The 144,179-nt window shown below is 41.2% G+C and overlaps 3 protein-coding genes and 2 long non-coding RNA genes across 7 annotated transcripts; 4 read left to right on the forward strand and 1 right to left on the reverse strand.

The window, feature by feature from the left end:
• Window positions 1-10,778: 10,778 nt before the first annotated feature.
• Window positions 10,779-31,513, forward strand: SLC34A2 (solute carrier family 34 member 2). The gene is made up of 14 exons (XM_040064462.2): window positions 10,779-11,162; window positions 11,253-11,308; window positions 16,998-17,112; window positions 17,216-17,353; window positions 17,834-17,962; window positions 18,855-18,998; window positions 19,623-19,734; window positions 20,852-21,047; window positions 21,760-21,855; window positions 24,189-24,309; window positions 25,015-25,182; window positions 26,558-26,674; window positions 26,763-26,887; window positions 28,219-31,513. The coding sequence occupies exons 3-14, from the start codon at window positions 17,007-17,009 to the stop codon at window positions 28,792-28,794; spliced, it is 2,028 nt and encodes a 675-aa protein (XP_039920396.1). The 5' UTR covers window positions 10,779-11,162; window positions 11,253-11,308; window positions 16,998-17,006; the 3' UTR covers window positions 28,795-31,513.
• Window positions 31,514-36,987: 5,474 nt separating this feature from the next.
• LOC120752916 (uncharacterized) lies at window positions 36,988-52,707 on the forward strand. The gene is made up of 3 exons (XR_005700876.1): window positions 36,988-37,118; window positions 37,662-37,757; window positions 52,584-52,707. It is a non-coding gene; the product is annotated as an uncharacterized LOC120752916 (long non-coding RNA).
• On the reverse strand, window positions 48,220-92,673 carry SEL1L3 (SEL1L family member 3). Of its 2 annotated transcripts, none has more exons than XM_040064699.1 (24): window positions 92,548-92,673; window positions 87,823-88,390; window positions 76,255-76,381; window positions 72,648-72,769; window positions 71,195-71,310; window positions 70,385-70,440; window positions 69,271-69,403; window positions 68,539-68,671; window positions 67,694-67,840; window positions 67,044-67,255; window positions 65,229-65,408; window positions 64,014-64,133; window positions 63,245-63,385; window positions 62,205-62,267; window positions 60,661-60,837; window positions 59,052-59,179; window positions 58,349-58,432; window positions 56,074-56,164; window positions 55,881-55,965; window positions 54,054-54,163; window positions 52,646-52,773; window positions 50,824-50,926; window positions 50,656-50,728; window positions 48,220-49,428 (listed from the first exon to the last, which is right to left on the reverse strand). In XM_040064699.1, the coding sequence occupies exons 1-24, from the start codon at window positions 92,602-92,604 to the stop codon at window positions 49,319-49,321; spliced, it is 3,264 nt and encodes a 1,087-aa protein (XP_039920633.1). In that variant the 5' UTR covers window positions 92,605-92,673; the 3' UTR covers window positions 48,220-49,318. The 2 variants fall into 2 exon arrangements, with proteins under 2 accessions (XP_039920633.1, XP_039920632.1); XM_040064698.1 differs by having other exon boundaries at window positions 48,220-49,488.
• Window positions 92,674-92,732: 59 nt separating this feature from the next.
• SMIM20 (small integral membrane protein 20) lies at window positions 92,733-98,788 on the forward strand. Its single transcript, XM_040065351.1, has 3 exons — window positions 92,733-93,325; window positions 97,004-97,060; window positions 98,345-98,788. Exons 1-3 carry the CDS (start codon window positions 93,217-93,219, stop codon window positions 98,380-98,382), a joined length of 204 nt encoding a protein of 67 aa, XP_039921285.1. The 5' UTR covers window positions 92,733-93,216; the 3' UTR covers window positions 98,383-98,788.
• An 8,693-nt stretch (window positions 98,789-107,481) lies between these two features.
• LOC120753274 (uncharacterized) lies at window positions 107,482-122,332 on the forward strand. 2 transcript variants are annotated; one of them, XR_005701038.1, is made up of 3 exons: window positions 107,482-107,583; window positions 120,704-120,843; window positions 121,660-122,332. It is a non-coding gene; the product is annotated as an uncharacterized LOC120753274 (long non-coding RNA). The 2 variants fall into 2 exon arrangements; XR_005701039.1 differs by lacking the exon at window positions 107,482-107,583 and adding an exon at window positions 114,019-114,319.
• Window positions 122,333-144,179: the final 21,847 nt, after the last annotated feature.

A 144,179-nucleotide genomic window follows, 5' to 3' on the forward strand; every position in this document is an offset into this window, starting at 1 on the left:
GGAGAGTACTAGGGAGAGTAGCAGGGAGAGTAGTTTATCTAGTTATTTCTGGCTCCCTGCCTTCTGTAGTGTGGAAGGAATCATCTTCCAGTGCTAGAAATTCTGTTGTAGCTCTAATTCCACATTTTAACTCTTTGAATCTCAGGCCAAGGCTAAAATTCTTTTAGTGAAGCTTGTTCTGCCTTATGGGGTTAATATTGTGGCAGAAATGGCTTTAGCATCCAGACTGTTCTACTTTAGAACAGAAAAAGTTAAGATAAGATAGAAGTTATCTCGCAAAACATATCTTGCAATTCCTGCAAACCAAAGCCCACAAAAAGCCCCGTGCATTTTCTTATCTGTGAAGAATTTACTGTATCACTAGGATCTGCGGACCAGACTAAGCATGTGCAAGTTACACCCTGAACCTCCAGGCCTGTAAGCTTTCATTCCTACTGGCAAGTCGTAAACCCTCTGAGGAGGATGAGAGCTGCACATCTCACCCTGTTCATTAGAGCCGGTGCATGTTTCTGCGTGGCAGCAGGTCACGGCACAACTGGATTTGCTGTGGCTGGGGATGAGGACCGATTCCTGCACTAACAGCAGAGAGCACCTCAGCCTCCTTCCCTCCATCCCTCTGCACGCCTGTCCTTGCAGACATGTGCGGTTATGGGGCTTCGTGCCCCTGCCGTGCCATTCCCCAGCCCTGCCAGCTCCTCCTCGTCCCCCAGCTGCGAGCCCCAGTGTTCCCAGAGCACGGTGTCCCTTGGGTGCTGGCACGTTGCGCTGGGACACCTGCACGGAGCGAGCAGCAGGGATGTGCTGGGCTGCTCCTGCATCCGTCAGAGCAGCACCACCCCTGCCCCTGGAGCAGTGCGAGTCCCGTGGCTGCTCCCACCCGCGGTGAATTCCCTTCTCTTGGCACTGCCGGAGAGCTGTGGCTGCTGTGCTCAGGCTGCCCTGGGAGGGGCTGAGGCATGGCAGAAGGAGGAGGAAGGGCTTTGATAGTGTTCTCTGCACTAAAGGTGCTCTGGGGGGTCCAGTTCAAAGCAAAGCATCCCAGCAAGGACTGTGGCTAGAACAGGAAGGTTTCCACCGTTACTTTGAAGATTGTGTAAATCCAAATATTGTTTCAAATAATGGCAGCAGGAGCTGGGGTGCTGCAGGCAGCCTGACCTGGAGGGCAAGGGGTCACTGGGAGTCAGAGGAAGCTGCTCCATTGACGGAGATGATATAAAGCTGGCACCTGACTGAAAGATGGCACATTTTGCAGAATTCAGCAGGAAGTTTGCCAGCCATCTCACACTGGCCACCCCAATGTTCCTGTGCTTACTGTCCTGGATAAAAGTGCCACTGAACCACTTTTTTTAAGAAACAATTTCATAGACAGAAAATGCTCAGAAATGGTTGTTCAGATGGGCATCTCTCTGTCTTTGTTTTCAAAGAACAATTTTAAGCTCAGGACCACCTGAAACAGGAAACTTTAAAGCAAAGTTTTCAGAGATGTGTCAGTATCTTGTGTATGGCACCTGTCTAAGGGTACGTTATCATGTTCTTCATCAGAAATAGCTCTTAATCACTTACAGCTATCTTAACCTTGTATCTTCAATATGCATCTTACACCTTCAACAGATTGATTTCCTTTAATGTGAAATGCACTATGCAAAAATCAGGTATTATTGTACTGTTATCAGGCATAATTAACCTTCTATATTTTCTTTACAGATTACACGAAATGTGCTGGAAACTGTTCTATATGCTCCTGAACAGATCATGCTGGCTTTGCATTAATGCCATTTTATGATCTGCTTTAATTTTCAGAATGCAAGACAGGTAGTTGAACCTGCCACATAATAAATATGACACCTTTCAGAAACGATGGGACTAAGAAAAAGAGTCAGTGACTTTCCAGAGGAAATATCAGTAAGTCAGTAAAAGATAAACAATATCATGATTGGTGTTGCAAGTAAATGGGTTGTAAAAGTTATTTCTCCTTCTTCATGCTGCCCTTTGCTGTGATGGTTTGCTGTCTTCATCTCTGCAATATCCAGCTGCAGAAGAGCGCTTCCATCTTGGCAGGCAAGTGCATGACGTGTCACAGGCATGAAAGACACACTGCAACTGGAAACAACATTTATGTGGACTGCTTCTATGTGTAAAAGGGGAGTTGGATCGAGCCTTGTGCACTTGTTTGTGTGTGCAACAACACTCTAAACCCTACTGGAAACCTTGGCAGTTTGCTGCATTCCCATTTTTTAATTTTCCAGGCTTGTATTTCATGACACTATTTATTCACTCCTGGGAAACAGCCATGTGCTTCCCAAGGCACCCCATCTAGAAACTGATGCTCAGTTGCTGCCAGGTCCCTGTTGTGTACCTGCTGGACTGTGTGTTTATCACCCTTGAGAGAGAGTAAGCACACGTCCATGTCCCTGAGCATGGTGGGCAGCTCTGTCCCATCTGCACCCCCATCGCTGCTTGTCTCGACACACTGCAGTTCACAGTGGGTGCCTCAGACAGGCTTTCGTTCCGTGCACAGGGTTCCCCATTGCCCTTAATGCACCTGGGCTGAAAAAGGATCCTGGTTGTTATTCCTGCTAAGTTTCACCGAAAAGAATAGCCGCAAGCATGGAACAATTACATCTGATCAAGGGCTTCAGACTGGAAAAGTCATACATAATAATTATTCTGAAATGTCTGCTTTGACTATCTCTGAATATCACAAGCTCTATGCTTTATCCTTTTTACTTTATTCAAGAGTATTTTTCAAATACAGAACCAAACTCACCTAATACTGAAAGAATGTGCTCCGTGGTGGGTGACGTGCAAACCCTTGCTGTGACTGTGACTGACAGGAGAGAAGGCTGGCAGGTCAAATTTTGTTTCCTGGAACTAGTAACAGTTTACGAGGCCTGTGGAGACAGAGCTGATTAAAAAATAGCAGACCAATTCAAGCATGGTGTGAGGATCAAGGACAGCACGTAACATATTGTAAATGGGCTATTCATTATTTATATAAATTAGCATAAAGTTACAGTTTTACAACTCTGAAAGTCTTAAGTTACACATCAGCTGTAAGAGAAGCACCTCTTTAAATCTTAATATATGCAAAATGACACTTGTTACCTTCAGGTTTAAAAAAAAAAGTTCTTCCAGCACAATTAAGAAGCAATTCTTGTCTTCTCACTGAACTAATTTACGCTTGTAACCTATACAAAGAAACACTTAATTTGAAAGTAATGGAAGTCATAGGTTTTCAATAGTATAATTTTTATCAAAAGTGCAGAAACTTCAATGAAAATGCATTAAATGATTATTAAGACTGTGTTTCTGCTAACTGATAGAGATACTTAGCAAGACTTAAAAGCAAGAGCTTAATTAGGTCACATTATGCCAGAAAATTCCAGCTTATCAATGAACATAATATTTGGACCCAAGTTTGAAGAGGTTTTAAAGAGCAGCCCAACTATACAGCTAGTGGTTTATCAATTAATTTTTTAGAGAGATAAAATTATATTTTCCTGAGCAGAACTGTTCATAACGTTTTTAAAAGCTAACATGATCCACTCTTTAAAGCTAGAAGACAGTCTTTGCTGTAGTATTTCCTCTTTGGACCTGAGCAACCAACCGAAGTTTAGATCTGTTTCTTTGAGGAAAGATAGCTAATGATGTATTAGATACCCTTGAAGTATTGCTCTGTATTTCCAAGAAATGTTCAAATGCCCATTTCATGAATTCAGCTTAAGAACAGGACAGAGAATATTTTGTCATGAGTTTTTGCTGGCATGTTTCTGCCATCACTGAGCCCAAATGTTTGGGTATTTATTTAATACCTTTGAGTTCTGCTTTGTGTACTCAGTAGGAAAAGCTGTTATAGATCCCAGCCTTATAAAAAGGAGGGAGAGGGATTTTTCAGAGAGAGTGACAGGACAAGGGGCAATGGTTTTAAACCGAAACAGGGCAGATCTACATTAGATGTCAGGAAATCATTCTTCCCCTTGAGGGTGGTGAGGCACTGGAACATGTTGCCCAGAGAGGCTGTGGATGTCTCATCCCTGGAGGTGTTCAAGGTCAGGTTGGACAGGGCTCTGAGAAACCTGGTCTAATGGAACGTGTCCCTGCCCAAGGCAGAGAGATGGGAACTGAGTAATTTTTAAGGTCCCTTCCAACTCAAGCCATTCTATGATTCTATGATTTTTCATAAAAAGAGACACAGCTGCAATAAAAGCACATCACTTTCTGTCCTTTAAGGGAAGCAAACACCAAAAACCCCGCACAAGAGGAAATGCTTTCTGTCTTGGGTTCCACTTCAGGTGTACCTTGTGTCTATTACAGTTTGTAAAAGCAATATTTGTCTTGTTACTCCCTTAATTACCCCTTATAAAGCTAAAAATATTTGTGTAAAAAGATGAGCTGTAAACAATTAAAAAGCAGCTACTGCCTGCGTGCCTTGGTCAATATAATGCCTTACACACATACATTTACATACTTCTGAGTCAATGGGAACTGTAACTGTGTGTGGATGGGAAATTTCATCTTTCGAAAGTTTACAAGAAGCTATGTCTTATTCTAGTGAGGTCACCCATTGCATATATCTTGAAGATGGGCACCTGAAGTCTATAGAAAGTCCTGGGCATAGTATTTAAAGAAAAAAGCCTTGCATTTCTTCATGTGTGACTTAAGGCTGACGACTTTTATCAAATTTAACTGCAAGGAGAGTGAGAATGGTTCTTGCATCATGTACAATGTCATGTTTTCAAGAATAAAATCCTCCAAAAGAATCCACATTTTCAATGGCTATCAGAAGGACTGGATAAAAACTGTTTATGTGGCACAGGCTTCACTGAGAGATGTTTCTGTGAAAGAAGGAGACAATTTTTCTGATGTTTGGCACACTCCTAATTGCAAGATCTCTCAACTATGCAGCAAGACTAGTTTGCCTAATTCAGTTAGAAAATTACTGCAGTGCTCATACAGGAGAGGGCTGTTGTCACACCTGACTTGACTTGGATTCCTTTCCTGATTATCCTGGCAGGAATGGAATGGAATGGAATGGAATGGAATGGAATGGAATGGAATGGAATGGAACAGAATAGAATAGAATAGAATAGAATAGAATAGAATAGAATAGAATAGAATAGAATAGAATGGAATAGCATCAGTTGGAGGAAACCTACAATGATCATCTAGTCCAACTGCTTGACCGATTCAGAGCTGACCAAAAGTTAAAACATGTTGTTTAGGGCATTGTCCACGTGTCTCTTAAACACTGAGACCTCTCTAGGAAGTCTGATCTGGGGTTTCACCTCCCTTTTGTTAAAGAAATGCCCACTAATGTTCAGTCTAAACCTTTTGTGGTGCAGCTTTGATCCATTCTCATGTGTCTTACCCCTGGGTCTCTCTCTCTCTCTTTACTTTCCCTCCTCAGGAAGCTACAGAGAGCAGTAGAGTCACCCCTCAGCCTCCTTTTCTCCTACATTGAAAAACCCAGAGTCGTCAGAAGCTCCTCACATGATATTCCTTCCAGACTTTCACTATCTTTGTCGCCCTTCTCCAGACACAGCCAAAGTCCTTTGTATTAGACGCTAATCGTGGGTAATTGCTTATAAACTATGCATTAAGGAAAGTTACTGTGTTTGATATTTATTAAATACCAGATGGTTTGATTTTGCTGTTAATTTTACACATCTACTTTAATGACTTGTACAGAATTAGTGAGTCGGACAATTAGTTGTATGGCAACTAATTTCAAAGATAAGAGATTTATTCCCTCACCTTATGGCAACAGATCACCTTTAGGTAAGTCACTTTGAGCTGTCCAAAAGCTGTTATGTGCGTGAAAGCTCAGAAAGGAGATACTGTCAAGCATTTTGCAACAGTAAGTACAGAACAGCGTCGTTGATGAAATAATTTGTAATTTTTCACCTGGAGTTTGAGGTGTTTCATCCTTTATTTGGAATGTACATTTTTTTGTACAATATTAGTGCCTACGGCCTTTGAATGAGTAGTGTGCTCCCGGGAAACCACTTTTTTTTGTCAAAAATCCTCATTTTATTTTGCCCTCAAATCTGCCTTTTTGGCAGAATTCATTTGGGAAAAGATAACTAAGCGTGGCTGTGGAACCTGAGCAGCAGCTCCGCAGGCAGCGTGCAGAGGCCAGCAGGCTGCACAACGCAGGCGCAGGAGTGCACAGGTGGGAAAGGTGAGATGAAGCTTCTCATCCCTGCAATCATGCTCAGCTGGCTGCCAGTAATTATACTTGCTTGTCCTGCTACCAGCAACACCATGCCCAGTGTCAGCCGAGAGTTAACAAATCATGTAGGAAGAAAAAGATTGATTTCTTAAAATTAAAAATATCTCTGAACTGTCTGTGAACAATAAAAGAGCCAACATTGCTTACTTTCCCGAAGCATTTGAATCTGTAAATTACGGTTTGCCAAAGAGTGTGAATATCATTATTTATTTAAGAGCTCTCACATTTCCCTTCACTTCTCTTCCTCTTCCCCGTTACTTGTTTCTTGGGAAGGTGCTACTTGCATTCATGGATATGTGTCCAAAGTGGGAGGCAACCAGCAGCTGTGGAATATAAGATTGGTTGAGAGAGTGAACACGAGTGGGGAAAGAGGCGTGTGGTGTCGGGGCAAGGTAAGGAGAGAGACTATAAAAAGTGTAAGGAAAGGTTAGCAGGAGGGGAATAATATTGAGTTTCTTTTGTGATTAAAAATTTCTGATCCCAAAGCATCACCAGGTCTTTGTTTTGGAGATTGTTTTTTAATGAATTATCTTAACCTTTAGTTAAACCATTTATTTATACACTGCAGAAAAGAAGTAAAAGTCTAGAACAGCTGTGGTAAGCAAAGTTTTAAAAATTTATCTTTTAGGATATAGGATTAGTGGTCAAAGCAAAATACATGATCCAGATTTTTAGCATTCTTGCTGAAATCAAACGCAGGCTACCGTAGGTGCTATTTTTTCACAAGTCCTGTTTTAGCCCATGCCTTGTTGCCTCTGGCCATGCCTCCCCTGGGAGAATGCCAGAAGCTGCCGTGCCTGGTTGCTGCAGGGCTAAGCAGAGCAGCCCCTGCTCTGAACCCCTCACCCCCAGTGCCTGGACTGCAGGCTCCAGATGAGCAACCCCTTACATGTCAGTAAATGTTGAGAATGGTGCATCTTAGTAGCAAAACATCAGCTAAACAGGATGTTAAAATAAGATACTTCAGGAACAATAAAAACAACTGTAATAAGTGACTTTAATGGAAGAAATAGCTATCATGGAAAATGTGAACAGAATAACCCCCTTAAGTCATGTCCAAGGATACATTTGTACTGACAGAAAAATTTGAGATGCGGTGGTAATGAGAATAAACTCATTATATACTGAAGGAGCTGCTCAGTTATTATTATAAGACCAAAAGGGATTTCCTTTTTCCTTTCAAACACTTCTATCTGTCTAAAATTGTTTGCCATATTATTTCTTCATAAAAACTATTTCTCCTGTGTTGAAATTTATTTTCCTTCGTATGTCTGAAAGCCCTTCCTGCAGTTTTTCTCTTTGTGACTCCTTTGGTTCACACTTTATTTCCCCCTTCTATTCCTGGCATTAGTTCTGTTGAATGCTGTTTCTTTGTGACTTTTTTCATTACTCAGTTCTGGAAATATGTTAACTACTATGTTAACTCCATTAATTCTTTTGCATGCTATTCATGTTAAATGAAATGCACTGTATAGTAATACAGAACCCTGTGATAGGATCCAGGTTTTTTTATACATTAAATTAGGGGTTTTCTGATTACTGTCAAAGTAGACTTGGGAGATATTCTTTACTATTCCCAACTATAGCAGAAATATTGGGAAAAAAATTCTGAGTATGTATTGCAGTAATAGGCTGAAGAATGCAGGATAGCTAAAAGCCGATGATTTCCCTCAAAGACAAATTTGCACTTCTTAATGGAAAATAAATTAGTGAACAACAAAGTTGTAGCACTTATCCTCTGTTACAAAAAGCATCCTATGTCAGGGTCAAAGTCTGCTACAAGTATTATTTCCAAATAAATACTCAGCTGGGTACCACTCTGGAAATTCATGCTCAAAAACCACATCTGACTGGTTGCTTTCATTAATAAACTTCACTGCTAAAATGTTTATAGGTGGAATACTTTTCAGACAATAGATAAAACCAGGACTTAAATTTTTCCCTGTTACTTCACAAAGAAGTAAAACATTATCCACCTGAATGAGTGTAAGTCCTTAAGCAAATAACTCTTCTAGCTATAATTCCTATTGAAGTCAGCATTGGTCTCTCTCTTTAATGATCAGGGCTTTGTGTTTTACATATCTGTAAAAGGGGAGGCTGATTTACACTCATGTTGTTCCTAAATGTAGACAACAAAATTTGTTCAAGGTTTCTGAACAGGATAAAATAGACACTTTTGTTTCCAAATGATGGAAACAATACCTGTTCTCTTCAGTAAAAAGCCATATAGCTGTTTTCTAGATTCCCACCCTTTGAGTGTACATTGTTTAGGTGTGCATTCTTTGGATTTGTGGAATATTACAGATTAAATTAAAATGTAAGACAGAGAGTTTTTCTCCAGACGTTACCTGAGAGCCATGCTTGTCCTTGCTGTCTTTTGAAGCTGCGTCTACTAAAAGATCAAACCTCATCATGTTAGTATTACTGTTAGTGAATATGTGTGTCTTGGACTGCACTGGCACCTTTGTAAGATAAACAGCCATTTCTTTTACTTCCTTTTAGTTTTTTTTGTTTTAGTTGTGACTTAGGTGCACTTGGTTTACTGGACTAGGGCCTGGGCATCTTAAAGATGGATGGGGTACACTTGCACAGCAGATATCCCTTTTGTGGGGAGATCTGCAAGGGAGCTTGTAGTACAGATGTTATGTAGACATGTTTCTCGTCTGTGTCATAACTTCTTGCAACATATAACAGTGACTGGACAGAGTTCACCTCTCACAGAATTTGCACATGCTAGGAATTTTTTCTTATTCTGTGTTTAAGACATTTTCTGTGTTTGCACTTCCTGCTAAATGCTAGACTTTCACAGGTATTTTTCCAAATACCTGCAGAGTAATCCAGCACCTTTGTTAGAGGAAACCAGGACCCTTGAAATTTGCTTGCTTGCTTTACTTTATTAAGTTCAAAGTAAATTCTAAAGTGGGAAGATAGAGAATTTCCTTATACTTCCCAAGCAGCAGCAGCATCTTTTGAATGTGTGCTAGGCAGGCGCCAGGCACTCTGAACGACTGTCCTGGTGTTCCAGGAAGAACATCAGCTGCTTCTCTTCTGATTTTGAATGAAAGGAAGGCTTCTGGAACAAGTAACACCCACCTTCATCCCTTGTGACAAGCTTCTTATGGAGGCTCTTTCAGAGTGACTCTGCAGAAGATTCACCCTGGACTTCCAAAGACAGATTGCAGATTGTCTGTCTTTGTGTAAATGCTTATTTTTCTTTCCTAAGTTGTTGTTGTTGTTGTTGTTGTTGGTTGTTGTTGATGTTTTTGGTTGTTGTTTGTTTGGTTGGTTTTTTTGTTTTGTTTTGTGGGGTTTTTTTTGTTTTTTAGTACAATTGGTCTGATATAGAATTTTTCTTTCTGAAATGTTAATATGCTCAGCACTTAGGATTGTGCTTAGCAAATGGAATGAGCAATGTTGGAAAAAAAACACTGCAGGAAACATCACCACTTTCAGGCTGAGCCATGACAGGGTACTTGGGTACTTGTCTCATACCCTCCCACTCAGAAGAGCTGGGTTTCATAATTAGGGACTCAGAAGAGAATAAGCCATAATTCAAAATAATACAAGTATTCCCAATTAAATGATTCACCTGATTTCCTACATGTTGAGCATCACTTAAAAGGTACTATTTTTAGATGTCATGTTAAAGTGCTCTTCTTTTAAGAAAACTGAACGTGTGAACCACCAAGGTAGACCTTGGGTCCTTTTTCCATTGCTTCTTTCCATTTTGGACAGTTCTCCACTCGACACAAAAGAGGAACTGGTTTCCTTCCCATCCTTTGCCCCTCTGTGCAGACTGCAGGTGGGGGGCTGAGGCAGGGCTGTGCTCCCATCCCGGGGCTGCACCATCCGCCCTGCCCAGTCCAGTGTGGGCAGCGGGGTCCGCACCAGCAGAGCCACTCGCAGGCAGGGGAGGTGCTTGGTGGTTCTGCTGCCAGGATGTGATGCTGTGCACGGGGCTGCACAGCCTCTCATGGTCACTGCTTATTAAACATTTCTGACGCCACTCAGGAGAAGGGGAAGTTGTGACTCACAGCTCCAAAGGCTGGGCATCTCCACGGGACCGAAAGGTGCAAAAAGCAAGAGTTTTATTTTACTAAGTTACTAAGTCACTAAGCTGCTGGGAGACATGACAGCCTTCAAGCAGACAAAACAGATCTGCTCTTCAGACGACTATTTTCCAGCTTATTTTCTCAGTGTAAGATGCCTACTGAAACAGAAAAAATTCAAAGATGAAAAAGCTGCAGTGCCTAATGCAGCATACCCCCCCCCCCCCCCATCCAGCTCCCTGTTAAGATCTGCCCTAGAACAGACAGCAATGCTGGTGGCTGCTTTGTCTAATCTGCAGTGCCACACTGTTTTATTGAATAACATAGCCCTTTTTCATCTATTTGTCTTCATCTCTAGCTCTGAATGCAATTATCAAAGGTGTCCTTACACCTTTAAATCTACTTTGGAAGTAGAGCCACAGCCAAAATGCTAATGAGCTTGCCTTAATTGTAAACATGGAGCACTGATAAGAATGAAACTCCATCCTCTGTTCTAAGGAGTTCTTACGTGTTTCCTACTTACACCGTTTTTTATCTGATTCTCCTTCACTTCTGTTCTTAGGCAGATTAATAGGCACCTGAACAGACAAATAACAGTACTACGTCTCCTTCGCACCCTTTTGACAGACTTTTGAGACTGCAAAATATTTTTGGAAAATTATTATTGGAAAAAAGGTTACTGAATGATCAGGCGGACGGCAATTTTTCAGGCTGGAACAATCCGTTCCCCAGCACTCACATGAACACATTTGTAACTTGTACTTAAATGCTGATGGGACGTTTTTTAGAATGTGATAAGTGTGAAATAGCCCATATTTTTATCAGTGTTGGTTGCTGCCCACTCATGCAAAAAAAGTTTTATTGTGATCATTAAGTTGCAGGTAGGCAGTGCCTCTGGACTGTAAAATAGGAATGTTAGTGTGCAGTGATGAAAGCAAACTTTGCTCAACACCTGTCTATATATATTGCAGGTTTCAGTGGCTGCCCAGTTGATCCGTTTACTCTATTGTCTCGGAATTAAGTCGTGGTAAGTAAATGCAACTAAGACTGAGTTTTCTTTTCTTCTCTTTTGAACTTTTTTAGCTTGCAAATCTAAACCTCTGCTTTTGCAGTTCAAGAAATGGCAAGAGAGAGGTAATGCAGGGTACTAGAGTGGCACGTGAAATGTCATCCTCTTGTTAACATTTTTTTCTTGTTTTCCTTTAACTGCATCTATATTTTAAGGAAGTGATTTAAAAAACCAGCAAACCATAGTTCTGAAAACAAAGTGTGGGTTTTTTTCCTGCGATTAGCCAGGTTAATTTTTATGAAATATGATAAAAAATAAAGTATTTTGTTAGCAGCTGCCAAAAGACCACCCCCCTAAGAAGCTACCTATAGCAAAAGAAAGTATTTGTTTAACTATTATTTGAAAAGAAGTGAGATTTTAAGTCATAGTTAACAGTGGTATTGGATAGTGGAAAATGTCTAGGATATGATTAATGAAACATTGGAAGGAAATACGGTCAGTTCATGTGTTAGCATAGACCTTCTGCAAAGCCTGTGTGCCTCACGATGGCTGTGTCAGGCTATTCTCGATGGAAACATTTTCTTATGCTAATTTGGTTTGATACACGGAGGTAAAAGGAATACATTAGGGTCTAACAGAGTTTGCTCAACTAATGAGGCAGTAGGCAGAAATCAACTGGTTTCTCAGTAACTTTTATTATCAGCTCTTCCATTAGATCAGTAAGTCTTTTAAATGTCATTATTTTCCCCTCTCTTTATTCTTTACTATGTATTTTGTCTCTGGGATGGGGTAGGTCTGTACTATTTCCTTGTTGGTGGGGTTATTAATTTTCTTGGCATTTTATTCTGAAAAAGTATTTGTTTTATTTAAATACCTACTAGGCATTTCAAGTAGTTCACTGGTGTTTCCTGGCTCTGGTTCCTCAGTGGCAGTCTCCAGTGCTTTGCTTGCTTGTGAATTCAAAAATTAATCATTGGGATTTGTTCTCTCTATGCACACAGATATTTGTTCTCTTTTCTAGTTTGTTTGGTGTGTTTTTTCAGTTTTGCTGCGTGTTAGGTTCAGGCTTGTGAGCAATGAGTCTTACAGATCCATAGGAATAAAACTGAGCACAGTGCTCTGTTTTTGTAGCTTTCACATAGCTCTTTTTGCCTTTACTACTGCATGAGTTGAAAGTTTACATCCCAGCTAAGCCTGCTGACTTATTCAAAGAAAAAGCCCCAAGGAAGGGGCTGGTGCCAGAGTAAAGACAAGACTTGCTTCTAGCAAGGCTGAATCGCTGCTGGTGTTTATTTAAGTTGTTACTGGTTCTGTTGCACCTGGGGCTTTGTGGCTGCCATGGAACAGGTTCTGGGGCAAAACTATCAGCTGATGTAAAGCTACTGAATGAATTAGTGTTGGCTTAGGAGCTTTCTTTTTCTGTCTCTACATAATGTGCTTCTATGTTCAAGTGGTTCATTTTGAGGGGAAAAAGACAATATTTCTTCAAATTTTTTATAAGAAAGGCCAATATGTAGCTTGGTATTTATTCCTATGAAGTATGTGTGATAAATATTCCTATTTAATAAGTAATATCTTTGGATATCAGATTAGCTAATAAACTCCTTTTTGAGACAAAAACTTTAGTGCTGTAGTGAATGATAAGGAAGTGAGGCATTTTTGTAGAAAAGCTGAGACAGAAAGAGGGAGAGAGAGAGATAGAGAATGGGGAAACCCTGGCTGAACCCAAAATCTGATATGGAGCTGCTTAAGCAGCCTGTAGGTGCATGTATGGTCACGTTGGTGGTTGTAGGTATTATCAGTTAGTTTTGAAAATACTGCTCTTTTCTTCAGTACTTTTTATTTTAACTTGTTTTGACTGGGTGTGCTCCCCAGGAATGAGATTTCTTTAAGGCTTGCTGCTCCTCAGTTAAGTCAGGCACAGTGTGGCCCGACGGTGAGATGTCATGGGTTGAGAGGTACGAACAATACTGGCCGGGCACACGCAGGTGGTAGCTCGTTTAGCTGTGTTAAGTCCAGCAAAACAAGAACTTGACAACTGTTTTTGATTTAGAACGGCAAAGCACAGAGAGTGCAGCTCTGCAACAGAGGCAAAGCTGTTACAGCCCGGTGAGTCACTGAGGAATGCAATATAGGGCAACTGCATGACACCTAGTGTTGCTCAGATAATTCCCCAGAAACTTTAACTCTTTGAAATGCTGTAGTGAGAGAGTACGGACATAAAAACCGCAAGAGCCCACTTTGGCTCCGAGTTTTTCTCTCTCACGTTTTATATCAGAATTTGAATGCCATTGATTTTTTTCCGTCTACCTCCCTCTTAGGTGGGGGAGGGTTCAGTTTCTTTTGAAGTTAGAAAGGATGTCACACATGGTTAGCATTTTCCAAAGGCAAGGAAAGATTATACTCACAACAAAAGAAGCACACACGATGGTGTGAGAGGATTTGCCACGAGGTTCACCGAAACGGACTGGATTACATCTTGCACGGGCATTGGTTTTCAGACCTTTGCAATATGCATAGCATATTGTGACCTTCCACTTGCAGGAGGAAATGAGCTCCCCGTTTCAGTACCGCTCCCAACAGGTGGATATCCAAAGCGCCAACGCGTGTCCTGACGTGAGCTCCATGACTTCACCCTGGGTGCAGGCACCCTGGCTGGTGTTGTGCCAGCCAAGGCAGGAGCCAGATGCACGGCACTGAGACACCTGGGCTGGCACGGGGGTGGGCAGAGCTCATCACTCCACCACCTCATCCAGCAATTGTGGCTATCCTGCCTTTGGACCCGGACCGGTGCGTCCAGCTGAACACAGCAAGTTGTTTCAGTGTGTGTTGTCATTGGCCTGTTCTCTAAAATGTTTCTTTTCATGTAGTTGCCTTTGGTGCTCAAAAGTAAACCACCATTAGGGTTTTCGTTGTCATTGATATCTTGCGTCAGCAATGTTGGTCCTTTCTACCACACCTGACGTCAGCCTTTCCAAAGGCACGCGTGAGCTGCCAGGGCACGATGCGGTCACTTTGCCACCCCACTGCTCTGCTCCTCCACACAGATTGTCTTCTGAGTATTTTCTCAAGGTGTCAACGTCTGTATTTGGGCCAAAGAAGAATTCTCTAAAGGGAAAGCTATTGAATGTAGATTATCTTTGTAGCCCAGTGATTAATTAACAGTAAGTAGCTGTGGCTAGGACTCCAGCAGAGAGTATCGGGTGTCTCTCCACTATCTTCTCAGCTGTTCCTCTTAGTGAGAGCTGTGATCTGGGAAGGCTGGCAGCTTTCGTAGGACTTCAAGGGTATAGATGGCTCTGCTAGCATCAGTCCTTGATACCACTCACACAGTATGGGCTGTTCTAGTAATACCTTTGCAAACCCAAATGGCTCAAGGCAAATACTGTAAAGGCCTTCAGTATTCAAGTCTACCTTCTCCAATCAGAGGTTGGTTAGGGATCATATGAGTGACTTTATATGCATACCTAGAAAAAACTTCCTCTACAGAGGTGATTAACCCTCATTGTCTGATGTTTAATCACATAAAGCAAAAACAATAATAGTACATGACGTACCTGTGGGATCCTGAGCACCTCAGGAACATGGGCGATGCTTATTATGGAAAAATGTTCTGCCAAATTCTTGTTTGGGGAGAGTTTATTTAGGAGACATAGAGGCTGTTTGTCTGCTGAAGTTTTCAAGCTCCTGTTTCTCCACTGAATGCATCAGCTCAGTTTCCATACAGTAATCATGCGGGCTGAATCCTTCATTTCCATACTAAGCGTAACAGAAGAGCTGTAATACTGATGGCATCTCTAGGGATGGTAGTGTCCAGCATATTCTGTGTCTCCATGGTTGGAATAAGTTGCAACTTCACATCTGACTTTCCAGTATATTTTCATGATTACATTTCACTTAAGAATCACTTGTGCAGGGCAGTTATTTTTTTAATAGCTCTTTAAATGCTGAACATATATAAATGAAACTTGTTTAACAAGATGGAGGTGTTTTTGCCTGGGTGGGGCCGGAGGTTGTTTTGGCGTGGATGAAAATGCCAGAATTTGCTTCAAGCAAATGGGAATCCTTGTTGAAACAAGCAAGAGTGACTTTCTTTCATCTGTTTGAAGATCTTTGTGTATCTTGGGAGCCCTCTGGGTCTTACACCATGGATAAAGAATGTGAAACATGTAGTTTTTGCTAATGGAATTGTAAAATAACTTTTCCTGGTAATGTGGAAGGGAAGATACTCTTTTCTTTGGGGAGTGCCAGAAAACAATACCCACCTGTGTTACTGTAAGACACAAGTGACTTTGCCTGTGACTTTTCCTTCCCAGCTAAAGGAGGAGGCTGTGAGGCTTACTTATGTGGGCAGGGAAAAAGCATTTTCACCATCAGCTATAGAAAGGATTAAGATTAAATAAATGATTAATTATACTACTTTAGAGTGACTGCTAACTGCTGCTGAACCTTGTTTATGAGAGCATGATTCCAGCTCTGACTTTTGGAGGCTGGGCACAGGGGCTCTGTTTATGAAGAGCATTGGAGGCAAATTTGCTGACCAGTGTTTCAGCCATGTGGGTGTCATGTGGCAGCTCTGATTGTGTGTGACTGTGTGGCAGAGAGGGTGGAAGAGACAGACCTGAAGGTGAAGCTTTCCTGGACAGGGTTCACTTCTCAGTTTTTGGATGTGCTGACTGATGTCAACAAGTCTGTAAAGGCAGAAGCATGGTGGTACATGTTGTCTTTCCATAGTCACTTTCCCCCTCTTCCGTGTCTCTCCCTCTGACTTCCAGTATTGGTGAAGTAAGCAGGGAAGACTTTTCCAGACTTGGCCTCCTCTTGTGCCTGGACAGGTCTGTCATGTGTGCTTGCACCTGTGTTGGCAGGATTTGAACATGTGATGTCTTACTTTTTAAGTTATTATTTATTAATATTACAGTGCCTGTCAAATGTGCCCAAAAAGGGGTCAGGAAGGAAGAGGTTCAGAGAGAGAGCCTATGTGAGCTGAGTGAGCTGGACCCTGCTGCTACCAGCTCAGCTTCATTTGCAGCATCAGCTGTGAGTTATAGGCAAATACAGACCTGCAAGTGGCCACTGCTCTCTAATTGTCCTCCTCTCTGGGCATTCAGCAAGCTCAAAACCCTGGGCTCTTCTTCCACCTTGTCCAGGGTTCTCCTCTTCATTTTTACATGGGAATGAACCAGTAAAGGCAATAAGGCATTGTGTTTAGCAAACTAAGCAGTGCTTTAGGGAAGAACATTTGCTAAAATATTTATTTGTATTGAATTACCAGGTAAAAGTCTGTGTATTGAATTATCAGTCAGTTGCTTAAATCCAGAAGGTGGAAGAAAGTAAAACAATTCTCTGACTTCTTGTTGAAAGGAGTTAAAATTAATTAAACATAAGAAATGCCGACCTTTTGGAAGGAGAGGAATCTTTGCTTTCATGACAGTTAAAAGTGTATGAAAATAGAGATATGAGATGGAAATATTTTTTAATTGTGTACATAAATAAATAAACTGTGATTTAAAAAATACTTGAGAAATCAGTTTCCCAAATAGAGGAATAACTCATAAAATTTAGTAAAAATTTGTGTTCAAGGGAAAACTGTCCATATTTTATTTTCATCTCCTTTGCTCTTTATCCTTATCATATTGCTTTCATACACTCTTGTAAGGTGAATATTGTGACTACACTTGCATTTCAATCAACACTACTTTGTTAGTCACAGATCATGGCTCCTTGGCCGGAGGTAGAAAAGCCTGAAACCAATAACTATATTGGAGACTCTTCCAAACAAAACCAGAACATGGCTGGGAAAGAAGGAGAAAATCACAGAGGTAATGTGCTCACTTTTGTGCTAGAAAAATATGTAAGTTTTGGGGGATACTTGGAGAAGATGGAAAGCAATTAAATGATTATTTAAATGTTCTATTTCATCAGGCAATGTGGCTTCACTTGGAAATAAAGGGGAAATTCAGCCTGCATTTTCCACAGTAGCTTTGATAGATGAGACAAGGCCAGAAGAAGAAGACCCATGGGCTCTGCCGGAACTGCAGGACACTGGAGTCAAGTGGTCAGGTAGTCATCTGTCTGTAAATAAGTTACCTACATTATTTTCCCATCACTTGTCTCATGTCCTTCAAGAGTTAATGGCTGTATTATATTCAGTTAAGAAAAATCCTGATATCATGCTTCTTACCCTCCTCAAAACACAAGGAAATATACGTAGAACAGTCCACCACTAATACAGTTTTATATTCAGATTCCTGTTGGGGTTTTTTTTACACAGTAGGATGACTACAAAAAACAAGGGTCAAAGTCAGATTTCATAAGGCTTTTGTCACATACCAAAAAGGTTTTTTTTTTTTTTGGTGGTAAAAGTAGATAAACAAAATACCTGTTTCTGCAGTTAAAATGTGATTAAGAACATTCTTTTGGGTTTAATCACACACTGGAGCCATGTCACTGTCTTTGTCTCCAATGTCTATGTTTGTGCACTAGAGTATTCCAGAGAAAATCTCAAATGGTTCTTTTATACATAATGTATTTGTTTTGCAGAACTGGATAGAAAAGGAAAAATCATTCGTGTACTCTATGGGATAGGGAAGTTCATTATGCTGCTTGGATTACTCTACATGTTTGTGTGTTCTCTGGATGTACTGAGCTCTGCTTTTCAACTGGTAGGAGGTATGAAAATATCTAAAATATCAAGAAAAAACTATGAATAAGGCAGTAAATTTTGTCTGAGACAATTACATCTACCACTTTTCAAGAACATTCTTCATATGTGACGAGACATGGATTCAGAAGGAAGTAGCTCTTATTGAACACTGTCCTTCTTTTGTTTGAAAGGGATTTTCTGTCTCAGATTCCAAAGAGCTGTTGACGTAGGGATTATTGGCCCCAATTCCTCAGTAGCTTCCTGTTACTTTAGTGACAGTTTGCAAAAAACATCTATTCATAGATCTGTTCCATGTAAAAGACATTTCAACAAGGTGAAATAGGAAAATTGTGCCCTTGACCAAAGCATCTAACACTGAAATGTTCCCCAAATCCTTCAAAGATCAAAACTATTAAATGTATTTTTTACATTTACCTTGAAGTACTGAATTCAGATGATAGACTCAGGAGTGGTTATCAGAGAAATATGTGCACTTCTGTGGAAGTATTTTGCAAACACAGAAAGGTACAGGAACAGAATTAATCAGTATTATTAGAAGCATTTTCACTAATTCGGTATCCAAAGCCACCAAGTAATAACATATAAATCAAGGTATGTGAGGTTTCTTGTCCTACAGGCTTTCTGCTGAGGGTTGTGGCATTATATGCCTCTCTGCAGAGTTCAGCAGGGCTTATGGTCACTGAGATGACAGAATATAAAGTGTTCTCTAAAAACTGAGAAGCTGAGAGTCCAGGACATGAATCTGGATCCCTGGGCTGCATTGTACTTTTTTGGGATAGCAAACATGGTTATCTATGTGTCAATTAAATGGCTGAATGATCTTTAGTTAAACACTTTGATAATTTCTATGGACTTTACCTTGTACTTCCCTCATTCTGTGAATACATTTTTTTATAGGTAAAGCAGCAGGGGACATATTTAAAGACGATTCAGTGCTCTCAAATCCTGTTGCGGGACTGGTGATTGGAGTTCTGGTGACTGTTATGGTACAGAGTTCCAGTACTTCTTCATCCATCATAGTCAGTATGGTGTCCTCCACACGTAAGTCTGCTTACAGTATATCTTCCTAGAGATCACTCATAAACCTTGTCTCAGGTGCAAACACTCCCACTTGTGTTCAAATTGTAGAAGCTTTGGGTAAAAGGATAGAGACTGTAGGAGAAGATTTTCACAGCTGTTTCCCTGATATAAAGTCAAATTTCAAAAAGGAATAATAATAGTTTAATATTAGTAGTAGCAATAGTAGTAGTAGTAATAATAGTAAAACCACAACTGCAATGAAAATCATTGTAAGCCTTGGCACCGAATTACTTAATTTTGGAATTATTTGCATACTTTTCTCATGTTAGGCAGTTACTGAACTTCATTTTTTCTGTGGTATCATTCCAAAACTCTGCAGTAAGTAGGAAAATGCCTGGGAAAGAAGAGAATTTATCTTAATCTGGCCCTCTAACATGTCAGTGGGCTGTAGTGTCAGTGGGGATCACGGACTGCCATGTTCCCAGGGGGCTTGATAAAAGCAAACCTGTTTGGATTGGAGGAGCTAATCCCACTGACATCAAGGGAACTTAGGGTTTCACTGACAGTAATAGAAATTTTCATTGAAGCATGGAGCTTGCCTATGATCTGATTTTTTCATTCAGTGTTTCCTTTTCTGCTTTCCAGTGCTGACTGTTAGAGCAGCTATTCCTATCATCATGGGAGCGAACATTGGCACCTCAGTTACAAACACAATTGTGGCACTTATGCAAGCTGGGGACAGGAATGAATTTAGAAGGTATTGTGCTTGAACTCCAGATCTGGAAAACATCCTCTTTCTTTCTTGTAGGTCTTCTTCTACATTCCCTATCACTACTACAGCCATTCAACCTTTCTAGATAGGAAAGTCAGAAGCTTGGCCATGGCATTGCTGCCTACATGTATGGCTTCATGTGCTTGAAGGAAAACATATCACGTTCCTTCAGAAGTTCTGTGGGTTTTTAAAAATAAACCATTTTTAATGACCTTACACAGGGATAAATTTTCATTGGTTCCTACTATACCACCCACATTTTATTATGTCTTAGTTATGGGAGGGCTGTGCAAGAAGTTCATATTACATGAATTTGGTCTGGTTTCCTTAAAAGAGATTTCAATGTTGAAGGCTTCTTAAGTCTGCAGAAAGCTAGAGCTAGTATCTGTAGAGAAATGAAGTGTTGTGGCTGTCAAATATATACAGTGACAACTCTTAGACTGACACAACTTTTAACATTGCCACTGAGAGAGCTCGTGGAGCCCATGGAGCATTATCAGTAGCCTCATTAGAGGCCTACTAGCGAAGGGCAGTAAACTTGGGAAGGGTAGGAGACTTCGGTACCTTGTCATTTATGGTGCACTGGGCATATTGAAACACACTTAGCCAAAGCCTCTGAGGGAGAGCTGTGGCTCCTCAGGTCTTGGAGGAGAAGATGGAAAGGAGTTATTCTCCAACAGTTTGTAGGAACATGCGGGAGAGCTGCAAAGCCCTCTTGCCACAGGAGTCAGTGAGAACAGGTCCTGGAGGCAATGACTGGTTGAGGATTAAAAATGTACCAAAAACAGGTGAGAGGCAAAACAAATACAGGCTGTACACTTGTTTCTTCAAGCAAGTACTCTTGGCAGCCTCATGTTAAGGATCTCTTTTGTCTTTTCTTGTTTTTCTTGTTTTACTCACCTGTCTGGCTCTTTAAGTGGTCAACTGCGTGGAGCCAACGTAGCACTCCATAACAAAGTCGCTATCTCCTTTGACCCTAGAAATTAAATGATTCCCACCTAGAAATGGCCTTCATATCTACTTTTATGATTTCATATCTAATTGATGTTTTACACATTTTGTTCAATTAAAATCAACTCTGTTTTTTAATTTCTTCTTGCAGGGCCTTTGCTGGTGCAACCATCCACGATTTCTTTAACTGGCTAGCTGTGTTTGCGCTGTTGCCCATTGAAGTTATTTCTGGCTATCTCTACCATCTCACCAATGTCATAGTTGATTCCTTTCATCTTGAAAGTGGTGAGGATGCCCCAGAGCTGCTAAAAGTTATCACAGACCCCTTTACAAAGCTCATCATTGAGGTAAGTTCCTTCGCACTTCAAGGAAACTGCTTACTTGGTTCAGTCACAGCTAATCAAAATGCTCTGAGTACGAGAAAGCTTCGACTCTTTTCTCTGTATCCTCAGGGTAAAGTTCATTAGCAGATGAATTCTTCTCTTTATTCACGTTTCATAAAGCCCCAGCTCGATGTTTCTTATTTCCCCCATATTTCACCATAGCGATGGCAGACCTAGCTAGGAGGACTGGGAAGGCAGGTGAGGACAAATACAGCCATGTGGGATGGAAGGGAAGGCAGCCTGGTGCCTGGACACTGGCAGACAGCACTAGCTGAGACAACTCTCCACAGCCAGAGATCACCATAGGACCTGATGGTGACACTGAAATTATGGGACATAATCATGTACATGTAGAGGCCAGGGGGATGCACACAGCTGCTGAAGTGACAGTAAATACAGTCAGGCAGTTGTGTCAGAGCAGCTGATTAAACAGAAAGAGTGAGATGAGGGAGTGGATGATGTGGGGAGAATGAGACACAGTGTTTGTGAATGTAGAGTTGTACCTTTTTTCTGGGAGTAACCCCCCTCCTATTTGTTGGGCAGGAGCTCCAGCATTAGAATCACTCAGATTTTTATGGCTGAGCTTCCAAAGGGGGTTATTTGAGTAGAGCTGAACAGAAGTATGTGATACAAGCTGGAATAATGCTTTTTTAAAATTCTTTTTATTCTTTTTAAGCTTGATAAATCAGTAATAAATGCAATTGCTACTAATGACGAATCAGCAAAAAACAAAAGCCTGGTAAAGGTCTGGTGTGTCACCGAAACTAATGTGGTGAGTATCATGTTAAATTAATTGTCAGGTACCTCAGGAATATATATTACTGACCTATAGCTGATGCTCCTTATCATAGGATTGTGAAATCGGGTTTTTTTTAATGAGGGTGGAGTTTTTGTCAGCAGAAAAAGAATGAAGAAAAATTTAATGTAGTTTTTGCTCCACTTAAACCAAGCATGGTCACCAGTGGTGACCTTGACCTGGCTGCTTTCAATACCATGCAGGCCCTTGCCTATCAGAACTGGCGGATTGGTGCCGAGTCTTTTACTCCTTTCAAACCCAAATGCCTTTAAACTCTGATACTCCTACCAGCTCCCTGAAAGTGGAAAAAATCTGCAGCATAGGTCAGAGAAAAGATCGCTTCAACCACTGTTTATCTACTGATTTAATCAGCTTTAGTTTTACGTGTGTTAGGGTGATCTGGTGGCAGCTGGCTATTTGCAGCTTTCTTGGAAAACTGCCCTTGGAGAAAGCCTCTGTGGGGCTGGGTCCTGTTCCTCTTCACCCAAGCAACCCTGCAGCTTGGGGGAATCTCTTGCCCAGATCGACACCAATGAATATTTTGGTAAACTATGGAGCTGAGTGTTTGGTTTGCGTTGTTCAGCTAACTAGCAATTACGGCATTAAATATCCTTTGATTCTCTAATTAGAGTATTCTACTTGTTGGCATGTATAGAAAAGCAATTCCTGAAGTCCTGAGGCAGAAGATACTTAAGGACACACTGTGGAGGTTGAAATTAAGTGTTCAGCTGCTATTGAATGACAGTCTGGATGGCCAGTGAAATGCTACCTGTGGAGATAGCGCTGGAGCAGAGCTGTGCTCACCTGAAACCCTGCTCAGGTTACCCCACAGAGTCTCTGGGTGTCTCACCTCGGGAGCCCAGGCCACCAGACCGCAGTCAGAGCCCCAGCCTGGTGCCCCTCACTGCCCCCCAGGCACAGCCAGACCCTCAGCTGGAGAGGTCTGAGCCCCTGAGCCCTACACAAGACAAGAAACTACACGGAAAGTGCAGGCTGAGGGAAACGGATGTTTCCAGATGCACACTTCTGTGTTTGCCTGTTTTTTGGCTGTGTATCTACTGCTCAACCTTATAGTCAAATTACAAAAACATGTGAAACCCCCAGAATTTTGACTCGATCTTGATGGGGGAAAAGGACAATAATTTAAATTATTTGCATTCCTAACAGGTTAAACTAATTTCTAGCAAAAATTATTAAACAGACTTATGGCAAGGATAAATACATGCAGACCCCATATGTTTAAAGCAAAACAAACATTTTGATCTAGTGCAGCTGCTTTGAAACTCAGATGTTTGAAAAAATTTCAGAAAGGTGAGAAACAAGATTGTGTTGAGTTTGTAAAGGTTTCCAGGATGAGTGGCCTGGAGCTCAGGTGCTCCCTGGAGGTGTGGGGGCACTAGATCCACTCCCAGTTTTGCCCACCTGCATCATCTGGAGAGAGGTACAAATGCAGGTGTCAGTGGGCAGTGCCCAGCAAAAATATGTGATTTCTCTTTTCCCATTTCTGCAAAAGAAAATCACTCAAACACTTTGGAAAGATACCTCGTGTTCAGGAGCATGGTTCAGAGTCCATTTGGCTGCTAGCTGCTCTCGTGTGGACGCACAGCTCAGTCAGCAAACTCTTCCTTAATCTGTGAAATGACTTATGGGCATGGTGTCAGAATGCAGTGTGTCCAGGCTAGGAGGGCTTATGAGGAGGGTTTTATTGTGGTATACACAGAAATTCAGTAATTTAGTAATGCTAATCATAGTGCTTGTAATAAGCTCTTAGACAGCATTTGAACTTTGAAAATTAAAGTAGTAGCAGTACTTCTGTTTCTACCAGCATGGGAAACTGAGGCACAGAAAAATCAGCTCAAGCAGTTTGTGCTCATCCAACAAGAGAGGCTGCACTAGTGTTGTAGCATTCTGACTCACAGACCTGCAGTACTCATCAGACCATGAACTGCATTGAGATGTCAGTAAAGAGGTCTTTCTTTGACCAAGGAAGGTGTGGCACTGGCTGGAAACGGAATGCCACTGTCTCATAGCTGCAGCCAAACATGAACCCCACTCCACAAAAACTGTCATTAGTAAAGTTCCTTAGCTGTTAGTGTCTTGGTGCTGTGGTTATTACAATATAGATGATTTTGGGGATATTTTAATCTTTAAATGTTTTACCTATTGGCTTGGGTAACAGCATAGTCATTTATTTTAAGAACGCAAAATGTTATCATGTCATTGTTGTAGTAAAATTTGAAAATTCTACATGAACTCTTAATAAAGGATTGTAGATGACTCAACAATCTGCTTTGTCTGACAATCCTTAGACACTGCAGAATGTCACAATTCCATCTTCTGAAAACTGCACATCACCTGACTTTTGCTGGACTGAGGAAAATGTGACATGGGCCCTCAAGAATATAACTGAAACAGAGTATATCACTAAATGTAAGTAGTAGAACTACTTCTCTGCCATATCTTTACTTTAAAGTATATAGTATATACTATGTACCTTTCTAATGGTGGTTACAGACCACTTCAGAGGTGTATCCAGAAGCCCTCGCCTGCACACGGACACTGCGGCGGGTGCTGCCTGAGGTGCGCTGTTCCAGCTGCACAGCATCATCACGGTATCTGGCTGCAGATGGATCTCTTTCCATGCTGCCTGATACCAGTAATCGAGGTCTTCAGTATCATGTCACCCTCGATGTTCAGATGGCTTGGAGCTACGGTTACTCTGCTGTAATGGTTGCTAGGATATCTCCATCCCCATGCATGCCCTGCAGGGCTTTCAACAGCCCTTCTCAGGCAGGCAGCCACCTCTGGGAAAAGCTCACCCACCATGCGGCTCGGAGCACCCCAAAATCTTCTCCTGCCTTTGTACTCCTCTCCCGCGCACCTTGCTCCTGCCTGCCCCATAGGGGAGCCCGCTGTGCGTTCTATAAGCATGTCTATAGAAGCACCTCTCCTGCCTCACTCAGACATGGCTTTTGTGGGGGAAGGAAGGCGGCATTTTCCCTCTTTGCATCAACCCCTCAAGTTGTGTGTGCTTTGGTCCAATTTTCTTAGGGGAGTAAATGAAAACCAGAGCTGGCCTTAGGACCACAGGCAAAAAATGCGGGTAGGCTAATTCATTTTCCTCTTCTTTTTCAGGCCAACACCTCTTTGCAAACTCAGACCTGCCTGATCTTGCCATTGGGCTCATCCTTCTGGCTTTGTCCCTGCTTGTTCTGTGCTCCTGTTTGATAATGATCGTTAAGCTATTAAACTCCGTGCTTAAAGGACAAGTGGCAAGTGTTATCAAGAAGACAATCAACACCGGTAACTATCTGCTTTTCCTGAGGATTGTTTTCGTGGATGACAAGGATATTGGCCATGTTTATTGATGCCTCCTGTTCTGGAAGACATTATAGAATATTTTAAAGAAAATACTATTGAATGAAAATCATGCACACTGCCCAATGTTTTTCTCTCAAATATTTTTTTCCCTTTCATTTAAAAATCTATTAGTGAATAGCTTGATTGAGAAATGCAGCAGATTACCAGCGTTAGAGACCGAAGTCCAGGCTCTGTTTCTAGATGTATAATCATTAGCTGTTAGAAATGTAGTGTTCCCATCCTCAAAAGATAGCACTGAAGTGCTGAGATTGTGATTGCCTGCTCTGGCACAGGGTCTGCATATTCCTTCTAAAGTAAATTGAAAAGAGTTTGTAGTAATAAATAATCTTATCCTGTTCTACTGCCTATCCCTCTCTTCAGCAGGATAAGACAGCCTTGAACAGTGGTGTTTTTCTGTCTTTCCCCATGCTGTCCAGGCATTTTTTTCAGCCTGGATCCATTGAGTGCAAATGTTAGGGGTTTTTTTCACCAGGCTGCTTTTCCTTCATACTCTCTTTAATGGAGAGATTAGAAGCTGTAGCAGGGAAGAGCACTCCTGGCACAGATCTCAGGCTGTGGTTGAAGTGAGGGTTCACAGAAATACAGAAGGCAACAAAATGGTCCCTAAGCTGTCTTCTCCTGGGCAAAGAACAATGCCCAAATTAAAAACAAGGGGTAGAAAATAAACAGCTGTCAACTACTGCTTATTTCATTTGGGATCTGCTCTGTGTTCCTCTGTGTCTTCCCAACTGATGAAGCCTTCACTTCTCAGCTCTCTTCATAAATCTGCGGACTACAGGAGACATTTGTGCCTACTTTCTCTAATCAGTGTAATTAGCTGCTCTCTGCAAGAATTAACAAGTGAATTTTTAGGAGATAATCTGCTTGGAACTAGTTAGAGCAAACAAGTTGGTTGTCTCAGGATGGTCTTCAGAGCTTTCTGAAGGTCTGATCCATGCAGTGGATCCTAGTTGCTGAAACCAAGGCTCTCAAAACATCCAGAAGGTTTTGTGTTGACTTCTGCAGAAACATTTCTGGTACCTAATTGTATCCCTACACACATGCTACCCTGGGTCAGGACAAATGCCTACCTAGTCTAGTATCCATCTCAAAGTGTGTCCAGTGGTGCAAGGCTGTAGAAGGAGCATAGCAAATAAGATAAATCACAGTAGTAGAACTGACCCCAAATTGTCATTTGAGACCCGACATGGGAACAATATATCTGCGTTTTAAATGCTTAACAGTCTTCACTACTGTGTTACTGTTACATAGATCACTCTGGTGTGTTAACAGCAGTGTTCTCCCTCTATTTTTTTAGATTTTCCATTTCCTTTTACTTGGCTTGCTGGATACCTGGCTATGCTTGCAGGGGCTGGTATGACCTTCGTTGTGCAAAGCAGTTCTGTTTTCACATCTGCTATTACCCCCCTTGTTGGTAAGTTGTAAACACTGTGCTCCTTATCCCCATATTTTATCTTCTCCATCATTCTGAAACCGGCTCAGTTGTGTTTCTTTTCTCGTAGGCATCGGCGTTATAAGCATTGAGCGCTCTTACCCCCTCACCTTAGGAGCCAACATTGGCACAACCACCACAGCCATACTTGCAGCTTTAGCAAGTCCTGGGAGTACATTAAAATATTCATTACAGGTCAGTATAAAACAATGTTTTCTTGGCTTCATTTAGAAGTCGTAACTTTTCTGAAGAAAAACTTGACAAAAGTGTCTGTGATGCAAATATGCTGTTCCTGTTGTGCCTGATTTTGTATATGCTATTAATGACAATGCATTCACTTGAACTGCTAGGGCAAAAAGGTTGCATTAAAAATTCTCAGAATATCAATATATAGCTAATCTTGGTATCATAAACTGTCTCGATCTGTGTGAATTGATTCAGAACTGAGACAGGGGAGGTCACTTGACACCTGAGTGTGGAGACTTTGCTGCTTGGGGTTCAGTGCCCACATACTGAGAATTCTTTGAGGGTTACTGATTTCTGTGAGCTCTATTCTCAGAACCCTAAGTCAGTTCATGAAGGGTACAGGGAATCCTGTAACCTAACTGAAGGTTGCACAATCCCTAAGCTGGCAAGCTCTCTATCTATCTGATGTTGCAGTGAGCATCATGGCATCTCTTTTTCTCATTGTAAATGTAATTTTAGTGGGTTTTATTGAATTCCTTTTTGTCGCAAACTATTTGAAAAGTAGGAAGCCTGGCTTTGGCCTCCCACTTTTCCACCCAGTAAAGAACCTGGCAGCAAATAACATTTGAATGAATGCTTTACATCAAAGAGTGAAAAGATAATGACGTTTCCTTGGTGAATAGGATGAATATCTCTACTAGCTAAAATTAATCAAGAAAATTACAGGAGTCATTTTATTGTCCTCAGGCAACAGATGTAATCATGAGAAGATGCTATCTCGATAAAGCTCAGATTTCATGATAATCTGCTGGTTTTATAATGCCGGTTTTATAATGCCCTTTATAAATAAACCCCTGTACTTTCATATTTACTTTAGTCTGATAAGAGTTACAAAATTAAAATAGGATAAGGTGAGCAGGTAATGTACTGTTTTGTTCAATATATGCTTATTCAGTCTAAGTGACTACTGTAAGCTTTAGCAAGTCTGTGCACTTTCGTGTTAATTTTTGTTTAAAAAATTTTTGAAGTATGCAAATCAAAGGCTTGTAAAGACCCAAAGGCAAAGTCTCCTTCCAGGAATCTCCTCAGTGTCCTATAAACTTATAGCTAATTTTTGTAAAATCCAAGTTTGTACCATTAAAAATTTCTCTGTAGCCTGTGTGCAATATCAAATTTACGTTTCCTGTGTTTTCATTGAAAATTTATGGATGCAGAACCAATGGTTCCCACACCTCATTGACAACAGTACTGTTTCCTGGGAGCTGGAAGTAATTATCATGTGGGTAGGAGTATTTAATGACATTTTAGCTAATGAATTTCTCAAATGTTTTTGCTTTCAGATTGCCTTGTGCCACTTTTTCTTCAATATCTCTGGGATTATTCTGTTTTATCCGATACCTTATACCCGCCTGCCAATCCGCATGAGCAAGACCTTGGGAAATATAACAGCCCAGTACAGATGGTTTGCTATATTTTATCTTCTCCTCTGTTTCTTTCTTTTGCCTCTGTTTGTATTTGGTCTGTCACTGGCAGGCTGGCCAGTCCTTTTGGGTGTTTGCCTTCCCCTGTTTCTTCTTTTTATTGCCGTGGTTGTAATTAATGTTATGCAGAAAAGGCAACCACATAAACTGCCTGAGAAGCTCCAAAACTGGGATTTCCTACCTATCTGGATGCATTCCCTAGAGCCCTGGGACAATATGCTTATGTCTTCACTTGCTTTTTGTGGGAAACACTGCTGTGGCTTCTGCAAGTGTTGCAAAGTCAATGCTGAACAGGAGGATGCCAAAGACAAGCAGCTAAAATCTATGGAAGTTTATGAAAACACCATGGCAATGGCTGATGAAGAAAGAGGTGGAAGAAGGGCACCAGCTGTAGCTTGTGTTGACAAAACAGGCACAAACAACACAGCCTTATAGTATTGGATCCATGCATACTAGCAGAGAAACAGCACAGGACAGCCAGGCTCATCAAAACCACCTTGGACCTTGCACTGAGGACAAAGTGAACATTTCCTTAGGTTTCTGAAGCCAGTGATACATCACTCATCGAGGAAGGGAGTCAAACAAGCTTGACAGAGTCCCTAGAAAATCTATGCTCAGTTGCAAAGCTAAGGACAGATTTGCTATGGATCTATTATGTGGTACCTTCCTTCAATGTTATCAGTAGCAAACAAAAGAATTCCTGATGTAGTCCCATGAAGAGAGGGATAAAAAGAAGTGGCAATCAATTCAAACTTAAAACCAATAAACAATGCACTTCTACAACAGCCTTTCTGACCTACTGACTCAACAGAAATTACTTCATGATACCTAAAAAGCCCTTGAAATTAAAAAAAAAAAAAAATCCTAATGTTTTCATTGGCCTGTCTGCAGTGGTCCAAATGGGAAACAGTAGCTCTCCTAGAATAGACCAAATCTATTCTATGTGTGAAGGAAAATGAAATGCTGGGTTATCCTTCAGAAGCTCTTAGAGTCCTACTCTGGCATAAGGGTGCACATAGCCCATTTGGAGCTCTCTCTGTCTCCTCTAACAGCGGGGACTATGAGGAGCTATAATCTTTTGTTATCTCAGGCTAAAGACCATAAAAGTAATTGCTTCTCCCTCTGCCTGCTAAATGTTAAGAATTGTGTGTGGAGACATCGGGTTGCTACCAAAGGTCTTGACTGACCGAGGATGTGATTGCGTGGCCATTCCTCTCCCTAGGTGGTCCTCTTCAGTCCTGTTCACCATGTAATCCCACAACCATGGACTGGTGCAGGAAGGAGGACAAGTGGCCTCGGTAGGGGAGGAGAGAGCTGTGCCAGCCTGGGCTGATGCCAGGAGATCTGTGTGCAGCTGTGGCTCCATTTGCCTGAGTCACAAACCGAGTTTTCAGAGTAGCAGTGGAGACTGGTTTTAGACCCACAACAGAGAGAGCCTGCAGAGCAGATTATGGCTAGCACAGGGCATCTGGTAATGTTTACTGGAGAGAAAGGGGTTTTCATTATCCTTTTGTGCTCCAAAACCACCCTACTTGGAAATAATGTGAATTTTACAGGCAATTGTATGTAGCAATCCAAAACCCAAATAAAATCTGTAAGGAGTGTAGTCACTACAATGTCTAGCAAATCCATGGGTAGTGCAATACTTGGTAGGAAGCTGCTTGTGCTCAAATTTTACCTTATTGAACTTTTAGTAAATGCTTGTGAGACTGCTCTGAATCATGGGCTGACAGAAGGCATAATTTCAAAGTCAGAAGACGATAATTTCAAAGATGCACTCAGTACTTCTGCTGGTTTTCAACAGCTTAGATATTACTGAGTATGAGACAATATATGAAGTCCAATCACTGACATTCCCCAAAAAATTAGGTGGCTGAGTGTAAACCAAGTGTCATTTAAAGCCCATTTAAGTGGCTGAATTTTAAATTAAATGTGTAATGAAAATGCTGAGAAGACCCTTAGTGTAACAAAGCCACTCAGTGCTGCTAGAACACAATGACTTCTGAACAGTTGTTTTCTGCAGAGCTTGGAATTCAGTAGGTTAAATTCTGCCATCAGGTAAATACATACATTTTTGAAGTGAAAATTTTTTCATTTACTTTTTTAAACTAGCATTAAAACTGACAAACTAAGTGTTTGCAAATTGCATTCAAACTGAGATTCTGTTTCTGTAATTGTGAGCCAGTGACAAAGTACTTAGAATCAGAGTGAATTTCCAAAAACATCTAGTTTTGGTATAGTTCTGCTCTTTTGGAGTGTAGTGGCAAACAGCAGAATTATGTCAAATGTTCTTTCTAAAGTTATTTTCTTTATGCTTCATATAGTTGAAACAGAATTTTGTCACCATCTCATTTTTAAAGTGGAATTTTTATATTTTCAGTAATTCTTCATTTTATTCTCACAATTCTGGATGCTTTTTGAATCTGTTTCTTTAAATCCCAGTATGCATTTCCCATACCCTGTTTTTTTTGGGAAAAATATGAGAAAAATATCCAGAATTGCTTTCAAATTATCTTATGTTTCCATTGACCACCCATTGAAAGAGGAAACATTTTAGTCTACTTTTAATCATTTCTTAAACAACATGCACCTTATTTTGCCTCTTGAAGTAAAGCCACCAAGAACAGTGATAATAACTGTGGGAAAGCAATTCTTCCAAAAGAATCAAGGTAATAATTGTCAGGCATATCAGTACTTTACTGTTCCTCTTTGTAACGTCGCCCCTATGATTTCCTCTTCTTGTTCCAGGCCATACCCTGCCATTGTGTTAAGCAGATTCCAACAAATATTTCTGCTTAATACAGCATGATACGTCCTGGTACACTCACCCCCACGCTCTTACTAAAAGATATTTACGCTTTATTTATAATTGTTGGAGTGTACAGAATTTTTCATAACTTATAGAGAAAAAGGCTCAAGATTGTGTTATATATTACATATTTGAACACTATGCAATGTTTATCTATAAAAATGTAAAAAGGAACGACTGTATATTTTGTAATATAACTTTTCATTTGTTTGTAACTCTGTTTACTGTGTATTATGGAGACTGTTGTTTCCATCACTAGGTTACTTAAAGGTTGTTAGTAATGCAGAGACAGATTTCTTGGAAGACAAAAAACAATTACAGACTTTCATAGTATTACTTAATTCACAAGGATATTTCTATGTTTCCAAAATATTTGAATTTTCTGTAATTAGAAATTTTGGAAATATAATATTTCTAAAATACTTTTTTAAACTCTTAAATGCTTTATCTTTTAACTGTTTCAAGGACAGTATATGTCTTTATATTTTGTCATGAATGTTCATCTTGTCTGTCCTCATGCATTGAATGTAAAAATAAAGAGAAGTTTGAAAAAAAATTTTTTTCATAATATCTATTTATATACATATAATAGAATCTTGCAGAAAAACAAGTATTCAGAGGAGTTCTAGCCTGATCTGATGCAATGTGCAAGAAATGAGAAGGTTTTTTTAGCCCTGAGCACTAAAAAAAAGCACCTGTGTGTGCAATATTTTCACATGAATGAGAGATTTTCATATGGAGAAAAATAAAAAGAATTGCTTGGTGCAACTGTGTGGGTCAAGATATTTTCTGTCCGAGTGCTACAGACTGTCCGTGAAGGCAAGCATGTAAGAGCAAAGCCAATGCTATTGTGGCAGCAGGATGCATGAGGAGTCACACAATTATCTGTGTCCCTGTACCAGGCTCAGGTTCTTCCTGTATTCTCTGGCAAACAGAGTGTCTCTGCAATGCTCCTTTTACACCATGACCTGAGTGAGGTCCAGCTTGTAACTGGTAAAAATATCCATCTTACTCTTTTGAATCACACATGACCTATGGAGCTTAAAATTAACCAGACACAGAGAAATAGAAAGTGATCTTTAAATGTGTTAAACAGTATTGAAAATGTTATTAGACTTCCTAAATATGAGGTCAACAGTAGCTGAGGAACCAGCCCCAAAAGCACCTCATTCCTAATTATACCATGTTTTATTGAAATGAAGGGAGCAGAAGTATTTCTTGTAACACCACTATTTATGCACTAAAGTGTAGACTGGCTTCTTCTGAAAGTAAAGCACCCTAGGCCCACGATTTAAAACTTAGAGCTTCTTACACCCGTGCATAAATACAGTAATTCATCACCTTCCATGACTCGCTGTCTGTCAGGAAGCAAAGCACACTCAGGGCTCTGGCACTCATTGTGCCACCCACCTTTCTATTTCCAAACTGCCTGGGACAAAGTTCAGCAATGCCTATCACTATTTAACCAATAGCAGTTAAATCATGGAGCTCTGCCCTCATCAGAAGCTTTCAAAATGTGCAAAGCAATGCTTCAGCTCACTGCCTGTTCTCTGCCCTCTTCCCCTTTGCTTGCAACTTAACCGTGCTGTCCATAGCTCCTTTTGGTGCTCCTGTGCTGTTTTAGTCTCTGCTGAAGTGCCACATTTGCTTCCCACATTTCAAACTCTTTGTAACACTGCATTGAACTGCCCCAGGTCTATCCCTGTGCAGCGTTCTGGTTAGTGTGAAATGCTGCTTGAATGCTTCCTTCATCTCACCAGGTGGTGGGATCATCCCAGCCAGCCCCCTGGACAGCCCCTCACCGTGCCATGGCCACAGGCTGCTCTCTGATTCACAGCAAACTATCTGGCGGTGCAGGCTGCCGTGGTACCACTGGCAGCAGCTGAACCAACACACAATCAATAGCACAGGATCTCACCAGGTCTTTTAAAAATAGTGAGCAGTGTGAAGAAAAAACCCACTGTTTCAAGAGCTGCATAAGGAAGGATACCACACACATACCAGGGAATGCCAGGCTGTGTTTCTGTTGCACCATCTCAGTGAGCTGTGCTTCCTTGCCAGCGCTTTATCTGCATTCAGATGTTTTTTCACTACCTAATGGCCACTCCTGGTGTTGCCACATGCCAGAGGCATGACACCGGATGTGTAAACACCCTTATGATATTTTTACAGAATATTCTTTAGATCTTATCCCTTTATGACAATTCTACTACAAAGAAAACACATGATCCATGTGAGAGAACAGAGCGTTCACTTTGCATATCGGAGAGCAATCACACAGATTTAATGAAGTTTTCCCTAAGCAGGTTTCCCCTAACAACTGAGATCTGAGTTTTTCAACAAGACAACAAGAGAAGCAGAGCAAAGGCTAGAATTAGACTGTCACAAGCATTGTATCTTACACAGCACCTGATGAAATTCCCTAATTGTCATTACATTTTTGGTGTATCAATCTTTTTACATAGCTCAACGTCTAAGGACACATTATCATGACAAATAATCAGGATAATTACAGAAGCAGATATTTTGCAACCAACACCACAGCTGATAGACTGGAGGTTTTTTTACACAATGCAAAATGCATAAATTATAGGACATGCAAACAATTTGTGGACCAAATGCTGCCCTTGGTGAGGCAATACGTGGCCATAATTGACTTTAGGAAAATTGATACTCATGTGACTGAGGAGAGCATTAAGCCCTGTTTTAACTGACTAATGCAATGGCCTCAGGCACTGCATCTCAAATTGGTTGCCAGCTTGAAGGCTGGCTCTGGTGGTGCTGCGTAGTTCAAACAAAAGATATTGACTCTTGTTTCTTGCTTCCTGCTGTTTTGTCATCTGAAAAGATATTCTTAAAGATACTTATCAGTGCAATTTGTGCTAGAACAGTTTCAAACACTCCCCAGCAGAGTGGGATGCATATGGCTGCTCCCACCCACAAGGTGCAGAGCATCCTTTGGCCTGTGCTTGAGGACAGGTATGACGCAAGGAGTGTTTCTGAAGAAAATGACAGTGCGATGGCTCAAATCACAGGCTTGTATGCTGGAAGTGGAAAGAAGCTGAGTCTGAGTATATCCTGGGGAAATCTTCTACTTAGCCTGGTTGCTGCCTTTGGCCCGGTTGGGCATGTCCTCACTGCCCTCAGAGCTGACGCCTCTATCCATGGATAGGGGAAAGAAGAAATCTCAAGCAGCTCATTGTGTCTCAGGTGGGACCCCAACTCTGCCTTCAGTCCTTTGTGTCTGTGACAGCTCTTCTTCCTTCCCCTCAAACATATGCTGCTAAACCAGAAATTCCCAAGCTGATATTCACCCAGCTTGGGAAAAGGAGGGACAAGGAATGACATTTGGTTTTGTTCCCTCCCTCCATCACATTGCAAGCTTGGGTTGCTGGGTTGCTGGGGAGTGGGGAATCACAGACAGAGCAGGAGTGGGGCTGGAGGAGCAGAGGTCCAAAACAGTCCAGGACTTCTGGGGGTGGGATGAGGTGGAACTGATACTGGGGCTGGGTGGCTGGCTGGACCTGATGGTTAAATGACTGCATGTACATGGCAGCAGGCAGGGAGCACTTTGCACTCATCAGCAGCAATTTCAACACTACCTTGAAACAGGGAAAGGAAAAACTTTACTTCCCTTGGAGTAAAACAAAATGCCTCGTGAGCCAAGTAAGGCATCCTAAGCCCAGATGCATGGAGCTGGCAGTCCTCCTTTAAGAACCTCATGGTTATGGATGTGATGGAGCAGCTCCAGTCCACCCCTCCCAGCCATGCATTCACAATCTCAACAAAGCCCTAAATAAGATGGGCTCAAAGCATTCGCTGAGGTGCTGTGAGAAAGAAGCTCAGTGTTCAGGGGCACCCCATCCCAGGGCTTCACTTTGGACACTGCCAGGGGAGGGATGGAGGAGACTTCCCCCTCTGCAGGACAGCATCCAGGCCGCTTCACCTTGGGTATGCACACACATGGAGTGCAAACACTTCACGTGGGTACACTTAGGACAGATGTCTGCAGCTGGAAGAGTGACCCATGGGGGAAAGTAACCAGACACCAGTGGCTATAAAGCTGAGATATTACAGCCAGAAAAACAACACTGTTGAAACAAATAACTGAAATATTCTGAGAGATTAATTTGTGGATCATTGAAGGTCGTCATTAGTCCCTTCAGAGAATGAGATATCTGGTTCTTGGTGAATTTGGAGATTCTGATTAAGTGGTCTTCTACTGTTGCAATGAGCTGTCCTGAGATGGATATGAATATTGTCTGAGAGCACTACAAAAAGTTTTCTTCTATTAGTAAAACTAACTTCTTACCAAGTTCATATTCAGCTGCCCCTCTTGGATGTGAGTCAGAGGTATAATACCTGAGAGGCAACTTTTAAAGCTGTTAAGACATCTTGACCGTGTGTAACAGGTGATTTGAATAAATTACATTGAGCCACAGCTTAGCATAAAGCTTTTGAGCTTTCTTACACCATGTGCAGCAGTACCTTGCCAGGGAACGTTTGTCACAACATACTGGCAGGAATGTTTGAAGCTACATTTACTCAGCCTCTGTCACTTTTAATTAAAACCCAGTTTCAGGACACCCCATCGGGTAATTTTTGAGCAAGCATAATTGTTCAGTCAATGAAAATGTTTCCACAGAGACACTATAGATGTTGTTACAGAAGGTATTTTGGGAGTCAAAATCTCAAGCTGGTAAGAGCTGGACCATCCACAAAGGCAAAACATAACCCCTGTGTGGATTCGGGTGTTTGGAGGGCAGTGAAGACTCAAGAGATGTGACAGGATACAGTAGCCAGGTCTGCTTTTCAGGGGTTGTCCCCATACTCACCCCATCAGCGTGGTGGAGCAGTAGGGTCTCGATGACACCCTGGTTCCTGGGGTTTGGACACCAGGGCTTGGGGCTGGCTCAGACACAGGGCAGAACATCACAGAGATCAGTGGGTGGTTCTCCCTGTTTTGTTCAGTCATAGATCTAAGCCTAAATGTCAATTACATGAGTTTTACAAAATGCTCTGTTTCTCACTAGATGGTGAACACTTACTGCTTTCACATCAAATTTAGCCTTTAAATAGCTTAGCAACCTTTTAAAAATCGATGAGGGAGACTGGATGGCAGAATTCCTGCAGCATACATAGAGCATCCTCAAGGAAGCAAACTCTGGTTAATGGAGAATCTTGCAGAGCTGAGAATGGATTTCACGTCTGACCAGTAGAAGGGGCCATTCCAGCACCATCTGTTGACACGTCCTGGCAATTCTCCTAGTTGCAAATCCCAGAGTAATTTAAAATTTCCTCACCTGAGCCAAGTGCCTTGCTCACCTCAGGAGGAGGCATTGACCTTAGCCTCTGCAGGTACAGTTTTCAAATGCCTGAACGTGCATGCTGTATGACGGGCTGTTCTTAGTCTTAGGCCTGCAGATGACTAGTAGGATAACTAGTGCTGGGCTAGATATCACAACCAGTCAAAATTGCTGTCTATTTTTAAATAATCACATGTATTTCCATACATGGGAATAAGAAAATTAAGTGAAAAGGAAAAATAATGAAGTAGCCTCCAAAATGTTACTTTATATCTATTGGATTATGATAAAATGCCATTCAAGATGGGCTGGGAAACTTTTTTCCTGCTAAAAGTTTCAAACAGCTTTTCAGCTCAAAAAGTATGAGAAAAATTGCTCTAGAAAAATAAAGTATCTGAAATAGCTAAATCAAGGTCCCTGGAGCACAGCTGGGGAGGCTTAAAAGCAAAATAAAGAGATTGAAAACAGCTGAAAAGTGACAGAAGGAAAATAACTCTTGCTAGGGGGAGTCAGCTTCAGGCTTGCTGGTATGAGTCAGAAACAGCTCTGTATTTGTGGGTCTGAAGGTTTGCTCATGGTGGGCAGGGCTGCTCCTGGAGATACATGGTCTCAAACTGTGACTGTTTAATGAGGAGGATGAGGAGGTAAGTGGTTTGTGGGTTGGTGGTTTTTTTGTTTTTTTTTTTTTTTTTTTTTTTTTTTTTTTTTTTTTTTTTTTTTTTTTAAATAATTTGGCACCTGTTACCTGGTCTGAATCCACCGTATTATGACAGGAAGAAAAAAGATTTCTCTTCAGAGTATTTTCTTGAACCAGAGGAGATGTTGAGGAAGGACTTTTTTTTCTTGGACATGTCAGCAATGTTCTGAAGGATGTACTCATTGAGAATCTTTTTGTTGATTTTTGTTGCAGTAGTGTTATTCCTCTCTTTCTCTTCCTCAGTCATATGTTAGCTTGTGTGGAGGTTTTAAATGCAGTCAAAACTTGCTCTGTTGGCTGTGTGGCAAGAGTGATCGGAAAAAAAAAAGTTGATTATTTATTATATATGTAGAAGAGAAAAAAGTCTAGTCTTTCTGCAAAAATATCTCATTTCTATCAGAAACTCTCCTGCTGATTTTTTATGATATTTCATCTGAACTCAAATGTTCAAGGGAGCACTATAGTTTTTCACTTTTTTTTTTGATGGCAGACAAATCCTGAGGATACTCTTACGTGTGCTTCTAGCAAACAGAGGTCTTGAAGGAGGATACTGAGAGAATGATTCTCTGTTTTGAATCTAATGGAGGTAAAATAAATTTGTCTTGTGATGTAGATTATGCACCTCATGAACTTATGCCACCTGCGCCAATAAATTGGTATATTGAGGTGGACTATTGTTCAGTGGTTGAGCTTTATGCTGGGGCTGGTGGCACAGAAACTATGGCAAAAATTTGGAGAATTTACAGGGTACAAGCAGCAGATCCCAGTCCAGCCACATCCTGGACTAGTTATGGATGTTCAAAGTCTGAGATGGTTCCTGTGGGATTGCTGCTCAACATCAGCAGTCTAACACGGCTTATGAACTGAAGCTGGGTTCAAGAACTGTTACAGTCTGGACCTCACCCATTTTTGTTGGCTGAAAGGGGACTGCTGTCTCCTCACTGAAGAGTAGATGTCAACACGAAAATGTTTGCATTGTTGCCAAGCAGGGCCTACATGGTGTAAAAGCCTTTTCTGCCCCTCACCCCATCCACTAGCAAGGAAGCTGGGGGTGCACAATGAGTTGAGAGGTGACACAACTGGGACAGCTGACCCAAGGGAGATTCCATCATACTGAGCACATCCAGCTGGGAGAAGAAGGAAAGGGAGACATTTGGAGTGATGATGTTTGTCTTTGAGTCACTGTTATGTGTGATAGAGCTCTATTGTCCTGGGGGTGTCTGAACACCTCCCTGCCCATGGGACACGTGAAACAACCCCTTGTTTTGCTTTGCCTGTATGCATGGCTTTTGCTTTACCTGTTATCCCAATAACACCTCTTTACCTCTTTATCTCAATACACAAATACACTTTTATTCTTCTGATTTTCTCCTCCTATCCTGGAGAGTGCATGTGAACAAATGGCAGTGTGGAGCTTAGTCACCTGCTGGGGTTAAACTGTGTCATGTGTCAAGGAGATCAAGGGTGAGTAAATATCTAAGATATTTTAGATCTATTATTCTTGAGTGAAGTAGCATTTATATCTTCAAAAACTGCATCTCGAACTTCTTTGTCCTAGGCATGTATTTGTTAACGGTAGCGTAACCATTTAAATGTTTCAAAGAAAACACTTTAATTGCATTAAGTGAAAGAATCAATTGTAGGTAGCTTATATATTTGCAGAAGGGTTTTTATTAAACCCAGACTCCCATCATCACCCATTCAAATAGTTCTGGAATTATACGAGGCAGGTACACAAAGCACAGAGTAGATATCTAAATTTTTGCTTTCATCTGCAAGTGATGGTGGGGTAGGTGGGTGCCTGGGGAATTCCAATGTTACGGATTTTATAGGCAGGCTTACGGCCATAAAAATTATTTCATCTTAAGGAAGGATTTTTTTTTTTTTTTTTTTAATGTATGTAGCCTTAACATTTTATGAAGCATTTACTGCATCACAAAAGAATCCAAATATTCCTGGCATAATGGTATTGTGGCAAGGTAAATAGGCAGGAGCAGAGGCAGCAGTTTGTAAGTTAGTCTGGTACTTCCTTTGTTTTGTGTTTTCTTTCTTTGCAACTAAATTATCACAGGGGTAACAAGGCTTTCTTGGAAGGGTGTATAGGTATCTTATTAATTGAAATGTTGAACAAGGTGGTTTCTATTTGTCATATCAGCAACAGAGTGTAACCAACTCTGTCATGCACTATCCCTTCTGCAGGTTTGATGGTATCCTGTGCATTTGGCACCAGATATTTAAGATATGAAAATGAAATTTTGATCTCCTTTTAACGTTGTAAAGGCATAGAGGGTATGTTTGCAGAGCACACTAATGCAGTGCCATGCAGGATAGAAGAATTTGCCTTAGGAGAGCCCAAAAAACCAGGCTAGGCAGCAACACTACTGCCTGACAGCCTCTGGCCCCTGACACCAAGGGCTCACACCTGCACTCGCCGTGGTTATCTCTACATGGCTGTCTCTCCTCTGGTGGCTTTTGGCCTCTCTAAGGACATGCTTTTAATCAGTGTAGATAACCACTCATAATCCTCTTAATTCAAATTGGTTATCTGAAGAATGTGGCAATTACTCTAGGCATTGGAATATTCATGTCTCTAATCCATAGCAGCTTTTCAGGTCAGAAAATTAGCTCTTAAATATTGGCCTGTCGCAGCGTCCCTCATGCCTAGCAGGCGTTGACCACAGCCTAGCTCAGTCCTGCACTGCAGCTAACGCGGATTGGTTGGGGTTACAGGCAGGGCGAGCAACCTCCTTCCTGTGGGTCTTTGGTTCCCCACACCGGCGACTGGACCTGATGGTGTCACGACTGCGGCGGCGGAAAAAGAGTCCACTCTCTTCTGAGCAGGGTTAAAGGTGGTTTATTAAAGGGGAGTCCGGCAAGGAGCTCTGCCTCAGACCCTTGCTGCCCAGAGAGAACCCGGATCAAAGCTGAGCAGAGACTTATAAATGGGGGAGGATCCAGGGGTGGCGACAACAAGTCAGCAAATCAGGGAATTCGGGGGTGTAACGGGGGGGGTGTTAATTTTTGAACATCGGACCAATCACAAGATGGGAGAAGGGGATTTCCCAGGCACCAGCTTATCACTGGAGGCCTCTCCTGGATCTTTCCAGAAGCCAGGGAAGGGCCCCGAAGTGACAGACAGGGCGACCAAGAGGAGAAAGAGTCGATTGACAAGGACAGGTGCAGGAGAGGAATGATTGACATAAAAAGACTTGTTATATAACACACTCATGGGGAGGAACTATTACAGAAAACAGGGGCACGGTGGAATGTACCATTACAAAAAACTTCTTATAAAACTTACAAAAATTACTTAAGAACTTAATAAGACAACACTTGCACCACCACATTGGCCTATTAGTGCTTCTGAAGACTGCTGGTGATATCATAAAAACTTATTGATTGGGGTCAGACACAGCTGAGCAGTAAATTCTTAAAAAGATCTAGAGTAAAAATTTGTGATCACACAAAGAGTAAAGCTGGAAGATGCTGTATTTCTTTAATTGGTTTATTCTGTTTACCCCATGTTCCTTACACTGATTTTTTACCCCTGGAGTTTATAACAACCTCTTTGTTCCCTTATAAGTCCATACCCCTCCTCCCTTTCCAGCACCTTCCCTGCCTGTCATCTAAACCCTGACCATCACACCCAAATCCTCCCTGTCCATCACTGCAACCCCTGCCCCTCCATTCAGACGGTTCCCTGTTTATCAATCCTCCTTCAAGGCTCCATTGGACTCAGGAATGCAGTCCCTCCTACCCTATGAATCTGTTGGTTCCCAAGCTGTCCATGGTTGTGCCCCATTGGTTGTCAGTTTGTATCTGCCCCTGCCACCCCCACCTTGGTTTGTAATCCCCGGCACACCTGTGATCAGGGCTCTTCGCCCTTGGATTCCCTTTGGCAATAAACCTTGTGGATTGATCCCGGGAGAAAAGCCTCCTCTCATCCTTTGCCTCTGTCCCAGTCGGCACCAAGGAAGCAGGAGCTTGTGAGCCTCGGCTCCTAAGGTTTGGTGTCTCCTAAGGCTTTGTTGAGGGAACTCCATTCCCCACTCCTGCCATCACACAGGGTCTGGAGCTAGCCAGAGTGACCCAGCGAGGTGTGATGACAGGAAGAGACCAGAGTTGGTTGGTGATCTGGTCCAACCTCCCTGCTCAGGCAGGACCAGCCTAGAGCACATAGCACAGGATTGCATTCAGACAGTTCCTGAATATCTCCAGTGACAGAGACTCCAAGACCTCTCTGGGCAATTTGTTCCAGTGCTCAGTGGAACTCTCACACAGTAGTTTTTCCTCATATTCAGGGGGAACTTCGTGGGCATCAGTTTCTGCCTGTTTCCTCCTGTCCTATTGCTTGGCACCACTGAGCAGAGCCTGGCTCCATCCTCCTGGCACCCTCCCTGCAGATACTGACAGACATTGATGAGCTCCCCTCTCTGTTGTGTCCTCTTGAGGCTGAACAGGCCCAGCTCCCTCAGCCTGTCCTGAAACAGAGGTGCTCCAGTCCCATCGTCATCTTTGTCACCCTCCCCTGCACCTTCCAGGAGCTCCATGTCTCTCTTGTACTGAGGAGCCCAGAACTGGACCCAGCACTCCAGATGAGCTTCACTAGGGCTGAGTAGAGGGGCAGGGTCACCAGCCTTGGTCTGCTCTCAATGCTCTCCCTGATGTACCCCAGGTACCATTGGCCCTCTCGGCCACAAGGACACTGCTGGCTCAGGGACACCTTGTCCATCAGGAGCCCCAGGTCCTTCTGTGCAGAGCTGCTTTCCAGCAGGTCAGCACCCAGGCTATGCTGGTGTGTGGAGTTACTCTTCCCCAGGTGCAGGACCCTGTATTTTGTTTGTTGAATTTTAGAAGGTCCTTCTCTGCCCATCTCTCCAACCTGTTTAGATGAGAGACAGAGTCAAAAGCTGTGCTGAAGTTAAGGCAGAAAACATCCACTGCTTTCCCCTCATCCAGCCAGGTAGTTTTTTCATCATAGGAGGCAAGCAGGTTGGCCAAGCTCGATTTATGTTTGGTGAGTCCATGCTGACTGTTCCTGACCACTTTAGTGTCATCCATGTAGATAGAGATGGCCTCCAGAATGAGGTGCTCCATCATTTCTCTGGGAATTGAGGTGAGGCTGACTGGCTGGTAGCTCCCTCCATCTTCCTCCTTGCCATTTTTGAAGGCTGGGGTGACATTTGCTTTCTTGCAGTCCTCAGTTACCTTTCCTGATCTTCATGACCTTTCAAACAGGAGGCCTTGCTATGGTGTCTGACAGCTCTCCCAGCACTTGTGGATGCATCCAGTCATGGCCCATGGACTTGTGGGTGTCGAGTTTACCTGGGTGATCTCTAACCTAATTCTCCTTGACCAAAGGGAAGTCGTATTTCCATCATTCCTTTACCTTGGTCTGCTGGGTCAGAGATTCCTGAGGGCTTATCTTGCCAGTGAAGGCTGATACAAAGAAGGTGTTTGGTAAGTCTGCCTTCTCTGCATCCTATGTTACCAGAGTCCCCCTCCATTTACTGACAGGCCCATATTATCCTTTGTTTTCCTTTCATTATTGATGTATTTGAAGAAGCCATTCTTGTCCTTGACATCCTAGGCCAGACTTGATAACAAATGGGCCTTGACCTTCCTGGTCTATGTCCTATGTACTCTGAAAATATCCCTTTATTCATTTCAGAGTGACCCAACCCTGCTTCCATCCCGAGTGTGTTTCCTGTTTACACCTGAGTAAGGACAGGAGTTCTTCAAATATCCACACAACTCTCTTCACACCTTTGCCTGACTTCTTGCTCATTGGGAGGCACTGTTCTTGAATGTGGAGGAAGTGATCCTTGGCTATCAACCAGTTCTCTCAAAACCCTTTTCCCTACAGTGCCTGTTTCCATGGGATTCTTCCAAGAACATCCCTGAGGAGGCTAAAGTTAGCTCTCGTGGAGTCAATAGCTGCAATCTTGCTTCCCATCCTGTTTCCTCCTTGCCTGATACTGAACTCCAAATCTCATAGTCACTACAGCCAAGGCTGCCCCCAACCTTCACATCTCCAGCCTTGAAGGCCTTCCCTGTTTGTTAGCACGAGGCTGAGAAGCACACTATTCCTCATGGGAACTCCACTGCCTGTGTTGGGAAGCAGTCATCAGTGCTTTCCAGGAACCTCCTGGATGGACTGTTTGTGCTTCACTGTTGCTTCTCCAGCTGATGTCAGTGTAGTTAAACTCGCTCACAAGAACCAATGCCTGTGATTTTGAGGCTACTTACAGCTGCCAGTAGAAAGCCTCACCCACTTCCATCTTGTGATCAGTCTGCCTGATCTTCTGTGACATCTAATACTTGTTTAATAAACTAGCCTAGAGTTAACTGCAAAGGTTAACTTGTTTTCTGGGACTAGCATACTGTGTTTAACACAAAAATTAAATTGGGAAGGCTGTCCATGTGCAACAGGAGCTGGCTTGGAAAAGCAATGCAGCATGCAGTCTAGCTGATGAGAGAGAGGAGCACCTAAACCTTGTCATCCAGGTAGGACATAAGACAGAGCTGATATGGGACAAGGAAGCAGGGACAGTGTTATTGCCACCACTAACTCTGCAGAACAGAAGGGGAAAACTACAATTTGGTCTTCATGAAACAAGATAAAACTTGAGTGGAGTGTCTCGGTTTGAAAGACAGGTATCTGCTAGGGAGAGGCGGGGCCTCTCTAGGAATGGGGAATTCCAATCCCTTCCGTCCAAGTTATTATAATTTAGAAGATTAAAGAGGTTTTTCAGTCAGAGCTATGGGGAAAGGAATAACAGTCCACAAAGCTAAACCTAACCCCCAACATGGAGACTTTAATTTCTCATTCCAGTTAGTCAGTACTGGTGTTTTTTGGTAAAGGCTGTCCTGTGTTCTACTAACACAAGCTGAGCACACTTCTCTCAAGAAAGCAAGCCTTCAAAACAGCTCTGAAGACAATGGAACTGCTGGATGGCTCATACTGATAAACAGACTGGTGAAATTGGAAGGACTGATCTCAGTCATTGCTTGGGGGTAGAATGGAGCCTCATGGCCTGTAAGAGAGGCAAACAGTCTTGGTTTGTCTGCACAACTAAAGAGAACAAGGTCTGGAGGATATGCTTGGGCACTGGGTTGTGATTATCTCAGCTGTTTGGGGGTGTGCTGCTTGACCTAGCTCAAGCCCATTTGAGAAGAATTCTCCTAGACAATGGCTGCACACGTTTTGGGGACTATGGACCAAGACTGGTCCCAAGAAGCAGCAGATGAGGTAAATGGGTTCACAGGAAAAGTTTAACTCACCAGAACCAGACAGCAGAGCCTGGCCTTGGTCAGTTTATTAATACAAATCTATCTAGGGAGATTTGCTTCTATCTTGCACAGTTACTTGCTGCACGACTCAGGACATGCTGTAATGAACAGATAGATAATGCCAGGCAGGTATCTCAGTTCCTGCCTTGGCAGATTATCATAAAAGGGTGCTAGGTTTGCTAATGAACTCGTGCTTTTTCCTGCTCACCTGGCATAACTGATAAGAGCAAATAGCAATATTGAGCATCAGGAGCTATCTAGACAGTTTATGAGTGATTAAGGAGAGGTCAGTGTGGACAAACGAAAGAAACAACAGAAATAAAAAAATGCAAACCGGGGAGGGAAGCAAGGTCAAGGAATACATTAGCAGAAAGATCACTGAACACAATTATAAACAAAGCTGTTGCAGCCGGTTTTCTTCTAAGGGGTTATTAAGATGCCCAAAGGTGGATGGGTATCTGATAACTCTTGTCAAATAACTCAAGTCCCTTAAGTCAACAGCATTCTGTACTGTTTGTGCAATTTCAGTTTGGAACATCAGTGCCTCAGAATATCTGATCTGCTGCAGTTGATGTAGCTTCTGCCTCGTTTGTTTGGTTTTTTTTTTTTTTTTTTTTTTTTGTTTTTTTTTTTTTTTTTCTCTCTTGCTTGCTGTGGCTGTTACATTAGTATATACTGCAATAATGCAAGTATCTTTTAATTTTGATTACTCATTTCTCCTCATCTGGTCTATTTTAATGCTCACTGATCTGTATGTGGCTGCTTTTACACGGGCACCTCCTGCTTAGGCACAGACTCACTGTTACTTTCCTTATTGCAAATATAATGAAGTCTTGTGGCATAGGAATTAGGTATTTAGATAAATAATGAGGCTATGATGCGTTTCCAACACACTTGTATTTCAGATGCTGTGGGGGTTTTTGCTTGTTTTTCTTTTTTTTCTTTCTTATATTTTTTTTTTTTTAAATTTTATTTTTAATTTACAATTTTCTGTTGATTATTCAGTAATTATTCCTGTCACCTACATCTTAGAAGACAGCATAGGAAATTGCTCCATGCTAAGATTCCCTTTGACATTCTTTCATTTTCTTAGCCTTGGGCTTTTTCTTAATAAAATCCAGCCTTTTATTTTTGTTCTCTTCCTACATCCTAGTCTTCTAATAGAGTTCACACATTCACAGGATGAAGGAGAGAGTGTATGGATGGAATTCCTCTGCCAAATCTTATTCAACTTGTTTCATACTTCTGTGCTATCTTTCATCCAGGTTAAGGCCAACATCCAGTGTTAAATGTCATAGTCCATTAGTCAATGGGGACAGCTTACCCACAGACAAGAATCTGCTACAAATCAATTCTCTTCACAGATAATCCATGTGGTTTTTAGAGATCATCTATGGTTTTCCAGTAGCTCAAATGGGAATACAGAAATACTTGTAAGGGTGTTAATATAGAACTTTAAGTCTGTCCTCATGCCAACTTATTGGGATGCAAAGCTCTTCACTGTATGGTCTGGGAAGCAACACCATGGAGTCAGTGGTCAATCACCCCCAAATGGATGCCCCCCACATTTAGCCCTGTCCTGCTACTACCCTTCCATGCGATTCAGAGCAGAACACACTTTTCAGCAGAGTTGCAAATCTTTCATAACTGGTTTGAATTGTTTCCTTCATAAAGCTGTAGTTGGTAACTATTCAGAACTGCTCAACATTGACTTAATTTTTTTTTTTTTTTAATCTTCACCTATCTGATTCTCCCTTCTTCCCATAGCACTTTGATACATTGTATGTAGCTACCTTTCTTCCCTGTCACTTTCTGTAACATACAAATCCATTTACTTGGTGTAACCTGCATCCATTTTAGAGAATTTGGCACCTATTTTGTAAATAACCCTTCTGAAATTCTTTCTTGTCTATCATTTATTTGCTAGAGATGATTCTGAGCAGAACCAAGGGAGAAAGCAAAATGGTCATTACTTACACTGCCTTATGCGTGACCCGCATTGTTCAGATGGCTGGACTTCTATAAAATGTGTATAAACTATATTAAGCAGTTCAGCTCTACAACTGTGATTTATTATTTCCTTATTCCCATCCTGAACAATCAACACAGGCTGCAGAAACTATAAACTTCAGTGATCATGTTTGAATCTATGAAAAATAATTCTCAATGCAGCAGCTCTTTTTCCCTTCTCTTCCTGCTTTCCTTGTGGATGTAATAGAACTATGTAGCTGCTTTGTGTAAATAACCATTCTCTTTCTCACTGGGAATTGGTTGTTTCTCTAGACTGTCAATAGCCCCCTGGATCTTAAAAGAAGTGAAGGACAATAATGCAACTAATATTATTTTAACCTTCAGGATTGCCGGTTTATTGTGAAGTGCTGCTTATCTTAAAATACTTTGGTAGAACTTCTGATGCAATAGGTAACAATAAACAAAGATGCAACTATTAACTGCTGGCATTATGAAATATACTGTAGCTTCAGCAATTGCCTTCTGAGATATAGATGTTGAATCATATTTCTGGCAAAACTCTTCAAATTAGTTAATTACTAGAGTTCAGGACGTGTGCTTTAGAGAGGAAAACACAGTGAGCCAGAGTGCAAGCATTTAACTCTGACCTGTATGAACACAATCTAAACGACTACCACTCAGAGAACTCCCAGATTGCAACACATGGGCGGCAATCACACCACCACTGACAAACTCCCATGGGATTAACATGAGGGCTTCAGTTTTGCTACATGTTTGACATTTGTAGCAAAATACAACTTTAATATGTAGCTAACTATAAGCAAGATTTGTCTTTTCACAAAAAACTATTTGGGCGTGCATTTGGTACCTAACCTAACACTGTGCCTTATGTTGTGACATTTGTCTGCTCGTCCTCAAGGACTACACCTGACTTTCTGCAATGCTTCTGGGTTTACCATCTAAACCTGCTCCAGTTTTAATACAGATGCACAGTCTTCTTTCATTAGGTGACAAAAATACAATTTAGAGGGCTCTTGAAATAGCCATATCTTTGTGTTAAGGAATTTGATGTAATCAAATTTAGCTGCACAAGTTTTTGCAACTCAAAACAGACTCAAAAATAATGGGGACCATTTGCAATGGGTATCAAATACACATAATCTAACCCCAGTGAGTACAACAGTTTAGTACGTAAAAGTCAAGCTCCTTTCTAACACGTTAAAATACCTACCTATGCATAGAAGGAACAAAACACGTATCTACAACTGTACTAAGAACAAGAAGTTTTCTTTGCACAGTTCTTGATCAAATTAATGAAAAACTCAGTAACATGGCACACAATTTACTTTCTCAGTGGGAGCAGGAGGAGCTTTAACATCTTCATTTTCATCCCAAGACTTGTCAAGGGAGTTGCTGCCTCAAAGTATCAACTCTTCTCTCAACACTTTTTGAAGTTTTAGTTTTCTGCAAGTGAAATGTGTCTTGATGGTATGTGTGTATAGACATTTATATTTAAATATTAAAATATCTCTTGAAGGTCAGAGCTGTTTTTTCCTTTTATGTCATTCCTTCTTTACGGAAGCCTCCTACATTCTGCTTGAAAAGCAAAACAAAATATTCCAGGTTTGCTGTGAGAAGACTGTATTCCTCAGAGAAAGTGAAAGCTGCTTGTTTCATTTGAAGCTAAAAAACCAGACATGTAAATAATGATCTTGAGAGATTGCAACAGCAATACAGTATTTCATCTAAGAGGTGCCTTAAAAGAAATTCCTCCACACGCAGGCTGAATTAAAAAAATATTTTTATTTACAAGAGTAAATAATGTAGTGCAAGGCGAGTGGATTTAACCCTCAATAATGCATAGATTGATGCAATTTATAGTCTGTGATCTACATCATTTTGCAGAGGTGACTGCACACCTGCTGTAAAGGTTAGACCTTTCCTATAGCCACTTTACAGACAGCTTTAAATCAGATAGAAGGTATTTGCACTGCGTATCTCCCATCTACTATCTATCAAATAAACTGTCACTTAAAGAGATGTCTTTTAGAGTCACTATAGAACATAAAATAAATCCTTGCCAGTGTTATCTACAAGAATACAAAAATAAATTTTTGTTCACTTTTTGTCACCTAATCACACCTAAATATTCTTTTATTTATTCATTGGGGAGCTCCTTTCTCTAATCATTGGCTCTTGGCAGGAAGAGAAACATTTTGTTGTGTCCACCAGGGAATGTGGATGCTTGTAAAACTTTGACTAAAACTTAGCAATCGTAACTAATATGTTATGACCATATTGCAAATATTCCTGGTTTATTTTCTTTTGAAACAAAACACTTTTCACATTGATAAATCAGTATGGAACATAAAATACCAAAAATCTCATTGTCATTATTGCATGTACTGAAGTCTTGACTGGTTTCCATGGAATTTGGAAAGTATTGGTGACTTGGTTTTGCTTTTATGTAATTTCCATGATTCAAACTTGGAAAACTTTGCTAATTTCACCAATAAATAAGCTCAAATGCAGTAAAAGCAATTTAATAAGAGATTAGACGTGTAAGTAAAACTTCATTAAAACCTGGGGGATGTTTGCTTATTTTTCAATTAGGCAAAGACTTTGCAGGTTTCCTTCCAGGCCCTTCCAGCATGATCATGTGTTGGGTATAGTGAGATAATCTGCATCATCTGTTTGGAGTTAAATAAATTATAGGGATGGTTTTCCTCTGTAGTGGAGAAGTCAAATCAGTGAACTTCCCTACAACTTCAGCTGTTGGACTGCATTATTAATGCCAGGTACAGGGTTGGTTGCCAGTTCTTAGATTTGTAGTTGTTCATATCCTGTCTTCCCAATGGATGTCAGCCTTAGGAAAACTACACTTCAGCTGGTAACAAGAGGATTCTGAGGGTTTGACTCCTGCTGTGATAAATCGTTTGAAAGAGTAGGTTCATCTTGCTGTACTGGTCTGGCAGCATCCTCGCTGTCATTCCCTAAGGAAGAAGGGACGTCATGTGACAATGGTTCTGATCTTCTTCCAGGAGAATTATGAGCTTCAGAAGAAAGTCAAAAGAAATTATTTAAGAAAACCCCACTGTGTCTAGCAAGTCTATTAATCAACATTTAAATATTATGTCAATGTAAAATTACATATAAAGATAATATTCAAAGGTTTGGAAACACTGAAAGAATAATATCTATAACTATATACTTTACAAATTTGCTGCATGACTCCCAAGTTATATAAATAATTAGCCAGTAAGAAAAGAAAGCAGGATTTCAGAATTATCTCCATATTCAGAGTTACATTCAAACAATCTTTTCAGATTTAATGGTGTTGGGTTTTTTTAAATACTATTTTCTATAGATGTAGGTGAAAGTAATTTTTTCAGTATTTTATTACAGAAATGTATCAGAAAATATTATTTTCTGACATACACTTAAGCTGCCTACTGGGGTTAAAACACAACATAAGAAAATGTGTGTCCTGATTAAGTCTTGTGATCTGAATTGAAACACTTGACTGAAGTGGGAGATGCTTTTTAATGATGACATTATTTTTCATGTGATGGTAGGGGTTTTCTCCCCTTTAGTCAGCAATGTAGTTTTGTCTCTGGTATCTCTTTCAGTGTGGTAGAAAATGTGATGGCAGTTTTAAGAGTGAAGTCCAGCATTTCTGCTTGTTAATATTCTTTGTCCCATTGAAAGAGACAACATAGAGCAAAACTTTCTGTTTTAGGACAGGAGTCTGCAACTCCTGACTGAATGCATTTGCTGATTGTGTTACTGGTGTTACAAGTCTGAACTAACTCTTACTAAGTTATTCCAATGTACCTCTTGGAACCTCACTTTTTCTCCCACCTTGCACCTAAAGAGATATGGCCCTATGAAACGGGAAACACACTTTGCATATCACAGAGATTACATAGGGAATCAAAGTCATATAACTACTGTAACAATACTGCACGCTGAGAGATGGGGAATAATCACTTGCAGTTGATGCTTTTATGAAGAATCTCCTTTATCAAGAGAAGTTCTTCAGAAACCAACATGTTTAAAGTCACCCCTTTTTAATGATCAAAAAAATGAGATACGTGTTAAGGAAGCTACTGCTCGGAAGTACTTCCATCAAACCTAGATTTCTGCTTTCATTTTTGAAGGTTTTACTGGCATAAAAAGATCACTCCTCTTTCTTCAGTTTTGCTATGACACATACTTACCAGACAAAGACTGAAAAGACTGCACTGCAAATGCAACAAGAATTGATAAAAGAAAGGTTCCCATGAAGTAGATCTGTGACAATAATTTAAAAAAACATGGTTAGAGCACTGCAAAGCCAAGGTAGAGTTCCAAATGAACTGTGCATGTAATAAACAAGCACTACATACCAGAGTAGAGTGTAAAACGTTGTTCCAGAGAACTCTCACATAAAAATAAAGCAATGCTAATGAACATGGACTAATTGATTCCTGGTTACTATTATTCCAGCACCTACAAGAAGAAGAAGAAGATTAAAACAACTAATTAGTCCTCCTTCACAATTGTGTGGCATCAGTCATCTGGGAATATCTAATGGGTTTACAGAACCAGTAATCCAGAAAAACAAGTATCATCCTCACTCTGTCTCACAAATGGTGAAGTAAAAATTCAGAAAAATACCAACTTAAACCTATTAAGCCCAGAATACCTTACCCTAGAAGTTTATTTTTTATTTTCTTACTGATCAACAATGGGTCTTAAACATCCAGACTACACTTCCAAATCAGTCAAGTTCTCATTCTAACTAATCTGAGCCAACAGCAAAAGGACTTGATTTAAAATTAGATGAATGAAATTTAGCTGCCTACACAGAACACTGGTGCCAGAACTCCTTTAGAGACAATGCTGTGTAGAAGAAAGAAGTCAGAGCTCGGAGAGTGTTTTAGCTGACTAGCAAAGGCACCTGCCTCCTGGTGGGGTGAGCTGAGCAGCTTTCTCAGTTCCATTAAACTGGACTTCCCCTACTAGGGCCATTTAGACAGCTAAATCATAGGCATCTATTTTAAGCTTCAATTGATTCTTTTCTACAAAGTTTAGGAAGGAGTGGTGAGATATATATATATGATTATAAATCTATATAAACCTTTTAAATATAATTTTTGTTATATACATATAATTTAGTTACAAAGTCATAGACTGTGTCTATATAGACATATATACACACAAATATATAAATATATTAAATTATGTGTCCTTTTGGACAAAACTGGGAAAACCCTCCAGCACTGTCAACTCTAGAATTACACTCACAGCAAAGCAGGTGGATTCAGCCCAAGTGGAGGCAGAATTCAGACTCACCATCCCGGATGGTCCAGAACCCCTGTGTCTGACTAGTAGTTTCATGTGCAATGGAAGTAATTTAGGGTACAAGTTCAGTCTAACTACAGTGAAGAACAATTTCAGCAGATCGTTGGTGAATAGACAAATGAGGTTTTAATGCTGGTATCATCTCCACTTTTCTGGGTTCATTCAGTAGCAAAACAGATGATAAACCACTCACTCGTCATTCACAGCCTCATGTATTAACCATTAGCTTCTCCTTCTTCAAATATTTGAAGGGCACTTCCACAAATCCACCAAATATTGTGTAAGCTTTGCATTCCCACTGTGCCTTCTAACACCTGTTGATTTATCTGGGTGAAGGTAACCCAAGTTCTGTACTGGAACCAGAGCACACTAGGTGGTTTCTCCATGAATAGTGCTGGCACAGGACATTCAGGCAGCAGACCTGTAACATTGTCAGATATCTAATATTCTGTGCCACAATATCTGTGCCAGTCTGGACATATTTGCAGAATCAATAGGAAGGATTGCTGTTATCTCAGGTACACATTTTTAATTTCTGTATTAAATTATGCTACACTTATAATTGAAATATTTCTTTGGACTACACACAAATCACCAGTGCCTAACTTAGGAACTTAAATATATTGAACTGGAAGGACCTCCTGGATTATTGATTCCAGTCCCTGCTATTTCAAGTAACCACATATAATCAGATCTCTTTAACAGGCATAAACTGAAATATATTTAGGGAATTTAAGAATTTCAAGTATGTTGACCTTAACCTGCCTTAAATCATAAAAGTGAACAAAGTTAATAATTACAGGAGTTGCTATCCTCCAGAGCAAATGTTACATGGAAAACCAGAAGATGCTGATGAAGACACACCTGTAATACAGTTCCTGAAGCAGTGATGTATTACTGGAATGCAATGCTTGATCGATTTCCAAGTGATCCAGAATGTAGGAAGGTATGGAGTTGCCCTCTTCTATGACAAGGGCCAAATTGAAGAAACCCTAACAGTAAAAAAAACGCACACTTTTTAAACATTTAATTTTCATATCTGTATTTAAGCACCAAGTATCTAAATAATTATAATTATCTTCCCTAAATTTGTTCAGTATAATGTGATATCCACCAAATAATTATGAGAACCCTTTCTCCTAACCATATACTCAGGTAAATACTGAAAATGCAAAAGAAGCATAACTGTTTTCTTAGTTTGTATCTTTTTCCAGATGGTTTCTTTCTTATTTTTAGTTGCTCTTTAAGCACAGTCATCATATTAAACTGTCTTATTTTATCTCCTAGGAAAACAGAGTGAAAGCAGAAATGGATTTCCATTCTGTTACTGTTCAATTCCTCTTCACACAGCTCTACAGATCAACAGAATCTGACTAGTGAAATTGAGAGCAGAAATTTCCTCCAGACAATTTAAGTCCTTAATCTTAAAGTTTTGCTTACTGGGACAAGTCTTAGCCATTCCTGTGTCTCCTCAGAGTCATGAAGATGAAGACATGTGAGATATTTTACAGGATTCCCTATCACTTTGACATTCACACTTCAAAGTAACTATTTATGCATCTCTTCCTTCCTTTTCTAGTTTAGCAGTAATGTTTTGTCCCAATAACCTCAAAAGAGATCCTACCCATGCTACCTCTGGTAAATTCACATACAAGACACCATCTGGGTATGTTGCTATAGGGAGGGATATTGCCATAGGGACAGGGAGAACAGAATACTGCACCCAGGACACTTCAGGAGAGCCTGAGGAAACTCAGTTGTGAAACACTGCCTGTCTGTGATAATGCGACATGGTGTGTTCTTTGATTATAAAGCATTTTAAGATGAAACCTTCGTTAGAGAAGAAAAATCACCATGGGATTCACTTGGTCGAATATACCAAGACAAATGGGCCAGTCTTCTTTTTTAATCATAAAATGGCAGAGGATAGGACTGGAATACAATGCAGCTATTAATTCTTCCTCTTGCAATAGCAAAAATACTGAGGTCACAACTAAGTCCATTGTGCCAAGGTAAGGTAGCACTAAATTAGGCCATCTACCTTTGGCTTGCAAAGAAGCTTAATTCTAGGACCATTAATCTATGCTAGGTTTATCTTCTGTTACGAAACAACAACTACTGACTCACAAGGTATTTTGAAATAACTGTAAACTTATTCTAGCAGGTTTCTTTGGTGCAGATGAGGCCAAGCAGAAAAACCAGTCACAGCTAAATTCTCAGGTTGTTCTACACTCTGATGTTTTGCCATGACTGCAAACATGCACAGACCCACCTGTGAATCACCCTCCAAGGCAGCCTGGGCATACATCCGCATGGAGAGCTCAAGGTCTTTAGACTGGTTCTGGTAACCATAGTAGTAGAAATCGCCCATCTTCAAATAAGCTGTGGAAGAAACCAGCAGATCATTTAGACTCTTTGTAGCAATAGAATTAACCAACTATTAATGTGATAGAGAAGTTAACAGTAATTCTATTTAAAGCACAATATTAAAAACCAGAAGTACTTTTTCTCTCTGGTTGTCTCTGTAGCCTCTTTGTATCAGCCTCCCACTGAAAGTAATTATCCAGGATGAAAACTCTCATTGTTTCTCTTTAATGAATTTGGTGAATGACATTGCTTTTACAAAAAACTGAGGCTTGAGAATCTTTATATTGCATTCCTTTTTCACTTGCTGAATCTGTCTTTGGACAGCCGGAAGCCGTATTGAGTCAGATTAGCCCTACTAAATCGATGAGGCTTAAAACCATACCCTCTATATGCTTGCTCTCTACCTATGGTGGCTGAACCTTTCCCAAAAGTAAGAGAACGTTGTTGCTGATAATTTTATTAGTTTCAGATCCAACTCAACCCAGGACAACAGAAGGGATACAATTTTCCTAGACTAGAAGGGAGCAATGCCCAGCAAATATTTTACAAACATCTTTTGTGACACTCCACCGTAATGAAATTCATCAAAAGAGAGGTCATTGACCCAGACAGGAGCAAGCATGATCTTGCACTAATCTGTGCAACTGAATTAAAAAACTCCTATGAGTGTGCCAACACTTATCTGACCTTTCAAATGGTTTGAAACTCTTCTACACTTTGGCTTGTGCATCTACAGCAGCTACGTAGAAATCCCACGTGTTTTTACAGCAGACTGAAATGGAATGACAGTCCCATCCTATGAGTCTGACCTTCAGAAGTTTTTCTGATGTAAGCTTGTACCAGTGGATCCACCAAAGGGTCAACCAAACGACACCTTGCTAAGGTGTCTACAAACTCCTCAGGAAAGCTAACAGTGTTTGTCAGCTCTTCTGGCTTCAGGCTCTATCCACGTGGTATTCAGTTTCTACACATTTAAATTTCCCACACTGTGCATTTAAATGAATAACATCAATTATTTTTACACTCCACTTTTCCACATGCTTGTTACAAATCACTTAAGTGCTCTTGTGAGACAATCAGATCAGTGTTTTTAAATATTCAGTAAAGCTTCCAGAGGCACCAAAATGACTTAGCTATTGAAGCCATAGATGTAGTAAAATTCAAGGCCTGAGGAATGTAACTTATTTGCAAATAGACCTTAAGAGAATACTTTAGTTTTCCAAGGTAAGCTATACCAATGTTGATAAACTCTGTACCCTAAGAGAAAAACTAATAATAAATTAGATAAGGAATCCTTTAGCCTTTATTAGTTTCTCATGACTCAATTATGATACAGAAGTATATTTGCTTTTGGATTTTCCCTTTGATAAACCAAACAGCATGACCTCCTAAAGTCTACTGCTTTTTTTTCTTAAACTTTGAGTCAACTGCTCAGATTCCTAAATATCTAGCCCTTCCTTAGGGCTTAGCTTTTTTATTTTATTTTATTAAAATTTTATCAATTTAATGCAATAAAAAGGAAATTTCTAGAAAACCTGTACTGAAATACAACACTTTAATTACCTTTTCTCCCCTGATATTCCTATCAAAACATGAAAAAGCCAATGTATGATTAGTAGAAATTAATCTTCCCTCGACCTGCTTACTCAAACAGAAGTTGTGACAAACACAGTTTTTGAAATTAAAAAAAAAAAAGTAAAATTAAAATTTAGAAAGAATTCCTTATACATACCAAATGATGGAGCATTGACTTGAGAAACAGAGAAATTGTAGTATCTCCAGACACAATCAGTTGCTAGGTATTTTCTTGCTAGATCCTGTAAAGAAAATAATTGATTCACTCATATCTTAAGTAAGAGACTAATGGCACACATCATTAATAAGGGCTCCTTTCAGGATGACGAGTTGTGAATTCATTTACTCACTGGTCTTTCTTCACAGATGTGTGCTAAATTTGACTGTGACACTTCAATCCCAGTTTCAGCTGCTAAAACGTAATGCAGCAGAGCTTCATGCCTAATGTTAGATAAAATAAGTTAATGAGAAACCTTACAAAAGTAACATGCATTTTAGTTATAGTTAAAAAAAACCCCAAGAGCACTAAATAAAGGTATAAAATTGCCTAGGAGCAAAATTTTGGTATGAAGTTTAAGAGTAAGAGGCTGGGAAACCCACGCAACAGCGACATATACAGGCAATGCTTGGTGTAACATGCTGGATCTCAAGAATTTCAGCCCTTTCACTCTTGCATTGAAGCTACTGGCTCCAGTGTGCTTTTACTCCAAGTACCAGACTGATAGGAAAGAAGAATTGATACTAACCCCAACTCTCTATTTAAACATAGCCGATAAAATGTTCATAAAAGACTGTGCTTTAAAAAAAGTCTATCATTAACTTATCTGTGTATATATCTCTCTAACATTCACCTGAGTATTTCTTTGGTATTCTTTACTTTTCATTTATGTGACTTGTTTTTTCTTGTCTTTTTAGATGAAGCCTTTTGAAAAAGGATGTCTCTCCTTATATTTGAATATATGAATAGAAAAACAGACTCTGTCCCTCTAAGGACTTTATGCATCTCACTGACTGTAAAGCAAGCGGTAAAATTTAATATTGCATTTGCAGTATAGCAATTCAGTATTCTGATACTAGATGAGAGCATCTCTCATATTCTCTACCACTCATCTACTTTATATTATGAAGGCTACACATTTAAAATTAAGAGGAAGTCTTGAAAATCATATGTGTCATTTTAAAAATCCCAAGACAATAAAAAAACCCACTTCCTGTACTTTCCTCCTTCTGAAGTTTCCTGTTAAAGAGCAGTGCTGCCAGTGATTCTCTCTACAACACAAAGGTAAAACCATGGCAAGTTTCAGTGTTCAAGGGCTTGTTTAACTGGAAGCTAACTGGAAGATATGGTCCAATACACATTCAACTTCAAGAGTAGCTGCCTAAGCAAAGCAACTTAAATCAAACTGTGAAAGCAGTTGTTCTTACAGAACTAGGTGGTGTAACCTCCTGTTATCCAGCTATTTCTGCATGATTACAGATTACTCCTTGTACTTGCCCTGTAAAAACATCTAGTACAAGAGAGGCCTGGGACTTCAGAAGGAATTCAGAGGAAAGCTGGGAAATTGGTTGATCCTTAAATCTCAAAGGACAATGAAGAAAAGAAAGTACATTTACAGCCTTTAAATCAGTCTTTGAAGATCAAGCTACCAGGACAGAGATATGTAAAACATGTGTCTACAAACAAGGACTGAAGAACTCATATTACTTGGATGGATTGGCAGTGCAACAATTTACACCCTGGCACCTCAAGTAGGACTCCAAGGAGATTTTCCCTGCTAGCTGTTGAGCCCAGACTTCCTGGAATCTTAATGCTCTACCTGTCACCTACCTGAGGACTGCAAAGGGAGCTGGGCAGGCTTGCACAACAGAACATGCTACAAAAATATCAACAGAGGTTTTTTGGTGTTCAAAAGAGGGCTCAGGTCTAAGAAGAAACATCTGTGATGGACTGAGTAAAAAGACACTTCTAGGAATGGGTTACTCTAGAACAGTCCACTGACAGTTTCTTCTAGATCTACTTAGCCTGAAGCACTAAATCAGTACTTACAGGGGGAAGCTGCAGGACTAAATGAGCCATAGTTCTAATCACACATGACAGTCTGATGTTCGCACACAATATCTGATGCTCATGCCTACAGAGGTTGCTAGGATGGAGCATTAACCTAGACACGATTTTGAAACCTCTTTACTGGCTCATTAGATCTTATACTTACACAAAAGACAATATTAACCACACACAGAAAACCCAACAAATCTAATCCAGCAACCGGACTTTTCACAGAAATATACAGAAGAGAGAAGGTAAAATATGAGATTTGTAACAGGGAGAATAGTAAAAGTGAAGGGTGTTCCTCTGGTTAATCCAGTGAACATTACACAAATATTATGGGATGAGAACCACAGTTGATACAACTATTTCACACTACAAACTCCTTGTTTTTCACTTGATTCTGTCAGAATTGTTGAATTATATTTTAGGTCAACTCCCCCTTCCCTTTATATCAGTGGATGTTTTGCAACTGATTTTTTTGTAGTGCTACTACTTTTGTTTCTTTGAGGTGACTATTAATTATTTATCTTGCTATAAAGTAAGTGAAAAATAGAAAATAAAGAGAAGAAACATACCATGAAAGTTCCAGATACGCATTGAGAGCTTTTCTGATTACATGACCTAAGTAGCCATTCTTCTCTGCAATGTGTTTTGCCCAGCTGTGGAATAGAACAGAAATGCTCTGAAATGTTATCCCAACTCATACAGACTCAAATAACACAAACAGGATATGGGATCACCATCTGACTTCTTCTGTAAAACAAACTGTGTGATTTAACAGTAGTCACTGCATCAATCCTCTAACGATTGACTGAGCAGATAAGTCCATTAATCTCCCTAACTGTACTAGAGACATCCTATGTTTTTTTCTCAGCAATGTTTTTCTAAAAAAACAAACATAAGTTGATAGATGCTATCAATAATTATCTGCCTGTTTTTTGATGCAAAATGCCAATTCTACCACATAACCGATATTTCTTGAAAATAAAATAAAAAAGCGAGACTTTGTTAGATACAACCTTTCAGAGTTGTTTGATACAATCTCTCAGAGTTTTTCTGGGAAAAAAAAAGTAGTAGAAGTACTCAATATCTCTTAAAATCTACTGGTCATCTAAATAATACACATACTCATGCAGATCAAATATTACTGCAGAAGAACCTTTTGCCATGGAGTAAGCACTGTGAAGTATTTAGGCCATGTACTTAAAAAACCACCAATAATCAAAATAATCACATTGGAAAATATATTCTCCTTTAATAAATGGTCTCCTTACTTACATTACAGCTTTTTCTGGATCTCTAGGGAAGTCTTCCATATTTCCTGTGATGTAATAGAGGGAGCATCGCAAAGTCCCTTCTATATGTCCCCCTTGGGCAGCTTTATAGAAATAGCGTGCAGCAACTGTCTGTGAAGAAATAAGACACAATTAGCAATTCTGCATTATTAATCTTTATTGAGATTTTTTCCTCATGACTCATTTCATCAAAGGAATAAATAGGTAGCTGGCTAATGAGGGTAAGATAGTTTAACTACTTCTAATGTACTTAGATGAAATGAATTCTTTCTTCTAAATTTTTAATGGTTTAGGCTAGAGAAAGTTTTGAAAAACATGTATTCCAGTAATATAACATTACAGAACATCAAACAGAAAAGTGTCTAAATGTTTAACTAACACTTCCTAACACAAAAGTCTTGCATGCACTGACAAAAGTAAAATTAGTTATTCGCTAGTAAGAAGATTATTAAGGCATCTTGGCGAACAGAACTTTTAATTTGTGATGCCAAATGAAGGCTGTGCAGCAGCAATTTTCTGTATGTTCAGCAGACCACAACCACAGTGCTCAAGTCTTTGAAACTGGTTTATAAAAGGTAGCACAGATTGAGTAAGCAGGGCCAGAGCTACAGAAGTGGGAAGGCTGTGTGACTACACATTTTACCCTCAGGAACAGTAATCTGAAAAGTAAACCAACCCAGCATACAACCCGAAATAATTTATTTCAGGAAATTTTTAACCATCAGTATATGCTTTCTGTTAGTGGGCATGGACCACAAAGTCCTTCTTGCCATTGGCTTTGATGAATAAAGAAACCTGGGCACTTTTAGGTGTACTCTTATAATCAGTCCACTCTGAAATGTGTATTTTGGTCCCTAGGGAAGGAAAATGTGTTTGCCAGATGCACACGTTGGTGAGCGCTGCTGCTGCTGGCAGCAGAAATGCTCACTGTCTGGAGTTCATCCAGATCTCAGAACGCAAAGGTCACACTGGAAATATTTTTTAGCTCTGAGGCCTGCCAGCATCTATTACAGTCTCCCTCACTATACTTTTGCTGCTGTTCATACAATACCAAGTAAATTAAAAGAAAAATAAATGAAGTATACCATTCCTATTAGCGGAAGATTTATTTTTGCACATATGTTAATGGGTTCTCTCAAAGAAAAAATAAAATTAAAAAATTGCCACCGACCAGGCTGTATCAAATAGTTACATTTTCAAGTCTGGATTGGAGGCCTCTCACTGTAGTTCTGAGGCTCACAGAAGCTATGTGAACATAACATAGCTGTTCATGAGTTCAGGGAGAACGTTGTGCTGCTTTCAGTTATTGTGGAATCCCTTCCCTATAAACTCTCCAATCCAAAACTGAGAACCAAAAGGTCACATGATGTGAGAACACACACTATCCTTCCTAGCTGCTGTCACTGGAAGGAGTAAAACCTGCACCTGTTTTGTTGCTGAATTAAAAGAATACAAACACATGCATATAATTGACTTTACGATAAAAGGTATCAAAATCCAACTTAGGGTGAACAGAGCAACCTCAAGAATGAGGCAAAAACTTCTAAATTAGGCCCTAATGTAAGAAATAGTACCATTAAATATTTACTCACTTGATTTCTACCAGGTACTCCGGGATAAATCCCATCTAAATACAGGACACCAAGGTTGTATGATGCATCTGGATTTCCCAATTCTTCAGCAATTAACCAGTGCTTGGCTGCTTTTCTGTAGTCTCTTTTAAAATTGTGGTAGTACCATCCTAATCCATTCACTGCCTGGGGCAAGCCCTTAGAGAAGAAGTCTCAGGTCACACATTTGATTCTGCTTTTTGTCACTTCTGGGACTAGGGGTTATAAAGCTTTTTTTCCCCAGTGTGAGGAACTCCAGTGTCATCTTGTTCTACAGAGTCTCAGCCATGTGCTGACTTTCAATTGTTGACAAGAACAAACTGTGACTATTTTTCCCCTGTCTCCTCTTCAAAGCCAAACAGGACACTTATTCTTGTGAACTCCCAGAAATTGGTTGACACGATTAGCAATCAAAAACTCCACTTCTTTTAAACTAGAACATTTCCTTGAGAATACATAGAAAGCAATGAACACAGAACTTTGTAATACTGCTTTCAAAATGCACTTCACCAACATCACACAGAGCTGCTTAAGATACTCCTACTTGCTATTACCAAGTTGCATCTTTGCATCTTGGCTCAAGAGGAGAAAATCTTGAGACTGTTTTTATTTTTGCTGCAGTGAGTCACCACTTTGTTGCAGAAACTGGTGGATCATATGGGACTGTAAGTATGGCAGCAGTGTCACCAACTTGCACGTTGAAATGCAATTAAACTTTTCAATAATTACGATGTTGTTTTTGTATGGAAAATGTGCATTGGAGCATAAGAACCCAAGTATCTGAGTTCAAGGAGAGTAAGGAAATTGATGTCTCTAGAAGTCTTCCAGGAAGCTGTTCCTCAGATCCTGAATCAAGGGGATTTTGATTACATCATAATAGCCTCTCAGTTTATTTAAACCTTTTCCAAACACGCAGTAGAACAGATAGTCTCTCCTGCTTCAAAGGGATAACAGAACAGGTACAGACCTTTTCTGATGGAGGTCAGCAGTGAAGTCCTACTGTCATAATCAGTAATTTACCTAGATCTGATTCTAAGAGCTAGGAATGTATCAAGGTTCTAGGTACTCTTTCGTTTTTACTCTAAGGACCAGATCATGGCCTGGGTAACCTGGCTGTCCCGGATCATTAAACGGAATGAGGCTCCTCTGCTCTGTGGTGCCAGTGCTTCTCCCTACTACGGAAAAAACCCAGGAGACTTTGGGACACGCAGGTGTTCTCTCTTAATGCCTAGGAATATGAGGAAAAAACATACTCCTGGATCAAATATTCACTCTGTACATCACTTAACTAACATCAGGTTCCAAAAGATGGAAGTAGAGACAATTCTTTTTCGTCCACAGAAATTTTGGCTGATTTTGAGTGGTCTAGTCTCCCAGCTTGGGAAAATAAGGCTTTCACCATTCATGGTGATGACACTGGAAGAAGCATTGACAGAGAATTATGGTAACAGGCATTTTATATAAATCAGAGTTCATTGCTATTAGCACCTGGTACAGAGCTACTAAAATAAAATATTGTCTTTTACCTTGGCTGCTGCTTTCTTCATCAATTCCAATGCAAGTTTTATATTCTTTTTCACACCTTGACCCTAGGAAATGGATATGTGAAACAATCATTGCTTACAAATGCAGGCTGATAAAAAAAATCATTTATGCACATACAAAATGCCTTTTAATATTGATACTATTACCTACTAAGTGTCACTCAGCTTTAAACAGTTACAACAAAACAAGCAGATTTGTGTTCATCCTTTCTTCACAGCTTTACAAAACCTCAGTGGTTCAGTCTAGAAACAACTATTTCATCAGTATATTCAAGTGATTTTTATGGGTAGATCCTTAATTTTGAGCAACTAAGGTAGAATGAAGAGCATTGAAAGGAGAATAGGTTGTGCACAGTTTGGCACTAAGTAAGAGCTCTCAGCTCTCCTGAAAAAGAATGTTAGAGTGTCTCTAGAGGAAATGTGATGCTTATGATGTCCACGTAAAATAATCCCAGACACAGGTAAAACAGATTATGTCTGCTCAAAATTAACACAAGCAAAACTTAAGCGTTTTCTAGAGAAAAACCCTCCACTGTCAAAGAAATGAGATGAAGACCTAACAATTCCTCACCAATAGGTCTAAGCTTTAGTGCTTGAATGTCTTATGGGTGACATCACTTAGCTGATACACCTTATTTGACTCAGGTGAGGCAAAAAACCCCATCCTAATAAAGGATCAAACTTTTACCTACATCTCCACACCAAAGCCTATGCCTACTAGCTGGTTGGATTCTTGAGGCGATAAGATATCAGGAAAAATTTGGATTCACAATTTGGGTGGTATTTTGATCCTGAATATGGCTAGGAATAAAGTAACTAGACCGTTTTCAAAATTTTGCTCTTTTTAAAATTTTTGTGCCTTTTTGGTAAAAATCAACATTAGCTTCATACCTATTGACTGATTTTCAGAATAAATCTAAAAGCACTTGTATACACTCTTACTGTGTGTCAATGCAGGTAACTTAGAAACATCATATTATAGGAATGGTTATTTTGAAGTGAAAACATCAAATATGACTTACCTTAAACAAGACAATGGCGTAATCATATATTAACACTGGATCTTCTGTTTCTATTGCACCCTTTGCATACCATTCTATTGCAGCTTCAGGATTTTTTGCCACTCCTTGCTGGCCCCAAAACAGCATCTGAGCCAAACGTTGCTAAAAGAAAACAACTTAAGCAGTAATGCTATAAATGCTAATATTGAAACTGGAATTGCAGAAGCAGATTTTTGCAGGCTTAGATGCATTTTAAATGTGAGAAGAAACTAGTATACACCCTCAAAAGTTTGAAAACAACTGGTTGATAGGAATATTCAGAGAGCTTTTCAGTGGTGGAGTGTACTGATACTAACTCTACAGCAGGCGTATTTTTACAGCTGTCAGTATCATAGCAGTCTGGGTTGATTTAAGTGCAGAGGTAAGTGATAAGACAGATCTGATGCATGTAAATGGCTTGGTAATACAATATATTGCCACTGGTCTCAGATCAGCAGCAGTAATTGCAAGGTATCAAATACAAAGCCAGGGAAAAGGATCAGAGAAAGAGATTGTCAAGACTTGAAGACTCTTCCCTTCTGCCTTGCACCATTGTTAGGGCTTTTGCATGGTTACTGGATATAATTGAACAGGAACATAAGAAATAGTCCAGGCTTGGAAAAAAGAAGGAATTCTGGGTGGAAGGCGAAAATGTCTGTCCACTCTCCCCTGCAACTTTCCTGTGTGGTCTACAGATGCACATTCCTGAGTGTGTCTAAAACCAAGAATGGGGAAATTTATTACTTTATACCTGTGCAGCTGCATTTCCTCTTGTTGCTTCATGTTTTAACCACATAAAGACATCACCGTTTTCTTTTGTTTGAGCTTTTAGCAGTTCATCATCCATCAGTCTTACAGTTTCAACAAATGCCTGAAGGGTAGGTGAACAGAAAGAAATTAACTTCCACATGAATTTCACAGTGAATTTCTACATCTGTTACCAGAAAGAAAAGGTAGTCCATTTCCTGCTTATCCCTAAAAATTCATGATCAGTTCTGGATTTTAAAATTCCCATCACTCCTCTGCTGGCCAGTGCATTAAGAACTACTCTTACATCTACTGTAAAAAACATTTATTGGTTTGTTCCAAAACTATAAGTCCATTCTTACACGGGAAAGATGTGCCGAAACACCAACAACTGAAAAAAATCCCCAAATCATCTTTTGGTTTTAAATGCACTTAAAAATGACAAAGAAGTGGTTTTAAGTCTTTAAGGCTTTAAAATTTCTATAGAAATCTCTTTCAAAAGATTAAGAAAAGGCTGGCAGAAAGCTTGATGAAGACCTGACCCACAGCACTCTTATCTAGGTAAGTTTGCTAGTTTTTAGTTCTTCAGCAATTAAAATCTCTCTACTTTTGTACAATAATCATGCTTTCTGATAAGCCAGGATTCTAACTAACCTACCTTGACTATTCTTTACAAATAAAGTTGTGTTATCTCCTGTTTAGCAGCCTATTCTAAAATAATTTTATTGTAACTATATCAGATAACTATTTAACAACCAAGTCATTACATTTGATTATAGAAACGATTTAAGGATGGAGGGGACAATTCATCTTTGGCAGGAACTTCATGGCAGGAATTAATAAATAAAAATCTGAGTGAGGATTTAGAGGCCAAGAATAAGACTTAGATTTGAAGGCTTATTCTAAGGCTTAGACAGGCTTGTGGACAATTCTGAGGATTTGTGTCTGATTTTGATTTTGCTTCCCCCTTTTTAAGAAACAAAGTAATGATACCTACATATAATTTGGGGAATTTTGTAACAATCATTGGATCATAGAATAATTTGGGCTGGAAGGAACTTTTAAAGACCCTTTAGTCCAACATCCCTGCCACAGGCAGGGACAGGAATCAGATGAGCTAATATTTGTAAATCAAGACAAAAATCTTCTGGCCACATAATATGAATATGAAAAATAACTTGCACAGAAAACAAATTAAGATACACTTATAATTTCTTACCTGCTCCCCTTTTATATTGTGTTGATCCAGGGATGTCTTTATTGCAATATTGCTGTAGTAAGCATATGACAGCTCCAAATCAAGTGGATAGTTATTAATGCCTTGGTAATGTTTATAGCCAAGATTCATCACAGAAAGTCTCTCGTTCCCCTGAGCACCAACCAAACTATACAACAGTCCCTGGCAAAAGTCAACAGACATAAAAAAGAGTGAATTCACTGCACATCTCACAAGTTAAGCACTTTGCAGGAGATTTACAGGGAACAGAATGTTTGCACTGGTAGCTGATATACTAGCTATATCATGTAAACACAGTTACAGAAGCAAGCACAACCATAAAGTAGTCAAAATGTCTTATGCTTGCACAGAAACACTTAAAAGAAAAACAAGGCTCTCAATACTTTTCAAGAATTGCATTTATTCTGTCATCACTAAGTGTGCAGCAATTTTTTAATGTGATTTTACTATAGTGTTGTTTATAATCTGACACTTTTTATACTCCACAGTGACTTAACCAATCCTGCCAGCTGGAGTTTTCACACTGAATTCTGTGGAAACATATGGAAGCTAACAAACAGCATTTGAGAATCTTACCCTAGGCATTTGACAGGACTAGTAGGATGGAATCTATGGCTGATAAGGTTTCAGCACAAATCTCCCTTGATGTACATGTTAATTGGTCTATGCACAATACATTTGACAAAAAACATTTTCAGCAGTACTATTATTTTTCACCTGCACAGTAAGAAAACCAGTGGTGTCCCATCTGTGCTGGATATTAAATTGCTTCCTACACTACCTGAAGCAGATCCAATGATGAAATGACTTAGCCTCCATAATAAGCACTATATACTCTATAATTAGGGTATAAAAAAGGTTCCTTGTTCTTGAAGAACTGCAGATGAGCTTTGTCTCTGTCAGGTTTTTTTTTGTTTGTTTTGTTTTGGTGTGGTGTTTTGGTTTTTTTTTTTTTGTTTTTTGTTTGGTTTTTTTTGGGTTTTTTTTGTTTGTTTGGTTGGTTTTTTTCTTCTTTTTCTTTTTGTCAGGGTTTGTTTTTTTTTTTTTGGATCTAGTGTCCTGTAACCACAACAGACAGATCTGCTATTCTTAATGAGTGTTTTATATTATACTATTATATCACAATTAAATATCTCTTGGCAATTTTAGTGTTCCCCTCGTCCCCTGACATATAAACCCCTTCCCTTTATTTGACCCAGCACATTGAAACATTTCAGTTACTTGCAACCTGCCTAAGAGACCAGGAGTTCTCAAACTCTGCAGTTGCTCAGTTGAAGCAGTCACTTTTTAACAAAAGAAAACTGTTTAACTTTGGTTACCCTTCCTCACCTGACTATAACATACTCAGTGTCACACTTTTGCACACTCTAAAATCAGACTTCTTTCCTGACTGTACTATGCAACTTTTCCACTTAGGATTTGCTTGATCCGAGACTTTTTTACTGTCTTCAAATGACTGTGGATGACTCAAGGGCTCTTACTCAATCTTGGCTCCACAGTGACTAGGAGAAGCAGTACTTTCTATGCTGTTCACTTTACCACCACTTTTAGGTCTTTACTGTATCACTGATTTCCTTGTTCTGCTTGATCAGGATAAAGATTCCCACCATCAAGCCTTCATAAAGATATCACTGCCATCAAGGTATTTATTAGAAGCTTTATTGGAGCATCCCTTCAACCACTACCTGGATCTGAGGGCCATTTCACTTTTTTTAATTCAATGGATCATCTCATTTTTTAACTGTCTTTAAAGGTAATTAATTTCACAGACGTAACAGAACATGTTAAACACAGTACCTTTACACGATCCACAGACACACCGAGCCCTGTTTCAAATATAACAGCAAGGAAATAGGAAGCCTTATGGTATCCACAACAACTGGAATCCATCAGGAGAGGGACAGAGGAGCCCAAATTGCTGAGGCCATTGGCACTGGACAGACCTTTCATAACCTTCTCAAATATCCTCTGGCCAACTTCTACAACTGTATCGCTTCCATCTCCTAACACTAAAAATAAAATACAGGACACATGGTTATTGCAAGAGTTAAAATTAGGAACCGATTTCCCCAGAAACTGAATAACAGACAGAATAGACAGAATAATAGATTATGTTATTTCTCAAGCTGAATTCTGTATTCTCAATGCATATGAAATTCCTAGAGACACAAGGTACTACTGAATATGAAGGGTGAATAAAAATCCAAATGACCATCTCAAAGTAACTAACCACTAAAAACATAAGGATATTTCTTGTGATTCCTTCTACCTAATAAGCCATCCTTCCATCTGCAGCATATAGCAACATATAAGCTACATAACACTCCTTCGTTAAGTTAGCTAATATTAAAAAAAAATGTGTAACACTTTAAGTCAAAGGATACTAAACTACACAACAAATATTGTTGAGTTATTTAAGAACAATTTAATAAAAGAAACATGATTACCATCTGGACGACTGAAATTCATCTCTTGTAACAGTTTGAACAAAGTGTGGTACTTCTCCCTGAGCTCTTTTCCCCACATGAAAGCATCACATTTGGATTTTTCTCCATATTTGTGACTCAGCTCTAAATAATAGTTTTCATAGTCACCTAGAGAAAAAAACATACTTAAGACATGAAAGCTGACTTTTTGATTTTGAAAACAAGTTTCTGACAGAAAAAAACCCTAGTAAATTATAAATTCATGGACAAGATGAGCACACCCTCAAACACAAAGCTAAAATCTCACCCAGCTAGCAAAAGCCACTTACAAAGACATTTAGATTTCTTCTTACAAACTCTGGTCACAATACATTCAATTGAATTCAAATTAGAAACATAAACTAATTTTCAGCACACATTTAAACTATGTCACTCTCCTTTCACCAAAGTGGACATTTTGGTAAAAACCTGGTAATTACTAAATGTTAGGCAACTGTGGCAGAAAAATTCTAGCAAAATCCATCCATTTTCCTTTAAGGTAATTTTGAAAATGAAATGGAAGAGAGGCAATTGCATGGTGTAAATGAAAGGCTGAGAGTATTTCTTTGTCCCTTTACACACCTGTCTTATCAGAGAAGACATATCAAGATGATTTAAGTTTTTATTCAATGACACAAAAGTATTTGTAGGGACAAAACCCCTGTTCTAGCTACCAGTAATGAAATTAAATTCTCCAAATTGCATTTTTTTCTTTTTATGGCTGAATTTAATTTTACTTTTGATGATCAATATCCAGATTATTAAAGGAAAGAAAAGAGGCCTTCAAAGATGACAATTTAAAATTCATGTCACAGATCAACACTTACAACTTCTGTGTGTTTTTTCTCCTTGCCTTACAATGGATCTGTATTCATAAACTATTTCTTGAATGTCCATACACCTCTCATAGTAAAGTTCTATTTGTTCCGCTGTGTCTTTGTCATGAAGAGGATTAGAAATCTATAAAAGACAAATGATGTATAAATGGCACCCCCAGTATCTATTGTCGTGTATGCTCAGCTAGGAAGATGTATTGTACACAAGTAACAAAAGGAAACAGATTGTTTACTACTATCAGCTTATCTGGCACATCATATTAGTGTGTCAGACAACCTGATGCTGGCCACAGTAGACCACTGTCTGTTTAAATGATCAGCATAATTGAAAAATCACAGATGAATTTCCAAAACTGGCCAAACCTATGTGACTTTTACCATCAGTTTTATCAAAACCATAGATTTACCAGCTGTAACAACATTACACAACAGTGTATCATCAGAAACTCTGGGAACAAAGCAATACTGAAAACTTGTCCTTATGAAATATAGATTTAAAAACACCGCTTTACACACTCACTTCCCAAAGTCTTGTCTTTTACCATTTGAAATGGTAACTAATATTGCTAGATTTCAACAGAAAATTATCATATATGACATGTTCCCAGATACCACTGAGCAAATAGCTAGTTTATCACTTGATGAACACTCCATCTGAAAAAATAAAATATAGTCATATTTGGCTGCTAATATTTCAACATTTCCAAGTAGCGCTTTTCTTACCTGTTCTGTTTCCAACACATTGAGGCGATAGTATTTCACAGATCCAAAGAACGCTTCAATACCATTTACGTACCCACTGCCTCCGAGAACGAAGTATCCAGCAGTGTCATCATAATAGAAATCTTCCCTAAAACTTGAGAACATGAAAGAGAAGTAAGCTGACTATCTAGAGGTACTGTGAAAGAAGAAAGAGAAATTAGTATTTCTCAGAATTTCTGCAATTGACAGTCTTAAGCTCATTGCAAATATATTTTTCTTTTGTCATTTGTTCATTCTCAAAATTGACTCTGCAATTTAGTGTGATAAATTATGGAGTAAATTTAACAAATCCCTTGTCTACAAACATATTAAACCAGCAGGGTGTTTTGTTTTTCTGACCTGTAAGTATCTTTTGATATTTTATGCATCATTACTCAACCTTAATTTTTTTCAGTTTCACCTTTCCCTTTCACTTTTCTAAAATCAGCATAAGAAAATTTAAGTTATTTGTCTCCTAGAGTTATCAATTTCTGGATTTAAAGCATCGCAGAGAAGGAATCCTGAAGTCTGCCATGCAGTTCACTGTTACGTAGTTTCCTTATGAACAGTGGCATTTTTTTATTATTTGCAAGAGAAAGAGTCCATCTTAAATTATAGTGAAAGAGAACAACTGAAAATCCATTTAAAAAGACTATTCAGTTGCTTAGAATAAAGGAAAGAGCATGAATACTTTTGGCAGCAATTTTGCTCTCTAACTAAGCAAAACAAGTAACAATTTCCCCGGTGAAACACTACCTCTCACAGCAACAGTAAAACTAGACTTCAGTAAGGTCAAAAGTTCATTTGAAGATTGATCTTAATGCCACTGACCTGCCAATCAGTTTTTAGTGAGGGCTATCAGACTCTAGTTCTAGATCATGCAGCACATTAACTCATGGCATTAACAAAAATAGTCAGCTTGTGCTTAACGTAAGCACAGTAAAGCAAACTGGTTTTGAAAGCATAGCGTAGAAAAAGACCACAGACATTTTCAAAATCAATCAGAATCTCAGTTACAAACTTGTGCTATCCTCCCATTCTCTGTATCGGAACGTATACAGACATATTATTTCACAACAAGGAAAATGGTGCTTACGTAAAAGATTGATGATGATGTCTTTTCAAATTCTTCCCAACACTGCTTACTTCAATCTAAGAGCACAAAATATTAAGTACAAAAAAAAAAAAAAAGTTATAGGGTACATTTATTAGTGTCAAGTTGCTCCAGGGGTGGTTTATATTGGATATCAGGAAATACTTCAAAGGATTGTCAAGCACTGGAACAGGCTACCCGTGTTAATGGTGGGGTCACCATCCCTGGAAGTGCTGAGGAAACAAGTGGATGTGTCACTGAGTGCTGTGACTGTTTTAATTGATATGGTGGTGTTTGGTCAAAGATTGGACTCAATAATCTTTGTGGTGCTTTCCATTCTTAACATTCAATGATTCTTGTTGATCCACAGCCCTAAGTCCTTTTCCCCAGGGCCGTTCTCAATCTACTCTCCACCCAGCCCATGTTTGTGCTTGCGATTCCCCTGACCTAGGTGCAGCACCTTGCACTTGCTGAACATCACAAGGTTCACATGGGCCCACATCTCAAGCCTGTCCAGGTCCATCTGGATGGCATCCATTCCCTCCAGCATCTCAACTACACCACACAGCTTGGCATCGTTAGAAAACTTGCTAAGGGTGCACTCAATCCAACTCAATCAAAGTTGATTTCTCAAAGCTGGATGGTCAGAACACCCCCTCACAACTTCTAGTTTTAGATTTTTCATTATTTTGCTATGTGAGCATGTACAATTTACAGTATTTCCCTCAGTCTCAGCTATTAAAGAGTTTGTCAGAGGCATAATCAAATTATACAGATCTCAGCCTTGAACCCGTAATTCAGTAGCAAGCATACCTGTCCACCCTTAAAGGAGAGATCCAGTCGAAACCACTGCTTCAGAGGAAGGCTGAAACTAGTTTTCACTGCAAGGTCATCCCCTCTCATGAGATGCATCTGAATATGCACATAACCTGAGAGCAAAAAAAGGAAGAAAAAGGAAATAAACACCACAGAAACATTAACAGCAAGAATGGGTTTACTAATGCATTGTTCACAGTCATTTTGTCCTCTTCAAAACCAACAACAGAAATGTGGGCACTCACCGAGCCACACATCAGCTCTCAGACAATCCCACAGACTTTGCTTCACATTTCAGTACATATCTCAAATGCTGATACTCAGGCTCCCACATGAAACCACAGACTGAAAACCAGGGTTAAACAGACTAAACAGATTAAGCAGACTAAATCTAAGGCAAACAGGGAGGCTGTCACAGTTGATCTCAAACATCAGAAAGCAGCTGTGATTTGCAGTAAACTGCAGAAGGGACCAGAAAACAATGGCATCCACTCAGCACTCAACTGGTGGCACATGACTGCAACGATCAAGTACAAGATGACTCTACCCTCTGCTTCTCGGACCTGCAGAAGCTACACTCACTGAGTTTTCAAGAGCAGAACAGGCTACTATGATAATCTAGTCTAGATAATTCTTCACTGAGAATAAAACTGGCCCTAAAACCTTGCCAAGCAAATCACACATTAAGCCGATAACTTCCATTTTTTTTGTTCTTCAAAGAAAAGCATCCAGTTTCTAATGGATAAATTAATTATCGAAATTGGGTACACGATAGAGAAAATGAAACTGATAAAAATAACAGAGAGGAAGATGTCAGTTGTTAAACTCACAAAGAAGGAGGAAAAAAAGTTTTATGAGAATGCCAGGTGTGCACTTCTAAAACTCTGCATATTTATTTCCTCTGTAAACCTGCCAGCCAGCTCTGACAAGAACAGACAGCAAGTGTTGCAAGACTAAGACAGTGCTACCTCTTAACTTTCTTCTGGATCAGGGGAACAGACTGGTTCTTGAACATCACAATGTAGGCAAGACCTTGAATGACTTTTTCTGAGGCTACTTCAAATTATCAAAATTTTTCATGCTGTATATATATAGGAATTAAAACCAATTGAAAATAACAGTTCAGTAACAATAAGAAAGCTTGTTCATTGAGGTAAGACTGTTTAATCTCAAGTGTATGTTCCTGGCTGTAAGATTCAGGCTATTCTCCTGATAAAGCAGACATTTCCTAAAGTAAGCCAAGACTAGATGCTATACAACTACTCATTTTCTCCTGTTCATTTGGTAGCTACTTTCCTACTGAGACACTATAGTCAAAAAGAAGCATCTTGCAAGGGATCAATTTCACAAAATAGGCTTGATAATATATTTTTATAAATGTTATTCCTAGGCACAGATCAATAAAGACTGAATTAGACCTCTTCTGAAAGCCATTAATAATATCCCTTACCTTCCTCATTTAGAAATACAGCAGGAGTACCATACATTTCTTTTGAATCAATAAAATAGAGTATACCACACAGATCCTTTTCACAGTGATGGAGTAGATATAACCAGATTGAAACGGTGAACCTGTATGAGCAAAAATAAACAAAAAATCCACTCCTGATGAGAAAGCTCTCTATATAATTTGAAAAGCATGCATTTCACTTGAATTTAGCAAACCTGTGTCACACATGTAATCTTCAGAATAGAACACATCCTCTGCAGTAAAAACTTCCAGAAAAAACACACTTTGGATCTTTGATCTCTAACTGCAGACTTTTGTGGTAACAACAGGGAAAGAGAATAAGGAAGCTTATCTGAATCAATTCCAGAATGCCAGGTCAGAGCTACTTCCAGATCCTACATCACCAAGGAACTGAAAACACAACCAAGACAAATTGGAGCCAACCTCCCACATACAGACTACAGTATCAAATCCCCAGATGCATGGTCTTGTCATCTTGATTGCTGAAGCCATAAGAACTATAAGCTTTGTCTTCTATACTAAAAGTGGACTGTGGAAATATGCTTGGGAGAAGCAGTTAAAAACGAGTCCATCCTCTGGACAGTACAGATAGGTATGAATAGCTGTCACAGAAGTATCACAGGATAAATAAAGGTGGAGCCTCTGCAAACTATGGAACAGTGCAAAATAAAAAAACTAAATACCAACAGCACTATGTACTTAGAAATTTCTGTTCAAACCTCATTGAGGCACTAAAAGCAGAATTTATACCACAATATCTAATTTTAAGGAGTTCCTCTGTGCCAGACTAAAGCTGCTTCTATGCTCTTAACAGAAATTTGATCACTTATTTCTGTAACATTGCCAAAGCACTTAGGGCAATGCTGAATGACTTTGAAAATCGTACCTCCAATATCAATTCAGCAAAGCATTATAATTATTATCATATCTGATGAAATAGTTCCCTTTTCTTAGTGACTTCTAGAAAGAGACAGTTTTTGCATTTCTATAATTAATAAAAATGGTCAATATTTGTTTATAATACTTCAGGATTGGACATCTTGCCTTGCTTCTCTCTCAAAAAATTGCTTAACATGAGTGCCTTGGATCTTTTCCTAAACTAAACCACTGTAGATCTGAAAGCCTAACACCCGCTCTCCTGCTTTAAAAAAAAGTAGGAATTAAGATCAATTTAAGTCAAGGGTGATTAAGTTTTCCCTAATGGAAACTGCCTCAAACAGCTAATAACACCATTTTCTCCAGAGATGATACATGGGTGAGGAGGAAAGGTTTGTAAATGACAATCACCTGTAAATAGATTGTTAGGACCTACAGGCAAACACTGTGCTTCTAGAAATACTGCTCATGTGTTCATACTTACATATTGCTCTTTTCAACTTTCATCTCTGTCAGTACAGCAGACTCAAATGCCTAAGTCTCCATTTAATCCCTGATTGCAAATCTGAGACCGTGTTTGTTCTGGACACATTTCTTGGGACGAAGTTTGGGACAATGCTGACTCATGTCATATCCCCATTGTTGCAGAAAGCCAAACAGTGTGAGCAGCCCCTTACAGCCCCAGCCTGTCCTTGCTGCAGGCTCTCCAGTGGTAGCCACCTCAAATGACAGTAATGTATCTTGGGCTTCCTATCTTTACAAATCCCTGACTAAAGCCAAACAAGTAATCTCAGTTGGATCCATCTACTTCTGTCAACCTTTTGTACAGTGGGGAACCATACATAGAACTGAGAAAGAACTGAAGAGAAGAACTCTCTTCCCAGCAGAACTACCCCAGGCTGTCACACAACCACAACACACACTGAAGACATGACCTGAAGGCAAGAACTATGTGGAGCAGATAAAAATGCATAAATTCATGCTATATACTCGAAACCAGAGTTTGAGTGCCTCAGTGCCAGAAGCAGAATGCAACTGTGTTGGTGAGCAAAGAGCAGCAGGCTGTCACCCATCCAGAAGAGACTCGGAGCTAAAACCTGCTCTGTATGACTTCAGTTACGGTCTGAGAGCTAGTAATTTGCATGCAACCTGTGCTCTCTGGCAAGTCTTCTTGGCACTCTTCTTGGGGCCACAGGCCAAATGCAAACCAGCAGGCAAGTTCCAGTTCCTGCAATCATTTCCTACTTCTGTAATAATGTTGCCAGGGTGAGAGCATCAGGTGGAAGGGGGGTATATATATATATATAGATGTGGTGGTGCAGAACTGTTTTATTAGATTTTTGTAAGAAGTTTATGTTATGGTTCGTTTCACTGTATCCCCAATTCTGTATCCCTTTTGTGTTGTCTGTATAATAAGGTGTTTTGTGTCAATCATCCCATACCTCACATGACATGTAACATCCCCTCTGCCCCAACCCCCCTCTCTGGGGCAGCTTGTCAATCACTCCCGGGGTCCCTCCTGGATTATGAAATCTCCGGGAGAGAGCTTCAGGTGATAGGTAGCCTGGGGGAAATTCCTTTGGCTCTGGATTTTAGTGGTCTGAAGCTTGGGGGTGGGCACATCTTGTTATTTGTTGTCTTCTTGTATCCTCCCTGGGACCCTCCCCCGCTTATAGGGGGTAGGAGGGAGGAGCAAGCTCTCTCAGCCGCTGGGTTCTCAGCCTGGAAGCTCTCAGCCGCTGGGTTCTCAGCCTGGAAGCTCTCAGCCGCTCGCCTCGGAGCTTGGAGATCTCTGCTAATAAACATCTTTTAACCTGCTAAGCTGAGAGCCAGCCTTTTCTCTTCTGCTGCTGTTGACTGTCACCTTTGGGTCCAGCTGCCAAGCCGAGAAGCCAAAACGAACTGGAAACTTTGTGTCTGTGTTGACCCGAGCTAGCTGGGGGTCAGCTCCCACCCGGAGCGGGGACACAACCGGACGCATATATATATATATATATCTATCTTTTCCCCTGAAGTTGCAAAATATGACTGGAGAGTTGTGACAATTTTGGGAAAGGGGACCATAGTAGAGCAAGATGACCTTACAAGAGCGATTCCTCTGTAACTGAATAGTGTGCAGAGGCTAAGGAGTCTAACTCTCCTGTCTAAATAGGAGTTTACACAGCAATGGTAGAAGGTAATGGAGTGAGCTCAAGCTAGAAGACTTATATAGGCAGAGGACTCTATCACTAAGGGCTTGCAGGTGCAAAATAAACTAGAACATAAATTTATAGGGATAAAGCTGCTTCATGCTGCTTGCCCTTGCAAGAAATCCTACTCTGCTTTTGGTTGGCAAACAATGTTAGAAATGCAGATCTGTTTGTAACGCAGAAACCCCCAAGCTAGTCAGTTATGAGAGAGCAGTCTGATCATGACAGCAGGTTAACAGCTAACTCACCCTCCTAACTGTACCTAACCCATTCAGTTACACCTTCTAGTGGCATCTCTTACCCAGCACTGCACAAACACATACTGTAAACATCTTCCAAGGATTCAGATTAAGCCTGTGCAAAACTGGAATCAAAACGAACTGCTAACTAGGCTCCTTTTGCATCTTTTCTCAAATTACTAGGCAGTATTCCTTTGATTTGTGGTATAGCCCAAGAGCTTAAATACATTCTATAGTGTTAAAACCAAATACAGCCCCGTTCAGTTACTTGCCTATACTTACATGGGATAATCAACCTGATGTTGTCTGACTGTCTCAAGTTCTCTGTTTTCAAACTGTTCAAATTTCTTCACAATTCCTGTTTTTTCCCCACTGGAAGCATATATAAATTCGAGAACCTGGACACCATCTGCAAAATACAATCTTTCTTAATTGGACAAACAGAAAGCATAGAAACTAATTAATTAGCAAACATTCCTACAGTCAAACATTTAAATCACACAACAGATTAAAAGTTAACACAAATACTCAATAAGTCCTTAAACACAAGTTCACTTGCTGCTGCTTAATACATTACAGTCTTGGACCAAATAACCCCTGAAAAGTGAAACTGAGCCTGTTTCCAGATGGAATTAGAAGCAGGGAAAGAACAGACATTTAAATCTAAGATACTTAAAGAACCAGTTAGTAATCAAGAAGTCTCAATTTATGTTATTCACTTAAATCTCATCCTATTGAGAAAGATAAAGATTTTAACAAAGGGTCCAGGCCATTAGTTATTAGCAGTTAGTAGTTAGTTGTGGGTATCCTCTGTTCTATGTATCAATGTTATCTGTTAGTTATCTGTTTAATGTACTGTTGTACCCTAAAACCCAATCGTAAATGCACTGATTCTGTGGTTCGAATGTTACATTCATCCCGTCCCGTACTTTCCCTGCACCCCTACCTTAGTCTGTAAGCCCTGCTGCTCTCCGAGACACCGCCCACATACCAGCCTGCCCATCAACTTGGGGGCCTCGCCCACTCCTTGCCTGCTCTGGGCCTGTCACCGCCTCTATGCAAATCGAGTATAGCCGGAAGTGAGTCTAGAACCAAGAACCGCTCAGAACAGCGAGCCCGATCAAGACCCAGAGAGACGGAATGCAGCACTGAGTGGGGAAAGAGCCAAGGTAGCTGCCAGTATCATCTATAAACACCGAGGGGAGTCGCCATAACCTCTGAAGACCCTGCTAAGAGTCACCCCCCCTAGACATTCGAGCCATCAGTGAGCCTAGGGACTCCCGTGAGGCGTGGCTTCCGGCTCTGCGACGACAGCGGCGCAGATCCGACGAGACCTCCTCCTCGGCGGTGTCCGGCTGGTGCAGCGTGGGCAAGGGCATCCCTACCCCGAGCCGTCCCTCTGCTGAAATCACTAATAAAGGCATTAAAAGGAGATAACATCGACTCCTGCCTATTTATAACAATTTTGGGGGCTCGTCCGGGATCGCCACGCCCAGAAGAGGACGAAGAAGGGAAGGCGCCGCCCATCTTCGAACTCCTGGGACAGCTGGCGAACATCGGACCCCAGCAACGAGGGACGCAGCATCAAGGAAGACAGCGCCGAGGAGCGCCGGTTGGTAAGTATAGCCGGTGGCGGGAGTGGAGGCGAGCGAGTGTGGTGTGAATGAGACGGGGGCCGGCAGCTCGGACCTCCGAAGCGAGTGTGGACCCCTTAGTACCGCGGTTCCGGGACTCCCGCGAGGGGGCCGGCCGGGAACAGGGGGAAGCGAGTGGAGCTTGAGCGAGTGAGGCGCCTCCAGGGGCATAGTGGGCCCCCCTCCGAACGGGCGGAGGAAACCTAGGGTGTGAGTGGCCCGTGTGAGGTTGATAGGTAACTGGTAGGAGGCCCCACTAGGGATCCCCCCCCACAAGGGTAGTGGCTGGGCCCTGAGGGCGGGTCAACAGGCTACCCGGGGTAGTGGCTGAGGCCCTGAGGGCGGGCCGGCAGGCTACCCAGCAAGCAAAGGCGGTAAGCCCGTAGCGCGGCGGCTGGGGTCCTAAGGGCGGACCTACGGGCCGGCAACGAGGGGGTGCGCCGCTGATTTGGCGTAGTACGGTGGGACCAAGAGTGCGAGCCTTACACTGGGCGGGGGTAGCTCAAAGGGGAGTTATGCTACCGGGTGTAAGGGACCTGCCCTGGCGGGGGTAGACGTGCAAACCGGACGGGAGTGTTGGGCGGGGGTACCACTAGGGTACGCTACCGGACACGCTGGGACCGTTGGGCGGAGGCGTCTATGCTATCCGGGGGCAGCCCACCGGCGGGCGGACAGGACGCTGTCCCGGGTGGGAGTGTGTGTGGTTAGGGAATTACTGAGGTGCGAGTAGTTCAAAGCTAGGGACAGAGTGAGTGTCGCACCGCGACGCACTAATCCTGGCTGCAGGCGGTGCCTGACACCTTGGGCCCCGGTCTATCGGCCGTCTGCGGGGATTAGTTTAGTGTGGCGTCGTGAGTAAGAGAGGGACAGTGGCTGGGCCCTGAGGGCGGGCCAACAGGCTGTCTGAGAGAGTGAAAGAGGGATAGTGGCCAGGACCTAAGGGCGTGCCAGTAAGCTATCCAGAGTGAATGAAATTTTAGATTTTAGTTGCCCGTCTTTAAAATTTCCGTTTGAGTAGGGGCACCTTATAAGATTTTAGTTCAAAAAAGGTCGCTTTTTAGTTTGCGTTGTCCTGTCGTAAGATTTCCTTTGGGTAAGGACACAGTAGAGTATTTTCATTTGACTAAGTAAGAATGGGTGTGTGTGGAAGTAAGATCAGGAAGGAGAGAAAAGCGGGAAAAGGGAAGGTAGCTAACATCCCTTTTGATAGCCCACTAGGGAGAATGTTAGACCAGTGGGAGAACAATGAGAAAACTAAGAATTTAAACAAAGTGAAAATGATTCACTATTGCGTGGAAGTATGGCCAACCCTTAATCTACCCGGGGAATGGCCATGGTACGGTACCACCGACTCTTGGATGAGCTCACAGTTAAACCAATATTTGAGAGCCCAAGAGGAAGTAGACACAGAGCAGCTAAGGTATGCTGCTTGCTGGATGCATGTAAGATCAGGTACCGAGACAGTAAAAATTTGCAAGATGCAGGAAAAGGAAGGGAAAAATAAAGATAAGAAAGAAGAGAAGGGTCCTGTATGGGACCCCCTTGAGCACTTACCCCCTCCTCCTATTTACCCTGATCTACCCCAAGTCAGTCCTCAGACCCCTTCCTCACCAGTTTCCTCCCCTGTACCTAATTCCCCTTCCCCTAATTTTTCGGTAGATACGTCCCCGATGGGGACTAATTTTTCTATGAATGCCCCTCTAGTAGGTGCTGTGAATTTTTCTGGGAATACACCCCTAACAGTAACATCTCATAGCTTTAGTAAAAACCCCTTTTATAGCTTTGTAGCTTCTCCTACTCCTCCTTCAGTCTCGCAGCCAGTCTCTCCAAACTCCATACATTCTCCATCGCCATCTAAACTTCCTGTTCCACCTCGTAGCTGGGAGCTAGACCTTAACACCCCGAATACGGACCCCTCTCACAGTACCAACTTTATAGGGGCAACTGAAATCCCAGAGGGACATAATTATAACACCCGGTCCAGAACTAAACTTTTCCCCTTAAGGGAAGTCCCGATGGGTGGAGTTGCAGGAGGGGTCGGTTTTGTAAATGCTCCACTAACAGCTTCAGAGGTGAGGAATTTCAAGAAAGAACTGGGAAACCTAGTAGAGGACCCTGTAGGAATATCAAATCAAGTTGATCAATTTCTGGGCCCCAATACTTACACGTGGGGAGAGATGAATTCGATTCTGAAGATTTTATTTAGCCCAGAAGAGATTAGAATGATTAGGACCGCCGGGATGAAAACTTGGGAGAAAGAAAACAGAACGGGTCCGCCAGGGGATTACAAATTACCAGTCGTAGATCCGAGGTGGGATCCGAACAGGGAGGAAGACCGGAGAAGTATGGACGACTATCGGAGTCTAATAGTTAAAGGTATAAAGGAATCAGTACCCCGAAGCAATAATACCAGATTAGCATTTGATAATATGCAGGGGAAAGACGAGACTCCCGCAACCTGGTTAAACAGGTTAAAGAGGAATTTTCAACTTTATTCAAGTATAGACCCTGATAGTCCCGAGGGTCAGGTGTTGTTAAAGACACAGTTCGTCACCAAGTCCTGGCCCGATATTAGGAGGAAATTAGAAAAAATAGAAGACTGGCAAGAAAAAGACGTAAATGAGTTGTTAAGAGAGGCTTTAAAGGTCTATCTAAGAAGGGAGGAGGAGAAAACCAAGACGAAAGCAAAGATAATGGTGGCTGTAGCAAGAGAAGCGATACAAGATCAAAACCCTCCCAATCGGAGAAGTACCAAGTCAGGGGGAGGAAGGGCCTTATACCACCTTGGAAGACTCCTGGGAGGCCAGGAGAGGACAGAAAATGCTTCTATTGTGGGGAGGTTGGACACATAAGAAGATAGTGTCAGAAATTATCCTTTGATGAAGCCATCACAAAAGAACAGGATGCCTTAGAGAAGCTATTAAAGGGCGAAAACAACGAGGATTAGGGGTGTCATGGGCTCTATGCACTAGGGGACCCGATGTACCACCGAGGTGAGCCCATAGTAAATTTTGAAGTGGGTCCCCAACACGAGGAATACGAATTTTTAGTAGATACTGGAGCAGACCGATCCAGTATTAGGAGGCTTCCAGTGGGAGTTAATGTCGGAACTAGAACATGTGAGGTCGTAGGGGCGGAGGGGAAACCATTCACAGCCTCAATTATAGAAGGAATAGAGGTCAAAGGGAATTCCAAACAAATAAGAGCGGATTTTATTTATTTACCAGACCTAGAGAGCAACCTATTGGGACGCGATTTGCAAGTACTATTAGGAATAGGAGTTATCCCTGAAGGCGGCCAAATGAAAGTAAAGATTATGAAATTAACCGCCGAAGACTTAGAGGAAATAAACCCAGAGGTATGGGCAGAAGGAGGGAAGAGTGGCCTCCTGAATATACCACCTATAGAAGTTAAAATGCAACCAGGAACTCCTCCCATCAGGATAAAACAGTATCCAATGTCTTTGGAAGGAAAGAAAGGGTTGATCCCCATTATTGAACAACTGTTAAAAGAAGGCATCCTGGAACCATGCATGTCCCCACATAACACACCCATCTTAGCTGTGAAGAAAGCGGAAGGGAAATATCGATTGGTTCAGGATTTACGGGAGATTAATAAGAGGACTATCACCAAACACCCTGTAGTCCCTAATCCATACAATCTCCTGAGCCAGATTCCCCAAGAGCATGCCTGGTTCACCACCATAGATTTGAAAGATGCATTTTGGGCATGTCCACTAGCAGAGGAGAGCAGAGACTGGTTTGCGTTCGAATGGGACCATCCTGAAACAAAGAGGAGACAGCAGCTAAGATGGACACGCCTACCCCAAGGGTTCACTGAGTCACCAAATTTATTTGGGCAAGCTTTGGAAAGGCTGCTAGAGCAATTCACCCCAGAAGGACAGGTGCAAATCCTCCAGTATGTGGATGATTTACTGATTTCAGGAGAAAACCAACTTGAAGTGAGAACCACCAGCATTAAACTCCTGAATTTTCTGGGGGAAAAAGGGCTGAAAGTATCAAAAAAGAAATTACAATTCGTGAAACCGGAAGTGACCTATTTGGGGCATTTGATTGGCAAAGGATACAAGAAATTAAGCCCTGAAAGGATTGCTGGAATAATAGCAATACCTGCTCCAAAAACCAAAAGAGACATAAGAAAATTATTAGGCCTTTTCGGGTATTGCAGACATTGGATTGATGAGTACACCCAAAATGTGAGATTCCTTTATGATAAATTGGTAAGTTCAGAGCTCATAGAGTGGACACAAGAGGATGAAAAACAATTAGAAAAACTAAAAAACAAATTATCCACTGCACCTGTCCTGAGCCTGCCCGATCTGAAGAAAGAATTCGATCTATTTGTGAACACCGAAGGAGGAGTGGCCTATGGTGTGTTAGCTCAGGAGTGGGGAGGGTGCAAAAAGCCAATTGCTTTCCTTTCCAAAATATTAGATCCTGTAGCCCGAGGGTGGCCAGCCTGTCTGCAAGCTGTAGCCGCCACCGCAGTGTTGGTTGAGGAGTCCCAAAAGCTCACATTAAATGGAAAAATTCAAATTCATACACCTCATGATATCAAAACAGTTTTGAGCCAAAAAGCCCCGGGGTGGGTAACCGATTCCCGGATCCTGAAATATGAGATCACTTTAATAAACTCGGAGAACTTGAGGTTAACAGTTTCCAAAAACCTGAACCCTGCACAGTTCCTCTCTGGGGAACCACCTCCAGACTTGGAGCATGATTGTCTGGAACTTATGAGTCTCCAGACGAAGGTAAGGGAAGATTTGGAAAGTACTCCCTTACCTTATGGAAAAAGGTTATTCACTGATGGATCATCACGAGTTCTAGAGGGGAAAAGGGTTTCAGGGTATGCAGTGGTAGAAGGATCCACCATAGAAGACATTCAAGTTCGAGAAACGGGAAAGTTACCCTCGAGTTGGTCTGCCCAACTCTGCGAAATTTATGCTGTAAAAAGGGGACTAGACCTATTAGGAGGAGACCGGGGAACTATTTACACCGATTCGAAGTACGCTTTTGGGATAGTCCATACCTTCGGAAAGATCTGGGAGGAACGGGGATATCTCAATTCAAAAGGGAAAGACCTAGTGCATAAGGAAATGATAAGATCAGTTTTAACATCCTTGTTAAAACCCATTGAGATTGCTGTGGTACATGTAAAAGGACATCAAAAAGAAACCACATTTGAAGGGAAAGGGAACCAACTAGCAGACAAAGAAGCAAAAAGAGCAGCTCAAGACCCCAAAGGATCAATTAGAATATTAGCCTTAAATGAAACATCAGAGGAAGAGGGAGGGGAAGAGAAACCGAAGTATGATAGAACAGAATTAAAAGCGATCAAGGACCTAGGAATGAGGAAGGGAGAGCATGGGGAATGGTTAACTCCGGATGGCAGGAAGTTTTTGAATAAACCCCTAGCCAGAAGGATTTTAACCGAAATTCACGAACTAACCCACTGGGGAACCCAGGGATTATGTGATCATTTCTTAAAAGAAAACTTTTGCATAGGAATATACAGCATAGCAAAAGCCATAACGCAAGGGTGTACGATCTGCCAAAAAGTCAACCAACGGATAGCGAGGAAAGCCATACCTGGAGGGAGGGAACTAGCTCTGAGACCATTCCAGAGTATTCAGATTGACTTCACTGAGATGCCTCAAATCCAAGGGCACAAACATCTATTGGTCATGGTCGACCACCTTACTCATTGGATAGAGGCGTTCCCGACCAAAAAGGAAACAGCGGAAGTAGTGGTAAAAATACTCCTAGAGCACATAATCCCTCGGTATGGGTTAGTAAATAACATTGATTCGGACAGGGGAACTCATTTTACTGCTAAAATTCTGCGCCAAATTGTTAAAGAATTAGGCATAAATTGGAGATTGCACACCCCCTGGCACCCCCAGAGCTCAGGGAGGGTGGAAAGAATGAACCAGACCCTTAAAAACGTATTAACAAAATTAATCGAAGAAACACAGTTAAATTGGTTAAAGTGTTTACCCCTAGCTCTCCTGAGAATCAGAACTAGGCCAAGATCGGATATAGGGGCTTCCCCCTATGAGATGATGTTCGGGCTCCCCTTTCTTTTAACAACATACAGCACCGGAGAATATATAGAAGGTGATACAGCCGCCCGAAAGTATCTGCAGACCATCAGTAAAACACTAGAAAACCTCAGAATAAAAGGGTATATTCCTCAAACTTCCCCTCTCGACGCTAACATACATCAAATAACTCCTGGGGATTGGGTTTTAATTAAATCTTGGAGCACTACCCCATTGACCCCAAAATTTGAAGGTCCTTTCCAGGTACTCCTAACCACTCATACCGCGGTACGCACTAAAGAAAGAGGCTGGACCCACATCACTAGAGTAAAAGGACCTGTGTCACCCCCAAGTGAACCCCCAGACCTAAGCCAACCAGCTGACTCCTCCGATTGGACGGTAACCCCGCAACTGGACCCGCTAAAACTGACGTTTAAAAGGAAAACAAAAACTCAGTAGAAGACTGGAGCAACTCAGTTGAGCCCCAGAGACTGTTAAAGAACTGTGATTAAGAAATTAATTCAAGTGAAGAAAAGTTATTATAAATCACTTGCTGTTGTATTAGGTTTGAAAATTGTTGACATTGTGTAATAAAAGTTCAATTAATGTTAAAAGCAGTTAAGCAAATAGATAAGTAAATTAGAACATATATTCAAATTTCTCTCCTAGAGCAATCTTTAGAAGGGCGAAATAACCAAATTAACCTCTGAGTGGAAGGAAAGATAACTACAGAACCCTAAGGACAGAACGCGGAGAGCCCCTAAGTCCCAAGAGGCAAGCCCAGGTGAGACCAAAACAATCATGGTTCATACTGGACTCTTGGGGAAGCTGATAGGACTGATACTAGTCCTGGCGATGAATAAACATACAGAAGGGGCCGCTTGCACAAAGTGCTATTCACCCATCTATGATGGGGAGGATTTACAGCAGTTGATAAGGGTTCATACGAATGTAAACCCCACTTGTTTTGAGGCCGGACAACTTACCTCCTGCCGAGAGGAAGGTAAGAAATATTGGGTTGCCAAGAATATAGCCAATTATAGGCAGCGTCTAACTGGAGAATGCCCTATGAGAGAATGGTTCTGCTTAGAAAAGATAGACAATCAGGAAGGGGCCTCAGACCTAGTGAAAGAAAAACCCTTAACCATCAGAAAAGATGAATTAAGTGAACTCCCCAACGAAAATTTATTCATTGATCTAATTGAGAGGATTAGCCACGAATTGAACTTAACTAACTGCTGGATATGTGGGAGTACTCAAGTAGCAGACGTATGGCCTTGGGAAGGGATCAGTTTATCACCATTAGACATACTAAAATGGAAAATGATGAAGCCAGAACCACCATACATAGGGGAAAGAGAAATAGAGCAATGGGATTTGAAAACTAAAGTAGTCGGAGAAGAATGCATTAAAAGAACAGGCAAACGATACAAGACCCCAGTGGGGAGAATGGCCTGTAAAAGAACCCTCATTATCAGGGACTTCATCCAAAAGTGGATTCCCAGAGAACCGTACACCTACTGGGCAACTAGGAAAACGGAAACAGGATGTATCTATAATGAGGTGTATGACTTGTACCAATGCACTGACCGGGGAATTAACCCCTTTTGGGGAATTGAAGAAATCTCGAAATACTGGGAATCTCCATTTATTACCCAAAATACGTTCTGGAACGCCCCCGAACATCTCTTTTGGATTTGTGGGGACAAAGCGTATACACATCTTCCCAGGGATTGGGCAGGGAGCTGCACTATAGGAATTATAAAACCAGCTTTCTTTCTGTTGCCACGCCAATCTGGAAACACCCTGGGAGTACCATTATATGACAACCTAAAGAGGCAAAAACGAACCGTAATCAATATGGGCAGCTCCCAGGATTGGAAAGGAGAAGTTTGGACTCCTGAAAAATTATACAAACATATGGACCAGCAACCTGGGCGCAAGACGGGTCGTGGGGGTATCGAACTCCCGTTTATATGTTAAACCGAATTATTAGGCTGCAGGCAGTCTTAGAAGTAATATCAAATAACACTGCCCTAGCATTAGACCATATCAGCCAGCAGTTATCCCAAACTAGGACAGTGGTATATCAAATAAGACTAGCGGTGGATTACCTGTTAGCCGATGAGGGTGGCATATGCGGGAAGTTTAATACCTCTGAGTGCTGCCTTGAGATTGACGATAAGAGTGAGGTCATTAGAAACATCTCGAAAGAAATCAGGAGAGTCGCCTACGTGGGAAACCAGGAGTGGACCCCATTACTAAACATTGACTGGTGGGACAGATTTTGGTCATCCAAGGGGGCGTGGTGGAAGAAAGTAAGTTTTATAGCTCTGAGTGCATTAGTAAGCCTCATACTCATCCCATGCTTACTACCCTGCCTAATCCGAATTATTACATCAGCAGTGCAAGCAAGCCTCCAAGTATCCCAAGGTAATACATAAAAGCTCCCACATATGTTGAGTTTAACATCAGAAATAAAGGAACTAAGTACAGCAGAAGAAATTTACAATCAATACCAAGAACTCAAAAGAATTGATGCGAGTTAAACTCGATCAAAGAAAAAGAGGGGGGATTGAGAAAGATAAAGATTTTAACAAAGGGTCCAGGCCATTAGTTATTAGCAGTTAGTAGTTAGTTGTGGGTATCCTCTGTTCTATGTATCAATGTTATCTGTTAGTTATCTGTTTAATGTACTGTTGTACCCTAAAACCCAATCGTAAATGCACTGATTCTGTGGTTCGAATGTTACATTCATCCCGTCCCGTACTTTCCCTGCACCCCTACCTTAGTCTGTAAGCCCTGCTGCTCTCCGAGACACCGCCCACATACCAGCCTGCCCATCAACTTGGGGGCCTCGCCCACTCCTTGCCTGCTCTGGGCCTGTCACCGCCTCTATGCAAATCGAGTATAGCCGGAAGTGAGTCTAGAACCAAGAACCGCTCAGAACAGCGAGCCCGATCAAGACCCAGAGAGACGGAATGCAGCACTGAGTGGGGAAAGAGCCAAGGTAGCTGCCAGTATCATCTATAAACACCGAGGGGAGTCGCCATAACCTCTGAAGACCCTGCTAAGAGTCACCCCCCCTAGACATTCGAGCCATCAGTGAGCCTAGGGACTCCCGTGAGGCGTGGCTTCCGGCTCTGCGACGACAGCGACGCAGATCCGACGAGACCTCCTCCTCGGCGGTGTCCGGCTGGTGCAGCGTGGGCAAGGGCATCCCTACCCCGAGCCGTCCCTCTGCTGAAATCACTAATAAAGGCATTAAAAGGAGATAACATCGACTCCTGCCTATTTATAACACTATCTTTGGTTATGCCTAAGTGACATTTCTCTACATCTCTTGGTCTTGCTCTCCATTTGCGCCTCTCTATATTATACACATGCATAGATACCAATTCTGTTCTTAATTGATATGGATAATCCTGTAATAAAACTGGTAAAGCTGCCCCTCCTAAGAAACAGGAAATAAATCTTCAAGGCCATGATATATCATCAGCTTGCCTAGAGAAACCCAAAAACCAAACAAAAAACACCAAGAAACAACAAAATAAACCAATCCCTGAGCAATTTGTTACAATATTATTTTAAGAAACAAAATTTGAATATTATTTCCTCCTATTGTCTATTAAACTGATTTAATCTGTAATAGAAGTAGATAATACAGACAATAACATGTTTCATGATGTTGCAGATATCACATGTTGTCTCCAACAAGTATTTAGAAAGCCCCTAAAGGAAGCAAGAAGTTCCCTGTTTTTCTTCAGAGCATTTAAATGCCAGTGTAGTGAAAATAAATGACACAAATAGCATTATGGGATATAGCAGTAAGGGATTGAAAAATTCTCTCTGAGGATAAAAGAATCATGTCCACTGATTGATGGGTTTTGACTAAAATTGTTTGAATACGCTTAGAAAATAGGGGGCCAGGCTGCTATAACCTCCAGGCTGGCTGTGATGAAACCATCTGAAGAGCAGGATGGCTTCAGCACTTGCAACTCTAACCTCACAGTTATGGAGATTACATGTTCAACAACGTTTCCCAAGTAAACCACTGTATGTAAAATTTACTATTTACTACCACTAGGCACTTTTTAACAGCTTACCAGAGATGTTATTTGTTTCCTTGGAGAAAAAAAAAGATATTGCACCTACCACTTTCATGAGGGCACTGAGGTATCCTATTGGCCTGAAGCATCCACAAATAGTCAGCACCCCACTGGAGACAAACTTTGTGGTCCTTATATGGCCGTTCAAAAGGTGGAACTGCCTCTAAAAACGTGTAATTCTTGGCAACTGCAGCCTGGTAGTCTTCATTGTGCTCATCATCATAGTCGCTAGCTGATTTGTGACTAATCCATGCATACAGTATCACACTGTGCACTATTATGGAGTTTCTGATGATATAATCATCTCTGTAAACCATGATGCTCGGAAATTTCAAGTGTACTTGTCGAGTTCTGCTAACATAAAGGTTCTTCTCATCCTTCCATCTCCTTCTATATACTGGTACACCAGTCCTGAACTCAGAGGAAGCTACTGCTTCCAAACTGACAATACAAGGCTTAGAACATAAATACTGAACTGAAACCTCAGAATTGTTAAGAACTTTCTTTTCTAAAATGTTTAAATAGATAAAGTCTACATAATCCATATTCTTCTGAAACTGTGGAGTAACTGCTGTTGTCTGTAATGTCTCCTTTCCAAAGGACAGCACAAAGTTCTGGAAGAAAAACCAAAACATAAACATGTTAACCAGAGAATTTAAGTTTATGTGATTACTCATATACTCACAGTAATAACAGAACACTGCACAAGCACGTTTATATACCATACTTTAACTGCAAAATATGAGGTTTCTTTCACCCAGCAAGTAAACACAGGTTACTGGAGAGCCACCAATAAAATTTTAATGGTAACAACTTCCCTCCATCAAGTTCTCGAAGTTACACATGCTTTTACAAACAAACTGTATTTACAGGGTGTATCCTTCAGCCCTTATGCAAGTGGAATCTGGTCTGAGATAGTGACTTACACGTCATGCTATTTAAACATGCTCCTAGGACCAGACCTAAGGAGTGCACATGAAAATGTACTGACATATATTCATTGTGTATCATTGTTTGCTAGGATTGCCACAGCCTGATGTTTCTGTACCTAAAAAGTTAGCTAATTTTGTTACCTGTCACGCAGGTCCCTGAAGGACAAAATAACAAAGGTTTCCTGAGAATGAATTAATATTTGTGAAATGTTTCATTTTTGACATGTTCTTATCCTGAAGATGAACTTAGAAATCTAAGAAGCAAGACCAGCAGGCTGAATTTGCTCAGCTTTTTCTCTCCATGGCTACGTTGTATGTTATATATAGTTTGAGAGTGAGTGCCTGGATATACAAGAGGATTATCCTCTATGCTGAAATTCTTGTCTCTAAGGCTTCAAACAGGTTCTTTTCTTTCTGCCCTGCAGTCACCATCCAGCTTGATGCACTGCCAAGGATACTGGGGATTACTCTGCTCCGAGGGCAAGCCACCAATACAGCACTTCCACCAGGTCCCCTGGTCTGTCTAAAATATTCAGCATTGTCACTTAGGATTACCAGGGAGATGGTCATTAAGATTGCTCAAAATGAGATCTGTCTTGGGTAAATTTTAACTTCGCTAAGATTAAACAAATTAAAATAAAATTTATCTTGGCTACCTATCTTGGATTGACGCCTTTTCCACTGTGTTTTTCAAAATACTCAAGAGGTTCAGTCTATTCATTCTAATCACAGAACCTATGTGCTGTGCACCTGGACGACTAGACCTAGCTCACAATCAAAACCAGGGATCAGTAAAAGTCCCTAATGATAAACTATTTTGCTTTTTATGTCTTAAGAATATGTTGACACTCCTTGAGAGCTACACTGAGAAAACATCAAGCCAGTAAGACCTGTGAAGGTGTAAATACTACAGAAAGACAGAGCTCTAAGTTCTATACTACTTACTTGTTCCTACAGATGAGGATTTTTGGATTTTTTGATCACCTGTGTGATCAAATGCTATTTTTCCCCCAGTTCCCTGACTCCTTAGAGGTGCAAAAGAGCTCAAGGGTTGTTAATGGAACACAACTATGAATAGAGGTGTTGTTTGCTTCAAGACCCTGACTTTATTAAGAGCAGATAGTGGAAGACATAACTGAATGAGGGAACTTTTGGATGAAAAAGCTAGATATCATTGCAAGCAGACGGATAGCTGTAGATAATTAGATTTATTTAGTGTTCCTAGGGAACTTGTCACTTAAAACTACTTTCCATAACTGCAACCAAATGCTCTTTATCTTCTTGTATCTGACAAGAGACACTGCAAGCGAGATGTGCAGTGATGCTGAACACTGATAAACACATGTAAGCACCAAGATATATACCTTGAACAACAAGAAGAAGAAGAAGTTAAAAAAACACAAACCACATGTAACTCAGTATTTTGGCTTTCTACAATAGGCAGTCTCATCAGTGACAGCCTTCCTCTCTGCCTTATTTCCCACTCCACAAAATGCATATTGGTTAGAGCATGGTCCTAATAACGACAAGGTCATGGGTATGATCCCTTTATGGGTTGTTCACTTAAAGAGTTGGACTCAATGATGCTTGTGGGTCCCTTCCAACTCAGAATATTCTGTGATTTTGTGATACTGTAAAAACTATGCCAACTGAAGGGGCAAAAAAAAGGAATAGCAATAGGTGGTTGGTATCCATTGGAACACATGGTATGGTGTCTGCCATATGCTGAATACACACACACAAACACTGAGATAAAAATTGATGAGAGAGCATTGATTTTAATACTAATTTGAATACCTTTCAGAGCTTGACTTGACAAAAGATACTATTCTTTTATATTTCCAACACAATTCTTCTTTGGTTTAAATGCTTCCAAAAGCATTAAAAGCCCATAACGGCAGCAAAATTATCCTAAACCTCTTGTACTTGATGGTTATGATTAATATTTCTTGATCTTACAATAAAGAGTACTTGTAAGTAGCTTAAGCTTTGTGATATGGGGACTGTGTCATGAGGAAAATGGTAATATACTTCAAACACAATGACATGTGGTTATCACAAGATGCAAAAGTTTACCAGGTAGGTACTCCAAAGCATAGGGGTACTAATGTGTGCTTACCCCACATACGCACCTACTGTCAAAACACACATAGCCAGCTCTCAATTTTCCCAGTGGTTATCCAATACACATGAGAGATGGCAGCTAGACTCCAGCAAAGACAGCTTGGGTCTGGCACAGTGCATTAACAAAAATTGCAGCAGTGTATGAATGTGTTCATCTGATTTCCAGTGAATGGCAGAAACTTTGTGGTGGGGATCCCAAAGCAGTAAGCTCTGAAACCCAAAGCCAATTCTTTGTAGAAACAATTTCCGTGATGTTCCTAGAGCATTTAAGCACAATGAAACATGACTGCTGATGCCTAAGTTTAGCTTCAGCTCTGCTGATCTAGGGCCTTTCTTGTAGTGCCTGATCTGCTAAATGACTTCTCATTTTACTTTGTACTCTTTGGTCCCCGGGTATTACTTGAGGCCTGTGCTGCCAAAATGCATGAAGTATATTTGAGTCTGCTGTTGCATCCCACCTAACAAACCCTTCTGGAGGCTCATCCAGTAAACAGCATGGAGCAAAGAACCCTGAACAACCTCACAGTGAGGGAGGCCTGGCAGAGACTGCAGAACATAAACTTCCAGACCATGGCTGAGTCTCTGTTACCACTTGGTTGCCATTCTAAAGTGCATATAGAGTGAATATCATCTAAATATTTCTGCTTGGTGAGGAACCCTCTTTCCTTCCTGTTACATCAGACAAGGCAGAGTTAAATGTGCATCACCTCTGACATAGAACAACGATGAAAAGATTATACACTGAGTGTGAAACTTAAATATAAAAGTTTCCCAGCACACTAAAGAGGCTAGCTAAGATAATTCAAAATATTATAATGAACAAGACTAAGTTCAACAAGACAGACATGAAGGCTTTGTTGTGTAGGGCAACTTAGCCATTAAAGCTGTAAGTGTCTGCTTTTCTTTTCTCAAATCCTGCTGAATCTGAATGAATCAGTCCAAGTCATCCAATCAGATCTTGGGATAAAAATCAATGTGGGAGGTAAACACTGCAAGCATTGGGAAACTGAACATTTTCAGTAGTGTAATAATACAGAAATGATTGAGCAAGTATTCTTTCATTTGCTGGAGATCTCAACAGGACCCTCCATGAGCTCAGCCCTGCAGGAATCCCCCATAACCCTATGAAACCTGCATCTGTTTGCACAAAACCTGAAAATAACCACAGTCCTTCATCTGCAAAAGACCAACACGTCATGCTACATTTTAAGATTCGTGAAAAGAAGACGTGACAAAAAGGGGTGTCGACCCGCTGCTCTCCATCAGCACCAACACGATACAGGCACTCAAAGACTGACCAGAGCTTACGCTTAACAGCAAAAAAGATGAAAAAGTAGTTTAGTAAATGGCCCTAAAGCTTGTTTCCATAAGCCAGGGCGGCACTGTGCTCAGTCGCGCATCTGTAAGCAGATGTCAAAGGCCTCCCCGCTCTTTCCACTCTAGAAGTTTATCGTCACCCAGGGCAGAACGCTTAACACTTGGATGTGAGGACTCGGCGTCCCCCCGCTCCATAAGGCAGCGCGACCCCGGGGGCTGGGAGGGAGCGGAACCAGGCCTGACAGCCAGGGGCTGGCTCCGAGAGGCGGCTCCGGCCCCGTGCCCCCGGGCACCGCCGGACTCCGGCTCCCTCCGCCCCGCCGCCCCGCACGGGCCGGCCGTGCCGCGACGCCCGGGCTGGGTCGGGACGCGGGGGCAGGTGCGCAGCCGGCACTCACCGTGAGGAGGAAGAGAAGCAGCGGAGGGGGACGGCGGGGCTCGGCCGGGGGCCGCATGTTGCTGCTGCTGCTGCGGCGGCGTTGCCCAGCGCGGCAGGGACTGCGCGGCCGGGCCGGCGACAAGGATGCGGCAGATCCGGCTTCCTGGAGGAGGGGCCGCCGCCCGGGCAGGGCAGGGCAGGGCAGGGCAGGGCTCCGCTCCGCCGCCGCAGGTGCGGAGGGGCTGGGCCAGAAAACGCCGAGCCTCGGCCGTGCTGCGCAGCTCCTTGGAGGCTCCTCGCAGCTCCGCAGAGCAGGCGCCGGGCGGCGTCGCGGGAGCGGCGCGCCCGGCAGGGATCCCCCCGCAGGGCCGCGCCCGCCCGCTCCCTTGGCGGCCCCGGGGCGGCCCCCGCCCTCCCGCCTCGGCGCCGCACCACCGGCGCAGTTCCGGGCCGGGACAGCTCCCGCTGTCGGGCGAGGCGCTTTAGGGCGGGGCGGCGGCACCGGGGCGCATCCTCTCGGGCTGCCCGGGCCGGGCTGACGCCGCGGCGGTACGGGCGCCGACCCCGTGCCCGCACTGCGCCCCGCCGGCCGCGCGGGGGCGCCCTCCCGCCGGGCCGGGCGGTGCCCGCGCCGCTCCCGCGTGTCCCGGAAGGCCCCGCCGGGCCCAGCGCCGCGTCCGCCGGGGCCATGGCCGGGCTGGCCCGCACGCTCGGCATCTTCAGCGCCTTCGTGGCCGTCGTGGGAGCCGCCTTTTACCCCATTTATTTCCGGCCGCTGCTGCTGCCGGAGGAGTACAGTGAGTCCCTGCGCGGGGGGAGCTGGCTGGGTCCGGGCATTGCGCCGGGCTTGGGGGAATGCTGAGGCTGCTGCTCGGTGTGAGTAACTCCCGAGGGGCTTTCTGCTCGTCTAGGAGGTACCTGAAAACCGAAATAATGCAGCTTGCTTGAATAAATATTTCAAGTTATCGGCCAGCACGTGATTAGGACATCCCTTAGCTGCTCCTTAGAAGATTGAGATGCAGCTGAAGAAGTTGAGATCGGAGAGATGGAGCACCTCTCCTGTGCAGAAAGGCTGAGAGTTGGGGTTCTTGAGCCTGGAGAAGAGAAGGCTTCGGGAAAACCTTGTAGAGCACTTGAAGAGAGCTTGTAAGAAAGCTGACTTTTTAGTAGGGCCTGTTGCAATAGGACTAGAGATAATGATTTTAAACTAAACGGAGTAAATTTAGAGTAGATAGAGGCAATATATTTTTTTATGATGATGGTGGTGAACCAGTAAAACAGATTGCCCGGAGGAGTGGTGGGTGTCCCATCCCTGGAAACATTCAAGATCACGTTGGACAGGGCTCTGAGCAACTTGATCTAGCTGAAGATGTCCCTGCTCAGTGCAAGAAAGGTGAACTAGATGATCTTTAAAGGTCCCTTCCAAACCAGACTATTCAATGATTATATGAGCAGTTTGAGTTCTGTTTTCCAACTGCAATTGAATATCTAACTTAAAACTTGGGAACTAGCTGGGGTGATTTGCTAGAGCTGGTCTCAGTCTGCAGAGTCTCTGAAACTGACTCCTGAGAAAAAAAACACATTCCTGCCAGAAACATGTGCCAGGAAAACCTGCAAAATCCCACAATTGACTTTAATCCAGGAAGCCCTCGAAGACACCAGCAGCTCCAGGTGTAAAGCCTCAGCAGCTCCAGGCAGGTGCTCCATAGGAGGAGCACCCGTTACTCCTCAACTTCTTTGCAACACTGCCAAAGGAAATGGGACAAATGTTCGGGTGCAAACAGCCTTCTCCCCTCACTTTAATTTTTTATGAAACTAAGCAATCTGGTAACATGATGATATATGTGGTTAATCTGCCAAGACAACTGAAGATTTCTAGGAAGGAAAAAGAAAAAAGGGTAAACTTACTGATCTTATTGGAGGAGCTTTGGCCTTGCATTAAAGCTCAAGTGAAATTTAACTTACAAGCTAGTTTTTATTCAAGGATGCTATATTTGTGAAACTTCCTACAATTATGTTTCCTACTCCATGTTCCCTTTGAAAACTTTGTTACTAATTTTTTTTTGCTTATACTATACTTTCCAAAAATACTATGTTAGAAATGTGGCTTGGCAGTAAGGAAAGGACATGTCCTCCTTTGTACTTGTGAATTATGTGAGTAGATGTTTCCTGTCAGTTTAGGGATTTTTAATCTCTATTTAGGACATAAAATGATTGATGCGCAGTTTGTAAGTGCACAAACTTGTGATTTGATACCTGATTCTAAAATCTCTGTCTGATGCCACATTTATTCATTTTCAATGAGCTCTTCTTGATGCTAATCACTGCAATATGAGAGGCACAAGCATTTGTTGACACAATACTTGAGGCAAGATTGTGGACTTACACAGTCGTGGTATTTGAACCAAAGTGTTTAACCTTTGGGGTACAAAGGATTTTCTGAGTACAGTCTAGTAAGATGTATGACTTCTTCCATAGAAGCTCCCACCCTCTTTTGGCTTGAGCTGTGGGTGAATACTCAGTATTTCTGTGTTTGGGGATGCTCTGTCCCAAAAGTTGGGTGTTTTGATTTGTATCACATAGTAATCATGCAAAAGGCAAGAATGAATTTTAGTCACCTGGAGTGATATTGGACTATGTAAACAGGAAATGCTATATTTTCTTTCCTCACTCTTCTTTTTCTTGTGTATCTGCCAAATTCTTTACAAGTGAAATATATTGACATTCAGGATGAAGACTTTACTGCAAGATTCTCAAACATCTTCAGAGAAGTTCCTAGCAATTTAACAAATAAGATAAAAGCTACTTGGAAAAACTGTATGTAATCAATTTGTTCATATGAACTATGAGCTGTACACAAAGGAATTTGACTTAATTTCATACAGAAATGTTATAATTTTGTAGGTTTTTAGTGCCTCAGTTTGTGGCTTAGCTGTTTCTAATATTTTCTTGTCTGTATTTAGCTTTAAAAAAGACTGTTTCCTCATATGAAACACACAGTTTAGTGTCAGTGATGAAACTTTGAGGGCTTCACCCACAGACCTTTTCCACATGGATTAACCAGAAGAGTGGCTTGACAGCTGCTCTTTGTGACATTTTCACAGATTTCCTGATTTTCTGAATTGTGAGATTCTGTTCCTTCGTCATCCCGTGAGGTGGCTCTCCTGTCACCAAGACTGAATCTTCCTTGTTGTCCTTTTTTTGGCTGACCTGGCGTCCAAGTTGTTTGCAGGCCCCACAGCAGTCTCCCTGTTGACTGTTCTGTGTCCTGTCTGTGTATTTATCCTCTCTTATATTTTTGCGCTGGTTTCTTTGCCTGACCAGTTAACACCCCTGCTACTCAACCCAAGTATGTCCCTAGAACTCTCAAATTGGTTCCTGGTTTTGTCCCTGCCTCTCTTCTAATCCAAGTTTCCACTCAAGACTGAATATGCTTCTCCTTCAAGTCCTACAGGAAGACTCATTCCTTGTCCTAACCTATTCTGTTCTTCCTTTCTGGCTTTTGTGCCCTTTCCTTTGAAATTAGACGAGTCCCTGAGATTTTGTCTGCTAAAAAGAATGAAATGGAATTACCATGAACAGAACTGGAGAACTTGGATGTGCCTCTAGTGCCTGTCCCCTTGCAAGGAGAATCAATTACTGTGATATTACTGCTAGTACCTAGAAAGCCTGGTAACATGTAGTGCCAGTGCATTCCCAGTGGGATAGGATAATGAAAAATTTCAGTTTTAAGATGAGCTTAGTTCTGAGCTTCCTTTGCAAATGCTCACCCTGCAGGTTTTTAAAGATCTCAAAGGTTCAGTGGTTTGGGCAAAAGGTTAATCCACCTGAGCTTTGACTTCCTGCTTAGAGTACCGCTGTGGTGGTGAAGTACGGCGCTGGTAGTGGAAGAAAAGGAGGGGCATTTAGTAAGGGAAAATCGTACAGTTTTCTCCATTTCTCTTTATGGTAGTGGTTGAATCTTTCAAAGAAAAAAACAAAAGCCTGAGACAGGCCTAATGTATGGGAAAATACCCCTCAGATGCTGAATTTCACAAAGTTTACAGGCAGTAATTTTGTTGGTGCTATCATAAAATCTGTTTGCAAGATCTTTCAGGGCCTAAAAATGGGAATTGCCCAAAAGAAATAAAATCTTTTGACTAGTTTTATGTCAAGCATACGAATGACAGCTTATAAAAGTACTAGTCATTCCTTAAGTGCTGGGACCGTGGCAGGTGTTTTGACATCTTTATTTAACAGTAGGCATTGTTGTAAGATGATTATCTTATTGTTTGCAGTCTCTCAAAACAGACTAGCTATTGGTTTCTCAGTGAAGTAGGAATACTACCGTTGCATTCTGTAGGTAGATACTCAACAGAATTCTACTGTGTAACATCTAGAATTAATAAAATTTTCAAGATCATTTTATTGGGTGCAATCAAGATGTCTAGTATTTTCTATTTTTTTAGTAGTGTCGTTTCTGTTCTGTTTTCCAGAGAAAGAACAGATAATAAACCGAGCTGGTGTTGTTCAAGAGGATATTCAACCTCCAGGTACACTTGATTTATGTGTTTGCATCGATTGTTTTAAAGACCCTCTTGAAGTAAGGCCTGAATATTTATATGGATTTAAATAATACAATGAAGAATACATTTAGTGAAAACATATTTAATAAATTTGCCATTAAATTTTTTTTCAGGCTAATTCCTCACTGAAAAATTACATTTTTAATGAAACTCATCTTAAAATGACTTAACTGCCAAATAAGTTGCAGAATTTCTGTTGTCTTCACACTTGCTTGAATGGAGGCCTGTTTCCATTTCTGTACCAGCTCAGAGCAAACAAGAACCATAGATAGGCTGAGCTGTAGCTATAAAGAATGATGTTGCACCCTAGTTTTGTGGAATACTGAACTCTGCTGAAACACAGTTTGTCAGCGCTTTGTCAGTGCTTTCTGGCCTCACGGACGGATGGGCCATGCAGAAATCCACTACACATGAAGGAAAATTTGGAATGCAGTGCTAATAGCTTTTGGATCCTTGCTGTTGACAGTGGAAGGCTTAGAAAAGCGTATGAGGGAAGTAAAATTCAAGTATAGCAGACTATCCTTGATAGTTCATTTTTTCGTGATGATAAATGAATGGAGTGGCTGTTCATTACGCAAGGCTGGCATTTATTGATTAAAGATGTGAGAGTGCCTGTCTTGACGAAACATGTAATATCTGGGTCTGTTAAAGGGTAATGTATTTTTGTTTTTGAAAAAGCATAACAGCAGGTGAAAATCAAATAGGATTAAAGCCATAATCTTACTACACGAATTGGTTAGATCATTAGTGTAGGATTTGCTTCCCAGGGAAATGGGTGAAATGCTGAAGAGAAGTAGGAAGGGTATTGTGAAATAGAAGTCTTGTAAGCCTGTCTTTTATACTAAACGTTCAAGAGGACTAGACTGGCTCATTTATCCAAGATGCACATACTTAATGATGAGTTCTTCTTAGCGTAAGTTCTCCTTTTCATCTGAATTTAGGTGCTGATAAGTTAGGAGATCCATTAGTTGAAAAGGAAGCCTAGACAAATTTAAGCGCTCGGTGCAATTCTAAATGATTGATCCAACAATAATAGAACACCTTACCTATGAATGTGATAGATTTTTCTATTATCTGAAGTTTAAGATCAAGATGAGGTTGTCTTTCTGCATATTTTTGCAAGTTTAAGCAGAGCTGCAAATTCAGTGCAGAAATTATTGGCTTCTTTCATACAGAGCTGGAGTAGCAGACCTGTTTTTTCTCCAAGAGTCTAAATTATCAACTGCTGGTATTCTGATATTTGATTTGTAGGGTTGAAAGTGTGGTCGGATCCATTTGGAAGAAAGTAATTGGCGGCTGAGTATATTGCAAAACTGAAGATGGACATCTTCAGCTGCTTCTTCTTTCACTGAAGTGTGTCTTTGTGTGTCGCTGGAGGAGAATTCTGAGTATGCTGTGTGGGCACGTGAGGAGCAACAAAGGCTACTGGTTGGAATCTCAAGAGATAAAAAACATGCTAGTTTTCAGAGAGAATGCTGTTGCATAGCAGACTGTTAGACAGCTGAATGATTATTGAGTATAGAAATGAAATATTTATTTCCTTGAGAAAAGGAAAAAGGATTTTCTTCGATTCTGTAGACATTTGTTGAGTAAATTATGGATAGAATAAATCGTGCAGACTGCTGCAATTTCCTCCTTAGTGTGAAAGTTACAACATGGTGAGTGTAAATTTGTACATTAAAATTTTTAAACCAGTGTGTACTTTTTTTCATTGTTTTGCAAGTGTGTGTGGAAGGTACCTTGGCTGTCTGCCAGGTGTCCCCCTGGCCATTCTTCCTCCTGCTCCTCTGCAGGACAAGGGGATTAAATAGAATGGCAGAACTTGTGGGTCTGGGTAAACACAACGAGGTTTGTTACCAGTAACTTTAGCAGGCAAAACATACTCAACTTAGAGAAAATTAATGTAGTTAAGTAAGTAGAATTATGACACATGATATTTTAAAGAACATTGCAGGATCCTGTATGTTTTGGAAAATGTATGCACAGAGTGTTATTCCTAACATTAGCAGATGTTTGTCATCTTTTTGGATGTCACACATTTTTATTGGGACAACAGATGAAAGATTCCATTTTTACAGTGTTATTTTCCAAACTACCATTCTGCTACTTGCTATTCTACTTCTACCTGTCTTTGTCATTACTCTCCCACTCAGACACACCTCCTCTGAGTTAGTTTTTATTTAGTCTTCTATTATCACTCTATGCATCAGAATATTTTCTGTTTTCTTACTGGGAAAATGTGGCTATGTTTGATTCCTTTGAGTTCTCAGGTCATTTTGCATGATGCTTGAAGCCAGAGTAAGTGTACTCATTCAGTGTAGGAATCATAGGTCTGTTTGGGTTGGAAGGCACCTTAAAACTCATCTAGTTCCAACCCTGCTGCCATGTGTTGGGACACCTTCCACTAAACCAGGCTGCTCAGAGCTCCATCCAGCTTGGCTTAGAACACTTGCAGGCATCCGCAGCTTCTCAGAGCTACCTGTTCCAGCACCTCATCATCCTCACAGCAAAGAACTTCTTCCTCATATCTCATCTAAACCCACCCTCTTTCAGTCTGAAGTTTCATTGCATAGAACGGAGCAACATTGTCACAAAGTGAATTCAGTGTTTGCTGCAGGAAGAATAGAGCTGAAAAAGAGGTTATAATTGAAACCTTTCTTCAGTGAGACTGAAGAAATGAGGGAACCTTGTTTTTTCTGTTTTCTTAAACAAAACATTCATGCATCAGACCATTTCAGCAAAATTTTTTCATCTAAAATACCTTCTCAGTGAAAATAAAACATAGCTGAAATGCAGATAACTGACAAGATGCAAGCTGAAGGTTTTTCAGAGAATGTGGGAATTTTTCCATTTTGCAGCTTCTGTCACTTGGTGACACAAATGCTTAAAAATCGCATCATGGTAATGTGAAACCATCAGTATAAATGATGTGACAGAAAATATGAAATTACTTAGTTTGGGGTTAAGAGATAAGACAATCTCTGCTACTCGTTTACTTTGGGAAGTTGAGCAATAACACTGAAAAATGTTAGATGGCTTCTGAGCAGTGGCTGCTGGTGGCAGGTGCTGAGCCTTTTGCCTTCACATTACTTAAATGTCACAAAACATTTGAGTACCTGAACTCAGTTATTTAGCATTTCTAGAACTATACATGTCTGTAGGTCATGATCACGAATTCCTTGTGCAGAAAAGCATGGTAAGTTTTGTAATTGCCAATTTGTGCAGAATTTACAGCAGTTTATATCAGTTGAGTACTACAGAAGGGACGGTGCACATTGGTCTTTAAGAGCATCACTTCCCACTCTCATTCCACCTAATAAAGTGGCCTGATGGACCATGGCTTTAAGGCATTAGGACAGCGAATGTCTTTTTCAAATTTTTGCTATTCTGTCTGGATAAAACTGTAAAGTCAGCAAGGTACGTACTGCAATAATTATCCAGAATTTACACTGAAATTTGCTGATTGCTCTGGAATGTGTCGCTTGCCTGGAGACTTGCCCCATTCTCCTGTGTTAGGTTCTAGTCCTGCAGCTGCTTTGAGACAATGCTTTGTTCTGCTCGCGGATGCTTGACTTCAGCCTCTTCTTCCAGGTACCCAGTGGCAAGTGAAGTTCAGTGTAGTGAACTGTGCTCTCCAGGACTCTTACCTTGCTCTGGAAGTAGGAGTTCTTCACTACTTTCATAACCTCCAACTACTATTAATTTGGTGATTGGGGGGGACTAGGCCTGCATTCTGCAGAGCAGCTAAATTTGCTGGTTTTGGTTCTGATTGTTTTGATAAAAATGCCTTAGAATATTTTTTAAGTTATCTCTATCCTGTTGCACAAATGCATTTTGCTTATTTACTGTAGCTGGATTGTGAAGAGCAGATAAACCTTCAGCCCTTGAAGGAATTAAGAAAAGTTCTAAACAGTGGTTTGACATCCCAACAGAAACTGGTTGTGCTAGGTTTTGGCCTGTTGTATGCTGATGTTTTGAAATTTTTAAAACTTGTTCCATAAAGAGCAAATCTAGCATTTTGGTGTAAACACAGCTTAGTTTTGAAGTACTGGAGATTGTTGATGATGCAGTGAAACCCTCAAGTACAAACACTTGAGAAGGAGTAAATACGGTAAAATATATGGGCAAATTGCCAGATTATACACATGTGAGAAGGAACAATCTCAATAAATGAGTATAATATTCAGCCAGAAAAATCTCATGGAATTTTGAAAAAATCAAGTGAGATTTTTCTTGCTGAATATTGTAATAATTTACTGAGATTATTCCAAATGATGACAGGGGATTTTTTTATCTGTGAAACTCAAAGCACATCAACTAGCCTCCAGTTATCATGAATTTTATTCTGTATATGCCCTCCTATGAAAAAACAGCCCAGAAGAAGCAATTCTCATGATTTGCTCTTTTCTAAACCAAATTAAAGCATGTGTTTTCTCTTCTTCCAGTCTAGCAATAATTAACTACTCATTTTCTCTGTATTGTGTACACTCCTGCTGACCTTCATGTTAACATGCAGATGCAGCAGTAAATGAAAAGCTGTATTGGCTTTTTCTGTTGTGCCACACAACCCAAAAAGTATGTTTGCTAGTGGAAGAAAATTATTCTCCAGTTTCTGAGAAAGTGCTGTGGAATATACACTGTTTCTATGTGGACAGTGTACAAGAGGTGAGAGCAAAACACAAAGTTCAGGTCAAAGTTAGGTTGGACCTGTGATCCGAGGTCTCTTTCTCCATAGTGCAGACTGTGTGGGCCTTGCAAGAAAAATGGTGCTGTGTTTAAGACACTGTCCTGGAAAATAGGACTGTTGTAGTCAGTTCCATATTCCACCACGCTTTTGTCTGGCAGCAGGTAAGTAATTTAGCCTTTGAGCTTCAGTTCCATCTGAGCCATAAGTAGTGCTCCCATTCTTTGCAATTGAAGGTAAATACAGGAGTGTGGGGGGTTTTGATGTTCTAGAAAGCGTTCTTTTCTTGTCTGAGAAGTTTTCTTCAAGGTTAGGAAAAATTGGTCTGGATTTGTGTGAGAATCAGATATTTTGGGTCCAGGAATTTAAAATGTTTTGAAGAATCTTCTACAAAAGAAAATAATGAAATTTCCCAGATCTTTATACTGCTGAAATGCTATGTTCTGAGAATGGAAATTTTATATTTTGAGAGGCAAACAGAAAACTCACCTGTTTTTCACAATACTAATATATTTTTTTGAAGAACTGCAAATATGAGTAAGTTGAAATTCAACTTATTCAATTCGTGAATATTTTGTACAGCTGTACAAAAAAGAGGAATATTGGTCAGCTTTTTTTGGTAGCCCAGATGCCTCAGCAATTTTTTGAGACTCAGCAATTTTCAGTATTTTGAATTGCTATTTCCCTTATCTTCTGTTACAATGGGTCCTCCTTTTCTGACCTTGGCATGCCAAAAAAGCAGCTGAAAGCCTTCTAAGAGTTACAGGTATTGAGCACAGGAGGTTGGGGCACAGTGAATGGAGGTGAGAAAGAACTTCGGATACTGCTGAGTAGAGTGTTCCTCCTGTAGCCCCAGAGGAACACTTGGAAGTGGAGTGGTGGATATGAAGAGGAAACAGCGTTCAGTTGAATGGGAGCATGAGGAACATAGGACATAAATCCGTTGGCATACAGCTGTTGGAGGCTCTGCGGCTTGCAGTGCAAATTGGGATACTTCTTGACCTCTTTTATGTTTCCTCCCCAGCAGACTGGAAGAAAACCTGTCTAAAGAAAGTTCCTGGGCATGACAAAGGTTATCATAAGAAGAGAGCATCTGAGAAGGAACTATATAGCTGTCCTTTCCTCTAGCCTACTTTAAGAGGCCAAACATCACAGAATAATTTGTGCTGGAAAGGACCGGATATTGAAAAGTGTCTTTCAGGCCCAGGTCACAGGGCAAGGTGCCTCCTATCAGCTTCTTTCCATAATTCAGAAGGGTGAGTATCAGCAATGCTGGTCAAGTTAGGGGAGGAAGGCGTTCCCTTTGCTTCAGAAATTCCTGTAGGAGGAGTTCTCAGCGACCCACAAGTCTAGGAATGTATTCTTCCACTCTGAATGAGGAGAAACCACTATGGATATTAACCAGAAGTGTTTGCTCCCTTACCTAGTCTATATGAATTTTTGGGTGCCAGTGATTGTGGCAGGCCAGCTCAGGATTCATAACTCCTCACATCTACAGATATGAACAGTGCCATTAGGAGTCCTCTGAAGCCTGGAAAGCAGCTAGTCTTAGAATCTTCACTGCTTCTGTCTTCCTCTGGTTCTTACAATTATCCTGTGAGTGGCTGACGTGGGCTTGCTGGATGTTCCATATAACAAAGAATTTCTTATCGTTCAATCCAAACCCCTTTGTCCCACCTAAGAACCTTTGGGACATTTCTACTCCTTGCATTTTCTGTATGTTTTTAACATGGGTTGTGGGATTTTGTGGCCTCTGCTGCCTGCCTGCCTGCCTGCCTAACTCTTTGTGCTTCTGGATCAAAGCAACAGTGCCAGCCACAGCACTCAGTGAAGGAGCCTGTAAGGAACTGTGAGGATCTGAGGGATGCATTCCCACGCCTGAAGTCTGGCAATTCTTGCAATATGTCTCAGAGTTCCTCCTGGTTGCTTTCAGTTGACAAGCATTGGGTTCATTGCAAAAACTTGTTATTCCTTATTGCACTTAACAGTTAAATTTCGTCTCATAGCTACCATTCCAGCTTTTCTTTTACTCTGACATTGCCTCTCAAGTTGTTTAATCAGAAAATTTCATTAGTATAATTAGATTTTTATGCCAAACAATTATGTTAAATTTGTCCTGGGACAGTCTTTTGAGGGCTGCCACCAGTAAAATCCACCCAGGCCAATGACTTCCCATTTGTCATTTCCACTTTTAGCTACTTTCATTCTTTCCTTACAGTTCTTGCAGCTACTAATTGTTTCCCATGTGACATCATTCCAAATGCTTTGCTAAAGTCCAGAGGGAATACATCCCCTGAATTTTTTGTCAGGTTGACAGGCTGGTTACCTGATGAGGTAGTACAATTAATACTCTGACATATTCTACTTTGGGACTTTCCACTGTCCCCACTTTTCTTTCTGTCACAGTTTACTATGATTCTTGTGTGCTTTTGTGGAAAGAAGAACAGGTAGAAAGATGTTTTCCAAAGAAGTACCTGCATGCACCATGATTCACAGAAAATTAACCATTCTGTTAGAAGTGCCTAAACATCAGAGAGTGACCTGCCTCCCCAGTCCAGGCAGGAAGGAGAGATGTTTCTTGCTATCAGTTTATTTCAAAAGTTCGGAAGTTAGTAATCATCTTGTCTTTTGTCACTGATTATTGACTCAGAAGAACCAGGCTAGGCTAAGCTAATAGAATATTGCTGTAAATATTACAAGAACTCAAGGATGGATTTATTTAGTCAGAAAAACCATCACTCATCAGACTTGGAAAAGAGGAAAGGCAGTGAGCAAATCCAGTTGACAAAATGGGATTAAGTGAATTGTCACATCTATATTCATTAGCAAAATTATTTAGGGGCGTGCAAAAGCATTCACACCCAGTTCTGGTTTCCACAGGTCATTGGGTGCCTGTTGCTTAGAAAGGCTCCTAACAAGGCAGGCATGACAACCAGATAATGACTGCTTTGAAGAACATAAGAAGTTTCCCTTTGTTTCAGTCCTTTGGAATCACAGAAGAGATACAGATGAAGGTAAAAATACTATTTTTCAATTGTGCCAACTGTGCATTCAGCTTCAGTTGAATGATGCTGATGGCAGTTTGTGATTCATTAAGTGTCCCATCCTTTGGGAACTGCTTGGATTATGATCCGTATGCCCTGTTGGATCCTACAAACTCTAAGGATGTCTTTATCCCTTTTCATGACCTATTTACCATCAGTCACTCTGCCCATCCTTCTTCAGGAATCTTGTCCTGATGGCATGGTCTAGCTAAAGTTCTGGTAATCTCTAAGTCTCAGAAGGCCAAAAGATATTTTGTTCCTATTTTCTGTCTCCCAAGATAAAGTTGGTGTGCAACTCTCTGTTGAAACTACCATGAATCTTCACAACCAGATTCTAATCCTAGTCCTAAAGATGTGGAAAGTTTCTCATCTCCTAGATGATTTTTTCTACCTCTGTTTGCAGGCAGACAGTTCCAGTACCAGGAGTGTCCATGTTAAATATTCTGCTGGTAGTACAGAAATGTATAAACACAAAACCAGTTTCATTCCAAAGAGACATTTAGGACTGCTGTGCTTAGGAACATGGCTCTTAGGGCACTTATCTACAGCAGACAGGAGGCTTCAACCACTAAATTCTTTCAGGATTCAGCAATTTTGCAGTTTTTGAGATAAATCAAGGGAAAAATTGTAGTTCCTACTTGCACTATAGCAATCTTCTTCACTCTGTCCTGAAATAGATCCCAAGCCAGGCTATCAGATCCCAACTATCTGAAAATAACTTCTGATATTTTCAAGACTCTGTTCTGGGTAAATAGCCTCCTTTGTGTAAGAAACACTTATGAAGTCGTACCTCTGCTGTATACAAGAGGTAAAATATTTATGTCTGCTTTGCTAATTTTACCTGAATGGACAGAGGAGTCATATCCTCTGTTCTCTAGTGATAGTTAATATGTTGACCATCCCGTTACCATTAAACTTCTCTTCCTGAAACATAGCAGGGGCCAGCTCTGAAAATCATCTGCATATTCCAAGTGTTCCAAGTATTCTTTATGGACAGCTTCTTATGAATATTTCTGTGTTGAATGCCAACTGTTATGGTGAAAGTCTTCCTCATCATGCTAATGGCTTTACCATCCTGTATCATTGTAGAAAACATCACAATAATACTTCATATACGATAAGGAATATATACATTTACATTTGCACCTTCTGGATATCTGGGGAAATACGTTTAGTACAATGTTGCTGTATATTTGCTGTTGTAGAAAGTGACAGGGAGTTTCTGAAGAAGAATTATTCTCAGGAAAGGAATTATTCACATCCTTGCCTCAAGTGAAGTGAAAGCATAATCCCACAAGTCTTCTCTGAATGTAAGGCATCTGTCCAGTATTTGTACACTGTTTGCATTTCATTGATTGCAAGGGTCATCAAAAATCTTTGCCAGGATTATGTTAATTATAATTGAACCCCCAGTTCCAAAGCTGAGGTCTTTTCATTGTTTCTTCACAGACGTGCTGTCTTAAAAGCAGTCGTATCACAAAATCACAGACTGGAAATGACACTTGGAGGTCATCTAATCCAATTCCCTGCTCAAAGCTAACTCTGGAGTCAGATCAAGATACTAAGGATTATTTGGTGTGAAGGTGTCTCAGGATTATGTACTGTCTTGTTGCTAGTTCCTCAGTCTTAGGTAAGTGAGTACACAAGGTCATTATCTCTGGGAACACTGCAGATTCAGTACCTACTTGTCTGAAGTGTAGGTGGAAGTATCATCATGTGTGTTGGTGCAAAGCTTGTTAGAATATATTAGGGACTATGATATTGCTATCTCTGGACATAACACTCCTGCCCTGGAGAGAAAACATCCTTACAGTGATTCAGGGATTCTCATTTATCCCTTTTCTGTGCATTACTTAGATGACATAATAAACAAGTGCTAAAGTGAGTCTCTGTTCTCTCTTGAGGGCACCAACACTGGGATCTGGATGCCAGTGACTGGATCCATCTGTCTTGCCAGGAGGCTCTATTCAGCTTGCAGTATTTTTAAGGATATGGAAGGTCATAGTGAAGTCTCAGTCTTTACCTGAGCAGGGCCTGTTCAATGAACACTGTTATTCAAAGCAAAGAAAATCTGGAGCTCTATTTACTGGAGATGAAAGAATTGGCTCCTAGTGAAAGTATGGATGGAACAGGCTTTTGAAGAGGGGATTTGAGGAGCTATTTCTGGGTGAGCTGGTCAGCCATACTCCCTTTGGAAGCCTCACTGACAGAAGGGCGTTGGCAGTGGAAGGCAACCGTGCAGTGGGGCATGGGTGGTAGTCACATCTCTGTCCACCCAACAAGGCAAGAGCCACAGTCATGTTTGTGCAAACTCACCAGCAAAGGAACAGGGGCTGCTCAGCCCAGTCCAGTCCAGTCCACAACAAGAAGAGAATCATCCCTCCAGTACACCTCGAACAATCCACACCATCTATTGTTTTTCAGCCTAGTCAGTATTTCTAGTTCTCTAAAGGAGGGCTACTAACATTTGGAAAGTCTCTGCACACATGGTCTTTCCAAACACTCCTCTCTCATTCCCCTTGGGTCGGAAATCATTTTAGATGTGCCAGCTGGGACTCAGGCCCTGGGCTGATTCCAGCACGTGTGCCTCGTTTTATGTCAGAGTGAGCTGGCTGAGCCCGTGGGACATTACAATGTGCCCTGATGTAGGTGGTGCTTGGAAAGGTGCTGCTGGACTTCTGCAAGGAGGTGGAAAGCAACAGTGTCAGAGCTGAGTGGTGGCAAAGCAGTGATTTCCAGTTCCTTCTGATGTTTATTTCCTGGTGAGTGAATGACATGTTTAATGATATTTTTAATGCTTGTGGTAGTAGCAAGAAGTGATACACGAGTTGCTTTGCATGTTTCTTTTGTCTTGAATTTTAGTATGTCTGCTCCTAAAGGTATAGTTACTCCCATACTCCAGAAGAACCCCCAAAACAGGGACTAGTCAGCTGGATAATTTCCTACTTCTAAGTGTCTAGATGCAGGGTGAAGCTTCTCATTTAGCATTTTTCTGGACTGCTTATTTTCCAGTGTTTTGTTATAAAATATATGGGTCAGTCTCTAGAGAACCCCGTCTTTGTATTCTTCTTGTGCATTATTCTTATTGCTAACCAAAAAAAATGAAACAAACCCCAAACCAAAGCAGTAACCTAAGTTTGCAGCTGAAGAATGTAGACTTTCTTCCCAGGAAAAAGTTAAAAGGAAAGACAAATTGTATTTAGTCCTGTTATGAAACCAAGAAAAATCTTTCAGAGAACAGTGCTATGTTTCCCCCCTCAAAGGTACTGTATATAACTAATATAATTAATTATACAGTTATTCACAAGGAACAAGGATGTTTCATTTACCTTGTTTTACAGAAAGGAAAAAAGGGGTCCTCAATCTGTCAAGTGTAATGCAAATAAGAATTGAGGATTGTTTCTGAACACTGAAAATGGGGCAGAGATGGGAAGTTGTGGGATAAGTATTGTCTCACGTACGTTGATGGCAACAGTGAAAGAAAGAATAAATGGTTTATTTGCAGTCAACATTGTAGCTTTCAGTTGGAGCCTGATTTATATTCAAAGTTCTTGCCAAACAATTGCTTTTGCCAGTTTCAGAATTATTTATCAGTTTGGATTGACAAAATAAGCTTTGGACCCATGATGTAAGTCAGATGTCTAAATCTGGTTTTGCAGGGAACAGAGTGGGCTTTCCAGAACTTGGTCTGTCAAAGGTGTCTGTCATGGGGGACTAGAGAATTAATGAAGTCTGACTCTCTGTTTCTGAGAGCAGTACTATGCTGTGGCCATTGAAAGTGGGCTGGCATCCTTTTGGTGTCTTTCTTCAGCAGAGTTGTCTCTTTCACAGCTGTCTGTCATGGCTCCTTTTCTAGCAGCTTCCACATGACCAGCTGCTCTCAGGGGCTCCTCTCAGCACAACAGGATTGAAGCTCAGGGAGCTGAATGTTGTGCATCTTCTCAGGAGAGAGAAATCCTGAGCTATTGGGAGTTATATTTCTCTGGGTGGGTCTTGATGTATGGAGAGGTGTGCATGAATTCACAAGCCCAGACAGAGTTGGCATCTGTTTTCTCAGGTGTAAATATTGGCCTTTCTTCTACTATACAGTGTTTTATAGGCTGAAGAAGTACTCTTAAGTGGTGCTACTTGTCCCATGTAGATGAGGAATTATTGAGGAAGTCAGGTGAGCTTAGATACAGGGCTCCCAAAACACCTGTTTGCTTCCCCTCGTGTCTAGTGCAAGTATGCCAAGAGGTTGTGTGCCTGTGAGCAGCCGCTCAGCAGGCTTGTGATGCTCGGAGAACTTGGAGAGGTAGCCCTCAGAACCTGTCTTCAGTGCCTTTTCCTTGCAGATACATCTGGACATTGACAGTATTTCTTTTACCTCAGTCCCTAGGTAACTGAGGTGTTAGATGTTACATGCTTGGCCCTTTTTGTGACCTCTAGGGATGTCACCTAGAACTGCTAGATCCCAGCTTACACTGTAATTGTGAGGCTGTGCAAATATTTGCACCAAGGCACTGTTGTCCTTTTTTTTTTTTTCCCCTTTTCTTTTCTTTTTCTTTTTTTCTTTTTCTTTTTTTTTTCTTTATAGAGTTTGGACTTGAGTGATTTCGGAAACATTTGACCATCCCCTTAAGGCAAAACTCACTCTGAAATATACTTCTGGGAGGAGGCTAAGCAAACCTTTTGTGATGATCCTCAGAGCAGTGCATGTACTTTATGAAATTTCATGTACAACTCATCACTTGGTTTATGGCAGGTCTAGATCTACTGCCAATGATTTCTTTCCCTGGCTGCTATACCAATTATATATTTAAATGTAGTCATAATTGCTTCTCCGATTTATCCCCTGAGTTGAATGAGCCTCGGTGGGGATGGGATGCTGTTCCCTCTCCTCCTTTACAGTCTATTCCCTGCTGTGGCCAGTTTATTATTACAGGGTTTCCTGGGTAACAAGTGTCATAGCTCGTCAAAACAGAGGCTTGCACCTGTACTTCCTGAAGGCAATGCTGAGCTCTGCTTGCTGAAGAAGATTCATCATTCCCTGTTGTGTCGTGACAATAACTCCTCTCTGAACTTTCATGCCAGGGCTGAGATACACATACTGATTGTCCTGTTTCTGCTTAGAATCTACAAGACCCAGAAATCCTTTGAGTAGGAGGCTTGTGTGCCTTGCAGTAAATATAGTTGCATACTGAATATCTGCCTGAACAGACTGTCAGAGGCTTTCTGGGCTCACATGGAGAGAGGATGGCTGTGTGTAAGATCTCGTGGTGAATCAGCTTGCACATATGTTGGGTTACCTGGTGGGAAGCTTGCTGCCAGGGTATTTGATGGTCTTTCTCTTGGCTGCAGCTTTTCTCTAGGCACATCTGATTGAACCTGCATCCAGCATGGGAGGTCATGTAGCAGAGAGACGCTACAGTACTAGTGCCAGGCACTGCCCTTGAAGAGCATGATGAGAGTGAGGCATGTGCTAAAAGAGAAATCCAGCAAGTCTTCCTCCTAGGGTAGTGTGAAAGGTCTGATCAAGTCATCCCAAACTTTATATTTTCCATTTAGACATCAGCCTGTTCCTCAAAGAAACAGACCTGCTTCAGAAGGATGGATTCACTGCATGCAGAGAAAAAAAAATATAAGGTCTTCAGGGAACTTACCTTGCTATCAAACTATTTATTAAACAAATACTTATTTTAAAAATCTGTAAGATGGCATGGTAACTTTGTGATGACCTTACTGAGCTGCAGTATATATGGCTTCTTTGTGACCAGGGTTCTGCAGGCTGCTATCTTACAGCATTAATTTACCTTGGCCAACTTCAGAGGCAAAGAAGGCATATTTCTTTAATTTTTCAAGGTTAACAAACTAGCATTACTGAATGGACTGCCCTAGTATTTCCTTTGAAAATAATACATTTTTCTCTTTGTTTGTTATTTCTATTTCTGCCATGCTAAATAATTGGCCTCAGGCTCCAGTTTGGCAGAGCACTTATGTGCTTGGTACCCTTATGCATGCATTTAAATTTAGAATTGACAATCTGAGAATTGTCTGGATTGTGGCCTCGGTGGTAATGCCTTTAATTGCAGTGTAAATCCTGTCTTCCCAATGGCCAGTAGATGGGGCAAGTAGGCCTTCTTATAGTTATGGTCAATATTTTGGGGTTGTTTTTTTTTTTCTGAATGCAAGGTTAAAATGTAGCTGTTGTTGGCCCTTAGTTCAACAGTCTAGTTTGAAGGCTCTTTACCTTTGTACTGTAAGGGTAAATTACGAACTTTGACGTAACTGCACTATTTTCCTTACAAACATGTGTCGTAAACAATCGTTCTGTTCCTTGAAATTCTGAGATTTAAAATTATGTTCCTTTCTTTACACAGGGATGAAAACAAATCTTTTGAAGGTTTTGTTGTGCAAAGATATGGAAATGTGTGTTCCCTCCCCAAAACTAGCCAATAGTTAGGTGTTTACAACACTCATGGAGATGCAAAGGATCCAAGTTTTAGTCTCTGATAGTCTTCCATGTGCCTGTAGAGTGTACCAATGACAAGATCACCTTACTTGCCTTTTAGTAATAAATTCTCTCCTGAAAAAGCTGTTGTCACTTTTACACATTTATTGATGCACCAGACTCGGACTTACTACATGTGTGGCCATGGTTGCTGGCCACATTTGCTCTCTGCCCGCTTTTCTTGTCCTGTTAACACTTCTTGTCATGTACTTACCTAGAGAGAGGGTGATCCTCTGAATACTGCCTGTTAAAAGGAGTAAGAGCTTTTTCTTGTACACATAGGTACACATAGGAATAGAGGCTCCTCAGCTTCCCTTTAGCCAAAATCACACTTCTGTTTGTTGTTCATCACATCATCTTCCTAAGTGTGTTCTACTTTGTCGCCACTTCTTGGAGCTCATCTTGGTAGTGTGACTCCTGGAGCAGACTGTGTTCTTACAGGCAGTGTGGTACAGATGCAGGAACTGTGTTCTGCATTACACTGAGGCAAACAACTCCTCTGTGCAGAGCCCAGGGATGATGGGGAGCTTCTGCTTGTTACATAGACCAGATATGGTTTGCCTAGTTGAGTGTAGCTTCCTCTTATGGAAGCAGCTCCTACTGTTCAGCCTTGAATAAAAGGTAGTGATATTTCTATTGTTTTATTTTAGAGTGGGGGAAGCTGCCTGAGATAGTTTGGTGGGGGGATGAAGAAACCTCTATCTATACTAAACTGGCCAGGCAAAAACAACATGTTAAAATAAAAGAAAACAGTTTGGCAAAAGATAAAACAAACAATCATCAACCCTCAGCTCTTTCTCCTCAAACTTTCGAAATGGAGGAATAGATGTGAGCCTTCCTTCTCAGATATATATGGAGACCCTCAGCTGCTGAGCTTTAGTTTAGCACAGGGGTCTGTGAGTGCCAACATCTGTCATTATCTGTTTGTAGTATCCAAAACTTCTCTGAGTGGGATGGAACACAGAGGAATTCGTGCCTGGATTGGATACCTTTGCTTTTTCTTGAAGTTGTTACGTGGTTAAATCTAAGATGGGTGGTACTGAGTGCAGAGGGGTGGACGAGGCTTAAGCTGGTGTAAACTGAGAGCAGCTCTTTTGCAGACGATGAAAGTAACCAAACTCTACAGACGTCTAAACCAGTAAGAGTCTGGTTCTGTATAATACACTTCTCCAAAAGTGCATTATACAGAATCTAGGCATTACTTTAACTTATTCCGTATTTTGAAGGAGCAATGTGTGTTGTCTATTTCAAAGTTTGCCCCAGCTTCTCTCCCTTTTGCAGCTTCAGGATGCCTTCAGACCTCACCTCTAACACTGCCCCCTCTGTGGTGAGCAGCATGATTCAGACAGGACTTCTTGCAGCCAAATTCCCACAGCCCGCAGTAGTCGTGCTTTCCATTCAGTCCTCTGACAGTCCTACAGCAAAAATTCCTTTGGCTCCTGCCATATCTACCTTTGCATATTTTTATTGGCTTACTGTGTTTTGAATGAAATGTGAATTCCCCAGTGCTTTTCCAGCCAGTGTTTGCATCTAATTCATTGTGTATGTCTTGACTGTCCAGCACCCTTTGACTTCCTTGTGGTCTTCCTCTATTTATAATTTTCTTCATATCCTTCCCTGTTACCAAAGAGATGTTCTCCTCATAAGATAAGCAGTGTTACAAACTCCCAAAGCCTCTGCTTCCACTCTACTACGTGCCTTCCCTGAAGAGCTGGTTTGTGATATAGAAAGAACTGCTTTAAAATAAACATATTGCTCCTGGGGCAGGTATAAAACATGGCTTAGACTGTGCAGGCTCTTCAGGAACATGGGTTTTGACACAAATACCTCATGAGGCAGCTGGAAACACCTACAGCATGCAGTGTTTTAGAATAAACCAACTGTTCAGTGACATGCTGGCCTCTAAGGAAATGCATGCTGTTAGCCAGAGGTATCTCACGAGGATTGAGAGTCCGTCTGTTATTTGGCTCCTTGCAGACAGCAGCTGTTCCACAAGAAGGTGAAACCTGCAATAAATGACTGCATTTACTTGAAGCAAATCAGAGCTCAAGCATAGGCAGTGGTCCGGCCAAGTATGTTTACTGTTCTGGGAATGCTTTTGTGCTGATACAGATCTTTCACTCAAAATCTCAGAACATTTTGAAAACATTAAGAAAGATGGGCTAATGCCTGTGTTTGCAGATGTATTTGAGCCAGGTTCTGGATGCTGCCGTCCATATAGCCTACACTGAGTTTGGTACGGCTGTGACTGCTTGGCCAACTATTTCCTTAACTGCATAGATGGTTTCTGCAGCTGGTGCCAAGCTCATGCTGATACAGTTATGATGGTAACAGGACCTGAGCAGGCCGCAGCATGGCTAGCTCAGGTAGGTACACATGAGCTGTGGTCACTTGAATATAAAAATACATTTGCCCTATTTTTAGGAGGCAAGAAAATCTGTGACCTGGACTGAAGACAAAAGATTTGTCCCAAAGACACATTTCTCTTGTCTACTGCTGCTTTTGAGGGGAGAGAAATGAGAAAAGTGAAATATTGTGTAGATTGTCACTAGTGAGAATAGGTTCAGGCTAGGTTGTGCCATGTCCAGCTGCTGAGTGAATGTTCAGATAATGTCTAATGCAGGAAAATGTCCTGTGACCCTGAAGGGAGAGAAGTAGTCTCTTCATGTGTGTGCATATTTTCCTCATGGATCAGCACATACATCTTTGGATGCTTCTTTTGAGATGCAGAGGTCACGTGGTAATCTGCAATGGCATACGGAAAGGGGCTGTATCTTTAGCCAACGGGAGGGTGTTAATGCAAGGATTTCATGTTGTTTTTCCAGAAAAGAATATGCTCCCAAATAAATAACACGGGCTTCTGAGTATGTTCCAGGGGGCTGGTGATGAGCTAAGAGCCAGAAGAAGTGCACTGCGCTGAACTGTTTCCAGCGGAGCCCTGGAGGCTGATAGCTGCAGAATGATTGGAGGATGGCTCTTCCTTGCCAAACTATGCCCAGACAACTGGGGTGAGTGGCTCCTCCCTGATGGTCTGGAGGTCCTCCACTCATTTTTCCTAAACATACAAAAGGGGGCAATCTCTGAAAATTCTTGGAATAGACAACCAGTTCCTTCCAACTTCCTCACATTTTACTGAGAAACTTGCTTGTTCCCTTCTTGTTTGCTTAGCTCACTCCCGGTGGTTTTCTGCAGACATTTCTCCCAGATGACCTTGCTAGAACGACAGTGAAACTGAAGGCACTGCCCATGTTCTGCTCTGAGTCCTTTAACTACAAAATATTTTCAGTTTGTGGAGAGGGTTTTTTCTTCTCTCTTTCATTCTCTCTGCTCCTTGGCTTCCCACAATGACAGCCGTATCTGTTTGATTTGAGAGAAGCTTTGCATGTGCTATGAGTGGCTTCTTCTGCTAACAATTTGTCCTCCGAAGCCTGTTGCTGCACAGTATAAATAAATTTCACTGTTTAGTACTTTCCCATTTTGTTCCCCTGCTGCTGGCAGTGAGTTGACCTACTGTTTTGTTGTTCAAATTTATCTTTCTTTGCACTTCTTATATGAGACAAAGTCACAAGATTAAAGTAACAAGGATGCATTCATTATTGATGCATACTTTTTTTGGTTGTTTCACGCTGCACTAAAAGTTCTGCATAAAATGGGAATCAAAATGCAGATTCCATTCTGGAATAGCATTCAATTGGGTCTTAGGATGAGGAGTAAGACTTTATTCCACTTCAAAAAGTCTAATGGTGTGTGCTGAATAGATCCAGTCTCCATATAAAAAGCATTTTTCAGTCATCCTGCCACATAAACTCAGTGTTTTTATAAACAGTCTCCATTTGGCCCATTCTGTGCATGTATGCTGCTAGAATGACCAGGATGTTTAGCACATCAGACCTTGCTTTGCAGTGGTGAATGTAGGTACTGGAAGTTCTCCAGTTGTAGTACTATGCATGCCCCTGCAACCTCCAGCTCAGAATATGGTAAATATTTAGAGTGGCTGAGCCCAGTGTGGGCTCTGTGCTGTTTTAACTAGATTGTTCCTCCTGCTTTAAAGCTGGCTTAGGCATTTATCCACCACATCAGAATCACTGCAGAGTACATGTGCCCCTAATTGGGTATGATGAAGGCCACAGTCATGTTTTCCACGGTTCCAGGCCTGAAGCTTAGAGCGCTTGAGGTTGTTTTTACTGCGTGAATGTGACTGCATGTGGATTTTAATATAGAGAAAAACATACTGTGACCAGCTAATGAAGTCAGTAAAGTGGTTACATTTGCCTGCTTTCTCAGAAATTATCATAATTCCTGTCTTTCTTGGGATGAGTAAAAGAAATCTATCAATCTAGACAATACTATCTTTGTCTATTTTTGTATCTTATTATAGCATAAAGAATAATACAAATCAAGTGATTTTTGTTTTCCACTGGTGACTTCTAAGCAAAGGACATCACCACGCACAGGGTAAAAAAAGTGAAGAGAAACTAACCCATTACCATTTGCATTTTACAAACCAGATCTTAAAAAAAAAAATACTTGAAGGAGGGGAAATTTGTCGCCTTAACATTGCAAATTATGTGGAACCAGTATGTCCTCCCACCACAGCATATGTTTGTGGTGGGTAGGTGGGGAGATGCAGGGAAGAGGTGATGGTATAAAAATACCTTGTAAAAACAATGTTTGGCTAGGGGAGAGAGTTTGTCACTTCACCTAGACTAGAGGGGGAAACCAGACAGACAGGGGGCGGATGGGGGTGTGGGAGGAGGAACTTAAGTTCAGTGAGGTAAATAACTTGACAGTGTCTCAGAAATAGCAGTCAACTAATTAGCTGGAAAAGATCCGATATTGAACAAGAAGGTAGCCTAGAAAGTTAAGATGTAAAAGCTATTTAAATGAAAAGTTAAGACCTTAGGGGCATTAAACATGTGACAAGTACCAAGCAGAAGGGTGACAGGTAGAAACCCTAAGATAAATCTCACAGTCTTGCTAGCAGCCATTCTTCCTGCACTTTCATGAACTGAGAATTAGGATTTTTCTCAATTACACTTTTAATAAGCATGCTAAGACAAATACCAGACCAGGGCCTCTATATGGTAACATGAATGCAGCTCTGTAATGCCCTGCTAGCATGGCTCTCTCCCTCCACATGCCATATGGAACAGTTTGTAGACTCCACAGCGTGTACTGTGCAAATACGAGCAGACACCAACCTGACCACCCACAGTGGCAGCCAGAGTGGAAAGTGCCAGTTGCCTTGTCATGGTCCCGAGCAGTTTGTGTGCTGCGGTGGGAGACTGGCAACCCCACACTGTGGGACCTGGACGTGCAGGAGCCGGCGGGAGGGAGGGCCAGGAGGGACAACACTCAGTGCCCCTGTGCAGTTCCACCTAGATGTAGTAGCTGTCCGAATCTCCTTCCTATCTGTGATAATTATAGTATTAATTTGGTTTTAATTGGCTTCCCTCAGTGGACAAGCAGGTGCCCAGCTCAAGGAAGAGTGGGTGAGTGTGTGAGAGAAAGAGAAGTAAGGAGAGAGCAGGCTGGTGAAGTGCTCTTTACATCCGTTGATCTGTTACCCATGTGTACCATGTTTTATGGACAGCTTCAGATGCTGCTTTCCTTCCTACTTATTCCCTGTTGCCTTAATCTAGGGAAATTCGAAAGCAATGTGAATTGGTATCTCCATGAAGAGAAAGTGTTTTGCTAAAGCTGACAAAACTTGCTTCCTCTCTTCTTTCACTTGGAGCTATGTCTTTCTCCTGCCTCCGTGGGTGACTTTTGGGGGTAAGTCAACCTCCTCTCCCACGGTGTGGGACCTGCAGGGTGTTATAGCTGAGTAAGCAAGGCTGTGTTGCTGTGAGGGCTTATGCCAAGCAACCCTGTACTGACAGATGGGCTGGTGGGGCTTCCGAGTGACAGCCATGGGGCTCTTATGCATGCAGGCCAGGTTTCAAGGGTGGCATAACCTGTGGAAGCTCCTCGGTTCTCAGTTTGCAGTCAAGGACAAAAGAAGATTCAGCTGTCTTCTCCTCCTCTGACCTAAAACATATTGCTGAGATCTGTTCTGCAGGATGAAACTTTCCACTTAGTAGGTGTTCACACGAATTTGGCTATATCTGGCTATCTTCATATGTTGGTACACAGTCATTTCATACTTATATTCCTCTGAAAAACTGTATTTTCCCCCTTCAACAAATTTCAAAGAAAATACCCCAACAAAACATTGATAGAGAAATTTTGCATACTTCAGTGAGGAAATTGAAACCTAGAATACCTTCTGAGCCCCCATGTGTGCAGCTGCATTGTTGCTTTGTCCTTCAGGGCTGACTTAGAGTAGCTCTGGGGATTAGTAGTCTGAGTTCCCGGACTTACATGCATGTAATATTAATGAAATATTTTGGTAGAAATCTAGCTTTTACATTTCAGATTTGTTTCGTTGCTCCAGTTGGTGGATTGAAACTGCCATCACAGCAGCTGCCTCAATATCGTGTAACACAACATGCCTTGTCATATTTCAGTGTTTGCTCACAGCATGAACAGTCCCAGGCATTGTGTTGGTTTTTATGAAGGTCCAGAGTTAGTGAAATAGAGACGATCTTTTTTCCTTCACTTTCTCACAACCCCCCAAGTTCTCATGCCTTTCCACTATTCCTCTCACTGATTTAGTGATCCACCCTTTACTGTGCAAGTGCTTGTGGGCCCTTGCACTGTGATGAGCAATGCAGTACAGAAAGCCTTTGCAGATGCTTCTGCATGTGGCTTCCTGAATATACTGAGGTCTTCCTGCAAATAGTGAGCAGGTAACACTATAAAAGCTGAAGAGTGGATAGTGTAACAGTCAAAGCGACAAGGTTTACAATTAGTCAAGAACTTTTTTTTGCTGGGGATCTTAACACTAAACCCTAAAACATTTCATGGAAATTTGATACTTGTGATGCAACTCTTTGGGGAGTTTCTTATGTGTAGAATGCAATTTCTGATAAAAAGGGAAGAGAAGTATATTGTAGGGTGTTCAATAACCTGATCATGAGGTGTTCACTGAGATCTACAAGACCAAGTTGTAAGTTCTCTGGATGAATAAGAAGAAACAGAAATATCAATTAATCTTTCCAGTACTGTAGGTAAGTGTCTTAACTGTCAGGTTTTTGAGGAGGATGAATGATTTCTGTGGCTTCTTTGTGTGAAAACTTGGAGTCTTTATCCAGTTCTAAAATTCCTCTTTTTATTTTTCACTGGTACTAAAAATTTATGCATTTGCAAAATGAAAACCTTATTATCCAGCCGGTTAGAATAATAAAAGTTGTAGGTGTCTTGTGAACGTGAAGCAAAGAAGAAGAAAGTGTGTTAATTTATTGGCTTTCTGTGAGAGGAAAGTCTGGGCTTCATTTAAAAGTCAAATGTAAATATCTTTTTTCTAACTTCGGCTTGTGACAGATCAAGATTTGACATATTCTCATTTTTCCTAGCAAGCTGCTAAGGATTCAGACCAACTTGATGGAAATACACCTTTGACAGATGACAGCAGGATTTCATGAGTGATTTCTATCTCAAGGCAACTGCCCCTTCTCCACAGCCAGCAAGTAGCAATAGCATTTTAAAAGAAGGATGTCAGAGAGCAGCTTGGTTTTCTCAGCTGTCATCATTATTTGTTTCTCTCCTGGCCAAACCACCAGAAGCAGGTTAAGGATGACACAAACTAGCAACAAATCATGGGGTGGAGGACAGAGCATGTGACAATGCCCTGGCTATGGTGCAAACATTTGAGCTACGTTTCGAAAGCCTGGATTTGTGTTCAGCAGAGTTCATGAGTGAAAAATAAAAGTCTCTGAAGATAACAATCAACAACCTCAATCTCATTAGTGTCTACTCTTCAGAGAAGAGGCTGGAGTGGATCCCATCAAGCTGTGACTTGGTTCAGTGCACTGGGGAAGGTTCCTAGAAGCATTACCCCAGCTTCTTTACACTATGCACTGAAGGGAAAAAAACAACATTTGGCAATTTGTTGTCAATATTTGTATAACTCCTGATGCCACTAAAACTGCATATGTAGGCTTTAAACTAACAAAAACAAAGCCATGGCCAAGCTGGAGAGCTGGATTTGTTTCCATGCACAATTAGGTTTATTTGTTTAGGTCTCATTTTATTTGCTTTCAGATGACTCAGATAGGAGTATTGCAATCCTTTCAAAGTGAAGTAGTGTTCTGTGTATTTTGGGCATTGGGCTCTGCCAAATGTGGAAAGAATTGGCTGCTCAATAGTATTTTCCTATCCAGAGGTTTTTTCAAACTTTTGAGAGGAACTGAAGGAATGTCCCTTCCATGCCAGGCTTTCCCCCCCCTTTCCCTTCACAGCGTCTCTCCGCATTATTGTTAAAGAGCACAGGAATTTTAAAGCACTCTTCTGTTGTGCAACTGTTAACAACTGCTCTTATTAATTGCTTTACTATTATGCTGCATATTTAAATTCTCCATAACATGCTGCTGTGAGTGTCTTTTAACCCATTCCAGCAGAATATATCAATGGGGCCTTGCTCAGAATCTCCCATCCTGCTAGTGCAGCTCTGGCTTTGCTGAAAATGATTTCCTGCACACATGAAGGGATATGTACATTTTGGCAAGTAGCCAAGTTTTCTGTTGGGAATTAGTCACTAAAGGCAGATTATTTTCCAGTGGACATGCTGGTATGCTATCAGTTAAGAGAATTGTCTTAAATCTCAGAACCATGGTGTTTCTTTTATACCCCAGCCCCCCCAAAAATAAAAGAAAACAAAAATGCTGGGGTTTTGTTTCTTCTGTTTTATATGTGTAGGAGGCAGTGGCTTGTAATTAGTGCTTTAGACACCACCGTATTTTTGGCAGCTTTTTTTCCTTTGTTTTGTTCTGATAATTTTGCTTCTAGAAATACTGCCTCAGACGATGTTTAAAATGGAGAAAATATGAATAAGTCCACATTTATTTCTATTTCTGTGAAACATAAAGGATTTCCTGCACTCACCAGAAGTATGCATTTGATTTATAGTCTTCCTTAATGCTCTTCCCACTCACAGTCATATAAAGAAATATAGTAACTAAGGCTAATAGACAATCTATTAGCCTTTTATCTATTTTAAAGTTTGCGCTGATAAAACCAAACTGGAACTTTATTCAGTCTTAAATGTCAATTTTAAACTTCGGGATGTTTTTCTAATCAAGAACAATAAACGTGGCAAGTGTCTCTGTGGAATGAAGCCACGGCTCAGCACGCTGCTGGCCTGGTGCTGCTCACACACTTCAGGGGCAGACGGGGTCTGCACATCACAGAGCCCTCCCCATGCAATAGCCTGCTCTGTGACACTGCTTGACCCTGGGAGGGACTGAACAGTGCTTACAATATGGGATTTTTTTTTTTTCCTAGTTTTTTAGAGGATAGGAACCCAAAACATATCTGTGACAAATGACCACATTGAGGAAGAATGTAAATCTTCAACTACGATAAAGAAGAAGGAAATAATATAAATTTCCAAGCTTGTGTTAAAAAAACAAAAACCAGAAGAAATAATAAGGTGGGCAAACTGGATGATGCCTAGAGATCTACTCCATATGACACTTTATTTCCCTCTCTCTAGCTGGGACTGTCAGAATAGATCAAACCCATTTAGTGGCCTTACTTAACATGGTATCACTTTATAACCCCTTCAGGGCGTTTCAACATTGGGCCTGGCAAGCTGTCAGACAACACAGTCCTGTGTGCAGGCTGCAGCTCTCCTGCCCTTTCTCCACACACACCATTTTGCTGTGTGCTGTTCTTCAAGTCTAATCCAAGGCTGAATGAGACTGTGGATTTCACTGGAAGCTGAGAGAGGAGGCTGGATCAGGACCTGTCAGAGCTGATATTCTATGGGCTAGTGTTAAACATGTAATTTGATTATCAAAGTGTGGTTTTGATGCAGGACACTGAATTAGTTTGACTTCTATTGACTAGTAAATTTACAAATAATTTCTATATGCTGAAAATGTGTAACCATTCCAGATGCATATCCTTCAAGTGCATAGGAAAATATAAAGACAGTACACTGTATTATAGATCCCTCATCACATAAGAGACTTCCTATATTAAACTGGTTTTTACAGTGTTTGGGCTACCTTAGTTGCCATGTAAAATTAAGTGGTAAGACTGAGACTTTTTTGGCAAGTTATATGTACCTTTGCATTTTTACTTACAACACACTGTGAGCTACAGCCAGGCAATCTAAGGTGATTTCACCCCTTCCTTCCTGCAGATGTGTAGTTGTGTGTAGGCAGATACTTGCTGATGCCTGGCTAGTAATTCAAGTATTGAGACTTGTGGTCTTACCACCACTTCCTGATGTGCTTTACAGGTAAGCCTGAAAGAGGAAAGAGACTCTGGGGAGGAAAATTAGAAGGAAAGAAGTTAAAGACTTAAAATCAGCCTTGAAGCTACAAGGCAGTCAGGACTGGGAAGGAATCACAGAAAGCAGACTGTACTTCCTCTTCCATGTGATGAGGGGCCTGAAGAGTTTAAGAATAGTAAAAACTTACGGCTGTGGAAGCACAAGTAAGATAATACACGTGTTAATCCCATGTTATCCTATCCCCCTCTTCCCTTAGACAGAATGAAGTCTGTATCTAAATGCCTGCTCCTGTTTAACTTCAGGGTAAAGTAAAATACCTCACCCTGAAACATCTCTGGGCGCTGTAAGTAAATCACAATCCAGACAAGACATACATGCTTTTCATCTGTTGAGAAGTATTACATCGTAGCTGAGGGTGGGAAGGAGGTGGCTGTCAGCCATGAAGGAGTAATTTAAGTCACCTGAACATTAAATATACCTTACACAGCACCAAATGCTGGGAAGCATGAGGAGAAAGAAGGGTAAAGTAAGATGCACTGCCAATGAAGATTTGAGATCTGAGCATGGCAGAATCCAGGAAGGCTCCAAAGACTCAGAGAATACTTTGCCTGGTATCCTCTGAAACTGGATTTTTTCCTCCGTACCTGAGGCTTGGTACACATGGTCTGATTTAATCTAATAAAAGAGAGCATAAACTGCAGTCTGCTTTGATCTACAGGTGCTGCTTGCCAAAAAACTACTTTTCTAATGCAGATCAAGCTGTCATTGAAAAAATCACTTATTTTGATAACCAAGATTTTTTGTGATGTTTCACTTTCCACTGATAGTCTTTATTTACCTTGTCCTGTTCATTTTAAACAGGACCTTCAGTCTTCCATGGTTAATAATGTAATTACAGTGATACAAGTTTATTTCCTGATTTCTGGATTTCATAAAGTTGAATTTCCCATCTTTGAACTTCATCAGAGTGAAACATACCAGGTGTCTTCATTCCAGCGAATTTTTCTATGTCACTTTTCTTATTGTTACTCACTTCCTTATACTGTATCTATAGCTGTGTAGTCATCCACCAGCAGATAGAAGTTTCCTCTGTATGTGCTCTCAGCTGTGCCTGTAAATAGCAGGTTGCAGAGCCCAACTCATGAACTAGCAGCTGTGGCTTCTCTACAGTGGCTATGTAGCTTCCAGTTGGCCCTGAGTGGCAAAACATCTGTCTGCAATGGACCTTATAATAAACCGTGAGTCAGTGTAGTGGCTTCCTAGACAGAGGAGTGCTGGTGTGCAGTTAAGTAGCCTATTTATGCCAAGATGGCACAGGCTTGAGTTAGAAGACCAGTGGAGCTAAATGTCATGTATGCAGGTCACGTGAACAAGGTAGTATTTGCAGTGCTGAACAAAAAGACACAAGTGAAGGTAAAACTGCAGGTTGTGAGATCATAGGATTGCAACTTGCAACAAACCTACAGATATGAATGAGGAGAAAATGGCACTGTGTAGGAGAGGAAATACTTTTATAACTTCTCTGAACTTACATGCAAAGCAGTCATGCTGGAGAAGACTCTGATTCATGGTATTTGCCCTTTCTTCTCTCTACTATCACTCAGAAAATGTGGGTAGGGGACTAAACCACTGTGAAAGTACACATGCCATTATGATATCTGCCAGCCATGTAGAGAAAAGCCAGTGTGTCAGACAGCAACACAGGTCTGTGGTACAAAACATGCTTGTATGAGTAGGTGAAGCTGAGGGATATGAAACTCCAAGACAGTATTTGACCATGCATGGCCAAGCTCTCACTTCCACATGAAAGGAGGAAACCTCTGTGTTTGTATGTCAAGACAAAAATCCATCTTTTCACCCTGTTTTCATTCACCCCGTTAAGCTTTATGACTAAATCTGTTGTGTCTCTTCTTTGTCTTGTGCTTTGTTTCTTCTTCCCAAGCACCCCACTGAGGAACCATGCAGGGTCTGCACGGTGCTGCCAGGAGCTGTAGTGCTCCTTGGGAGTGAGTGCTGTGTCTCTCGCTTGATGTGTGCAAATACTGTCTGTCTAAGCCTGATCTTGCACCTTGTTTAAATGCCTGTGTGCTCGTTAAGGGTCTGGCTTTCCAGAGGACCACGTGTGACAGCTTTGCGTTGCTCTTGGGAGTCAGACATTCTCCCACTATGTTTCAAGGGGGCCGTCATCCCAAGAATGGTTATTCCCAAATGGACACTTTGCTGCAGGGTTTCCACTGGGATGACATCTGCTGATTTCATGCAGGGTAGTGACCCAGGCACCATGGACCATGACCACTGGAATGGCCATTTTCAGCAAACCTTAGTTAACCAGACCCTCTCAAATATCCAAGAAGTTTCCAGCTAAAAGCAGAAACTGAGCTGTTTGCAATGTAATGTACCCCTTGCATAGTAATGTGTGCATGTAAGGACATTCTCAGAAATAAATGAAAGCCATGCTGGTAGCTGTCGACACTTTACGGCAGCTCCAAGAGTCCTTTCTGTTTTCCTCAGCTAAAATGGTGCCAGGATGCTTTTGTTGCCTGATGGGCTGCTGGCAAGAGCCTCCCTTTTGGATAGTGCTGATTGTAGTTCTGCTTGCTGCTGGTGAGCCTGGCGGCCAGGCTCTGTCCCACCGCCCCTGCCAGGAGCAGGCGGCCTGGGGGCCACCAGCCCCGGGCACCCGGCACGCTCCCAGGGACGGGCTGAGGCTGGACCAGGACACGGTGCCTGCGGCCGGGCCGGGCAGGGCTGTGGGGAGCTGGAGACGGGTCCTGCTCTGGTGCCGCTGGGGCAGGGACCAATGACCCCAGGGGATAATGAAATGGGCTCCTGGACAGGGTGAAATGTGGGAGCCCTGGGGGGTGGCAGTGCCCTCAGGGCCACTGGGGCTCTCCAGCAGCAGCTCCAGGCCGTGCAGGACTCCCACTGGCAGCTGTTGTCTGGCTGTGGGCCTGGAGACGGACACACCTGCCTGCTCCGTGCTGAGGCCTCCCCAAGGGCCTTCTCTGGGTCATAAACCTGGAATTTAATCGAATACCAGATTGTAATGCTTCTGCCAGAGGAGGGTGACTGCTGGAGTCTGGCTGTGTTCCTGGACAGCTAGAGATGCTTCAGGAATGCTGATGTCCCTTGGGTGCAGCCAGACGAAGTTATCATCTGGCCAGGCGGCAAACAGAGCCATTTGTTAAAGGTGAGTGCAAACCCTCAGCACCAGCTGGATATATCAAAATGCTTGCGCTAGTTTGAATTGAGGTCTCCCTGCAAATCCAGACTGAGGTTACCCCTCAGCAGAGCACATTTAAATGGAACACCAAGGAGAATGTCAAGCACTTAGTATGTGAAAAGTGATCTCACAGAGAGCTGAACAGACAGGTAAAAGGATCCCGATGCCACAGTTAGGTAAGTAGGACCTGAAAATAACCTGCTACTTAACCACTGCTCAGGAAAAGATGGCAGGATGGGAGAGGCTTCAAACTCTTTCAGAGGCCTGACTTTCACCTCTGTGCTCATGGCAATATTCTTCATTTGTGCAATATTTTTCACACAAGAAACAATGCTGTTAAAGATGAAATGATACTGCTGATGAACTATTTGGTGTTAGCTTTCCAGTCAGAAAAGTGAAAGGGTGATGCATTTGTCATACTGAAATGATGTCACTTTGGGAAGGGAATAATGTTTTTGTACTACAAGATAATTAATGTCTTCTATCCCGGAGGGTTTGATTAAACTATCAAGTACCAAGTGACATCTTTGTCATATGACACTTCTTTGGAAACTGTAAGTGCCAGAACAGCATTTCAGTGTATACTTTGGCTAACATGGAGCCACTTCTCCTCCCCAGGGCTGAATTTGTCATGACTCCTGGCCAGTGAGGAATCTTTGGTCTCTTGAAATAGGTTATTTCCTTTTTTGGAGAGAAATAAGAAGACAAAAGGAAGGCATTAATAATTTTTTACATAGAATTCCTGCAGCAAGGAATTGGGATCAATATGAAAAAGCAGTAATACCAAGACCTTCGACTATGTTGCTTGGGAGAAATACTTTGCATTCCACAATAGGCACAAAGGGACATATTATTAATATTATTTTTCTGTAGGTGTTTTAAATACAGTTGACTAATATTGCCACGAGTAAAGTTACTTGTATTGAAGGCATTACACTGATAACATATGAGGAATGCCCATCTGAGACCAAAGAAATCAGGTAAAAAAAAGGGGAGCAAAAAGAAGGACATACAGGTGACAGAAATTAAAAATGACACAAATGAGACAAAGCAATTATTAGGAAATTAATCTTGGAATTACCCCAACACACTAGAAATCTGTGGGCCCTGGTGGTCTGGTAGATTACACTGTCCTAGTTGCTACCATTTCACTTTTAAAATGTAAAATCTATCCTGATCCTCAAATGTCTTCAGCCATTATGTTCAAGTTCTTGGAAGTGCTGTGCAAGAAAAATTCATGCACACCACCTCTGTCAAAGCAGTGAATACATCAGGTGAAAAACCAGAAAGTTAATTAAAACTACATCTTAAAGTCCTGTTGCAATTCCATCATGGGGCTTGACATTAAATGAATTTTCTTATAAAAATAAGGGGCAAATAGTTGGTTTTGTATTCTTATTTCTTTCCTCCTTTTAAGAAAGTGTACCATTAAATTTTATAAGGTCCAGTCATCATCACATGCAAAAAGCTTATTTCCTGTTCTATAACTTCATGATTATCAGGGGCACCAGTCGTGATGCTTTTTTGCTCCCTAGATTTCCCAATTGGAAGGAAGTTTGTTGAGTAAGTTAAACAATAGACATGAAAAAAGTAAAGGAAGAAACATCCCCATAACTCTACTAAATTTCTTAAATTTCATAGCAGGATGAATTGAGCAAAAACCCAAACAAAATTCAACTTGAAATCTGCTGGATTTTGTTGTAAAACTTTTTATGAAAAGTTTCAATAGGTATTTTAACTCAATCCCTAAATTTCTTTTGGATGAACTTCAGTTTTTAAGATCCAGACATTTTACTGGCAGTAATCTTTTGTTGGTGTTAGAAGACTTCAGGCTTGGATTCCTCAGATTATTTCATTCACCTATGTCAGCCAAAATGCCAGTGAAACAATTTGGGCATGCAGGACTGAAATGGGAAGATTTTGAACTGTTGCCCCATCATTCAGAAACTGAAGCTCAGGATATATTTCCTTCTTTTTCACATGCAGCAGTAGAAATTGTCTCCAATTTCAGTGATCTTGAATAAAAATTATTTTGCTGTCACAATGTGGAAAGCAGAGAAAATGAAACAAAAGATGTTAAACACATAGTTAGCTGACTAAGTTACTACAAAGCTGTGCTTAAGAATCTCAGATTTATTTAAATGTTTTATTAAAGAATTATGTAACTTAATATCTCTTGTTTTATTTGTTCTAAGGATTTGTGTGTTTCTTAGCTCCAAGGGCATGGGACTGGAATCTCTCATGGCTTTAGGAAAGGAAGTTGTTTTTTCTGGGGTAAATTTCCTTGCTTGATAGAAAATACTTGTATATTCTCTCCTTAAGTGAACTTTTTTGTGTCAAAAAATATCAATTAACTATTGTGGCTTTGGCTAGAGATATTAACTCATACTATTAGACAAGGAACAAGAGCCATCTTTATTCAGTTGTCCCTGTAATTTATGTCCCTGCCCAGGTCACTTTGTCACTATATTGCATTATTCTCTAGGAACCTGGTTCATAGTCCTTCAAACAGCTCCCTGAAACTTCAGCTTATGGTAGGTCCCAGAAGATTTCAGAAAATCTAAGAACAAAGTCCCACCATTTACTGAAGGTAATGTCTTCCACTAAACAAGGCTAAACCTTAAGTTTAGTGTTGACAGAAGTTGAATTTCTTGCAAGATAGCTGTGATTGAAGCAAGTTTTTTATGCAGCACCTGTTAAGACTCAGTAACACATAGGAGAAAGTTATGATACCACTTGGGTAGCACTGGTGTCGTCATTCTAAGAGCAAGAAGACCCTTGTGCACCTATGGAAGGAAAAATTAAAGCTCACCTGTGGAGCAGCTTTTGACTTTCTCTTATGACTGTCATTAGGTAGGGCTGAATTTTTTTGAAGGTTTGAAAGAGTAACTCTGATGTGAAGCATCAGACAGAATGAAGAGTTGTTCATATACTTAAGTGGTGAACTAGTCCTGTTATTGCTGTGGGTGAGTTATCTGACTTTTCATAAAGAAAAGAGACTGATAATTTGCTTTTTTTTTTTTGAGTTTGATTTACTTTTCAATGTTAAAGAGCTAGGAGATGGCAGTTTTCATTTCTGGATATCTTAGATTGTGGCAATATGCAAAGTTTTGTAGGAGTTTTCATTATTATCTCTGATGGAGGAAAATGAAACATTTTGAATTATCTGAGTTATTGAAACAGGAACGAATTATTTGAAGTAGTGAGATGTCACTTTTGCACTTTGTAGGCTTGCCTTAGTAAAGCAGAAGTGAAATGCACATTGCCAGAATTTTTAAGAGCTCTGAACATTTCAGAATCAACCAGGTATTTATTCTACACATATGGTAGACCTGAGGTGTGTCTGTATGTCTGCTTTTGCACTATTGAAAACATTCCCAGACTTCACAGAGACTATCACCTGGTCTATAATATTCTCAGAAGAAGGCAGACAGTGGGATCTGATGTTGCACAGTCTATTTGCTACGATCTGTTACTGCTGGCAACTATGTATGTGGGATTTATAGGTGAACGTCCTACTCAGAGCTTTGGAAATCTGATCTTCTCATGCTTTTTAAAATAAACTGTCTTTTGCTGAAAAAAAAATATATCAGTATGGATTCTTATTGAAGAGCACTCAGATTTTTGAAAAGGACCCACATATTTTATTACGTGATGAAGAGAGTGTATGGAGAGCTGGGGTGGAAACTGAGGCTAACGTTTTACCACATTTGAATTTTTTTTTTTTTTTCCCTGTGAGCCTTCTTGTGCCCTTTGCTGAAACCTTTCCTGCTGGACACTTAAATGGAAGTGTACTGGCCTAAATGGACCTTGTGTCTAAGTGAGTCTGGCAATTCTTACATTAAACCATTTCTAGAATATACAAATAAAGGAGCTGACAGTTTATAGAATTGTATGTAACTTATATCCATTTCTTTCCATAATTCTTTAAAGGTGTGGAAATGAGGATACAGGTATTCACAGAGGTCATAGTTTATTTCATTATGATTCATTATTATATTGGAAAGCAAAGTTACTGGGTCACTGTTATCGTAATTTTTTTTTTTCTTAGCTTCTGATAATTTCTTGATCATGTTAGTTTTGGAAATTTTTATTCTTCAGTTTATTCTCCCAATATGAGAATTTTTCTCACATTCCAAATTTCAGTCTCAGGCTGTCTTCTTTCTATAAAGTGTTGCCTTGCTTTGATTTGTTCCTCAGAATGATGGATGATGTTAAAGTTCTCCTTGTGGGACATCTCACCATTGCCCTGGTGTGTTTCTGTTCTTGGACCACCACACTGGAATTGAAGAAATGGTAGAACCATAATTGAAATACTTACATTTTGCTAATTGATACATAAAATAGTATGATGAATAAAGAATTTTGGCCCCTTTTTTAAAGATCTGGGATTCTAGCCAGCTGTGCCACTACCACTAGAATAAGGTAGGATCATCAGATATCATAATACCAGATTTTTCATTTCACTGAATGCAGCTCATGTTGGCACTTCATTTCTAAACTCTTTGGCTGAATCTGTTTTCCTTTATTAGTTGTGTTACAACAAAGTATACTAATGTTCATCACAGAGCAATTGGAGGCCTGGATGGAGGGTCAGGAAGAACAGATGTGGCTTTGTAGATGCAGGTTAGAAGTTCATTCAAGTGGGAGGGGAAATGTGTCTCAATAGGATGCAGGAAAATAGGAAAGGGGCAGCAAGTCATACATGTCTCCAGAAGGCCTTGCAGCTATAGGATGCAGCTCTCTCAGAAGGGTGGATTTTTGCTATTCTGAATCTCCAAAAGACACAGAAAGCATTAATCCGAAACATGAAACCAGGCCCAAGGTCCTAAGCCACACTGAAATAGCAGTGTTGTTTCTTTTTCCAGATGAGTAATTAGTCTTTGGAGCCAGGGAGGAGGGGCTTGGAATATTACTTGAAATTACCTCCCTCCCGCCCCCCCTCCACATTTTTTTAAGACTTTCCGTTCAATGAAGTCAGTGCAAAGAACTTAGGCGCACAGAAATGGTGATTAGCACACAGTGCAGGAGGAGTACGTCTTGAGAACTGCTGGAGGACCGTTAAAAAAAAAATAGAAGGAAAAGGGAAAAGGTCAGTTTAGATTACAGGTTGTTAAATCATGGAGACATATTCAAGATCCATTCCAGCCATTCTATGTCACCAGAATGGCAGAAAAATGTCCCACTCACTCTGGCCCAGATATACAGGGTGTCACTCTTCTATTTTTATTTTTAGGATGGTCTGTGTTAAAAGTGATATGAACAATCCAAGTTTCCTAGTGGAAACATTAAATTTCATTATATCTGCCACAAAACCGAGCAGTATTTGGGACACTCAGCTGAGAAACCATCTTCATAAGCTTGTGTTTCTGCCTTTCTGTTCTTGAACACCTTCTTTCCACAAGAGTAAAAAAAGCTTTCCTTTTCCTTCATCTTCTCCCATGTTTATTCTACTGTTCTTGCCAGCATCACTCTTTTGCCTGACTGCCTATATTCCTGTTTTCGTTTATTTTCAGTATTGAGCTAGGCTATTTATGGATCAGTATCACTGTCCATTGCCATGACGTGCAAAAGATATCTCTAAAAATTATCAAAATGCCTAGTAAATGTACATTGCCATACACATTAGAAAACCCTAAGTGCTCAGGGTAGAGTTCTTTGCAGGGCTGGAAATTCATTTGGGTTTTATTTGAGACAATATCCATGATGGGGAGGAAGGTTTTGATGCATTGATTGCATTGGCCTAGATGATAAAGCAGCTGCAAAGGCTTGTTGATCAGAATTAATTTTAGTTTCTGGAGTTTGGTCCACCAACTGCTTTAGAAATTAGGAGCAAGTTTTCAAACCAGCTGCCAGTTTCCACAGCTTTTGGAAGTACACTTGACACAGGGGTCTGAGTCCATGAGAGAGGACAGAGGAGGTTTGTCACTGCTTAAAAGTTGTATTTGTTTTGCTACATCAAATGGAGCTGCATGATTTTTGATCTGACCAAGGCATGGGTTGATCTTCACTAAGTAGTAAGGAACAAGTTTTCCAGCAGACCAAAGGAGGGAAGAGATGCTTTCTAGCCATCCACACCTATGAGGGCATCAGTCAGTACCCTGTTTTACTGTATGGCTGTGATAGCTTCTAAAGTTTCAGGAGTATTTTTAGGTCCTTAAAGCATTTTTCCCAGTCTGACCAACACTGTCTCAGTCTTGCTGGAGTTCACCATGAGCCAGTCAGCCATACTTTACCAGAGAGCTGAATTCCTGTTGGAGTTCTGTCTTTCCAATTATAGTAATAGCTGTAACTGTTGAAAATGAGTGTCCTTGCAATATTATCAGCTATGCTTCTGTCACCTTGGAGTATCCACCAGAGATTAACAAAAAGGGTATGTGTGACCCTGCAGGTGAAGGCCTGGACAGAAGATACAATTACACACCATTCTGAGCTCTGCTTCAAACAAGACATTGCAGGTACCACAAGCAGGGTCACCTTTTTCTGAATCCAGCATTTTCATGGCTTATTGCACTCCTACATATGGGAGTATCAGGATTTTTTCTCTGTTAGGGTTGGCCAAAGTGGCAATAAAGACAGTCTCTATTCTGTGTCCTGGTGTGAACCCTGACTGTGAGGCCGCCAGAAAGCTGGCACTTGTATGCTGTTGGCATTTTCTGATTACTGTGTTTTTATCCATTTTGCCCAGAAATGAGATGGCAATTGCAGACATCTACAGGGATAATGTTTCCTTCCTGAGAAGTGGAAGAACTACTTAGTTTTCAAAGAGCTTGATAGGTGAATCTCTCTGGCTGAGGCACTGACTATTTCCATCTTTGGCAGGCAAACTTCTTCTGCATTGTTACTAGTACAGAAAGCCACAAAACTGATTCATATTTTATGAATCTAATTCTAATTTTTTAGCTCTTTTCTTAAGCTTTGCCATGTGGATATGGGATGGGAGGAAACAGATAATGGTGTTTGTTGAAAGATGAAGCATTTATTCCCTATGTGGATTTACTTGATCTTACCAGTCCTGTATCTTGATAATTCTTCACAGGTTCCAGGGCTTCAGTTTAACGCTGTAATTAAACTGCCTGGCTTGATGAGCTGTTTTGTGTAGTGAACTTCCGATTCTGGTTTTAACTGTGTAACACTTTAAAAAGAGTGGTTTCTGTCTGTCTCATTCATTAGTCTTGAAGTGAATTCACCACCCCTGAACTATTGTGAATTTCCTATCAGTGTATGCAGGTTGGAATTTACATGTTAATGACAACATCAAGTCATTGAGCTGCTGGTTAAGGCATTATTTGTACTCTGTTTGAGTGAACTTTCCAGTGATGAGATTCGTCTGAAGCAGACCTGTTTAGTGAGAAAACTCCAAAGCACTGAGCAAGCAGTGGTGAAACTTTGGCCTGGTAGCATCCTAATCAAACCAGAAAAGTGGTGTTTTGGTTTCACTCCCATCAGCCACTCCCAAGTGTCCAGTCCTGTGCATAAGATCTGTAGGGCATGTACCTTGTTCAACCACTGTACTTTCTCTCTTTGACCACTTCCAGTGAAAACCTTACAGATACTACTTTTCTAATGGTGTCTGGACTATTAGAAGATCCTGATTTTAAATAGTATGCTGCCACCCTCTATTGGTTCAGTCTGTGATTTCTTCTCAGAGACAAAGACTCAAAAATTATCAGAAATTGTCCTGGACAAGGTTGTCTAGTCCTTACTCACCACTCAAGTTCCCTACATATCTGAAACAACCATTTGTGTAATAATAAGGAATTAGTTCTTGTGCTTTATATCCTATAATTTAGCCTTAGGGGTGGGGGAATGGGTTGCTTTATTTGTTGAGTGGGGTTTTTTTGTTTGTTTTGTTTTGTTTTAAATGAGAACTCTGACTCTATTTCTGGAAGGTCTGAAACTCATTTCTCTTTGTCGTCATTCATAATCAATTCCAGAGCTATCAAGTACTTCATAAAATAGTAGCTGCAGATTTTTTCCTACATCAACAACTGGGACTAAAAAATAAATGCACATAATAGGGTCAGAGTCTCAAGACACATGTGATGCTTTATTAAGCCTGTGTATATCATAGTTTACAGCCTCAGAAAGTTATTGTTCTTTTCTCTGATTATATTCTTAACTACTGTTCCATTCAAGTGTAACCAAAGATGTGTCATTCTTGTTCTAATTCCTATGAACAAAGCACACAAATTTTAGTTTTCATTCTTGGCCTCATTAATAATGATAATGCAAAATTACAAAACAAATGTAAACAGTGAAGAACCTCTAGGTGATTGTCAAGTTCCACTTGAGGATACACATTTCAGGAGTCCCGTGTATTCAGCTTATCTGATAACCACTAGTTCTTTCATTACTTATTTCAAACTGCTGGAAAAGGTAATGAGAAGCATTTCCCAAATGAAGTAAGAAAAATAATGTTTTACCTACCAAAAATTTCCAAACAGTCGTTACTCATTACCCACATGTAGAGGAACATGGCTGTGGATCTGTCTCTAAAACATGCGTGTCTGAGAAAGGAACCCAGTGGTATTCTGGGCCAGCAAAAGCTACTTAAGACTCTATAGGTGCACTTTTTTGACCATTACAGAAGTTCAAGACACACTGGTTCTGAGAGCTGCAGCCTTTCTTCCTTTTCCTTATTCCATCACATTTTGTGTATATAAACAAAAAATGCTGTTAATTACTGCTTCCAGACACAGCTTTTATGTTAGTGAAAGAATGCCCAGTACAAATTAGTTTGCTTACCTTCAACGGGAGCTTATTCGTTTGGAAAAGATATAAATGGAAAGTGCCATCCTGACTATTATACTCTATTTTTATTGTTTTTTGAAATATTTACATATGAGCCTTTAAACATAATTATTGTGAGTAATGGAGCCAGAGAGTTGTTCCTTCTTATGGCATTAATTCTCATTGTCACTACTGTACATATTATCTTCTAAAACTGGACTTAATCTGTGGTTTGGATTTGTGGGAGCTGCTTTTTTTGGCTTTGTTATGTAACCACACTTACAGCTGTGCCAAACAGCTTGCTTGTTTCAATAGGATGATAATTTGTTAAAGCAGGAGGGAGGAGAGAAGGACTGAAGTGCCACGTCTGCTTGGTTTTGCAAATATGGTACCTCATACCCACAAAGCATTTGCAAACACATAGCCAGCAGTGTAGGTGGAAGCTGTGTAGCATACTTTAGGAATTACCCCTTTTCAAAGTCTCAGAAATCTTGTGGGCTCAAAATATTCATCAACATACTGATGTTTAATAAGCTGCCATCTGTCAGCTGAAATGTGGTAAATCCAGCATGAATGTTTTTAGTCCATGGAAAATGTAAAGCAATTTGATGTAGCTTTGCCTGCAGGGAAAGATGGCTAAACTCAGCCATACTACCCTGCATTTGGCCAATGTAAAAGTGTGCAGCCAGGTATTTCCAGAGCCTCAGCTGATTTACAATAACTTGACCCATGATTGAGAGTCCTTCTGCACCTCCATATGCAGCCAGATGATACTCAGAAATGGAGGTCTGGAGGGATGGTTAAATTTAGCTGTTTTTAAATTTAATTCAACTGCTTTGGCACCAGAAAGCCTTTCAGAATTTGCTCTGGCCGGGATGCACGGAAAGTACGTGCTCTGACAATGTAACACTGATTATTTTATGGATTTCTACAGTTTAATATTGTGAGCATCCAGGAGCTACCCCCCTCTCCCTGCCCCTTCCAAAATCACAGTGATTTTGTGGAGAAAGGTTACAGAGAAAAACTCAAGAAAAAGGAGACATATGTTTGGGTTTTGCTACCTATCACTGACCATCCTGGAAAAATTGCAGGGAGATTTGTGGGTTACAAGTGTACAACTCATACTACACAGTGTGTTACTAAGTACAGTACTGTCTTGCAGGAAGTGAGATTTGAATGTCACTCTTGGGCTTTGAATACATTATAGTGGGAAATGAACAGGAATTACCATTTCATCATGCATCAGCTGACAGTTTCCTTTGAAAATTCAACTTCTACTTGATTGCCATAGTCTTAAGGCTGAAAGAGACAATTTAATCTCCTTTGCTTGTCCTTTCATGTGACACAGCTTGCAAAATCTACATTAACAGTTCCCAGCTGAACCAAGCCTAGAACTCAAGCAGGCTCAACACTGCAGATATTTAAATGTCCATTTTTAAGACGAGTCAGCTGGAAACCTCAAACTGCAACATATTCTATCTTTAGAGGAAAATGAATTTGATTTAGATATGAACTTTGTGCCTTGGCCTTGACTCAGATTTTTTCTAAGTAAAATGATTATCTGGCAAAAATACTCCAACCCCCTTGCTTATTGGGTAATGCAGTTCACTGGTCATTTAAAGAAGTGTAAAAAGATATACCTAGGAGATTGCATTCCTTTGGAAGGATGCAGAGTACCTCAAATGCACAATAGCCCTTGCTTGGGTATGAAGTGCAGAAAAAAAGTAGCTGATTAGAAAAATTTCTGATCAAAATCAAGATGCAAATAGTCCTCAATCTGCACTGAAGTAATGACCCATTTGGAAAAAAAAGTTTGGATTTCACTTCTTTTTTTTTTTTTTTTTATTTAATGACTAAGTGTAGACACTAAAGAAGGGAATTGACTGATTTTACGAGCTGATTCCCTTTCCTTCCTCCTTGGCTCATGTGTCTCTCTGGTGACTAATGGGGAGGTTGCTTCTCTGGAACACAAGGGGAAAGTTTCAGTAAATTGCAAAAGCATGTTTGTTACTTGGAAGTTTTTTGGCACATTTTTGAGCAAAGTTCATGGAAACTGTAAAACTATTCTGAAGAAAGACTTAGAGGCCACATTATCAAAAAATGCGCCTACGCACAGGGACCTGCTTGTGAAAAGTTCATTGCAGTGATCAGATCAAGAATCTGAGCTGTTGTGCAGTCAAACAGGTGTGCATAAAATACATGACCGCCTCTGCACATGAGGCAGTTTCCCTGTCATGGAAATACACAACTCTCAGATTTGCATCATTGTCTATGTTTTATAAGGGTGAATTAAGTTCCTAATTTTATCTGATAATTAAACTCTTTCCTTACCTCTTTGCTTGACCCTTCTGTTTTCCATGTGCAGAAGGTAAAAGTTTCCCCTACAGAACCATCTAATGCTTCTAAAATGTTCTGCCTTCAGAGAAAGCACTCTGAGGGTGCTTGAAGCATACGAAGCAAAATTACTAATAAGGTTATATTGGAGACTGGTTTGTTCTTACAGTAACTTGATCTCAGTAAGACTTCTAAGTCTTCCTACCAGTAACTTGAGTTTTATTTTCATATGTGAGGAAAACCATCAGAATCTGGGGAGGGGAGGGGAGGGGAGGGGAGGGGAGGGAGGGGAGGGGGATGGGGAGGGGAGGGTAGGGGAGGGGAGGTGAGGGGAGGGGATGGGAGGGAGGGGAGGGGAGGGGAGGGGGAGGGGAGGGGAGGGGAGGGGATGGGGAGGGGGAGGGGGAGGGGGAGGGGAGGGGGAGGGGGGGGGGGAGGGGGGGGAGGGGAGGGGAGGGGGAGGGGAGGGAGAGGAGGGGAGGGGAGGGGAGGAAGAGGCGAGGAGAGGAGAGGAGAGGAGAGGAGAGGAGATGGAGACTAGGAGAGGAAGAGGATAGGTGAGGAGAGGAGAGGAGGCAGAGAGAGGAGAGGAAGAGGAGAGGAGAGGATGAGGAGAGGAGCGAGGGAGAGGAGAGGAGAGGAGAGGAGAGGATCGAGGAGAGGAGAGGAGAGGAGAGGAGAGGAGAGGAGAGGAGAGGAGAGGAGAGGAGAGAGGAGAGGAGAGGAAGAGGAGGAGGAGAGGAGAGGAGAGGAGAGGAGAGGAGAGGAGAGGAGAGGAGAGGAGAGGAGAGGAGAGGAGAGGAGAGGAGAGGAGAGGAGAGGAGAGGATGAGGAGAGGAGAGGAGAGGAGAGGATGAGGAGAGGAGAGGAGAGGAGAGGAGAGGAGAGGAGAGGAGAGGAGAGGAGAGGAGAGGAGAGGAGAGGAGAGGAGAGGAGAGGAGAGGTGTCCTCTGGCAGGTTTTGAGTTTCAGAAGAATAAGCTCACACTAGTCTTTTGGCTGCCTGGATCACATCTGCAGCTGTTCATGTGCTCTCTTTTTTATAAGTCTTCTTGCTGGCTTTTGTAGTCATATTCAAAAAACCAATAGATTCTTCTTTTCTTAAATGTCCATTAAAAATAGATACTGCAGCCATGAAAGCTGTTAAGTAAGCATGCTGAGACACCTGGGAGACATACATAGGACAGGAATATTTTTTGTGTTTCACTAACAATATCTTTCAAACTCAACTTGAGGTAAACAACTCTAATAGGAAAAGGAAGCTTCATTTCCCATAGTCCCTTAGGTCTTATCTTCCCCAACAAGGCAGTCATATTAACATCTTCTCTGATGATGACTTACATGATGCAAATAGACCTTTGCTAAGAATGGAACTGAAACCACATCTTCATTTCATACAACCCATAAAACCATTATATAGGTCACCATTAGCAAGGTTTTAATTGGAGGCCAACATAATTTTCCTGAGCTCCTAATAGTTCTTTGAACTTGCACTTTTTTACCAGTCCTGTACCCAACTTGGAGCAGTCTGCAGTGTATCCAACAGGAATGTGTTTGCATGTTTGCAACTGACTTTAAAATATCTTGCTGGTATAGCTGTTGGGAGCAGCTTGCTCAACCTTCCTTTGTCCTTTTCTTATATATCCACTTGAGACATGCAGGGAGGTTTTCAGTTTCATTTGTGATTTACCTAAATTCTTTCCTTTGGTTGTTACAAGTCATGTCAGATGTATCAACATGGAGTTTCTCTTCTGCATTACACTCTTAGAAGGCGAACACGTCTGCGTGCGCACACACACACATACACACACATGCACAGAGAAGCTGCTGAAAATCAATAGATGTAAATTAAATACCAGGCGTGTATAAAAACATAAATCACAATTCATTATTCTGAATGAATTAGCAAATGAGAGCCATGGGGAGAGCTGACATGAGCAATCTGTCCAACATACAAAGCGTTAATTTTCTGGAAATGCCCCATATGCGCTGACTATAACTACCTAACCCTAAAAACATTCATAGATGAGATTTTAAACAACTATTCATAAGAGTAATAACTGACACTGGGTGTTTTCTGAGAATTAATGACTGCCCACAGTTAATGGCCCTCAACTACGTTTGAGCTATTAGCTACTCTCAGTTAGTCATTAGTCCCTGCACACAGTTCTCAAACTCCTGTTGTCCATTCAGTATTAGACCAGATGAAAATGCATCATCTCCAAACACTGAAAAAGCTTGTAGCAATGTAAACTTTCAGCAACTCTACTGCTTGCTTGACAAGGTTTGCATTAAGGAAATTTCTATGTTGAGCTTGGTCCTAAATTATATCTTTTACATATCTTTTGATTCCCACAATTATTCACTGAACACAGCACATAGGGAAAGAAGACTTCCATATGCTGTAGTAATGAGAAGTCTCCAAGAAATGTGACTAATAAAGGAAATATGCAGCTTAAGCAGTGAATTAATAATTTATGTGAATTGCAAACAGGAGTTTGCATGTGGTGCATTTATGATTACAGATGAAGCTGTTAATGCAAATAAAAGGATCTGAGAAATAGTTGCACAGCTCAGGACCCAACTCCCTTTAAGATCAGGACATAATAACTCTTATGGCTTGGAAAATACAGGGCTTGGTTACGCAGAATATAAAATCTGGGTCTGTGACTTCGGCTTTAGAGTGTGATTCTGATCTGAAGTGAGACACCTCCAAAAATATGGCGTGCTCATTTTATGAGATTTTCCTAATCCTGTACTCAGATTCATGCCTGCTAACCTTGAAGACACAAATGCTGTGCTGAAAAGCACAGTAAGTAATGCAGGAAGTTGCACTAGGGCAAGGAGTGAGATAGAAGGAGTCACCCACACAGTTCCTTGCTTTGGGACAGAAATGAGTTAAAAGCTGGGATTTCCCTATCATGGAAAATATTGTCACTTTGCAAATTGCTCTCCTTCAGAATGAAAACAGTTTGAAACTTCCTGTGGAATGGAAATTCTGTTGAAATACTCTGTAAAAAATGTGTCACAGTACAAACAGAAGGCTTCCCAATCTGTAAAGGATCTCTCCCTTGACTTAGACACAGCTGTCCACTTATAAAATAAAACATGAGAACCAGCTCATAGAATATTGACGGCATTATACATTACACATCCTTTTAGACAGCATTGCTACACTATTGCATGAAATGTCAATAACAATCTGTTTAAACCCCTAAAAATAAATTACTTCTCATAACAGATTTCATTTTCAAATGTTTGTAGATTGTCTGGATTTGGTTTCAGGGCAATTTGAAGTCTTGTCAAAATTTTGGCTTCAGATTAAAAAAATTTCTTTTTTAATCCCTTAAAGACCAGTGCTTAGAAAAGATAAAGCCATGTCAGTCCTGTGCAGGGTTGCAGCACTGGTACCTCACGCAAACCAGGGCACCCACATTACCGAACAAAGCGCCATGTATCTGTTTTGAATTGGCTCCCGTCGGGACGTCCATCATAATGGTGTCTGCAAGTCTGCAAATGTAAAGCTACTTGCTTTGTGGCCAACCTCTAACTATTAATAAGGGGTAGGGAGAAAGTTTCCTTGGAGGCAGTTCATCCCCTAATTGCTTGCACAGATTTTCTAAAGCCCTTCTCAGATGAAGTTGGCATTAAGTCCTGTCAAAGCCAAAGGTTTAGCCCACAAGGACAGCAGCAGCTCCTATACTCCCACAGCCATGCCTGCCAGTGCTCCAGAACCCACACTCCAGTTAGAGCTGGGGGACACTGGAGGGCTTCAGTCAGGGCCAGGTGCCAGCACAGGCAAAGCAGAGCCCTGTCAAGGGTGGCAGATGGTAAGATGTCTAGTGACAGCAAAAAAAGCTCTGCACCTCTCTCAGTCTGTTGGAGGTCTTGCTCCTTGGCTTGTCACTGTGGTTTGGCAGGGATGAGCAAAAGGGCAGAGTTGTTGAGTTTAGGGTCTCTTCCAATGTCAGGACAAGTAATGAGGGTTCTACCCTCTGCCTTTTGCCCTCCCCTCCAATGACAGAGTCCGATCTCTCCTCCAAAGGGAAGCAAAATGCATTTTAGTCTTCCCTGCTGAGAAACCATGAGTCCATTCTGATGCAGTGACCTACAGCTCCTTTTGCTAAAGAACTAGGACTGTGGGAAAGTGAATTTGTGAATAAGGAAAAATAGGGACCTACAATTTGTGAGATTCAAAATTATTAGACTGAGTGATTTAACAGTAACCTGGAGATGGGGAATATACTGAATATATGAGGAGTGACTGAGTTTACTTGGTCTGTTCAGCCTGGAAGAGACTGAGGGGAGACCTAGCAGTCTACAACTTCCTCACAAGGGGAAATGTAGGGGCAAACACTGTTCTCTCTGGTGACTAGGGACAGGACCCAAGGGAATGGGCTGAAACTGTGTCAAGGGAGGTTTATGTTACATATCAGGAAAAGGTTCTTCACCCAGAGGGAGGCTGAGCGTTGGAACAGGCTCTCCAGGGAAGTGGGTGCAGAAGCAGCTGGACAGACTTGAAGAAGCATTTGGACAATGATCTGCTGGGCTAAGAGTTGGACTCAATGATCGGTGTTGGGTCTCTTCCAACTCAGAATATTCCATGATTCTATGATCCTGTGAATTTTTCCACGTCTTTGTCCTGGTTTAGACAGCCCAAGAGTCCTTTGATCTAACTGAAATGGCCAGGCTCCTACCTGAATGCCCTGGCCCAAGCTAACACAGGGTATCTCAGCTTGGACATGATTGCCTGGATTGCAGGGCACAGCTGTCCCACAGCTGGCCAGGTTGGAATATGAGCAGGATGGGCTTAGGTTTCCCTAAGTTCAGCTACCCTGGCCATGAGTCTATCAGATCTCTGGGACAGCAAAACAGAAGTCCAGTGAATACCAGGTGGCAAGCCTGTTGTAAACATCTTTTTTTTCCTAGTCTTTTATCATGCCTACTCTCTGGATTTTTCTGTTCCCCAGTCACCAGACCCCTTAAAGTTGGATCTGCTGCTCATATAGATCCTAGGTAAGACAGAGTCAAACAAATGAAGGTCTTTACTGTGGGGTTTTCTAGTGTCTTCTAAATGCAGTATTTCAAAGCTTTTCACAAACATTATGAAGGTCTAAAAAAGTGTCATTTCACAAATGATGAAACTGAAGGGTGCAGATGTTTGAAGATTGGTCCAAGACAGCACAATGGGAATGAGTGTAAGAGTAATTGCCACAGGGTTTAGGTCTTAACTAGAGGATCATAGGGAGATTCTACGTAACTGCTTTTGACTATGATATTAATTTATTTATATTTGCATATCAGAAAGGTTACTATCATAATACACACTGGGACTACTGCAATAGTACTGTAGTAGTAACTGTTATATTACAGTCAATTAATTAAAAAGGTAGCATTCTAGAGAACTGAATGGTCGCCTTTGTTGTCACACAGTTTGGGTGACAGTGGTTGAGAATTGGCAGTGTCAGACCAAGAAGGTTTTCAAAGATGAATGCCTGGACTGGCAGTAAGTGTACATAACAAGAAGGAATCCTTTTGCAGTGAGAGAATGTAATTATTCCTGTGAGAGCTTTTTTAAAAAAATCTCACTGTGAGCACAGTTAAATGAAGTAACTTGCAGCAACCTTCAGCATAAAGTCATTCACTCTTGTTAACAAGATTTCTAACTAATCTAAAGTCACACCAATCTAAACAAAAAAATTATTTGCGATCAGTCTTCAAAGTATTCTGGAGCATCGGGTAGACTCTCCCTTCTGAAATATTCATATCTGATTATGAGGCTAGAATTAGTTGTGAGCTTCCCAAACAGATCAATGTACACAGAAACTTACAAGATCACGTGAGAAGACTTCAAAGTAGTATGAAATATTTCCTTCCTGAACTCTGATATGTAATCAATAAACCAAGGCAAATGTAAAAGGAGTGCAAGGGGGGTGAAATGGTCTCTTTATGGTGATTCTCTGTATAAGAAGGAGAGTGTAAGCTCAACAACCTCAGCGAGGTGGGGATAGTGGGCTGGGATCCTGTGAGCCTGGGTGCGTGATGCTACTAGGAGGTCAGACGTAACTAGAAGCACTGGTGCTGGATGTGGTTTCATTCACGTTCAACTGGCCTATGAATGTGCAATAAGGAAGATGTATGAGGAGTATTTCAACTTAAGAACTGATTTCCAGTGGAGAAAGGAAGCTCTTACCTAGGTATTGTATAAATGGCTGGGTGGAAAAAACCTGGGCCTCAAACTGCCCAGCACTGATGCAGGCTCAGATATCCATACACATTCCTGACATGTCATTTTTAATTTGTCGTTATAGACCTCATGTGAAGGAGATTTTACATTTTTTCAAGGATCTTACTGCAGTCTTTCCCATCTTCAACCGAAAGATGTGTTAACACCTTCAACCCTACAGCATGCAAATGCAGAACTGCTTTGGTGATACAAAGCAGTAACTCGCCAGACCTGGCCCCACTAGTTCAACTCTTCCCTGGACCATGCTGCACTGTTCCCTGTATTGTAGACATAAGGCCCAGGACAGGCAGAGGAAGAGGCTGGATCTGACCTGCTAGCCTTTCCCCAGTGGCCAAAGGGAGCGGATATCTGACAGCAGAGCAGATCCCAAACAGCTGCACACTTACAGTGCCTGTGAACCCTGCAGAGTGAGTCGCAGAACTGCAGGGGTTTGTGCTGCCAGTGGGAAGAACTGGATGGGAAGGTGCCTCTCTGCATGTGCCTGACATGGTGCCATAGGCATACATCTCAACCCTGCACAGGAGAGCAAAACTGGGACCTACTCCTGCTACTGCACAAGATACCAGTGCCTCGGGTGAAAGCAAGGTCAATCAGCCAAATTAAATTTTCCAAAATATTTGAAAGTTCAAAAAAGCTTATTTGATTACAATGAAGTCCATTCAGCTCTGAAATTATCTCAGTGTGCTAGTTTAAAAAACCCAGTGGAAAATTAAACCAAATTTAAGATTGCGTCTTCCCCCCACCCTCTCCTGGTGAGAGGAACACTAAAGGCAGAGATTCTCAGTTGACATAAGAACCATTTACTTGACAAAAACTGGGCCCTGCAGTACTTGGGAAGCTGCTCAGTCTGGTGGTTGCAGCGGTAGTCCTGATGCAGGGGATTTCCTTCCCCAGGGCAGCAGCAGCCACAGTTACAGCTTGCATTTGTTCAAGAGACCAGTCTATCTTTCCCCTCCACTGAGGTAAGACTGACTCCACTTCCCACTTCCAGCAGCTCAGCATTTTCTGCTGAAACTGCGCTCCCCTGCCATGACACAGATGGTAAGAGTGTTAGAAAACTCCACCCCTCTTTTTCTTCTGTACCCAGGACACACTATTTTCCTCTGCAAATGATCCCAGAATGCACAAATCTGGAAGGCAGGAAACTGAGAGAGTAACATATGTTATATGAACAAAATTGTGACTCTTTCTTAGAGAAGGGTAATGTTGACCAACGCATCTTTCTCAGAAAGCAAGAAATACATACAGTTCTTCCTTAGCTTGACCAATTATGAGGAGGTCTATCATAAAACTGCTACTGGAGAGAGTCCAGTGAAGGGCTATGTATTTGATGAAGGGCCTGGCCCATGTATCCTATGAGGAAAAACTGAGAGGGCTGGGACTGTTCAGCCTGAAGACTAGGCATGTGGTGTTCTCATCAGCATATATAAATATATGATGGGAGGGTGCTAAAGAGTATGACGCCAGGCTCTTTTCAATGCTGCCTACTGACAGGACTCAAGACAGCTGGCACAAACCCTTTGAATGTCAGGAAATACTGTTTCACTGGCACAGTTTGTCCTGAGGTTGTAGCGTCTCGATCCTTGGAGGTGTTCAAATGCCATCTGGACATAGTCCTGGACAACTAGCCCAGCCTTGAGCAGGCAGGTTGGAGCAGATGACCTCTGGAGATAATTTCCAACCCCAAACATTCTGTGATTGTGTGACCTTGACAAATACGAAGTCTGTATTCAATACAGAAGGATCTACAACACTAAGATGAAGCATGACAATATTTTTTATTGCTTGATGTGCTATCTTGTACCTGTTTATTCAGGACCCCATTTGTCTTAGCAGCTGATCAAACCACTGCACTGACTCCTTACAATGAAAACCTCAAATCCCAGTGTCATGCTAGGGTATAAGCCTTGGTATCATATCTCAGTTTAAATCAAATTTAAAAAAAAAAAGAAGCTGCTACATGAGTGGAAAAAAGGTTTCTTGCATGGCT

Source organism: Hirundo rustica, chromosome 5 (assembly GCF_015227805.2).
Source record: "Hirundo rustica isolate bHirRus1 chromosome 5, bHirRus1.pri.v3, whole genome shotgun sequence".
Taxonomy (NCBI): Eukaryota; Metazoa; Chordata; class Aves; order Passeriformes; family Hirundinidae; genus Hirundo; species Hirundo rustica.

Excerpts from the sequence above, each read along its gene's own strand:
- SLC34A2 (XM_040064462.2), top strand. The coding sequence starts at position 17,007 with ATGGCTCCTTGGCCGGAGGTAGAAAAGCCTGAAACCAATAACTATATT. Across the intron at positions 18,999-19,622 it reads CAGTATGGTGTCCTCCACAC|TGCTGACTGTTAGAGCAGCT; the intron begins GTAAGTCTGCTT and ends TCTGCTTTCCAG. Across the intron at positions 25,183-26,557 it reads CAAGAAGACAATCAACACCG|ATTTTCCATTTCCTTTTACT; the intron begins GTAACTATCTGC and ends CTATTTTTTTAG.
- SMIM20 (XM_040065351.1), top strand. The coding sequence starts at position 93,217 with ATGGCCGGGCTGGCCCGCACGCTCGGCATCTTCAGCGCCTTCGTGGCC. Across the intron at positions 93,326-97,003 it reads GCTGCTGCCGGAGGAGTACA|AGAAAGAACAGATAATAAAC; the intron begins GTGAGTCCCTGC and ends TCTGTTTTCCAG. Across the intron at positions 97,061-98,344 it reads AGAGGATATTCAACCTCCAG|GGTTGAAAGTGTGGTCGGAT; the intron begins GTACACTTGATT and ends TTTGATTTGTAG.
- SEL1L3 (XM_040064698.1), bottom strand. The coding sequence starts at position 92,604 with ATGCGGCCCCCGGCCGAGCCCCGCCGTCCCCCTCCGCTGCTTCTCTTC. Across the intron at positions 70,441-71,194 it reads TCTCCTTTAAGGGTGGACAG|ATTGAAGTAAGCAGTGTTGG; the intron begins GTATGCTTGCTA and ends TTGTGCTCTTAG. Across the intron at positions 65,409-67,043 it reads TGTCTGTGGATCGTGTAAAG|GGACTGTTGTATAGTTTGGT; the intron begins GTACTGTGTTTA and ends GACTTTTGCCAG.